This window comes from Anoplopoma fimbria, chromosome 9, assembly GCF_027596085.1.
Source record: "Anoplopoma fimbria isolate UVic2021 breed Golden Eagle Sablefish chromosome 9, Afim_UVic_2022, whole genome shotgun sequence".
Lineage (NCBI taxonomy): Eukaryota > Metazoa > Chordata > Actinopteri > Perciformes > Anoplopomatidae > Anoplopoma > Anoplopoma fimbria.
Genome location: NC_072457.1, coordinates 27,511,514 through 27,655,692, shown reverse-complemented (window position 1 = coordinate 27,655,692; position 144,179 = coordinate 27,511,514). Strand labels below are relative to the sequence as shown.

The following is a 144,179-nucleotide window of genomic DNA, read 5'->3' as shown; positions in this document are numbered from 1 at the left end:
ATGCATGTCCACTGGGTACTGCTGTTCTTTCACTCCATTATATATGACCCGCAATGCTCACAGGGTTTATGAAACAGTCACTCATCTGTTAGCTGTGTGTGTGCTGACATAAGTCACCCAGTCCATGATCTCCCCCACCCCCTACGCTCTCCAGATACTCACATGCAAACAATTACACATGCAGAGATAACAAAAGTACAAAGGTGGTGTTGCGCTCGCTAAGACAATATGCGTGTGACAGTAGTTCTGGTTAATTAAAGTAACCAAGGCCGCTTGATCTGCTCAGTCTTTCTTGTAAAATGAAAGAGGCCATCGAAGGGGACATTATGTTTATCTCACAGGCAGACAGAGACCAATACTTCAAAGTAAGAGCTCAGCTGGAACAATGCAGCCTGACAGTGAGCTGCGTGTCACATAGCAGAGGGCTGACGACTCTGCCCAGCATAGATAAACCTTCAATCTCAGAGACTCGAATCCCCGTCTGCATGAGATTAGAGAGCAGTGGAAAAAATCTGTCTGATTGTCGCACAGCTGCGCTCAGATGGAGTAGAAGTTGTCGAGGGATTCTGTTATGGGCGTGGTGTGGCCCATGTTGGATATTTGAGGCAATAGTGTTGTCAGCGGGACCAAAGTCGAGGCGAACCCTGGTAATCAAGTCACCCAACCCTTTGTCAATATGGGCGAGTTAAGGAGAGGTATGATATCTCCTATTATTTATGACTGTCCTTTAATCACTTCACACATGCATTGAGCAAGAGGTCATATGTGAAATTACAACAGCTTTACAAAATAGAATAGATTTAGATCTAAATCCCTCTCTGGAAAAGGCGTTTGCCTGCTCAGCCCAGAGAAATACTGACCGTAGTGGTGCATTTGTTTTTATTAAGGCCATAATTATCTTATAAGCAACTGAATACCTTGAAAAATAATCAGTACTGAATATGTATCGTGGAAATTGAAATACCACTGATAACATTAACATATGTCAATATAAAAGTTAAAAAAAAGATTAAAAAAGAAAAGAAAATCTATATCTATACTTTTTTTTGATCAAATGACTGAATTGGTGTCTGAATTTGATCAGTTTGAGCAATTTAAGTTTTATACTTAACTTAAAATGTATTAATTTGAGCAACTGGGACATACTTTTTTGAATATATATTAAATGACATAACACATTTGTGGGTAAAAAAGTTATAGAAAAGGTTTAGTCAAAATCAATGCTATTAAAACCATTTATTAATAATAAAATTAAAAGTTGCTCCTGAGAGAGAGCTGCTTCTCCAAGTGTTTACATCAAAGCATATCTCAGTATTGTGAGCAGCTGTGGGGCAGGGGCTTGCTTGATTCTACCTGGCTTGTGATTGTTCTGGATGTCTTTGAGGGCCAACAAACATCATGCTGCACAACAACAACCCTGACTGACAACACACAACAACAGAGAATGACGCAGAATGGCCACAATAATTTTGCAACAAGTCAGAAAATGTCTGAATGGCAAGAAAGCAAAGAGAGAGAGAGAGAGAGAAAGAGGAGGGGGGGGGGTATTGTTTGTGGCTGCCCTGTGTAGTTGGAGCAGGTCAGACCAACGGAGAATCAAACCGAGGTTTAAATTCTCACAGAATGCATCACCAGACGTCTGCTGGACTAACATCTAAATGGGAACTTGTTCACTATGGATCTGCTGCCAGGTATTTCACAACTGATTAGAGATCGGTGAAGATGTCACAGATTAATGAGAAGATAAATTGTCTTGCAGAGTCATGTGGTTGGCAGGAGTGATGCAACCTATTTTTTATTTCATTGTGACATATTTGATTTCCCTGTAGCCAATTGACATCGTATTTCTAGCATGTTTAAATATTGACTTGTGTGTAAATATCTAGGAACAGTCACAGAGGCTGAAGATAAGATGTGTAGGTGTGTGCCAGCAGTCAGAGTAGCAGCATGCATCTTTTCTGTGAATGTCCTGTCAACCAGGTTATGTAAACACCGTCTATCACTGTGGCCGCTTTGGACCTCAGTGTCCTGGTTGATTTATGAGTCAGCACATTACGGCTGCATGTTTCCTGGAAGATTGACAAGCTCTGAGCTGAATCTGTCAGGTTTCACCATCCTCTGGTTTAGAGTTTTGTACACTTCCAGTGGTTTTAGCTGCCACTCAAGACCTGTGGTTTCAAATTACTCAACAAAGTTTTTTTGTTACCCATTTTAGTGCTGCGTGATGTGTCATTATATGCTGCAATTTAAGTTAGAGTTTGTAGTTTTTCTGACATATGAATGATTTAATTTTAAATCGCATGTGAATGTAAAATGCAAACAAAGATGAAGGCCATATATTGTTCTTGTTCACTACAAACCTTGTAATATGTATATTGTCACGACGGATGATCTTTGTCATTTTGTTTTTCCTAAGCAAGATTTCCTAGTCACCGAGGAACAACGCGTACATTGTAACACTTTGACAGTAGGATTACATTTAAATGGGCTTTCTTTAATAGCTGCTGTAGAATTCTTACAATGCAAAATGACCCCCTCTTTGTGCTCAAGCATGTCTGTATCATTGTCATGTAACCGTTATTTAATTATAGCATAGGTTTAAAAACAATCTTTATTACAAATTTGATTTAATAGATTATAGATGATTAAATAATGCTCCACTTCACATGTGGTCAATTTGTGACGCCGTTTGAGTCATTGCTGGACATTGAATTCCACCATTTTTTGTGATTGGCAGGAGAGTGACAGGCTGACGTGAATATATTTTTGAACCCTTAATGTCAAAATGAATACCCAAAGTTGTAAATGCAAATTTGTAAATAAGTGTTTCACTACAAACACTAAACACAGTGCATCTGGTGCAGAAATTACAATCCTAATGGTACTGTGATGTTATTATCAAATAACGTTAACTAACTAACATAAGTTGAAGCTGAACACATCTCATTGTGTGTGTAATTGATTTGAGTTGTAGCAGTATTTTGGTTCATTTTCACATTACAATGTTTTTGTGGATACTGAATAGACCTATTATTTTAGCCCACAATCTGGGTTATAGTAGGTCCATTCAGTTAGTGACAAAGCTTCTTTTGAGTCTGCCAGAATAAATGCTAATCTTGTTGTTGAATTTTGCATTGCAACTAAAACATTTACCTCAACTTGTTTCCTCCAGAGTGTTTGTCAACAGAAGCTTGGCAATGGAGAAGATTAAATGCTTTGGCTTTGACATGGATTACACTTTAGCAGGTAAGTCGAATACACATTCACCTAACTAATCATCACTGGAGCAGAAACAAAACAGTTGCTTTATTTTTTTAAACTTTGTATAAATAATAGGATCTCTTCAATGTGAAGATTTAAATGCTTGTGTCACTTCCTTGTTGTTAATTGAATGTCTTGAATGGATTTTCTGACTTTTACCTTATACAATTTGATAATTTGACAAATATTTGGCTATATTTCTAACAGTTAGTAGCCTAAATACTTTTAACTGAAAAGACAAACTATACATTAATAATTAAAATAATCAGTAGGTTTAGCCCTAAATGATACTGAAATGTTTTTTGCACGTAGTTCAAATGGGTCAGAGGGTTAAATAGCAGATCCTCAGTTTACATGGATTGTCTTTCCTGTGGTCAAATTAATAATGTAGTCCAAAGTGTCCCCCCAGAACTGCAGCTTGTTGACCACAATATGTTATTTAGGTCAATGCCGGTGACATAGTGAACTCACTAAAACATAACAAATATTAAGCAGAATTCCCTGGTACACAAAGTGGATTGTATGGAGATGTTCTTTTTCCTACTGACCTGTTGCCAGGCCAAAAATATCCTGGTTTTTCATTCCATTTTGTTCAGTGACTCAGCTCCAGTTTTTGGTCTCACCGTTTCTATAAATAACTCATCTCTGACTTTGAAAAGCAGGTCACGTTTGTTTGTTGAGTTCACCAGCGATGGCTCCCTTGAGAACGGGGATCACTCGTAGTCCCTCTCTGGCTCTGAACCCCTATCCCTGCTCAGAGTGCAGGAGATTTTACACACGCTCAGCTGTTGACATGACTCTTTATGGGTGCTCATAACCAAGTGTTAATGTTTACTGGAAGCTTGGCTATCATGTATCTTTTAGAGGGTGTTCAGGTTTTGATCACGGAGGTACTCCATCAACTCGGGGGAGCTGGTAGTGTCACAGAATGGCTGCTGCTTAACCACAGCACCCTGGCTGACTGACTCATTTGTTTTTAGGGGGTGTTAGAGGCAGTTCAAATGTTCAGAGTGCCTTAAAAAAGGGTTTCCCAGCGACTTACTTTCTGTTTCAAACTGCCATTATTAAATGTTGACAGAGCTTCAACATAGAATAGTAAAGTTCTGAAAACAAATAACAGGATATTGTGTGAGTTGTGTGTGGTATGAGCAAAATATACCATGGTTTCTGAATCATTGATATGTGGTATTGATATTACATTTGACATATTACAGGAATGCCCGCTTCTATTGTTCCTACATGTAACACAGTTTGTGCAGTTTTACAACTTTTATCATTTTGCGTGATATGACAGTGTTTTAAAACAAAATAAAACAAAAAAACACAAGAATTAATCTTACTAAACATGAACATTTGAGCAATATGTTTGTTTCACACCTTATAAAGTCAAGAGATGAAGCTTGATATATTTTCTCTATGATGCTGTTAATTGCTCCTGTTGTTACATCATGCTGTGATGCACTTTTGCTAAAATTATTTATCTTAATTTATCACCCAAATATATAAAGATCAAAGGTTGCACACATTTTGTAATATTTTACAAGACTGTGAACTAAATCAACATTGTTTTACAACACTGCCATTTCCAAAAGGGAGCACATAGTAGCCTGCAGGGAATGTTGCTGAAACACATAATTAAGCCCAGATTGCATTTAGAGCTGCATATAGTTTTGTCCTAGTTTTCCTCAGACTTTTGGCTGGAATGTAAGTCCCAGAGGCTGTGCTCAAGTTTTCTCCTTTTCCACAATTTGTTAGATGGTGTTATAAATCTTTGACAAAGGCCTACATTTGCTTATTAGTGTCCACAGGTAGATTAAGAATGATAACGAGTTGGTTTCTAATATAGATTGATATATGACATGGTTCAGATAAAGTCTCTGTGTGGGACACTTTAGGATCTGGATTTAGTCGTCTAGCAGTAGAAGGGGGGGGCAGGTTGTTTACCTTGTGTGTGAGGGGTGTACATTACCTTTAGACCTAAGGCGACCTGACCTATAAACTCTGGAGAGACGCCACACACACTTCACCAAATGGAGCAGCCGGGGTATAATTAACTGGCAACAGTCTCATCAGAGACTCAGTGTAACAGATCCCCGAAGCTAAGGCTGCTTCTCGGCCCAATTTTAAATAGATGGCCGCATGTGTGAATGTGTGTGTGTGCGTGTGCATACTGACAGCGTGAGAAATGTGAGAAGGGGTTGGCTTACAGCAGCGGAGCGAGGACCCCCATAAAACAGAAATGCAGGAGTCAAGGACACTACAAGCAACAATAACAACTTCCGGTCTGCACACAAATTCTGTAACCCTAACCCTTTTTAATGACGTCTGTTGATAATACTTTCTCTGAAGCCTCGTTAACTAAAATATGCAACTTTCCATGTCTGTAGCTTCCAGTGTGAAAACAGAAATCAATCCAGACTACTGCTGAAGCCTTTAATCATGTGAAACTGCGAGTGGCGTCTAGAATAACGTTTGAAAGGGATACACTGTAGGCAATGGGTGTCATGTGTGCGTGTAGAATTTTTAAAAGGGCTTGTTTTTCAAGTTAAATAAGTAAAATGGTTTCAGTGTCTTTTAAGCCATAAAAATGTTTTACCTTTGGTTTTTGCTTATTTAGATATGAACATGTTATGTAATAGTAAAATACTTGAGGTCTGACACCAAATCTTGTGTTGCTTTTCATGTTCTGTTCATAAGATCATGTTTTTATTCCTAACTTAATTTTGACTGTTTCACATTTAGTGATATTTAGTAATATTTCATTTTATAGAGAAATACTTTGAAACAAAGTTTTCAGGGGCCTTTACGGGCCAATAAAACAAGACAATTTTTCTTGACTAATTAATTAATATGTAACAAAATAACTTCCTGATCCTGAATGACAAGTCTCACTTTGACACAATCTAGACTGTGTGGGAGTTGGAGTACCACACCAGTGTCCCAAGGTCAACACATGAAAAGAGCTGACCAGTGAACTAAAGAAAGAGAGAGTGATGAAAGCAAAGGTGACAGAGGGGAAACAGCTCTTAAAATCGGATTCTTTTTAGAGCCTCAGAGCTATTAGAAGACTATGACGAGTAGGGATGAACGACACAGGATTTTATTGTGTGTTGAAATGAAAAACACTTGCATAAATTGGTCATGGTGAATCTACATACCCAGGGTTTAATCCTGAATATTGGCACGAGTGACTTGAAAAAGCTGTCTAGCTCACTATCATGGTAGAAAAAAGTACTCATAATAATCTTGTATTTATTAAGGACATTAAGAAATATGATTAGCTAATTTCAGATTGTTTGACTTTTTTTCACGTTAAAATATGTCTTATCTGTGATGCAATAAAAATATTTATTTCTTAGAAAAATGTAAGGTAAAGTGATTCCAGTATGTTTTAGTTTCATTTTAAGAGTTTTTAAAGCATATTTTTATGATTATAGGGATAATATCGTGAATCGCAATTGATTTTGACTAAGGTAATTGTTGAATCACATTTTTATATTTTCCCATGCCTAATGAAAAGTGAGGGACGACGAGGAGGAATGGCAATTAAGTTGGTGTATGCTACTGCTCCGGGCACGGGGCCCAAACCTTTAGTTTGCTGGAAGACCACAGTGGGGGGTGAGGGAGGGAGGGGGGTTTGAACTGTGAGAGACTACGTGATTATAATGCAGAAACAGGCTCAGGCTTACAGAGTCAGGGTTTCAACTAAAGGACAAAGCTTTACTGAACTCAAGATTTCCCTTTAACTCTGTGCATACTCATTATGCTTCTGTGTGCAACCCAGCATTGGATACAAGTGCACACTCACCCATTCTGCAGAGTGAGACACAGATGTTTTCCTGTTTAGTTCTGCAGTGCTGCTCCCCCACCAACTGTCCTCTATCCCAGCGTCATCAGCCAATATCTCTTCCGTCTCCAGGGGCCCCTCCACCCCCCCCACTGGGAGCGTAGAAAGCAGGCAACAACACAGGCGCATTCTTTCTATCGTATTTATAACATCTGACATACTCTTTTCCCAGTGTCACATAGCTTTTCAATCCTTTGCCAGCCTATTCTGAGCCCAGCATCAATCTGTTTTTTTATTTTCAGAGCCCTCCCCTGCCTTCGTTTTGATAAATATCTGGCTCTGGTGGTTGTAGGGTGGTGAGGGCTTGTCATCGCTCTCAGCACAACTCATTAGAGCTGCCGCTGAAGGTTGAGTGACTTTTTTTCATTTTCACGCCTGATCCTGTTTCTTTGTGGATTTGCGTGCAGAACATAAAGATCCTTGTCGATTGCGAGGAGAGTAAAGGGCAACGGGGGTGTGTGAAGGAGGGGTTCACTGGGGAGTGAGAACATGTCAAATAACTGGAGCAACGTCACTGACTCTCAAGTGGACGAGGTCTCCTTAGAAAAGTCTCATGTACGTGTTGTGCAACACGAGTGGGCTCCGTTGACTGCACGTCAGCTCTAATGAAACGTTGTTTGCTGTTTACAGCATCAACAACAGGTCATGTTCCTGAACTGTATACATAATACAGTAGTTTATGTAAATTTTACTTGTATACCACGTGCTCCACGAGCTCTCCTGTCAGCCAGATACCACTTCAATAGCTGCTGATAATTGTTGTTTTAAGCAGTTGGAGTTATCTTCCACAGAGCCACAAAATGTGTCACAATGAGCTTTCACCTGTTACAAAAAATGTCAAACTGGGTGGAAAAATCTGGACAAATGTTACCATATATTGATTTGTTTCATTGTTTTTATATACGAGATAAAGTTATTTTAGTTTACAGTGACTAACAATGGCTATTGATAAAGCAGAATCACCTGCTTATTAAGCCAGGACAGAACAGTCTGATAACTAACACAATCATTTTTAAAAGTCGACGGCAAAATCTCTCACTTTATAGGAGATTACACACTACTCTTACTGTGGCGCCACGTGAACTGTCATCTTCTAATGGGTTCATTTTAGTAAAACTGTGCGTATGTTTGTGTTTAATTTCTAGTGTACAAGTCACCAGAGTACGAGTCACTAGGTTTTGAGCTTACAGTGGAGCGCCTGGTTTCCATCGGTTACCCCCAGGAGCTGCTCAGCTTTGTCTACGACCCATCATTCCCCACCAGGTCAGACCAATCAAACCCCGCCACACAGACTTCATAATGATGATGCTTTTATTGCCTCGGCTCTTATCATTTTTAATCCCTTTAACGAGCTAACCTCAGCGGATGTAGCTAGTACTAATAAGCAGCGCTAAGGGAGTTGGTGGAAAAAAAACATCACCTGTTCAAAGTTAATTTACACTCCAGGAAAATACCTCTCAGTCTGTCCTGATAATTACTGTTACCACATCACAAATTAGTTAAAATGCAGTATGGTACGATCAAGTGATAAGTTATCTTAATTTTGTATTGGAAAATTTCCTCTGACTTTCAGGGGCCTTGTGTTTGATACCATGTACGGAAACCTGTTGAAGGTTGACGCCTACGGTAATATCCTGGTCTGTGTCCATGGATTCAACTTCCTCCGAGGGTGAGTGTGTCCAAAATTTCCCCCCATCCTCTGAAAACGATTGTAAATCATAACACTGTATGTCAATTGTGTATTTTTGACATTGTCTACATTTGTTTGAGCACAAGAAAGAAGACAAATGAAGGTTTAGTGTAGTCTTTTCTCTTTTCCCAGCCCTGAGATCCGTGAACGGTACCCAAACAAGTTCATCCAGAGAGATGACACAGAGCGCTTTTATATCCTTAACACACTCTTCAACCTGCCAGGTAAGGCCTCTGAGCACAGAGGAGAATACCATGGGACTGTTAAAGAGAAATAAACAAGCAAGAAAAAGCTTTATCCTGAATGAAAGCTGAATGATACAGTACGTTATGGGAGGTCAGAGCAGAAACCTTTCCCAGAAGTTTGATTGATCTGCTTCATCACTGATGACTCCTCCCTGCCTTTCTGTTTCCTTCACAGAGACCTACCTCTTTGCATGCCTTGTGGATTTTTTCTCCAACTGTGACAGATACACAAGGTAAGGAACTGTTTGTAACACTATCCATCATGCAACAACTTTCTGGGCACCGTATGGTGATGCAAAGACAGTTGCAAGCCAAACTGGGTCAAGAGCAAGCCCTACAGCATGGGAGGGGCCAGGTGTCTCAACTGCTAATCTAAGATAATTGTTATAAAATGTAAATAAAATGGGGGATTCAGTCAAAGAGCCGATATTTTTCTATAACAATGATTTATTAATCTCTTCTACTAATTGTAGAAAAGCATGATTTCTTATCAGAAAGAGATATGGATGACAAATGTTCTCACTAACTATTTAAAGAGAATTACATCTTGATATAGTTATACGATAATCTTTTAAATGTTACTGTAAGGAGAGGTATTGGCCTGTAAATTTGTAGAGATTGTAATCTGGAATGGCTGCATGTCCTTTGTCCTCTGAAACCTGGTTGTTGGTCTTTTAGGGGGAGAATGCTTTCCTGTTTGGCTGGGGACCCCTCCAACAAGGGAAGGCTATCCCATTTAAAAGCAAACAAAAAAAAACAAATGTCATGTTTTTGAAAACCTTCTGTAAAGATGTGGCCTGTGCGACGGCTGTGTACGTGTGTGTCTCTGTTCCTCTCCCTCAGCTGTGAATCTGGCTTCAAAAACGGTGACCTCTTCATGTCCTATAAGAGCATGTTCCAGGATGTCCGTGACGCCGTCGACTGGGTCCACTTCAAGGTGAGACACTTATTGAACTGACATGATGTGTGCTTAGTGCTCCATATTCATGCCTGGGTGCTAATGCTGCTGTCTGGGCATGAATGTGCTGAGTGCTGATAGCATCTGGCCTTTAGAAACTGATATTTCTTGTACAAGTAGCTAATATTTAGCTCGCTCTCATACCTGTTGTTTGGTTCATTGGTCCGGATCAAGGAATATTCATGTATTTTTGCAAGAGCTTTATGTTTGAAGTAATGTGGCTCAACAGGTCAACAAAAGCGAAATCCAACTCTGTTGACTGACAACAGGTCATGCTGGAGTTGCCTGACTGTTACTTACTTCTTTTTATTTATCTTCTCTGGTGTCACAAAGTGCTTGTGAAGAAATAATTGATTATGAGAATAATTAGTCAAGAAGGCAACTAATCTTTTGTATTATTTTACCAAAATATTACAGGAATGGATTTAATAGTAGATTATCCTTTGTATTCTCCCTAAAACCACATACAGTGTCTACTGCCACAACATCATGTGTTACGTCTGCTTTGCTTTCACAAAACAAACTAAATGCCACAACTCAAGTGGTTTATACGGATTGTCACTTATGACTGTTACTGAAAGAAATGAACTGGTATTTAAGCCTCTAACTTTAGAAGTTAGAATGTTACAGACTGTAATTGTTTTAAATCTTGATTTTTAGTGCTTAGTCTGACTCTGGTTTCTCACATTGCAGGGTACACTGAAGGTGAAGACGGTTGAGAACTTGGAGAAATATGTAGTGAGAGATGTAAGTAGTTGGTATTCATTGCTCCAAGTGTACTGTGTTAAAAAACACACGTACACACACATACACAGTGTAATACATACTCTGAGAGGCCAGTTTGTTAATATGCCTAAAGCTTCAGTCTTTTTATTTCTCTTGTTCTTCTCTGCTCCCACCAGGGGAAGCTGCCTCTTCTTCTAAGCAGAATGAATGAAGTAGCCAAGGTTTTCTTGGCTACCAACAGTGACTACAAATACACTGATGTGAGTATAAGCGTGCAGGTGTGAGACAGATGATGATGAATTACCGTTGAGAACCATTTCCTGGAATTTCTACTGGTCTGTTGGCAGCTGTATTGACGCTTAACAGTGCTGCGTTTGATTTAAATGTTGCTGTGTTGTGTTCTCACAGAAAATCATGACCTACCTTTTTGACTTCCCCCATGGCCCAAAGGTAAAGAATAGCTTCCCTTTGATCACACAGTTTCTTTAAATACAGGTGAAGGTGAAAGACATATTTTATGCTCATATGTGTATGTGTGACTTTCAGCCTGGTACCTCCCACCGGCCCTGGCAGTCCTACTTTGATCTGATCCTAGTGGACGCCAGGAAGCCGCTGTTCTTCGGAGAGGGTACGGTGCTCAGACAAGTCGACACGGTGAGCAGATGCAGAACAAACAGTTGATATTAATAGGTGTACTGAATGTGAACGCTGACATGTCGCAGGCCAATTGCATGTCAGCTTTTTAAGCTAATGTGAACAACCATCCAGAAGTTAAATTCACATTAATACCAACAATATTCTTTAAGTCCACAAATGTAATATTCCGATCATTATGATTACTCTGAAACGTATAATAATCTAAATTTCATTGCATGATATTCATGCTTATACCCAAATTTAAAACTTGTGTTTCCTTGCTTTGGACAATTAATTTGTTGATTTTAAAAAACATAGTGTTTTTTCCTTATCTTGGTAAGAGTGCTCTTAACTACTCGTAAAAATGTCTATTCCTAAGTGAAGAGCAAATATAATAAAGCATTGATGAATCCCAGAAATTAATGGTTACTCCCAAAATAAGAGCAATTTGTAGTTACAAACAAAAATCATATCGCTTACTGCATTGTTTCACATTTTGTCGTCTTTGGCAATAAATTGATGTTTTTTTTGCATCAGAAGAGCCACTATTGTGTTGTTTGTGCGCTGTGCATCTATGCTTTGGGACTGTCTATCTTGGCATACATATCAGACACTAGTTGTTGAAAAGTCTGATTTTAAGACTTGATTACACATTTGTTTTTCTTGACAAATGGTTTAAATACACAATAACAGCTGCACAGTCTGACAAAAGTAGACGACATTTCGATTTTAAGAACTTCTGCTCTGGTTCAGCTTCTGTCAAAATTGCTGAATTGATTTAATATGGCAAAAGTGTTTGCCTCAAATTCATCTATCACTCTTTGTCTTTGTTTGCCAGGACTGCTGGTTGTTTTAGCTTGATTCTATTTTAAAAAGGACAGGAGTGTGTGTTTATAGATAGTAGATAGGTTCTAACATAATGCCAAGTATGGTCTTTAAGTTAAAGATTAATATTTATGGAGGGGGAACAACAAAAATAGTTTATAACTATGTGAGAAAATGTAAACTCTATATACTGGATGCAGCTTTCAAGGTTTACCAAAGCTAGGCCTATCTCTCAGTCTTAAAATCACACTCGTGTATGCATGTCAAAATGTGTTGTGGCTTTTATGTCAGCGGTTTACCTCTAGGATTGTGCAACGGTTCCTCTCAATAATCTGATGTTTATGTTTTTCATTTCAGACAACAGGGCGTTTAAAGATAGGAACCTACACAGGACCTCTGCAGCATGGCATAGTCTACTCTGGTGGTAAGACTCTTACCTCAGCCATTCATTCTTTGACCTGGTGTTAAGTTGTGTGTAGCAGTTGTGATTAAAAAGATCATTTAGGTAATTAAATGTCTCGTCATCCTTCTCTAGGTTCCTCCGACATCGTGTGCGACCTGCTGGCGGCCAAAGGGAAGGACATAGTCTACATCGGGGACCACATCTTTGGAGACATCCTCAAGTCCAAGAAGCGTCAAGGCTGGAGGACGTTCCTGGTTATACCTGAGCTGGCCCAGGAGCTGCACGTGTGGACCGACAAGAGCTGTAAGTTTATAGACAATCACATAAACACAGATCTATAAACATGCGTAGTGACATGTAGAAAATAGTAGTTTGGCTGTATCTTTATATACCTGCATTACCACTTATTTCTTTTACCAAGTAGTGCCGTCCTAGTGGCATTATAAAACAGTCTCAACAGGGACCTGACCTTGGGCAGCAGCTGTGATGTTAGACCTTTACTTTTCAGAAAAAGTAGTACATAAGCTAAACGTGATAAAGCTCATATAATCAGAAGGTTCAAAGTCAAAACACTGACTTTGGATTGTCACATTATCATGCAAAAATAGCATTTATACAGCTAACTAATGGTAGAACACTTGATATGCATCGTAAATCTATGTGACATTCACCCTTTTCTCTCGTGTTTTTCAGCGTTATTCGAGGAACTGCAGGGCCTGGACATTTTCTTGGCAGAACTCTACAAGTAAGAACTCAGAACTTTAGCCTCCCCCCTTCACCACATCCTCCTTGCTGCTCTTTGCTCTCTGCTGTAACAAGAGCGTGTTTTAGAGAGAACAACGTGGTCAATAGGGTAAAGTCATAAGGGTTTGCTCCCGCAGGCCTGCCTGTTAACCAGGTTCACTGAGGTTATTTATAGCCTGGCACGACTCGTTGTTGCACCACCTCTCTGACACATTACCTTTCAGCAGACTTGATATCAATATCCTCCCCTTCCCCACCCTCATACTGTCCTCATCGTCTTTCTCTCGTCCTTCCTTAGGCATCTGGACAGCAGCAGTAATGAAAGGCCAGACATCAGCACTCTTCAAAGAAGAGTCAAGGTACGGCCTTAATCACCTCTGTTTCTATGACAACAAGAGACCTGCCTACATGCTTTTAGCACTGGCTGCCTAGAGACGTCCTAGTTACCAATGCCCATATTTAAAGTATGTTTGATACGGTTTATGTGTTTACTGTAGTCTAATCATTAACAATAATCCACTCATCAACAAACAATGCTTTCTAGGGTTGGGATGGTAAACATGTCTTTTTTGACATGACTTTGCAGGCTCCTCAGTGTCTTCTCTTCATGTCTTTTTAGAAAGTGACACACGACATGGACATGTGCTACGGCATGATGGGAAGCCTTTTCCGCAGCGGCTCCAGACAGACTTTGTTTGCCTCTCAAGTGATGCGTTACGCTGACCTGTACGCAGCCTCCTTCATCAACCTGCTGTACTACCCCTTCAGCTACCTCTTCAGAGCTGCACACGTACTGGTGAGTCACTGAATGTTAATCAAAGGAGCTGCATTAAACCATAGACCTTCAAAGGTTAGGGGCAATACCACGTCTTTATCTTACAGATACTGATAAGAAAGTCTTGTCTTATAATATTAGGATTCTAAAACATGACCTGTAGACATTTCTCTCAGGTCCCAGACCTTTAAAGGTCAACATGAGTCTTATTATTTCTTCTTTACTGTGTTAAGACTGTTCACATTGATGAAAAACTCCAATATCATACTTTAGCTCAGGAACATTGAACTCTCAGATTCTTTAATGGTCGCCCCTTGCTCAAGGGCTTCCTCCTTCACTTATCTCATCCACCTGTCATCCCTCTCAGATCACAGAACATCAGACCTCTAATAAAGGGGAACTCCACCAATGTTAGTCATCAAAGTGGTGCTACTGCTCTATATGTGGAAATAAAAGAAAAATCTGATAAATTGCCCAAAAGACTACAAGTTTCAAAATTGCGAAAGGAAAAATGACAGACCACTCATATCTGTTATAGGATAGAAGCTCCAGGCTACATTAGCCGCTACTATCATAACACACCAGAATCTCTGATCAAACTGTCGTCCGTAGAGTTACATTGTAGGTATTTGGGCGCTAGGTTGTCAACTGACCGTGAGTCTGACAATGGTACAGAAGTGCAACGCTAAATCAGTGGAGAAATAAAACACACAGTACTCTTTTTTTGGAGGCTGAGCAGACAGTGGTGGATATTTCTGTTATTTATATTGATAATGTCAACCTGGGACTGAGGGGGGTTGACATTATCTTCCTTTTGAAACAGAGAGATGCTTTCTGGATATAGAATCTGAAGTTTTCATCCGAGCTACATTTATAAATATTTAAGCATGTACCTGTTCTGTAAAACATCCTGACAAAAGCACTGTGTCTGACCCTCTGGTTAAATAAAGAGCAGACTCTTCCAGTAAGTCGGCTCTTGTTGCCAAATTGTTTTTTCTTATTTTGTCCTCTCTCTTCCCCAGATGCCGCACGAGTCGACGGTGGAACACGCCCACGTGGACATCGACACAGAGTCGCCACTGGCCACACGCAACCGCACCCACTGCAGCGACTGCAAGGACCTGGAATGCAAACGCAACCAGCTGACCCGCTCCTTCAGCGAGATCAAACCACCCAACCTGTTCCCCCAGACTCCCCAGGAGATCACTCACTGCCACGATGAGGATGATGATGAGGAGGAGGAGGAAGAGGAGGAAGAAGAAGAAGAGGAAGAAGAAGAGTAATGAGCTGGACATGGAGAAGATAGTTTCTGCCTTCTCATGTTTCCCAGCAGAGTCGGGTAGTTATCTCTCTAAAAGTGAGGCAGGGAGGAAAAACATCTCCAGTGTGTGTGTGTCTTTGTGTGTGTATCAATACTGTATGCACACAAACACACACACACATACAGGAGATTTCTGAGGTAGTAAAAAAGGACCAGTTGTCAAAAAGGACAGATCATCTGAATCTCAGAAGACTGTATGCATGCTCTGTCCTCTTAAAGCCAACCTCCCCTAGCTTCAATGTAAAACAACAACTATTTTTTCATTCATTTCATTTGATTTCTGTATTACTTCCCCCATCAGACAGACAGAACATTATGTTTTTAAATCTGACTTTTAGGACCTGCTGGTGGATTAAATAGATGCAGTCACCTTTATACTGAAATCCATCAGATATGTAGTGTAGTTTTAATTGTAACAAACTAACATTGCTGACATAGTATGCACATTATAATCAAACAAAAGGCACTGTTCCATTACGGTGTCAAAAGAAATGTACATACTGTATTGAAACACTTTTTTTTATGCAACATGGGAACAACATTTTGTTTTTCATCTGTTTAGTTTAATTTTGTCTGTTGTACTAGTTCTTTGTTCTAACTTGTATGTAAGGGTGTGTGACTCTGTGTGACTCACTCAGAGAGCAGCGTCCTGAGTGACGGTAAGCTAAGAATCCATTCTACCAAACTGAAGCACAGGAGCACTGAAGCACAAGCTGTTGTTAAACATGCACGTTTGGTTTGAAGTTAGCACATTGTGGTGCACAAGTGGCTCTTGAACTGATACTTTGTTACCAAGCAACAATGAGGACGGAGTACTGTAACTGTATTTTATGCCAATAGACTCTATGACAAACCAGAAGTACGGTAGTGTCTCTGGAACACCATGAACAGCAAACATGCAGTATTGTTTTCGCACCGTTATTAAGGAAGATGAACTTGAATATTTCAAAGGGTTTTATTTTAATAGGTGAGAGCAACAGAGAGATGTGTAAAGTGATATCTGTCAAGAAAGTGGCCTCAGTATGCAAGGAAATAAGGCGGTTTATAGAATGTACGGTAAAAAGCTCAGCTCACAGCTTCAGACTGTGATTAGCTTGCTTTGTTTATCTTTTTAGTTTTGGGGCTTTGTAAGGTGTATTTTTTGTTCAACCTGACTTGGCATCATCCCCTGGGGGAAACACGTCGACAGAGATCGTGTACAGTATTCTTCCGTTTGGCCTCTTAACACTGTAAAGTGACCATTTCATTATAGTGTTGGTTCTAACTCTGTTGCCAGTTTAAACTGGATGAAAATCAAAGTTCTTGATTTTGCATTTGCATTACTAAATAACAAACATGATGGTTAAAAAAACATCTTAAGATATAATTTATTAAAAAAAGCTCAGCTAATTTTCATCCATGCATTTTCAATTTGCAAAAAACAGAAGGAAACACCAAAATTTGAAGAAATGTCAAAATATCCTAGTTTGCATGGGTTTGAAAAAAAAAATATCTATATAGTTTTATTGTGAATGGCGCACTCTTGATTACGTCGTCTCAATGCATTCTCTTCTTCTGCAATGATTTAATGGTGTCTGACTGAGAATTGGAGCCACAAACTGTTCAAACCAGCTTCTAATATTTGCAAAACAATTGTGAACGGAAACCTGCATTAAAAGGCATTTTCTTTCGCCTAAAATTAGCACAAAATTTGGATGGACCAACCATGCTTGTGACCAACAGCCCAAGAACTATAAACAGATTTTGATTTATCTTGCTAAATGTTGATTGGTTAAAAAAAAGTATGTGACATCACCTTATCAAAATAGCCCCACCCACTTCAAACTAGTCCAGAGTGAAAGGAAAAATAGACACTTAGATATATCTCATGTGCGCCTTCAAGGCCTTTAATACAGGTATTACTTGCATATCCATTTGTTCCAGATTGATACGTGTGTCCAAATGCATCAGTGTTACTATGCAGAACACTAAGACAGCTGCCTGAATTTTTCATTTTTTTCTTTCCCCTTTCAACCAGTGTATCCTGTATGTTAACTTTCCACAAGTTTTTATATTTGGTCTTGACATGCTGTATCAGTGCTGTAAGTGTAGGACCAGCCGTTGATTTAGGCCACAAAAGGGAAGAAACATGCCATCTATTTTTTGCATCATTTTTGGTTCGGCTTGATGTGGTGAAAGGTGAATGTGTTTAACTCCGTGGTGATTCATTTGGTAAAAGCTTGTAAGACATTAAGAAACATAGTACAGTTATTTGTCCTCTTTGATCATTGTCATTATAATTATTTTCAAAATCTTTTCTTTCTTTTTTTTTTAGAAATGAAATATTTTATTGGTTTGTTTCTTGACATGGATTAACTGGATATGCTACATGACGCAGCTGCATTGCAAATAGGACTGTCTTTTCTTTGCATATGCATGTGAAAAGAAGAAGCATATCTGTTCTGCTAAGGTGGTTATGGTAGCATTGATTTTACTTTTATGTGAACTGTATCATTTTAAGGAAAAGCTTTTTTGACATTTGTCATTATAGTTTACATAGGGATAAAAAAAATTACAAACCTGTAAAAAAAACAAAAAACAGAAACACGTACAAGGGGAAATGTGAATAGTACTAGAGTAAGTACCGTAACAGATATATTACTTGTAATCAATACCATGGGGGTTCTTTTTATTTTTCTAAGATAGTGTTTTTAAATGGTCTTGGTTTACAAAACTGTAAATAGACATTTCCATTTCCTTATCTTTTTCTTTCACAAATTTTCTGTCACCCAGCGTTTTTATCTAACGAAAGCCTGGCAAACAGGTTATACTGCTTTAGAAGATTTGTATCCATTGTTGTGATGCCCTAAATGCATCCACATTAACAACGGGTGCCAAAAAAGTAATCTTTCATTTTCTAAACTATAATAATCCTTTGTTTTTATGCATTTCAATTCATGTTCTCCCGAACAGTGTTTTGTTTGTTTGATTCCAGAAAATATCCTACACACTGTACATTGAGGTAAATTACATAAAAATGTAGAATAAAGATAGTTTTTCATAATTTTCTTGTTGTTCATACCTTATTACTAATCAGGCTGGATTACCATCAAGGAACAGTTTAATCACTAGGCTCCAGGTTTGTTGCAATTTGATGAATTGAAAAAAAATACCATTAAAACAGTGGTGGAATGTAACTATGTTGATTTACGCTACTGTACTACAATAGGATTTTGAGGTACTTGCACTAAGTATTTTCATTTTATGCTACTTTGTACTGCTACTTCCATATATGTTGGAAGCCAATATTGTTATAGCTTCAGAAAGACCTGGAATTAGCTGGTACAATTGTTTCAAAGAAAACAATAAGTAATACACTCAACCGCCGTGGCCTGTATGCACGCTCACCACGCAAGACTCCATTGCTGAAGAAAAAGCATGTTGAAGCTCGTTTAAAGTTTGCTGCACAACATTTAGACAAGCCTGTGAAATACTGGGAGAATATAGTCTGGTCAGATGAGACCAAAATTGAACTCTTTGGTGCCATAATACACACCATGTTTGGAGGTCAAATGGCACTGCACATCACCCCAAAAACACCATACCAACAGTGAAGTTTGGAGGTGGGAACATCATGGTGTGGGGCTGTTTTTCAGCATACGGAACTGGCAAACTTCATATAATTGAAGGAAGGATGAATGGAAAAATATACCGAGACAATCTTGATAAAAATCTGCTGCCATCTACCAGGATGATGAAGATGAAACGAGGGTGGACATTTCAGCAAGACAATGATCCCAAACACACAGCCAAGGGAACTCTGTATTGGTTTCAGAGAAAGAAAATAAAGCTGCTAGAATGGCCCAGCCAATCACCTGACTTGAATCCAATAGAAAATCTATGGAAAGAACTAAAGATCAGAGTTCATAGAAGAGGCCCACGGAACCTTCAAGATTTGAAGACTGTTTGTGTGGAAGAATGGGCCAAAATCACACCTGAGCAATGCATGCGACTAGTTTCTCCATACAGGAGGCGTCTTGAAGCTGTCATTACCAACAAAGGCTTTTGTACGTATTAAAGTATTAAATGAATTTCAGTAAGCGTGTTCAATACTTTTTCCCTGTGTCATGCCATTGTATTACACATAACTTAATTTCTGAACTTATTTGTTTTGTTTTCTTTGTATGTATGGATTACTTGGGTTGTTACCGACACCTGGTGAACATTTCATGTCAATAGCACCTTTAGAAATATATTTACTGAGTAAAATGGTGACGTGTTCAATACTTATTTTACCCGAAATTGCACGCACTAGTACCACGCGAAACAGAACCTATTTACGCTTCCCAGTCCCCATCCAACTGAAGCTGAAACTGCAGCCAATTGAAGAAGCACATTTGTCTTCTTTGTTGGTTCTCATAGAAGAGACATGAGGTGTTGGGTGAGGAGCAGCAGACTGGAGAGTTGGACCTGATAAACACTATCATTAGTACACAGCTGGAAATGGCAATGTTTCGTGTGTCTGTTGTGGGTTTTTTCAATCTCTGTCTTCCAGAAAACGGTGGAGGAGCATTCGTAGAACCACAGTTAGGCTCATCACTTTGATTGTCATGGTAAATATTGTCAAAAAAATGTCATGAAAAATAATATAAATGTGATAAAGAAAAATTCACAGTTAAGTCTTAAAAAGGTCATAGTTTATTTTGTCAAGAAAACATAGTAGAGCATGTCCAGAGAAAAGTCATAGTATAGTTTTAATAGTAATTTTATATCTTGTCCTAATAGGGAGAAGGATCCCTCCTCTGTCGTTCTCCCAGAGGTTTCTTCCTTTTTTCTCCCTGTTAAAGGGGTTTTTAGGGGAGTTTTTCCTGTGCGATGTGAGGGAAGGACAGAGGATGTGAGGGAAGGACAGAGGATGTAACATGTGCACAGATTGTAAAGCCCTCTGAGGCAAATTTGTAATTTGTGATTCTGGGCTATACAAAATAAACTGAATTGAATTGAATTGAATTAATAGTCATTTGAAATTTAGACAGGAAAAAAGGCATTCAAAAGTGACAGTAAAGCATGTAAAAAAAGTAACAGTAAATTATGACCAAAAAAGTCATCATTTGGTATGTCTAAAAAAGGAATGAAAAAGTCCTCATATAAATAATAGTCCAAAATAAAACTTTCATGCCAGATGTGCACAAAGTAGTAAATGAAAATCAAAGAAACCAGAACAGACAAAACGACAAGAAACTGGATCAAGGTAATTCAGACATGTGCCGAGGGATAAGCACATAATAGAAAAATAGCAGCCAAACCAACAACCAGCAGACAAAGACAGGACTGTAAATACACAAGAAACTAATGAGACAACAAGACACAGGTGTGCAGCCACGACGGCAGGCTGAAAGCTCATCAGTGGAAGAAACACAAGGGAACAGAGCAAGACTGACGAGACTAACACAACACAGGTGATCCACAGAAAAAAGGAGGGGAAACCTCAATGAAAGGAAGTCAAACAGATGAAACTCTGGCGCATTGTCCCTACCAAATAAACCAATAAAAAAATTAAAAATTAAAAAAAAACTACCACAGGTGACAAGAGGCAAGTCATTTAAAAATAAAACAGGAAACAAAATAAGTCAAAACCAAGGTTGTGACAGTTTAGTACTTCCAAAATGGTCATAGTGTATTATTTCCAGTATATCTTGATCAAAAGTTCATCATATTATAGTATAATAAAAAAATCATACTATAGAATGTTCAGAGAAAGTCATAGTATGGTATGTGTCATGTTTTCATGACACTAACTTCTGGACTGTAGGTTTTGACCCAAATGCAGACAAGGGAGGTAACAGAAAATAAAGGGTTTATTTCAGTGGATGGTGGGTGGTGAGACTTCCGCGCACATGGTTGTCGCATCTGGCTTGTCTTTGTCTTCCTTCTCCCCGCCATACTGTTTAAGGAGAAGAAGGTGCTGCCTGACTGCGATGGCGGACCTGGATAAAGAGCAGATAAGTGCCTCTCACTCCCACATTCACGCACTTAAAGCTGAGCTCACAGTTTTTTGCCTGTTGAGTGTTTTTTTCTTTAATAAACTTCTTTCTGTCCTCCAGAAGCATGTTTCTGAAACACTTGCATCTTTTCAGTGGATGCGGCTTGTGATGCATGGGGCACATCTTACTCAGATCTTCCACTGACTTTCTGTCTTTGATTTCACCTCCTTCTTCCTTTGGGAAGGCACTGTAGAGAGAAGCAGTAATGAAGCTTGGATCATTCCTTGCTTTGGCTTCCTTCCTTACCAACTCAGAAAAGAACCAAATAATGGTGGAACTTCATGTTCTTCTTTAAATTTTGACCCAACCATTGTCCACTGATCTTGCAGGGGAAAGGGAAGCTTTTCCACAATTGGACCTATTACTCTAGATGTGTCAAGGTAACTTAAACCTGGTGAGAACCCATCTAGCTTTGCAGTCTCCCCTTCAAGCAGCTAATCTCCCAGTTCACAGAGTTTGAGACGGTTTTTGCTGCTTAGTATTGGAAAAGTCTCTAGTTTCGTCAACAGCAACCTCTATATTGCCTCTGGGGAACCATAGCATTGTTCTAGTCTGGACCAGATCATTTTCAAACCAATAGATGACCGACTTTGGGCCCAGCCATTTAATAAGCAGACTCACTTCCTCGCAGGCTGTGAAACCCAGTTCTGCTATGATGTTCTGAAAGGTGGATTTCCAGCTGAGATAGTTTTCAGGTTTGTTATCAAACTTAGTAAGTACTTCTGTTACCAGTTGGCTCTTTGCTAGAAACCATGCAAGCTCAGTGGTTGCGATGTTATTGGCAGTAGGTTGTGGATTGTGTATATGTTGAGGATGTGGACCACAAGATGAATAACAGTGTTGCTGTTTACCTGTATCTTCATTCTTAAGTATTGCTTTAACATCCTCTGCTGGCGAGAAGCCAAACTGCTCCTCTAATCCACGAGGATGAGTTGGCGTGAACTGCCTCATAAGCTTCCAATGCTGGTGTGAAGCTGTGACATCATCATGCAGCACATGCAGGCTCCATGTTGGAATGCAGAGTTACATATTCACTAACCTTCTGCATTGAGTTTGTTTCTATAGGTAAAAGATCAAAACCTTCACCTTTCTACCATGTCAATCCTAGTAGCAGCAGATTCCATTACCTCTTATTTTGCATTAGCAGCTTCAGCTTCCCTCTGTAGTTGAAGTGCATCAAGAGTCGTTTCTAGGCGAACCTTCTCTAATTTAATTTCAATTTATTTTTGCGCAAATGCCGCTCTTCTTTAAGCAGCTTGTGCTTCTGCTCTTGCCCGGGCTGCTGAGCAGCGAGTGATCTGGTCTCCTGTCTCGTTCTGTAATCTCTGTGCTTTCCATGTTTTCCGTGGAGTCGGATAAACTGACCTGAGGGAAGATGAAGTATTTGTTTGGCAAACTTACTTTACTTTAAGCTGTTGCTATCCGTTGTTGACTTCTAGTCCCTCGCAGGGTGCTCCCATTTAACTGTTCTGCTTAGACTTAATGGCGACTCTGTGTCATTTATTGGGCTTTGCAGTCAGTGTCAAAATGTACAAGCAATAATAAGTTTTCATCAAACTTAAATACTGTTATGTGATTTAGAATATTCATTTCACTTTTCCCAAGCAAACATGCTAGCAAATCTAAATGAATCGTCACTAAATTTCAATGTTTGATACAAAATAATGGAAACATGCATTCCTGTACCAATCTACTCATATTAAATCATTTAGATGTTGTACATGTCAGCAAAATCTTTCAACTTACAACAAACTAACAAACTAAGACCTCAGAAATATACTTAAAGCTATAAAAGTAAATTATTCTCACTGGTATTGCCGCTCAGAGGGCCAGAAAATGAAGGATGGATACTGATAATATTGTTCAGTCACTCTAGTAGAACAGAGCCATCTTGTCACAAAACCAGGAAAAGTAAAAACCACTACTTCCTGTCACATGTGCCAAACATTTAGTAGGTGAACACTGGATCATATACACTTAACACTAGGTGTCAGTATTCGCACAACCTGGGCGATAACTGGCGAAAAACTGTACAACCTTAACTTGACACTAGGTGGTAGTAATTGCTTCAAATAAAATACAATTCAGTTCAAATAGTATAGTATGTCGTAAAAAGACAAAAATAGAAGGTCAATAGTGTATCGATAAAATGTCAGAATATAGCACATCAAAAAAAGTTTCATTGTAGAATGTCCAATAATGTCAAAGTATAGTATTTTGAAAAAAAGTCTAAATAAGTATTTAAAAAAAAAAAGTCAGTAAATAATGTCAAAAAAGTTATTAAAAAAGTCATGATATACCATTTAAGAGTATGTAGAAAAAAAAAAAAAAAAAAGTCATTGTACAGTATGTGCAAAGAGCAACGAGTAGGTCAAGAGGTGCGTAGGAGAATACTTAGTGTAGACAACATAGAACAAAAAAACTCCCACTCTCTCTTCTTCACTTGCACAAGGGGTATTTAGTGACAACGTTTCGGTACACAGACCTTCCTTTTTAAAAATAACCTGATGAATGTCTCTTACATTGGCATTTGGCATCTGCCTACAATTATAGGAATAATAGCCAGAGATTTTTTTTTATTACAGGTATGCTGTTTATAGTCGTAGCCTATGAATTGCCTCATGTGCATGTAACAGTGCTAATCTAAGAGGCCCCGCACAAAAGTATAACATGACACCCTATCTTAGTGTCAGTAGATCTGTGCCGTTTGGGCTGCTACCGAAATAACGAGTAGAATTCGATCCTTAATGTCCATACTTTTTTTTAATCTTTGTTGGCTACAAAGTTAATTTTTTTAACAAGGTCTATAAGAAGCAATTTAAAAAATCTTGTAAAAAGTCTTGTTCACTATTGTGTTGTTTGTGATTTGAATAGATATCTGCGATCCAATTTCCATTTTGTGTTTCTTTTGTATTTGTGGTAATATAACTATATTCATGTGATCACTGTAGCATTCATACTCTGATAGCCCAGTTGGTCCCGACAAAAAGAGCCGCATTACAGTGTTGAGGTTACACCACGCAGAACAAACAGAAATATCTTAGACCTCAGAAGGTTTTACAACCAACATGAAGTGTCTTGGTGGACACTTACAAAATGTGCATATATTATTCAGAAGAAACTCATAGTAAGCAACTGTCTGTTTTTATTACTAAATCGTAACAAAAAAAGCCTCATTAAAAAACACTTATAAGCAGCAGAGCATTAGATTGAGTACATTGAGCCACCAACTGTCTGTCTGTTAATCATTCACTTTTTTATTAAACCACCAGCTGCAGGAGGCAATGGGAATGTTGTCGTCAGGTAGAAGAAGCATTATGAACAGCACATGGGTACAGTAGCAGCATCGGGATGGACAAAAGACCAGTTAAACACAGGCCTGCAAAGCATTCACATAATGGAAGGATGATAATCTTGTGTTCAGCAGAGGACGGAGCTTGTAAAATAAAATGATAACGTGTGTGTTTAACAGAATATTGAAATAACCCAGACACAGCTGATGCTTCCCCCAGTGTTTCCTGTTGTGCGTTTGGACTTTTGAATTGTCATCATGCTTCTTGGTCTCCTGTCAGGCACTGAGTCTGTAAAGCAGAGTGTGAATGTCCCAAGCACAATCTTACAATCTCATCCTCATTCATTGCTGTATCTCTGGAGTGATTGTCCCTGCAGAGCAGGAGTGGGCCTGCTGCATAGGAGCTCTTTCAAGTAAACAATAAACAACAGCGAACACAGCTGCAAACAACGCAGACGTACTCTGTGTCTGGTTATACAGCCAGACGCCCCTTGTGGCTGAGCAGATGGAAAGGCTGTTTATCCATGTGTGCCGTTTCAGGGGGCGTGATACACACATGTGGAAACACAGTGGCCACCAATGGTCACAAACTGCAAGTGAATATATCAAATGAATTTAGTTTTAGGACATTGTTGTTGCCTGTAAGGTGGCAAGAAAACTGCCCATATACAGTACATATAATGTTAATGAACAGGCCTGGACGTGAAATCAAAGTCATTTTTAGTTAAAGAGTTAAACAATAATCGCCCCTACAGATATGGAGTAAACAGAATTATTCTACACTAGGACATATGTAGCTTTAGGAAAAATGTCAAGCACACATATCTTAAAACTCATTCCTGTCTTTATGAGGTAAAACAATAAGGGCAAGAAGGTACTAACACAAAAAAACTTCATAAAAAAGAAGATATAGACTTCAAGGAATAGTTCGACACTTATTTACTTTCTTGCCTAGAGTTAGTTGAGAAGATTGAGATGACTCTCCTCATATCTTCTCGTCTAACTCTCAGCAAGAACGCAGTTTTGTGTATTTCCCAAATTGTGAAAAAAATAAACATATATGGACAGTGTTTCTAAAATAAAATTAAATCATTATTTCTCTTAATAGCAGCCAACATTTGTGAACAATATTTTTGATTTTGAACTGAATTAACTCAAGAATTATTAAACATAGATTATAATCTACAATATGTGGGGAGCCAAAACCAATTCATTCAAGTCTAGTCTCTTTAACATTACTTAAAAAAAAAAAATGGGTTTAAGAACTGAACTGTTGGGCAATGTTTTGTGGACACACACATGAATGCACCACAGATGCAAAATTAAAAAAAAATTACAAAAAGTTCACATAAACAGTGGAAAAGCATAGCTGTGTATCATTCATGGACATGTTTAATGTCGAGGTTACTTTTTGTGACGTTGATGATGCTCAACATGTTAGATGAGGTCATTAATACTGTGCAATTATCAAGTTTGACTATGCATAAAATTGGCAAAAATAATAAGACACACAACCTCCACATGCATAGGCATAGCACTTAAAGTCAAGGCAACATTACTCCCATATTGACATATAGACGTTGTGTTTGAGGTCAAAGGATGCAAAAAGAGACAAAGAGAAAGAGTGACTAAGGACAATTTTGCGTGTGGATGGCTGCAGTTTAGCATAGTTCAAAAAACAAATGTACATATACATACAGTACATACATACAAATATATCTGTCAATTTATAATACAGTGATTTTTTTTAAAATTCATAATCATCTCTTAAATAAATTGCTGTTCATTGCACTTTGTTAAAATAATTAATTATATGATTTCTCTTAAAGGCAATAGTGTGATTTTTTTAAGGTGAAAAAGATAGTGTACCATAAGCCTGATTTAGGATAATAGTAAAAATAACAAGATCTGTAATATACATACTGTATCTGTAAAAGACCCTCACCTCCTCATATACATGAATGGATGTTCGTCTCCATATATGTAGCACGTCCTTTTTTGATATGACACGCGTGCCCCACGCACACCTTTGTGTACATGCTCGTATGCCACTTTATGTCATATCATGTCTCCACGCGTACATATATACATACAATATTATAAAATAAATAAATACAGGAAAACATTCTTGGTTCGTGGTTTAACGGTTTCTTCCGAAGCGGTTTTTGGTGCAGTCTTTGACCAACCGTTCTGCTTGTTTAGGTTTGAGTCCTCGTTGATGGGATCAACATTCGACTGAGCTTCCCTGAAAGATGCACTGGTGGGGGAGTTGCATTTGTGTTCGTGTGAGAATGTGACTGTGTTTGAGTATTTGTGTGTATGAGCAAAAATAGTCTGTGTCCAGTGTAAGAAGGGGGGACCAAAGTCTTTGGCCTGAGGAGGAAATACAGTGTGTGTGTGTGTGTGTGTGTGTGTGTGTGTGTGTGTGTGTGTGTGTGTGTGTGTGTGTGTGTGTGTGTGTGTGTGTGTGTGTGTGTGTGTGTGTGTGTGTGTGTGTGTGTGTGTGTGTGTGTGTGTATAAGACAGGGACAGGGTTTGCATGCACTCCGTTGTCCTCTAGTCCAAGTCACTGCTATGAAAGTGTCCCAAAATAGAAGCTCAGTCACAGGCACTGTCCAAGTGCACCCTCCGTAAGAGGGTGTAGTACAGCAGGGATTCTGACAGCGTTCAGGTGGGGGCGTTCAGGGTGACGCAGCACCCGTCTCCCCCACTGCCCCTCCATGAAAGGGTCTCACTGACTGACTGGGGGGCTACTGGTTGGAGCAGAACCCTCACTCCACCCGCCTCTGCTTCCCCACTTTCCCTCATCTCCGTCTACGCCACCGCTCCGTGTGTGTCCACGAGACAGGGTGGAGGGTCTGGGTCTCCACCGGGCTCGGCGAGGCTAGATGGGTCCCTCGTTGTGGGCGCTGTGGTTGCTCCTGCTGAGGCCCACACAGTTCTGCTGCTGGTTGAGCAGGTGGGACGTCTCGTTGGCCACGGATACGGACACAGCCGGGGTGGTGCTAGTGGTGCTCGCTGTGGTGGTGAGGACGACTACAGCGGGGGTCTCCACTCCGTCATGGAGCTCCGTCAGCGTGAGCTCGATCTTAGTGAACTCGCTGTCCGTTGATTGGGGTGTTTTGTCCATCCGTGACGCCACTACGGCGTTCTGGTACTGTTGCCGCGTTACCTAGGTAACAGGGAGGATGAAAGCATGATGAGGTCGAATAGTTGGGGGTTGTGAATGATTGGTATTGAAGGACTGGAAGGTCTCTGTAGGTAGTTCCAGAGCGACCTCACACTTTTAAAATCAGTATTGAAAACAAATTTTGAAAAAAGATTTTTTTCATTTGTCTGCATGTGTTTGATTATGTGTGTATTCAGGTTGGTTTGTTTGAAATATGAATGTAAAATGTGTGTTGTATTTTCTTTCTTCCGTTTTTTTTGCATTTTGTAATCTCAGTTTTTTTTTTAAACCAGTGCTAAAAATAACTTATTGTTATTATTATTATTATTATTATTATTATTATTATTAATATCAGTAGTAGTAGTAATAGTATTATTACATACAATCATTTTGTCAAACCTTTGTTTATTGCCCCTGTAAATACAAACTATTGAGCTGCTTTAAAATTAGACAGTAATTAATTAATTACTTAGTTAATTAATTCATTATTTTGATGAGTTGTCTTCACATGTCAGATTGTTTCTTAGACTTTTTATTTTTTATCCTTTTTTCAACTTTCCAAATGAATCTATTAATAAATTGACTAGTAATCATATGCAAAAATCTTCTAAACCAGCATTTAAGTATTCACAAATGTGCATTTCTTGATCACCTGCACGTGTTCTCACCTTTATATACTGCAGGTCTGTGCGCGCTCTGACTGAGTAGTCGGGTACGTAGATCTGCAGGAAGGAGTTGAGCTGGTTGTTGCTGCTGCCGAGAGTTGGTGTGATGGCGTCTATACGATCACTCCTGTTCAGAGAGTCGGAGTGGTTGAGTCCAAACGGCCGTGGAGGAGACTTATTTTCTGTAAGGAGGTGATGGGAGAGGAGAAAACATTTAAACCCCCAGCCAGAAGTAATGCAAGGACATGCAGAAGTATCTCAGAAATAATATTCATGCAACAAAAAGAGTTGTCTGTCGTAGTCTCCTCTCTGCTAAAGGTATATGCTGACCTGTCATCTATTCTGTCTTCCCATTGTTGTTTGTTACTCTTGGCTGTCATATCCCTTTAAAAAACTCAGCAAGAACAACTGCTTGTGGAGATTCCTTATAGGCATAATTTGAGAACAAGGTGAGGACTGTGCAGGGTTAACCTGATCTCGTTTGGCTTTGAGAATTTACATATTTTTAGCGACACCAGCAGCATGGCTCTGGGTGGCAATGTTGGTCTGTTGGTCAGCTGGTCCACCATTTTGGTCCATACTGAAATATCTCATTAACTAATGGTTGAATTGCCATTCAATAAGATGCAGATATTCATGGAAAATGAGTCTTTATGATCTTGGTGATTCCTTGATTTTTATTTTATAGCGCCACCATGAGATTCAAATAGGTAGTTTTGCTATAAATGTCCTCACAACTATTAGATGGATTGATATGAAATTTGTAACAGATATCCATGTTCCCCTTTGTATGAATAACTGGTGATCCTCTGACCTTTCTTCTAGTACCATCATCAGGTCAAAATCTGCTGGTACAGTTGTACTTTTTTTTAAAGCTAATCAGCCATAGTTGGCATGTAAACACTACACTAAGAACATGTTAAACATTATTCCTCCTTAGCATCAGCATGTTAGCATTGTCATTGTAAGCATTTGTGCATGCTGATGTTAGCATTTAGCTCATAGCACCGCTGCGCCACAGTACAGCCTCACAGAGCTGCTAGCATGGCTCTAGACACGTAGTCTTGTTAATAAAGAGAGGTGTCGGTCATCAATCACGTGTTATTCTTTCACCTTCCTACTGTATTAATTGAATATACTTTATATGACACTTGCTATTGATCCATGTTGTTTTGTCTGGTTATGTTCTCTGAATATACTGAACCTGTTAATCATACAGTACATCATCTATTCGCACACATTATGAAGAGTTTGATAGCTCCAAATGTGAAGGACACTCGTGATGTACCAGCTCTAACTCACGATATTCTCTGAAACTACTTCAGCTGATCAACAGCACGATCCTGTGTATTGGTGACATTTTTCAAGGTCATATTTTTCCAGCAGGCATAGCTCCTTGCTGTGACGTATGGAAATCTCATTTCTATAAGTCTTTAGGTGAGGGGAGTTTCATACAGCATGTATTGAGTCGGTGGTCTCCAGTGATGCTGCTTCACTCTATGTGCTACTACATAGAAGACTTGTTCTGTTTTTTTTGTATTTTTTAATTAAAGCGAGATTATTATTTTCCACTTCTTAAAGAAGCCTAGTGAAAATCACACACAATAAAGTGGAAACGGCTTGGCCAACGCTAATGCTACTACGCCGCCTGGAATGTATGTAATCCCATGTCGGAATATGTGTGCGAGTGTGTGTGTTTGTGCAGACCGAGCGCAGTGGGCCAAAGACTTGGCATGTGAACTCTTGCAGATTAGTACTCCACTTTCTAGGGGCCGCAGGGGCCAGGTCAAGGATACACACATAATGCATTCACGTACACGCAGAAACACACTCAAACGTGTGCACAGCGGGGCGCCGAACTGGGTGACAAAAACACGTTTAGAGGTGCACTGTAGGTCAGTGCTAAAGAGAGGAAGATAGTGTATTTGTTCAATGGCATTTCCGGATACATGTGGGTGTGTTTGTGTTCGTGGCAGCATGTCCGTAGTTGTGTATGTGCGCTCTCTCTCTGCGCACATGTGCATGTGAACATATGTGTGCGTGTGTGTCTTTGTATTATGCGCTCAGCGGTGTCCGGCAGGGGGCTGTAGCTGTAGGTCTTGTTTATGTAGTCAGAGGGTTAAAGGTTAGGGGCGAGGGGGGCGGAGCCTGAGCGAGCTCTGGGGCCTCCAGTCTCCAACTCCATTCAGCCCCTTGACTAATGGCTCAGGGGATGACGGTGTTAAGTCTCGATCTGAAACGGTTTTCCTCTCTCCCTCTTTCTCTTTCACTTATCAATGCATGAATGTACAGTACATGTTGCATTTCGGTACAAACTGACTTTTAAGCATGCAGCAGTCAACCTCTGTTTTTGGTCACACAATACTCACATATACGATGATGATCAAAACAAGCTAACACTTGTGTTAGTTAACACAAAGCATGCAGGGTTAAACTTTGAAAACAATCTTTTGTACAACATTTCAATTGGACCCAACACATCATGATTATTTTTCACATCTAACTAGTCGACGGGTCGATAATAGTATGTTATCACATGTGAGGATGGGTGTATGTATAGTAAGAAAAGGCCACTGTACCTGGAGATCCTGCTAATGATTCAGCCCTACTGACCACAAATGTACGAGACAGGGACAAAGGCACTGTGGGGAGAGGAAAGATACAAAAGAAAAAGAAAAGAAAGAGGAGAGTCTGTCAAAGCTGAGAAATAATCAGTGCAACAAACATAGTAGATTAAGATTAAATCTGGTATTGAAGCATCAGCAGCACTAGTATAACCAACCATTTGTTTATGCATGATAGGAACTTAACTGCTACTGAGCATATAAGTCGAAGTAAATTCAGATCATGCCTTATAATAAAATATTTCATTTTTGCCTGCAGAGTGCACACATGACAGGAAGGTTGTTCTACTATTTGGCCAGTAGGTGTCTCTCAGATCTCACCACCCATGTGAATCAGAACAGTTGAAAAAGGTTGAGAATAGTACTGTAGTTTATGAATGAACTGAAAGGACTCACTAGCTGACGCTTTCTCATGATGTCACTAAAGGACAACCCTGTCAGTCTTACAATCATTGTTCATTAGCATCAAATTGAATGTAGGCTTTTAATCACAAAAGGTCCAAAACGGATCTTCACTTTCCCGGCTTGGTGACACAAAGGACAATGTGAAGGCAGTGGACGAGGCAAATTTGATGTATAATGCTGCAAAAGGCTTTTTATCATCTTCATATCAAGCAATGTGTATAGATGTTGAAGCTAAATCAAAGAAAATGTAATAGCTAACTGTTCTCTGTACAATCAAGTGTTGATATGAGTTCCTAATACCAAAACAGTACTTAAGAGATAAGATAAGATAATCCTTTATTAGTCCCGCAGCGGGGAAATTTGAAAATTTGCTTCTCTTGATGTTATACTTAAAGAAATATAAAAATGTTCTTTTTTTAATTCAACACAAGGAGCTTAAGTTCCCACATGTTAAATGAGGTCACATGCACAAACAGAAGCAGCTGTACATTAACTTTGCTGAAACAAAATACAGTCCTAAATTGGCAAAGTTGTGTTTCATCAGCGATTGTCAGAGCAAAGAATAAATAAAGAGCAGTATTTTGGTAGTACACATTTCAGTCAGCAATAAAAGAGCAGCTCTATTTTGACGTATTTTTATCTGACATAAGCTAAAGTAGATCCCAATGTGACTGACTTACATCTTTAAAAAAGAGAGAAGACCTGCAAACAAAACGGCATTATTTAAGTTTACTGAAAAATGAATGACAACTTGATTATATTTTGGACAAAACCCAGGTGTGTTGGTCAGATATCTTACCTGGCGAGGCTGTCAGAGCCAACATCCCATAGAAGGAAAACGGTCCCGCTTCAAACTTCATCCCCTCTTTTCCTGCCTCCACCTCCACTTTCCCCTGTGACAGACAGATCCAGAGATGAGTAAGAACAAAGAGTCAAATACACTTTATGTGCATTTTTGTATCTATTTTTTTAGACTCTACATTTAATCTTACACTTATTTTTGTCTAATTAAGTCTCAATTGCAGATTTTCAGTTTGGAGCATTAGTGCTAGGTTGTGTTAATAACCCTTTCTATTTAGGATTTCCACTACAGCTTTGCAGCTACGCTTTCACGCTATTCAAAATCTGCCACTTTTCCTGCTCAGATGTATTTATTCATCCTGCCCTCCCGCTTTCTTTTTTTCCTATTTACTACTTTTAGAAAATCCGTTCTCTGTTTAATAACTCACAATCTACTCTAAACCCAGTCTCAAGGGCAGTGACCCCACACTTGTCCAACCTGGACCTCATTTGATCCAGGGCTGATACACATATTGACTCAGTGGACTGATCGGGGGAAATATACAAAGCATGTGAATGTTAGTAATATTTGTTTTTATAGGTTATATTTTCACTGTGGAAAAATTGCTTTCAACTCCACTTTAGTGCCAGTGATTTGGGACGTTCCTTAACCTTAAACCCTTTTTAAAGACATGATACAAAAAGGAAAACTCAGTGTTGGCACTGGCAACATATTCAGAGACAGAGTCGACATTCAGACCAGACTGTAATGCTACACGAAGAAGGTCAACGGCACTTGTTTTGATCTGCTTTTGAAAAAAATAATTGTAACTCGATAGCAGGATTTATTTTAGGTGTCAGCAAAGAGAGCGTGGCAGGGAGAAAAAAAGAGGGATGGGTACACAGTCTCACTACTGACTCTACACTGTCTTTATTCAGTATTATGAAATTAGGTTCATTTACAAGATGAAAACAAAGAAATACGTATATTTCACTTTCTATTTGTGGTACTACTGTCATCAATCGATACAGTTCACCACCTCTTTTAGTATTTTTTGTGTTATAGTGAGTGAGCCAGACATTTGAATAACTAAAGAGCTGTTTATCTATGGTATTGTTGCTTGGTTTAATCCAAACTGCCTTGCAGTACAATCATACCATGCATACCTTTTTCGGATGCGTTGCCCCTGTGGGAACAAAACCTGTAGTACAGCTCTGTTAGATGGATGGCTATACTGTGAAAAACTGTGGGAACAAGGAGAACAATAGATTGTACTGTAGTACTAACAGCATCATGTCCCTGTCTTAAATGCGTTTAGTGCAATGTATAGTGTAGTTTGGTTAGGGTACAAATATTGTTATTGCTCTCTTTATGAATGTAATATTGTTTGTGCTGTAAATCGTTTCTAATGCGGGAGGCGAGCGATGGGTCGGTTCTTGGACATTTTGGACTTGGTACCTCATTGCGCCCACACACCTGCAGTATGAGGATGAAATAATCCACGGGCTTGTTCCTGTGGTAGAGGTAGTGCTCCGCCGCCCGCTTGTTCTTCTCATCGTATTTCAGCTCTTGGATGACGAGTGGGTGCTTCAGCAAACGCAGCAGAATCTTTTCTGACATTTGCAACGGTGCGAACGGCTCGACCTCTAAAGAAACAGGGAGAAAGAGAAAAAGCTGTGAGCAACAGCAACTATAGCCAAATACAAACACAGAGGGCTGATACCAATATCAATATATGAGACCTTTAAAAAGTTAGTGATATATTGGCTAAAAGTATTTTATTTACACAACAAATAATTATATATATTTTGTAATTATAAATGACACATTTTAAAGTGTTGGAGTGCTGGGCTGACAATACAATCAACTTAATGATGTGTTTTATTGACAGTCTCACTCTCTCAACAGGAGTAAACAATTATTAACTTAAGAATTATAAGGCCTTCATCTGAATGACTGTGGGGTATAAAAGTGTTACATAAATCTACTAGAATAAAAAAAACTGGAATAAACCTTTGCAAAATGTATATTCTGTTCAGTTTATCATCAACATCACAGCTTGCCAGATAACTTGGGGGGTTGACCAAAGCGGTTTCATTTTTTTTTTTTTATCTGATTTTATTGGCATATTTTTGCATTTTATGGGCTGTACTTGTAGTTAGTTGTTGCTGTTCAGGTAAACATATCTTGTGCTACATCCCTACTGTACAGGCTAATATTCTCTCATCTACTTTCTGCATCAGGTCCACTTGAACAACTCCCATCTAAGTCATGGACCACTATTCACCCTTTATTTCTGTTACTGCTCTAATGACACAGTATTGGCAGCTGTAGCCTACTATTTATATTTTCTGTCTCTGGTCCCCTAATAACACTTGAGATGCTGCTAAATTTGTTACGTTTTTGTCGGCTGAGTTTTGACAGCAGGACTTGAAGCTCTGTGGTGTGAAATTCTTCTTTTACTCTTGTGTGTCATGAACAGAGCTGAGCAAGTAGCCTTATATGGCAATTATATGTCAATTTTGCTGAAATCTCATGATTTCATTGCATTCGTCAGGTTTAAACAAGCGATTTACGACAAAATCTCAAGAGTTCTTAATAGTTTGATGAATGTGACTTGGAAACCTCATACCAGGATCCCTTAAAGTAAAAAGTATGAGTTTTGATTGAGAAAACAAAAATGTTCTTGGATGGGGCCCAAAACGTTTCTTAATATTGTAATTTCACAATTGTTATCCTAGTCTACTCTCTGTATATATATGACACCTATTGTATGTTTGTCCTTCCTGAAAGAGCTATTCTGTACTCTGTTGCTCTTTATGAGGTTTATTCCAATAAATGTTTTTTTGTAGAGTTTTTCATTATTAAGAATAGAGGGTGTTGTATTGATTGTAAATCCCTTTGAGGCATATTTGTGATTTTGACTTTTTGATTTTAGACTTAAAAAGAAAAAAGGAAAAAAAGAAGATACTACATATGCTTAAGCAAACTTACCAAAAACTCATTCATAACTTTAAAACACTGTATCCAGATTGTGACTGGTCTGCTTTAACCACCTAATGGGCCAATCAGCTCCTTCATCTGAGCGGCGATGATATGTGTCAGCTGGCTGCTGGCTCCACCACCAGGAACTAAACTCCCTAATAGCCTTTATAGGAACTTAATCAACGCTTAGCTGCTAGGTCAAAGTTCTGAAGCAAATCCAACTGCAATGAAACATCGTCAACTGCTGCTGCTGCTGCTGTAGTAGTGCTTGGGTACTCAGCAGCCTGTTCGGAAATCCATTTCCCAAGGGAAAGCGGGTGAAATATTTCACATTTTACACTAAGTATGTCAACTTGTGTGAGAACCCCGATCATAGGCCAAAAATGCTGGACGTGATGTCACTGAGGAACGCGTGTAAGCAAACAGGGTGGTGTTTTTAAAGCTGTGAGCTAAGATCTCAACAGCAAATAGTCGCCTGCGTTTTTTTGGGAACTGCGCGCCGTCTGCACAGACATCCCGTGCCGCGCTCCCGAGAGGCCTTCCACCTCCTCTCACACACACACACACACACACACACACACACACACACACACACACACACACACACACACACACACACACACACACACACACACACACACACACACACACACACACACACACACTTGTTGTGAGTCATCCCACAACTCATTCCCTCACACACACAAACAACAGATACCCATTCTACACACATACTCACTCCTCCATGCACCAACTTGCCCAAAACTCAAAGCCCATATGGGCACATGCACACACAAACAGCTCACACACACACACACACAAACAGCACACACACACACACACACACACACACACACACACACACACACACACACACACACACACACACACACACACACACACACACACACACACACACACACACACACACACACACACACTTTCCCCACAGTGAGGGGCTGAGGGCACACTGGGGGAAGTCAAGCAGCAACGCGGCCCACTTGCCTGTTGCTAGGAAACGCAGGGTAGCCAGCAGAAGCTGAGGTGATATTTTAACCTTCATTTCATTGTCGGTAGGCTTGAAGGCCGAGAAATCCTGCTTCCTTTCCCGATGGGTGATTTTCTTCTTCGTCTTGTTGTCAGCTGAGGAGGGAATATGAAAAGTAGAGCGTAAGACACAAACTAAAACTTTTTCTGCAGCAGCACTATGTCAATCCACGCCACTCCACAGACACTGAGCAACTCCTCCGGGTCGTAGGGTGACTAAACTTGAGTTACCCAAAGCTTATTGCTTTTTCCGGAAATGAAGCCGTGGCGATCTTCTCAGAACTAAAAGAGAGCTATAGGGGGCTACACTGTTAGCTTACCACATTCTTAACATTACTTAAAGCCATATGTATTAGGGCAACAAATAGACTGGCACATACTCCATGTCTGCAGGCCTTTAATGGTACCATTAGAGGGGTAACAATACAGTCAGCTCATGTTTTGGTATGATACATGAAACAGGGTTTTTTAGTTTGAAAGGGATGAAATGCTTATGACATTTTTAAGTAAAACAAATAGTGACTGTACAAAATATCTATTCCTCTATGTGAAAAATAACTAACTATTGTTACCTAAAAAATTGTATTGTGTTGTAGGTATTGGTGCACAACGCAAATACAAGAATCACTTGAATGAAAACATAAAACAGTTCTGAAGCATAACAAAAATCTAGTTGGAGTAATAGTCTCAAAACACCTCAGCTGGCCAGAAACCTTAAATGAAACACGATCACACAAACAGATTTTACATTTCTGGGGTAGGATGAGGCCATTTTTAAAGCTGCTATAATCAGTATTTGTATATAAACAATTGTCTACATGTAATGTGAAAGGGATCACCTAAAAAGATAAACCCAAAGTTTTAACATTTTTCAGCTCATTTTGGGGGTTTTCCTGCTTCAACTTTACTCTTTTGGTTCAGTCTCATCGCTTTCATCATCGTTGTTTCCAGACGTAGCAGGCAGCTATTTTCATTAATAAATTTATAAAAACCAACAGCACTCTACCTGCTCAGCCCTGAATGGCAGAGAGACAAAGTTGCTAGCTGGTGAAGATTTAGTTGCTAAAGAGCTTGACATTTTCTCAGGAGTTGGTGGAGAGCAGACCAGAACTACAAAAAGAGATAATATTGTCAGATGGACACAAACACAACACCCATGGATGTTAATGTCTCACAGTTCAGTGTTAACGTAAGACAGTTTAAATAAGCTTTATTTGATTTCTTAGATTTTTTTTGTCTTCTTGGCGCAACAGAACAAGTTGTAAAATCAAGGTAAAAGTAAATCATATTTTGTAAATTGTGATGGCTAATGTGTTAGCAACCACTTTCTTGTTTACACCTCCAGCAGACATGGAGCAGGGAGCAGCACCAACATTCATTCGGTAAATTCTCCACTATGTTGACAAGCTAGTCGCTAAATGTGTCTGTCTGCTGTTTGGTGATGAGCATGTGGTGCACAATTAATCTCTATAAACATATTTATGCATAGAGTTTGGTACCGGATGTAGGCCGAGTAGTGTTGACCAATCATGTTCATGCAGGCTTTTGGTTGCATGCTGGGAACGCATTGCTTGAAACGCAATCTTGGAAACGACTGGCTATTGTCTAGTGACGATTTAGCTTTTTATTGGCTTTTTTTAAAATCTGCAGTCATATGTAGTGTAACCTGGTTACTTTCTAATCAGACTTTAAACAATGATCAGCACATGGAAGAGGAAGTCTTGGCCCAGGTTTCGTTATCAGCTGGCTACGCTGCAACCCCCGAAACATTTGCCATTGCTCCCAGAGGATAAATAGTCATCAGGCCGGTAGCCAATGTGTTCTGAGATGGGTGTGCAGTTGGTTTCTCAAAGCTTTTTCCCCTGAAAACAGCTGCCTGCTGCATCTTGAAACGGTGATGATGACAACCAAAACAGAAAAAAGCTAAAATACTCAGCAGAGCAGAGAGAAAGTACAGGGTCAGGTGACCATCCTCTGTGGATTCAACACTATGAGCGACACCTTTCACATTACATGCAGCCATTAGATTCTTTGTTAAAATAAATATATTGATTAGTGCAGCTTTAATTTTGCACTGTAATAGACAGTCAATTAATGCAAAAGAGCACCATTCAGTTTTAACAACTGATCACATTTAGTTCAAATGAAAATACATTTTCAGCTCTACTATGTCTTTTGTCACATTTTCATTCATGATTCATTGTGCCATAACCTTTTTTAATTAGTCAATGGCCTATTTGGCCTGTTTATTTGAAAAACCCTCCAAAATTACAATAATGTTCATTTAGATAAATTTGCCGCATGAGTTAGACCCACATTAATTTGGTTTAAATGGTCAAAGTGTAAAAGATCCATCAAATAGAGTCTTACTGCTGGGCTTGGATCAGTTTATAACAGGTCGAGGATTTTAGACTGGTGCTCCTACTGTGACAATTGGAGATGCCTCGAGGCCTTACAGTCTAAGGGGGTATGTGGTTCAAGAGGGGAACCTACTGTACAAGTCAGTCTCGTCCAGGATCTCCGACTTGATGATTTCTTCAATAACGTCCTCCAGGGTGACAATACCCAGGACCTCGTAGAAAGGGTCTCCCTCACCCTCATTGTTCACCCTCTGAACTATGGCCAGGTGGGATTTTCCTAACAAAACACACACAAACACAGGTTATAAAGTTAGGGTCATATAATGATAAAGGGAGTTAAATATAAGTCAGGCAGTGATGGAGGTACAAGGGAACAAACAGGCAGGAAGGGACACACATGGCTGTTTCCACTTTGATCCATTTTATAGAGAATTTAACATTGAGTATCCAGGATAAATATTATATACATATTGTGTTTTATATTTTTATACAAGAACAATTCATCACTCATGTCATATAGAGTTTTGGCTGCCACTGAGGCTGCAGCGTGTATTACAGCAGTCTGACAATCCAGATCACTCACAGAGCAGGTGATATTAGGTTCTTGGTCACTGTATCACATCATATGTTAAATGACCAGAGATGCAGCAGGACAATGGTAGTTCAAGTGTTAACAGTGCCAGTAGAAACAGCCAGAGAGACGGACAGTCTGACAGTCAAACAGTCGAAGTTTCATCATATGAGACCCTCAACCCTCCCTCCCTCTACATCTGTGTTCCCAGGATCCTCCTGTGAGCTGCACCAACTGGAAAAAAAAGGAAAAGAAACAAACTGCCGTGTATGCAGAGAATACTGTCAAGCAAAACGCTAAACAAATTCTCTGCCTTTTCTCAGCTTGTGATCATTTAAAAGGAATTTTCCAGAGGCCCAGGCTAATATTAGCCCCTGCAAAATGAAGTTTCCATTCCGCCCCGGCGATATTCTCACCGAGCGAAGGAACAGACTGGGCGAAGCCTCTGCTGTGTGATCAGATTGTCTCGGAATGGGCCGTTTGCATGCAGATACACCTTGGTCTAAATAATGGAGGACATCGGTGCGCTTGTGTGTGAGCGTGTATGTGCGCGTGTCAGAGTGCACAAGTGTTAGGGTGCACAAACGTGTGTGTGTGTGTGTGTGTTTATTTCTGGAGAACACAAGTACATCACTGAGTCAGTGCTCACATGCTGTTTCAGCTAATGTTGGCTGCTTTGGTGCAGACAAGCGCAGACTGAGAGGACTGAGGGCTGATCACCAACAATGTTTTATTGCACTGCAGCTCACTGCTTCCTCACAACGCGGTTGACTGGATGTGAGAATGTTGTGAGCATTAGATGCAGAATTGTACTACTCAGGCTACACCTAATAGGCTGGCAGGGTAAAGAGAGGTATTAATAATGTAAACACCAGAAAACCACCATTACAAAGAGTCTGCAAACAGAAGGCCATATCAATGACATCTTAAGCATGCTGCTTTATGAGTGTTGGGTTTGAAAAACACAAATGGAGCCTCAGTGGGTTAAAGCAATCAGGCCTCAGAAGTCCTTGAGCAGGCAATTACTCTAAACTGCCCAGAGAGGGAAAGGCAAATGGAGTGGGTAAGCAGAGCCCAGTACAGTGAAACAGATCAATGCTCACTTCCTTCTCTTTAATGGCATCCACTCCATTCATGGCAGGTTTTGTAAACAAAGCCTCCAAATGTAGGTTTCCAGGCAAAGAATGTCATGATGTTTAGTCTTGAAAGTATGAACTGAACATGAAAATGTAATAAAAATATACCAGTGAAGTGATTTAATTTAATTTTAAATTATTTGTCAATAGAATCAACTTGTTTCAAGGTGTTTTTCTATAAAGTAACATCCCAGTCTACTGTATTTGTTTCTTGTCATTTAAAGGGAAAGTTTTACATTTTTGAAAGTATTATTATTATCATTCATCCTTTTGAAAGTACAGTAATTATCTTTCATCCTCAATTAGATGAGACAATCTATTCCACTTTCATATCTGTACTGTAAAAATGATGCTACTGTTGGCAGCTTGTTAGCTTAACTTAGCACGAAGACTGAAAACAGGGGGAAACAGCTAGTCTGGCTCCATCCAAAGATAACAAATACACCGTCCAGCTCCTCTGATCACCAATTAACTTATTATATCGTGTTTGTTTATTCTACAAAAAATAGCTTTCAACCTCTTCTACTTAAGTATAAATAATTCTAACAAATACATAAATAATGTTTATGTATTACAATTATCATAACTAAACATGTATATGGTAATGATCTCCCCTATATACACCCACCTGTTATCGCAGGACTGAGGTCTCAAACATAAGTCATGATAACTGAGCAAATACTGTAAAATCTGGTCGAGAGCTCAGAAGAAATCTGGTAGATGGACCTTGGGTTAAGATTATCAGCAAGGTCAGGAATGAACTTTAACACTCAAGAATTCACAGCATTTAAAAGAAATATCTAAGTCCACCAACTAAACAGCTATTAATATTCCAGCGATACTTGGGAAATTAATAACACATTATTCAGTCTTTCAACCCACTACAAAATGGACAAAAATAACAGAAACTTTACTGTAAATGTAATCCAACATCAAAGACGTCAACATCATGAAATCAAAGCTTTATCAATACATCTCTGATGTATGCTTAACAAAGAGTGAGCATTGTAATGATTCATTTAAATATCTTCTGCAGGGATGTAGGATTTAATTGAATATATTTTAAAACTGTTCTTGTTATTATGTCCCGCCCACCTAGAATGACAGGTTTGGCTTAATCAGAGGAAGATGAACAGCCAATGGGAATCTGTGTCAACATACCCTCACCTTTCTGACACAAAACAAGGCCAGACCTCTGACCTTTATGTGAGCAAACTGATAAGAGGTGGAGGACATCACAGAGATTACACGCTATCTGTTGCGCTCTTCAAGCAGCCGTGTGCTCGAACTCACTAAACACACAAATGAAACAGCTTTTAAACACTTTTGAAACACTTTCCATCACCTCTTTGGACAGAGGAGTGTACTTGGGGTTAACTATTAGAGATGACCCGTTGTAAGAGCTTTAACAGAGGGCGCATAGGTCACTAGTTAAAACGAAAAAAGAATGACACACAAGAAAAAATGAATGGGAAGCTATTCAGTAGAAACGACAGAAAAAAGCATGTTTGTGTAAAGTTAAGAGTGTTTATTCTAGTGTCTGTCCCATGGGCTAAATCTATTAAATTCCATAAATTCCATGCAAGTGACAGCAGAGGGAAAATCATACAACCACCATTCCCTTTAACATATTTAACTATTGACATGTATTAAGCAATTTCCTGCTATGCTACTGCTGTGGCTCCAGGGATCGCAATATCAGTCACCTGCCTGGTAAAACTACCACTTTGTTCCAGAGTGAAATAACTCAACAAATATTGGAGGGTTTATATTAAAGTTAGCATAATTAATTGATGGTGCCCAGAGGACGAATCCCACTAACTTTGGTGACACCCTGACTTTATTCTAGCGCCGCCAGCAGGTCAAATGTCTTTCTTATCCTGTGAAATATATTCACATCGTCAACATGGATTGGCACGACATTTGGTACAGATATCCATAGCTACCAGATGATAAATCCTAAAGACTACCAAGAGGTTCATTGTTGATCCCCTGACTTTTCCTCTATCGTCAAAGCTTTATCTTATTTTGAGATATATCTGAAAATCTACTTGGTGGATTGGCACAACAATTTTTACAGATGTTAATTGTTCCCAGATTATAATTCTTTATGACGTCGGTGATCCCCTGACATTTCCTCTAGCGCCACCAATGATTGACACTTTTTGTTTAGTATGAAATATGTTGGCAACTATTGGATGGATTTCCACATTAATGTTCGCCTCGAGAGAAATTGTAATCACTATGTGATCCCCGGATTTTTTGTCTTGAGATATTTCAGTTTGGATCAAGATGAAGGACTGATGGACCGACATATACTCCTGCAGACCAAGAGAGTGTTAGTCTTATTATATATTACTTAATATATTAATGAGAAGAACAACAGACTTCAGAGTTGAGAATCAAACAGTAGAATTAGACTTTTGTCCAAATCAAACACTTTTCAAGGTGGATTCCTAGATTATATAATTGCAGTACATTCGTCGGTAGTGACTTTCATAAAGTGCGCTGAAAATTTAAATAAGATTGATTAACTGATATTTATGCACCACAAGCTTCTAAAATTATGTCAATTTCATGTGGTCTAAAGTTTAAATTCTAACAGCTAATGTCTCTCTCTCTCTCTCTCTCTCTCTCTCTCTCTCTCTCTCACAGTAGCTCCACTCCAAATCGGTGTGTCTCGCCGTCCCACAAGATGAGTGCATACTTTCCAGTTTCCCACAAAGACAAAATACCACACAAGCGACAGAAGAAATGCGGCTTCTGTCTTCCATAAATATATAACGAGACAATGACAGCCTGTTTATTCATAGCTCCTTAGCTGCTGTTATGGTGGTGGGTTTTGTGAGGGGGGACTGGAGGTAGAGTGGGGAGGCTGACCCTCTGGACCCTCAGGACCCTCTGGAGCCTGGAACTTGGCGGTGTGCCACGGGGAGAGCGTGTCCTTGCGAGGACCAGTCGTCTGGGTTCCTAAGCCACCACTGCTGCCTGACATCTGGGGCTGTCTAGCTGGGCTGAGGCTGAATGCATGCTGGGTAGTCCAGCACACAGGCACACTGCACACATCAGGGTCTGGGGTCAATTCACTTTCAATTTCATCCATTAAGGAAGCATGTTTTTTGGGTCAAAAACTGAAATGCTTTAGTCATTAAAAGACTCGTGTGCGATTTCTAAAACATTTCCAGGAATAATGGTTGTGTCAATAGACCTGAAATGGTAGTTTCAGTTTTCATTTGTATTTTGTGTGAACACACACACACACACACACACACACACACACACACACACACACACACACACACACACACACACACACACACACACACACACACACACACACACACACACACACACACACACACACACACACACACACACACAGGGGATTATTTTGTTTCCCCTAACAACAAAGCAGCAGATGACTCAGGTACCAGGAAGTGCGTAATCTCACTGAGGAGAGAGTCACAAGTTGTGTGCACCGTCTGTAAAAGGACGATGATGCACAGATAAAAAGCTCTACTTCACAGGGTTGTCAGGATTTTAGAAATTACTGAGGCCACCCCATAATAGTTTGAAAAATGTAAACCTGCTGGTTACCTGCTGTGCTATCTGAAAAGTGAGGTGATCACCAAACTCAAAAGGCAACCTCCTCTTGGGACTATGAATGACAAAATGTATTTCAATCCATGCTATGATTGTTTGATATTATGGTCTGGAGACACGCTGCAAGCATGCCTAAAAATAGTCTTTAAAAATCCCACTATCTGTAACTTTGAATTATAAAATGTAAACTAGACTTCAGGTCCCTTAATTCCAAGTGGAAAAAACACACATAACATGACCTCTGCCCCCGATGATGCACCAGTGTTGAAGGCGCACACTCTCTGAAGATACAGATTCAATATATGCCACGCAGTTGTTGCAAAATAAATAACAACCAGGGGATCAAAGTAATTTTGAAGTATAAATCAATATAACAACCTCTAAAGACCAGTGTGCCAGTGTCTCTCATCACTGTAATAAATGATGTGGATAATACTCAACTGAAGACACAACAATCCAAGCAGCAATATTTTCATAAGGCTTAATTTAACCTTTAGATTGACAACGTCCATTATCATAAACAATCTTGGCTGAGCAATACGGCCAAAATCTTCTACCCTAATATTTGTCATTACATTTCTTGATAACCATATAGATATCACGATTTAGCATGTTTTCTGGTGATTCAATATATAAATATTCAATTTGAAATAACCACATGATTATGTATATTCTTGTGTTAAATATTTGACTAATGAAGAGTAATTTCTCATTTAATATCGAACTTTAGTGCAAAATGAACAGATTTTAGTTAGTATGTGCTTGTTATTATCAATATAGACAACGTATTTGTGTATCGTGATATCTCGACATATGCTTTCATCCCAATATGATTCCAATGAAAGACGATAAATTATCATATTGAATTGTCGCCCAGCCCTACATCTATCCACCCATCCATCCATCCATCCATCCATCCATCCACCCATCCATCCATCCATCCATCCCTTCCTCCATAATACAAAGTCAGGCCTGAGAACCTCCACTCAGGCCTACAGAGACCAAGCCGTGTGCTCTTTTCCACCATTCCCAGCTTATTTATGGAATGCAGCTTTGTCATAATTTTCCATAGCGCAATTTCCCCTATAAATAGGCACGTAAGGCTTAGAGGGTTCGGGTGGGAGTATGAGGGGTCAGTATCTGTTGTGGACACTCATCATTGCCCCCCCTCCCTGTCTTGCTCTCCCCCTATTTTTCCAAATATTTGAGCACTGACAAATATAGTGCAATGTGAGGGTGATGGGAACCCATTGGACAGGCTTTTTTTCTAAATCTACCTCCAGAGAAAGTTTCCAGCCATTCTGACCCATTTTTCCATTGACATGGACAAAAACTTTACCCTGATGCGGGTGACATGTCGACTATTTAAAGCTTCAGCATTAAGATAAACATTTAGTCTGAATACAAATGGAATAGGATAACATTATTTTGTGTCTTGGCCCGTATCATCTGGAGACATTAGTGGAATATGCGTCCATCTGTATGTTTGTGTGTCCTTGTCTGCAAATATAATATATACAAACAGATAAATATATAAATAAGGAAACAAATTAACCATATCCAGGCATTGACTGTGAAGGGGAAGTGCAGCTGCTGCTTTGGAGAGGCTATGTAGAATTCTGAGGAAAACCTACATTTGACGTCACTCAAAGAATTTGATGGAAAGGAATAGTAGTTCAATATTCAAGTCAATATTTTTTTATCTCTGTGTCGTAGCAGAATTCCTGTCTTGGTGGTTGATTTGATCCCTCAGAACAGGAACATGGGCATCAACAATAGCTTAGCAGCAACAAACTTATTAATTCTGTCAAATAAAAAGAAGAGGCGATCAGGAAACAGTACAAGGTACTTTTGCCTCTAGTTGCTTCAGAAAGAGCACTAATATTTGCATTTGAATTTTTATTTTTTACGATAACCATAATGTTAAACACAAGAGTCTCCTGGATACTTTACCAATGCTATAGGGTTATATTATTATTTTGTTTTATTTAGACTTTCTCAATATTAAAAGTGTTTCTGTAGAATAGTTAATTCAAGACAGCCTCTTTTCTTAATGCACCTTGTATCAAGGTCAAGTTGTGAGAATTTGGGTTTTTCTTCCATCAGCTTTGTATAAGTATTGGGATTAAATACTAGGTGTCCCCGAGCATAAGCAGTCAGTTTTGCCTGTTGTGACAAACAAGACTGGCATGCTAACAGTTGTGTCACAATGTTTGTGCTTCCCTGTACACAGCATTCTCACAAATTGCTCTAGAGCTCAAATTGTAATAGTCATTATTTCCCAACCTATGCAGAGTAATGGAACATATTCTTATGTCCAAGACCACAGCACTTCATTTCTAGCTGTAAACAAGTAGTTTCATAGTTTGAGTTACCGGGATGGTTTGTAATTCACTGGTCAACCAGCCAGACAGCTGGGATATAAACATATGATTCAATTACACACACACACACACACACACACACACACACACACACACACACACACACACACACACACACACACACACACACACACACACACACACACACACACACACACACACACACACACACACACACACACACACACACACACACACTTCCGGATAAAGACAAAACTAAACTGTCCATGACAACACTTTTTCTTGTCATCACATTTATGTATCATACAAAATTTCTAATTCTACTATTATTTCAATAGTCAAACAAAACAGGTACATACTCTACTGCTTACATCAAATAGTATTAGACGTGTGTGTGTGAAAACACAGCATGGAGTCTGAAAACACTGGTCCAATAAGGCCTTTAACTGTTTGAAATATATATAACAACGGATGATTAGCATATAAAAAATCTTAATAGTGTATTACAATAATCAACGAAGACAGAGCCATAACAGCTAACAGCCTCTACCGGGATATGAGATTATCAGGTTTCTGAGACAATTCAGCATCAGACTTTGTAAACAATCTTGTTATAAAGGTGGTTCATTGAAAAAGGCACCGTGACATAGTGAGGCAGGGAGGTCCTGTGCTCAGAAATTCATGAGCTCAGTGACAAAATAAATAATCAAGTTGCAGATATTTACCTGCTGGCTTATTATAACTTTTCATAAAACTTTAACTTTAACTCAGTTGCACTATAGAGCAAACTTATTCTGTGTGACCTCAACCTGAGCCTGGTGTTTGTGTTGCAGCAGTGGTGGAAGAAGTACTCAGATCTTTTACTTAAGTAAAAGTAGTAATAATAGTGTAAAAGTGTAAAAGTCATGCGCATAAAATAATACTTCTGAGTATAATTTTGATTCCTGATTTTTTCACTTTGTTGGTGTTAAGAATACAAGTTTGGCTGATCAAATGGTATAAAGCATATTTCTACACAAGCAGACGCTGGCATACTTTCCTTGACAACAACATATTCAGAGCTCTAAGCAACACCAACCCCATGGACTGAAAGTCAAAATGTTCAACAGCAGTCTGTTGCACTTCAAATCATTAAAGATGGGGTTGGGTTGTTCAAAGTACAAAAGTATGAGCATCAAAATGTACTTGAGTACCAAAAGTAAAAGTACTCATTATGCAGAATGGCTCCTTTTATAATAATTATATAATATTTTATATTGAATTGTAATAAGATTGATGTGTAAGCACATCTTGCATCTGGTAAATATGGGGGGGGGTTCAATTGATACTGGTTTGATCAATCTATAATAATCATTATGAAGTACAAATCCATTATATTCTGTATTAATAATCTGAGTCTGCAAAGTGACTTAAATGATCAAATGAATCCAGTGGAATAAGATGTATTCGAGACAAGTATAAAGTAGCAGAAAATGGAAATACTCGGCAAGTACAAGTACTTCAAAATAGCACTTAAGTACAGTGCTTTCATAAATGCACTTGATTACTCTCCACCACTGGCGTTCAGTCACTGAGGCTTCGGCTCCTTGGCTTTTGGGTCAAACAATACAGTTTGCATGATATGGTCTAATCAGGGAAACGCAGAGCAGTGTAGTCTGCTCACAGCTCCTAACTGTCATTAAGGGGCCTTGGTCACAAGATCACTCTGCTGCTACTAGCCAGTGGTGTTTCACTACACACACACACACACACACACACACACACACACACACACACACACACACACATACAGTACAGCCACACACACCCACACTGCTGGAATGACATTGTTGTTCATTCAGAGAAGCAGCTTGCTGTCGTAGCTGGCTGCGTTTGTTGTTGAAAGGTCCCCTGGGTGGAGATTCCTTTGGGCCTCAGTCATAAGGAGAGGCATCAATGGGAAACCAGTAGGGATAAATGAATGGGCCTGTGGTCAGGTGCTGCTCTGTTATGCGAGTGTTGCAACTGCTGAATTGTGATCACATCGCAAAACGATGACAATGACTGAGGGGTGTTTTAGAGAAGTAAAAACACATGAAAGTAGAACTGCGTCCATTTGGATGGATTGGCTTTAATATGTAAAACTAAGTTGTGCTTAAATCATTATTTTTCATCACAAGTATCATTTTGATTCCTGATTCTTCCACTTGGTCGGTGTTAAGAATACAAGTTTGTCTGCTAAAATGGTATCAAGCATATTTCTACACAAGCAGACGCTGGGATACTTTCCTTGACAACAACATATTCAGAGCTCTTAGCAACAGCAACACCCTGGATTGTTGTTGAAACTCTCATTACATCTTGACAGCAATCAATGAATCCAGTAAAAAAGTACAGTAAAAAAGAAAATCTGCTATCTGTGTCTGTCTCAGGACTGTAATAAACCAGACTAATCATTTTATTTGCCCTGAATGTAACGATTGGACGGGCTACCTGTCTGTCTACATACCTGTCTGTCTACATACCTGTCTGTCTACATACCTGTCTGTAGTATTTTGCCCATTCACTCATTGCTGGTCACCAAAGTCTACCACAAACTGCTAACTTGACAGCTGTGAATACTAACACTAGTCATGTACTATGACATTCATAATGATCATTTTGGGGGAGTGGCTTTTGAGGGAGGCCTGAAGGGACGGACTGTCAGTTTTGCTGACTTGGCGACTTTCTTGCTAGATTTAGGGACTTTTGGATGCTGCCAGCTATTTTCATTGGAACAGAGTTGGGAAGACTGGGCCGGGTTTTTCAGTTGGATGATCTTTTTAAATCTGGCTTACTCTTCTTCTCAACACGACCAACCTTGTCTTATAACACATGTGGAATGTTAAAACATTACTTTTAAATTATAATTTGCATTCATTATATTTAAAAAAAACCATTCCTGTGTGACACTACAATATTATACGGGAATATAAGGGAATTTATGATCATTATCAATCTTTTGTCTGTGCATTAAGTACAAGCTGGAATCAATAGGTGTTTGGCCTTGCTAAGCATTCAGACTGGAGCCAGGGGAAAACAGTTAGCCTGTCTCAGTTTGAAGTTCAACACATCTAAAGCTTACTGTACTAACTACGCTGTATCTTGTACCTCATTTGTGCAATTTGTATACATATGCAAATTTGTCTGCCCGTTAAATACTGTTAATTATATCTTGAAAAACAACAGATAGACACAGATAATGTGTACACATCCCAAAGTCTCATTACATCAACGTTGAAAGATTTGGTACCATTGTGCCTTTAAAAAGACAAAAATAATGTTGAACTATTTCTATAAAGACATGGTAGAACAAAAAACTCTTGCACACTGTCTTCTTCACTTGCATATTTATAGTATATTTCAGTAACAACATTTCAGTACGTAGACCTTCATCAGGTTATTTTTGTCCTATATTGTCGACATAAGGTATTCTTCTACGCACCTATCGTCCTACTGGAATGCAAAAGTTTTGCTCTTTTTATAAAGACATGGTGAAATAAAATATACATTTCCTTTGTTCCCGTGTTATGTTGCAATATTTTTTGCTACATGCCAAATATGTCAAAAATACAAAATGTCAAAGAGTTATTTTTGAGTGTTTTATATCAGAATCTCTCTTTTCCTGGAAAACATAAACACTTATTATTAATGATCTAGAAGTTGGTGGCATATCCACAAAGTAAATTGTTTGACCAGCTTCTAAATTTGTAATTTGTCCCACATCCGCCCCCTCCTGATGTGTAGGTCGAGGCAAACGGTTGGCTACAGTTCTGTATCGTGCCACATTTGCTAAGCCTCGTCCGCCTTTGAGCAATCAAATCAAATTTGAGGGCTTTGATTTTAAGCCTTCAAATAATTATATTTGACCTACTATTCTGTTTTACTTGGAAATACTTCACATTATAGTGGCTAGAGACACTTCAACTGCTGCTCTCATGTGACTTTGAGGTAAATGCTATTTACATTATATATGTTAAATGTGTTTCCAGTTGAAAACAACACAAGACTTGCGTTAGGGTTATTATAAGGAGGAAATTCTGTGTGAAGTAAGCCGATGATCATTTGAGCGGATCGTCCACGGTGTTTGCTGTTCGAATAAACACTGTGATGTGTGTGTGTGCCATATAAATGCAACAGAATTTCTTATAACTAATTATTGAGTTTTTTTATGAGCCCATTTAAATTGTCATGTTGTGGTGTGTCTTAAAGGTGAAATGTCTTATGTTGAATCCCTTGAACCTCAAGGGGAAAATATCCTGGTAAAATAAAAATAAATGTTTTTTACAATACTTGTAACATTAAACTTAAGTAGTGAATACCACCAAAATCAGCAGCAATAATATGTCGCATGGTTTTACCGTCACTGCTGCCGCCCAATCCTTAACTCACCCTTCACTTGTGACACAGAAAGAGCGAGCCAATTAAACACCTGAAAACACACATTTTTGGCAGTGAGTACTTGAAGCTTTAAAACTCATAATTAATACCTCAATAAAAACAATTAGCCGAGGCGAAATCCTTAAAGCTAGAATGAGCTAAGTACTCTATAAAAAAGCTCCCGTGCTTTGTGCAATAGGCTTTGAGAATGGGGGTTATTGAAGAAAACATGAAACCTGCAAGAACATCCTTCATCCATGTTGTTTTTATCACATTACTGGCTAAATAAATAATCAGGATGCGAAAAATATGATGCTGTTTTTGTATAAATATGAACGCAAGTGGAAATGTCCCTTTTGGTTAAATCTAAAGAACAGCACCCTGGTTAAATCTCATCAGCTCCCTGTTCAAATGATGATTATTTATGGAAATGCATGGTGTATAGCTGGCTGGTTGCAAACTTACTGATGTGAAACTGATTTTAGTTCCCACCTTTAATAACTGCAGCTTAAAGGACATGGTAGTGATACATTAACATTTTAAGTATTAAGTTAATAGTTAAATCGGAGTTTAAAAGAGCTGTGAAGTTTTATAAAAATATTAACCTTACAGTGATGATTCATTTTATAATAATAAAGTCTGTCAATGAATCCATGTTTGTGCTAATTCAAATACTGCCACCCTGCCACAGTGGAAAGATTTCAACCATAGATATAATGTGAACAGCCTCAATGTCAATCAACATAATTCTGCTCAAACAATTCAATTTTGATTATTGACCCTGTATCCCTCAAAGAGCCATGAACACTGTTTCTCTCAACATGATGTCCCTACTGATTACTAATTAATCATTACTTGTAAAAAATAAACACATGGCTTGAAATGCCTTACAGATCTCACCCCAAAGGGAAAATCCACCCTAAAATAGAACAACTATTCCAACGATTTTGAACAATGAAGACGAGAACTACCAACATTGACAACTGTCACCTGAAGCAAGAACTCAAGAAACAAGACATTAAGACTCACTAATACTCACTAAACACAACTCCCTTACATGCTACATGAGCCCAGCAAAATCACGATCTGCAATGGTTTCAAACAGGACAGGAATAATAATTTGAGCTGGAGGGTCGGCTGTGGATGGGGTTCAGGTTCGGAGCCTGGATCTGGGTCTAGAGGATCAGCTGGAGCAGTGGCAGGGGCCTGCAGACCATAGTGGGGCTCCACTAGCAGTTTCCCCCCCTTGCTGTTAGCTCGGAGACACCAGAGAGGGAAAAAAAGTGCAGGCAGACTAAGAGAACTGGGCGGCCTAAAAACACGTCTGTGTGTTTACAACAAAGCTGCATATGCAGATCTGATTTCTATCTGAATGAAGTTTATTACAACTACTTTTTTCCTGTTTATACAATAAATGCATCACGTGTGTCACACAAAACATCTGAATTGGACCATAAAAGAAGCCAGTGTGGAACTATTTAATTTTGTAAAGTTAAAGCAGCAAATCAACCCTTGTTATTCCTGCAATGTCAGTGGAAAGAGCTACTTTCAGTTCAACCAATATAAATTGCCAGATTGTTTTTAGTCTAATCAATTGGGTTCTTAGGTGGAGTTTCCCTTTAATAGTACTTTGGCATGAAAGATACAATGTACTTTTGAAAGTGACCCAGTGATTTTCAACTGGTGCTAATTTCTCACAAACCGAAAACAGTGGTATGAGAATTTTCCAAATGTCCTCCAAAGTGATGTGATTAGCTTCCTTAAAACCCTGAACTTTCATTAATAATTAAATCGTAAGGCATCATGTAAGAGGAAGACTAATCTGATGCTCAATCCTTTTCGTTGTTTTATTTATTATTGATGTGTCTTACATGGCCAGCTGAAATGAAACACTAGTGCTGCTGAAGTCTCAGAAAAGTAGGCTCCATCAGCTGATTCTAAAAAGCGCTGGTGTCTCTCGGGCCTGTGAAGGGCCCGTCTCGGGCTTTTCCTCCTGCAAGTAAATGGAGAGACGGACAGTGTGCCCGGTGTTATCAATGAAGCCAGCCTCTTGGCTCTCCAAAAAGTGCAGCTTGGAAGGCGTCCACGGCAGGGCATTAGGCCTGGAGGTTTGTGTCGTTTGTAATTTATAACACCGAGGGAAATGGGCAAGAGGACAATATGGAGAGAAGTGGGAGAGAGGGAATGTGGGAGGAGGGGGATGGGACTGCTCGCTGCACAAGCAAGTGGCTCTGCTTCCCTGAGTGTGCTGCACAGAGCCTGGTTACTAGGCTGACCAAGCTGGAGGGCTTTCTGCCCCTCTCTGAGGCACAGCCTGAAAGGGCCTTAGTTTTCCTTTCGCTAGTCAAAGTAAGACAGAAACTATGCAAGTATAGAGCTGTGGATGCTTACATTTAAGTGCAAATTCAGAGAAGAAATGAATGCTTGGTTTACAGAATAAATAAAACACCCACAGCGCTACACTGTGCAAGATTCAGAGTTTGATAGCAGCCGGTAGGAGCTTTATTTTACATCAGAGACCCCGAAGGTGTCAAAGAGAAGCCAGTTAATCAAAATGGATGATAAAAGTATCACCAGCTCCTTCCTTCACTACTGCACTGAACCTCTGCAGCTCAGTGACTTCACCAACATGACAGACTGTAACTGTGAGGAACCTGATATTGCTTTACATTGCTTTTGCACATTTCAGCCCTCACTGCAACAGAGAGACCATCATCCTTATCATCATTCTTCTCTTCCTCCTAATCATCATATAGCGACACTAATGGCAGCAACTTCCCTTCATTTCATAAGAAATGACTATGATAATATCTTAAAGACATAAGAGCAGTCAAAACAACACGTCTATGACTTTTTCTTCTCAGCAGACACAAAAAGAGTATGGCTTTTACTAGAGACAGTCACAAAGATTTACAAAAAAAAAGGAAATCTGAATGAACCTTTATTTTATGTTGTTTAACGAGTCAAGAGTCTTGTCGTGATGACTTTACAGATTATCAAGGGATTTCTACCTCTGGCAGAGAGTTTCTGATGTTCGGAACGCTGACTGAATCGTCTTGATTAAATTTTCATTGCATTCTTAATTGTATTTCCCGTTCAAGTAATGAGATCTGCAATTGAATTCACGATCGCCTCGGAGCATTCATTCAGCATTGTGGACATTAATAACGGTCTCACAAAGCTTGAGACCACAAAACAAAGGACAAAGTCTGTAATTTGAACAATATAAACAACTCACAGACACTCGTTTGGCATTTAATTAGATAGAAGGAATAAACGGTTCCTTGACAAGCATATACAGAACTCCTTAGTCTGCTGTTATGGTATTAGGTCTCCTATCATGTAAACTATAACGTTTAAATAATCTGTTTACGCCTCGGTCCAGTGTGATCTCTGTTTTGGGAAACAGCTTATTGAAAGGAACGTGGGGGTGGTTGCATTCTCGATTGCGTAATGACAAATTTTCCTCAGTAGTGCACGGCTACAGATCCTTGGCAACATGTTGTGGAAGCAGACTCAGCTCCTTAACTACATCCACAACAACAAAAAAAGCACCAAAGCCTTTCTTCAGGAATCATCACAGACGCTACGAGAAATTAAGTGAGTTGCTAAGGAGTCTTGTCGAGAAGTTTTTAATAAGAAAAGATGTGAAGCAACATGTGCAACTGTGCAAACATGAAATGTGGCAGTGTGCAATGTAGACAATACTTTACACTGTTATGATTTCTGAGGACAGATTTCCTAACAAAAGAGACCCTAGAAATAAAGAAAGACCAGTATACATCTTGCAATAAGTTCCTCAGATGAGTCACTTTTTGGGTATAATATGGGACTTATTCTTAACTGGCTCTATTTCAGTAGAACAACCCATTGTACCTCTACGGTAAGCAGTCTTTTGATACATCACTACTGCCATACAGAGCCGAGGAGGCCGGATCACAAAGGTTTGGATCAAAAGTCTTCCATGAAAGAAATTCATACAATCCGCTCTTCAAAGTGAGGTTTCAGAACATGTCATCTTCAACGCAACAGGGACCTTGTTGTGCTTTTATTTATCAAGACAGTGGCACGTTGTATTTTCTATTGCACCTTTTGTTGGATGCACACAGGTTTACCAAGTGAGCAGAGATTGTGGGCTGAAGCATTTTCCAACTAATGCCAAATATAGCAAGCGGACACGGACAGCTGTTTGTATGGTGGACAACAAAAGCAGGAGTTGTACAGGTAGGGTAGCATCCCATAATAGTTTAGCCTACCTGAAGACTCCACCAAGCACAAAGCAAACATTTTCACCTCAGCGTCCAAATCACTGAAGCGCAAACCCGTTGTGTTAAATACGTAGCATCGGGGTGTCCAGGTGAAAATACACGTAAAGTAAAAGTCATAATGCCAGATCAGACAGGCTTTGGGAATGCACTGTGCCTAGATTCACACTACTCAACTAATCGGGTCTTAAAAGCCTACTTCATGTTGTACCAGAATCTGAAGAATGTAGGCCAATTCAAAAGCCAGTCTTTAACACAACAAACTCAAGAGTTCAATCGAGACGATATCTAAAGCACCGAAAGTCAGTCATGAAGTCACTTATTCACCTATCACATTGGATGTGGAAAACGTGTGATAATTACATCAGATGTAGAATTTCCATATTTAGCATAACCTACAATGTTATATTCAACATAAGCATCCTATTATTGGATTTACCAACAGTTATTACACATAGCATGAACTTCACATCCCTAATACGGATTTCCTCGAGAGCATACTAAATGATTTAGATTGATTTTCTGCCTTCAAACCCACCAATGGTTTCCATTTCACTCAACTTGGATCTCGCTTGACAAAATCCATCAAAGTAAACATTCATCACCTAAATTATTTGTTAAAGTTCTGTTGTTGTGGGGCGCCGAAAACGTTGTTTGGGTTAGTTTTGAAAACTCTCCTTGGTTGTGCACTCAAGGACACTCCGACATCCCGAGCTATGTTTTTATGAAAAACAAACCAAGAAGACAAACAATAAGCAAACATGTTGTAAAAAGATAATGTCAGTTTGGTTGGTTGTTTTTCAGTTGAAAGTGAGGCAGCTAAGTCTGACATTCTGCAAACCAAGAGAGCTGCACTTAGTAATATTATTTAATTAATCAAATGACAATAATCTGGAGGGTTCGTTCGTAGTGACAAACCCACTTTAATTAACACTCAACTCTGCAGCTTGACAAAGCATTTTAGCATCTTTGAGCTCAATGTTTTGGTTTTCCAGACCACAAACTGTTCATCCATGAACCCACCAGACGCGACATGCCCAACATCAAACAGCAGACTGACATAGTTAGTGACTACCTGTCGAACATAGTGGAGCATTAAGAGCCAGATATTCCCTCATGGTGTAAAACAAAAGGAGTTTTGGAAAGAGATTGACTACTGACTTACATTTGACGGTGGCTGGAATAAATTGTTCACACTGAATCCTATAAAGATTGAATTGACTGGTAAACCGTTTGCTAATGTGCTGTGACAAAAAGTAAAGACACTTGAACTGTGATGGATCACATAAAGTACTTCCAGAAGGTTTCAAGTCTCTGCAAAACTGTGCTTTGGAAAAAAGAATTGGCAGTCGGATAAAGTATTCGTGATTTGTAGTATAATGGGCTTAAATTGCAAAACAACAGATGGTCCTTTAAATTGAGTACAACAGAGGAAAAGTTACCATGCAACAGGTTTCTACAACAGCAGTTTTCACCTCCTCTCTTAAAGTGTTGCCAAAGGGGTTGCGTTGTAAAACTCAAACACTTACTTAAATCATACACAGGTGCTAATTATATTAATTGAATATATGTATATTTCCATAAACTAATTAGTGAGGCTTAACTCCCAAAAGGCAGCACAGATGACTGTGAAATTAACGGAAGGAAACACAATTGATGTGATTTAAAAAAGTACAGTATTTATATGGATGAAGATATAATGCTTTTTTAAATTGACAGCATGTGTTGATGTGTTAACTATGTCGTTTGTGAAATAACATTCCATACAACAACAAGTATCGTGAAATGCAGACAACCTTTGATTCAAGGTAATTAGTTGAGCGGCTGGCAGCAGAAGTCGTGCTGAGTTCAAAGGGGTGTCCCTCATCAGGAAACATTAAGAGTTCTTACCAACATGATGCCATCTAATCCCAGCACTTGTTGCAGCATTAGCACCAAGGGTTACCAGGCAAACACACACAATTTTTAGACGTTCGCTGTGAAACACTTTGCACAAACATGCAGGAATAATGACAGCGTTCAAAGCAAAACTTCTGTCGGTATTTCAACAAGGCCGAGAGAGAGAAGAGTCTCACTTTAAGACAAAGTAGTGAGCAGAGAGACCGTGAAGGCTGCTGAATCTGAATTAAGCATAGATTGGCCTATATTGCAGCAATCAGGGAACTAGTTCAAGACGTGCCAGGCCTCATGTAGGCTCTTTTTACTCTGGGGACATTACCCTCCAACAGTGGAGCATGTACACCCTGGGCTACAAGACACTAGCTATTCGATACGGTTAACAGGCATAAAAACACTACTTAAACTGGTAGCTTTAAAAGGAATAAGCAGCATAACTACATCAATTTAGATGCCAAGTTTTCTACTTGCGTGTCCGTTGTTAGCAAAGCAGAGAGACAATTGGGGGAAAAGGGTTTTCTTGCCTCTGTTGGGTCAAGTTCCAGTCCACCTCTGGACTCCCAGATTCAAGTTAGGCAAGTGGCCGATCTGATTTCTATCTGAATGAAGTTTATTACAACTACTTTTTTCCTGTTTATACAATAAATGCATCACGTGTGTCACACAAAACATCTGAATTGGACCGTAAAGGAAGCCAGTGTGGAACTATTTAATTTTGTAAAGTTAAAGCAGCAAATCAACCCTTGTTATTCCTGCAATGTCAGTGGAAAGAGCTACTTTCAGTTCAACCAATATAAATTGCCAGATTGTTTTTAGTCTAATCAATTGGGTTCTTAGGTGGAGTTTCCTTTAATAGTACTTTGGCATGAAAGATACAATGTACTTTTGAAAGTGACCCAGTGATTTTCAACTGGTGCTAATTTCTCACAAACCGAAAACAGTGGTATGAGAATTTTGAGACAATTGGGGGAAAAGGGTTTTCTTGCCTCTGTTGGGTCAAGTTCCAGTCCACCTCTGGACTCCCAGATTCAAGTTAGGCAAGTGGCCTGTCTTCCCCCGGGGGGCGGAGAGCACACATAACCTGATTTAAGCTCTCCAAACATCCATACAGTAGATACCTTCCTCATCTCACAGGGCTGGTTACACTGCATGTGAATGAGTGAGTGTGTGAGTCATTTTCACTTTCAGGAATATCACAAAGTCAGAAGAACATCTAAATTCCTGTTTCTGACTCAACTGCTTGGTTTTGTTCCCGAATGGCACACACACACACACACACACACACACACACACACTGACCCACTCATTAACCGGTAAACCCGCAGCGTGACAAGCAGCTCCTGGATGACGGTAATTGTTGCAATCGCAGACGGAGAGCAATTAATGAAGGGGTCAGAAGTTTCCAGAGGGGTGTCTGCCTGAATTAAAAAGCTCCTGCATGAATCTCGGTGTAACCCCTGACCTAGGATCTGGGTCAAGACGGGGAAACCACAATGTGCGCACAGTCGGCATCAGCACTTTATTTTCACTATCAAAAAAACGTTGAGCAAATTCAACATTTTAAAGCTTACGCTCTGCTATTGAACTACTCATATTTTCCTTTTTTTAGGACAACTTTAAATCAGTGTGATCGCTGAGTATATTGTCCATTGAGTGTAGAAGCATCTCTTACAAATCAACAACTGCAAAGAGAAACTACCAAAAAGTCAACAGAAAGTCTATACCAAGTGCTTCGTCACAGTCTCTAATATGAGCGTAGTGTAGGGTTTTTTTATTCTTTCGTTTTTGTAACAGACTTCAGACGACCGGGCAGCTCCGCAAGCGGCATCAAATTAATTAACAATGACTTACAATACAAAGCACTTTGAACTGAGTGTGTGCTGCGACCAGAGCCAGATTGACGGGAAACTTTGACCCCGCAGCCCTCCCTACAACAGTCGCTTATGACTTCGATCAGAGGCTGAGGGCGAATTCCCTCTGGCTCAGGGCCAGCCATCCAAACACTCTGACCCTGGACTGGACCTATATGAACTGTGTTTCCAACATAGTGTGAACATGCCGTGTTTTGTCTCTAAGTGGGAGGAAACACGCAGAATTGACTAAATAAAATCTCACTTGGGTTAACAGTAACAATGCAGATTTACAATTCAGGCTATTATTCAACAGGTGTCAGACTAGCAGTAGGGCCAGACGACTCGGACAAAAGGGGAATACTGGAAATCATAAGTAAAGGTTTTGATATCGTTATATAACATACTGCTGCAAATCAGGTAGGTAACACATTGATAACATATACAGAACAGAACCCCCACCTTTCTGCCCAAGCTCACTGTTTCAAACACAATTGGGCACAAAGCTGAAAGACTGACAACATTAACTCTAATTTACTTGTGAAACACGTGTCTAAATTAGAATTGTGCCAACAGAAGAGAAATCAATGACAGTTTGTAGCGCATGGGTCAAACCAAAACAATCTGGATGCAAACTAAAGAGTATCCCTAAAAACATATTGCTGATAGCGGTAGAGCTATAAGTCCACCGCACCGACAAAAAAACTTTTTTTGGGATATTATTTCAAACTTCATTACTTGCGCCACTTCATTTAATAGTTCATTTAGTGTACGTTTAGCATTATGACTGTACCGTGTATCGTGACAGCTCCTTTAAGAGTAATGAAGATAATTTACTTCTGTTCAAAAATGATACCAGAATCAGATTATGTGTTCAAAACAAATGACAAGCACGTCGTAAACAGTGATTAGTTACAGATCCTGCATCAGCCCAGCAAATTCGGCATCCACAATCAGAGATCTCCCTGCTTCAAATCACCTATTTAAAGTTTCTGTGGGCTCTGAAATGTAAATCATGAATGTCATTGAATTCAATATGATGTTGCTCCGTGACGTCTGATTTAAGTGGCTGGATGTCTGCTGATCATTATATTCCTTCTGTTCTTTATTTTCAGCCCTAACACGCAGACTCACAGGTCAACACAACAACGTCCATATCACGGGGAAAAAACATCATGTCAGCCATCGGATGTTCACAGTCCAATGCATTAAGGGATGCAAGAGATACCGCAAGGATTGTATTTGGTAATCGTGCTGTTGTAAATAAGGTACCAGAACGTGTCACAATCCTCTTCTGTGACACTCATAATCAGTTAAACTTTCTTTGCCTGAAAAGAGATCAATAAGGTCAAGGGAACTGATGTTTCCTGGTGCTGTAGCATGTCTGTAAATAGTCAACTATGATGAAAACAAACAACCCCCCCTAACTAGTTTATTATGTAATGCTAACTTGGCATGGAGAACTACACCTACTTTCTGGTAATGGAGCTCAATGATTTGCGCTGTGTTCCTCCCGATTAATCCTCTTAAAGCAACACAATGAATCACTCATGCTTTTCCCCTGTATTGTAAGTATTGATATATATCGGTCGCTGCACAGGTGTGCCCACGTACCACTGGGTCACACCTGTAAGATGCATCTCTGGGCCTAAAGACAGACCAGACTAGTATCAAAACGACACATACTGTCAGGAACAACTAAGTCAGAGGCGACAACAGAGTGGGGGATGGGGGGGGCTATGCAAAACATCAGGTAAACCGCGGGGTGAGGTAAACATCGCTCTCAAACGCCATGCGCATACACATTTCACACACACACACACACACACACACACATGGGGGGCTCGAGGGTGTTAGAGGCTGTTATTCATTATCCACACGACTGCATTCCAGGGCTGGACAAAAGGAGTTATCGCCACCATCATTCAGAGGCAAGCACAAGAGAGGTAAAGAGGGATTTAAGCAGGTTCTCAAACAAGATGCCCCCACCTGATAACCTTAGCACCGCCGTTGCACCATTCCCACATGTCCTAATGCATTCACAAATCAGAGAGAGAGAGAGAGAAGGAGGGGAAAGAGCAAAAAAGACTGAATGAGGAGAGAAACCGTGTGAACATTAACACTGAATGGAAGCGATGGAGAAAGATAACGACACCTCCTCCTCCTCCTCCTCCTCCTCCGAGGTACAGGAAGTGACCAGTGAGGCTGTGGCAGGTGCACCTCACTACTGATGAGGCTGCTTCAGTGCTTTGTGAGGCAGGGCCAGATAAGAAAAGCCAAAAAAAACAACACCTTTCTCTTTTTTTTGTTTCCTTCACTACCTGGAAATCAAGGGGAGACTAATTCTTCATTCCTGAAGATCAGGTTTGAGACATTCAGGATTCACTCACACACCTTGACCTCTTGACGGACGGAGCGGCACAAGCGTTCAATACTACCTGAAACAATTCACCTGTCTACCCTCCCAAACCCAAGGGGGGGTGGACAGGTGAAAGGTCAGCTTGTGCAATGACCTTTGACCCCTGAGAGTCAACAGAGAGAGTTAACTTAAACGTCATGTCAGAATAACAAGTAAAGGAAGGAAAACTCGCACTCTACATCATAGTTGTCTCACCTTTTTTAAACTCCTCCAGCATGGCGTCCAGCTTGGTGTCATTGAAGACAAAATGCAACGGGTGGCTGTAAAACTTTGTGATGGTTTTGAGAGGGGTGCAATCATCCGGGTCCACAAAGGCCAGGTCCTTGACAAAGAGCAGATCCACTATGTTGGACCTCTCGCCCTCGAAGACAGGGATGCGTGTGTAGCCGCTCTTCATGATCTCGGACATGGTGTTGAAGTCCAGGGTGCCGTCCCCGGGGATCATGAAGCAATCTCTCAGCGGCGTCATCACGTCCTCCACCGTCTTAGTCCTGAGCTCCAGAGCACCCTGGATGATGTTCAGCTCCTCCTTCACCAGGTCGTTGTACGGGTCCGTTACGCGCAGCATCTCCAGGAGCTTCTCCCGGTTGTACACGGTGCCGATCTCCTGCCCCAGGAGGTAGTCCAGCAGCTTGCTCACCGGGTACGAGGCAGGGAAGGTGAGCAGCATGAAGAACTTGGTGAGGAAGATGGTGTTGGCCCCGACTGCCAGGCCGTGTCTGGAGCAGATGGCCTGGGGGACAATCTCTCCAAAAATGACTATTCCAATGGTGGACATGACCACGGCGATCAGCCCGGACCCTGCGATGTCGTCCAGCAGGATGGTCAGCGTGGTGTTCACCAGCACGTTGCCCAGCAGGAGTGAGCAGAGCAGGTAGTTCCCCTGGCTCCGGACCGGCTCGATCTTCTTTGCGTAGTTCTTCTCCTTCTCAGTGCCGCAGTTCTGCACTATCTGCAGCTCCATGGGGTCCAGAGCCATCAGCCCCAGGTTCAAGCCGCTGAACATGCCCGACAGACACAGCAGCATGGAGATGAAGATGACCTGCAGCCAGAAGGGCAGCAGGAACTTCTTCTCCTCCACCACCATCACCTTGGTGTCGTCCCCGTCGTGGTAGATCCAGGTGTTCTCCGTCCACGGGTCGTGCATCAGTGAGCTGGCCGGGGTGGCGGTGGCGATGCACAGGTAGTAGGACTTACTCCTCTCGGTCTTCCTCAGAGGCTTGACCTCGATCTCCACGATCCCGGAGGTCTTCCTGCTCACGATGATGTTGGGCAATATGATGATATCCGACGTCCTGATGCCGCACGGGTGCAGGCTGGACGAGTCCTCCTGGCTCTGGTTCTCCCCCGACGGGCTCCCCACCGTCCGGCTCCGTTCGTGCTCCGTGAAGGAGATCTTGGACCAGGTCTCGTTGTTGATGTTCTGCCCGTAAACCCGCAGCTTCACCCGGGAGCGCTCACTAACCCGCAGGTAGCCCCGGTCCATGAAGGAAATGTCGTCCGTGTCCTCCAGTCGCAGCCCGATGATGACGGTCTCCTCGGACCCGCCGTCCTTGCCACTTGTCGGGGTGACACAACAGCCGGTGACAGTCAAGAAAAGCATCAAAGCCAGAGCTCGGACCCGGGTGGGTGACGCCATTTTTGCAGCGGAGGGCGCTGGGGATGACGGCTGTGCCATATCGATAACCAACGGCAACCAACCGCCTGAATGGAAAGGCCTGTTAAAAATCAGAGCCAGTCGGAGTCCGCCTTCATCTCCGCCGAGGGTCTCCGGGACTTGTTCATCGGGGACCTGCTCGTTCCCACTACGTGTCCGACACTGATGACTCCCGAGCCGCAGGCTTATGGGGCCAACTCGTACCTCCCCTGATGTTCCGGGAGACGGGCGACGGCGGCGGCCAATCAGAAGGGCGCGTTGGGGAGGGGGCGGGGCGTGCGCAGCCTCCTCGGCCAATCAGATTCCAAAACAAGTTGCACCTCATGTTAAGAGACAGTCGAGACTCTGCTGCTGACTTTTTTTTAATTTTTAATTTTTTTTTATATAAAACATACGTCCTCCTACAGGAGATGACATGACTGAACATGAGTCAAATGTACTTGTAGATTAATATTGAAGACATCCAAACTATGAAAAAAAAAAAAAAAAAGTACATATCAAGAAATAGGAGCTTAAAACATACATAAAATGTGGTACAATATGAAGAAATAAATACTACTTTATAATGTTATATTTATAATGAGACTGTCAGAGGTTTTCACTCAACTACATGGTAGTATTATAATCTAACATTGTTTTATTTATAGTTTTCCTTTATATTCATGAGATAATGCATAATTATAATACATTTTATTGATCCCCATGACTCTGCTGGGAAATTCAAGTATTATAATACTGTAATGAAACCAAAAGATCATTTCTAACTCTCATGTTTTATTTGAATAATTTTGAGACTGTCAGAGACTCATGCTGACATTATTATTTCTTTATATTCCTTTTTGACTGAACTGTAATGAAACCAAAAGATCAAATGTACTTGTGACTGAACATGAGTCAAAAAAAAAAAAAAGTACATATCAATAAAGGTAGATACAGAAATAAGAGCTTAAAAACATACATAAAATGTGGTACAATATGAAGAAATAAATACTACTTTATAATGTTATATTGAGACTGTCAGAGGTTTTCACTCAACTACATGGTAGTATTATAATCTACATTATAATTATGATCATTTCTAATTCTCAGATTGTTTTATTTGAATAATTTTAAGAGCCCTAAAGAATTTATTCTGTATTTCATGAGATAATGTATAATTATAATACATTTGTGAAAATAATGGGTTTTTTTGTAGCAGAAATATATCATTTTTCTTTCTCCTTTTTTCTCATGTTAAGAGACAGTCGAGACTCTGCTGACTTTCTTTTTTGACTGAACATGATTCAAATGTACTTGTAAAAAAAAAAAGTACATATCAATAAAGGTACAGTACCAGTCAAAAGTTTGGACACACCTTCTCATTCAATGGTTTTTCTTTATTTTATTTTTTTTCTACATTGTAGATTAATATTGAAGACATCCAAACTATGAAGGAACACATATGGAATGATGTGGTAAACAAACAAATGCTCAACAAACCAGAATATGTTTTATATTTTACATTCTTCACAGTAGTTGAATGAGAAGGTGTGTCCAGACTTTTGACTGGTACTGTAGATACAGAAACAAGAGCTTAAAAAACATACATAAAATGTGGTACAATATGAAGAAATAAATACTACTTTATAATGTTACATTTATATTGAGACTGTCAGAGGTTTTCACTCAACTACATGGTAGTATTATAATCTACATTATAATACTATAATGATATCATCTTGTGACCTTCCATCACAGGTTAGTGCCTTAATGTGGATGCAAGTTACAGGCATTGAAACCAAAAGATCATTTCTAATTCTCAGATTGTTTTATTTGAATCATTTTAAGAGTCCTAACGAATTTCTTCTGTATTTCATGAGATAATGCATAATTATAAAACATTTGTGAAAATTATGATTTTTTATTGTAGCAGAAATATATCATTTTTCTGTCTCCTTTTTTGATCCCTCAGATTTATCTTCGGACTCCATGGGGTGTCGTGACACCTAGGTTATGAACCACAGCCTACAGTATATGGTTTCAGGTGTGTATTCATCAATGACGACTACAAAAGGCCTATTTCAAATCAACTATGCACCTTTGCAGACTTGTTCTTGGCTTAAAGGCACCTCATGCAATACTGGTGAAAAGAATCCACAACATTATATTTGCAAAAATGAATCATGACGTCAATTTTTATTGTCCTAAAACAGAAATAATACAAATTAAAATAATATCGCTGATATTAATTTGAACTCTTCTGCAAAGCTAACACTAGTGCAAAACCTGTCAATACACTGCCCAAACAAATCAATATAATACGATGTATTGCCACATAAGTAGCCCAAAGGTGGAAAAGTCCTGATGAAGGTGTGAATGTCATTGATACATAATTCAGATGTCTAATATTGTAGACAACAAGTTTTGAATCGGTGGGTATCTTGCCTTGACACAAATCCAAAGTCATGTTATTCATTGGTCAATAAATTAGATAGACCTTTCCAGTCTTTTCTTTTTTTCCAAGTTGAAGATGATTGACAAGCAAGTATGCACAGAGCATCATCAGGACACGTGTTTATGTGTAAGTGATACATATCAATAGCTGAAATCTCATTTCATAAGTTAATAAGACACAACAAAATGCCATTGCATCATAAGGCATCATTTCAGTCAGTACATTTGAGCATCTTTAATTATTCAATCACTGTATGATGCTTGGCCTGTATTTCTCAGTGCTCTTCCCACCATCACTTGCAGCATGTAGCAGACTTTGTGCTGCAGCACCCCCCTGTGGCTGAACCTGGACCTTGCTTCTCCAGCTGAAGGAGCAGCTCAAAAGGATCCACACTGCCCGCCTGTGTCAATAGTTCAACAAGGTAGAAATCAGTACGAGTCTACTACATCCAGTTCTATTGAAGTATTGCATGCATAATAACTGTATTTCATGACAGTTTTGTAAGGAAGTTAATTCTCACTTTTTCTGATTTTCTAGCATTAAACACCAATTAATATGCTGAACATTCTATGTAATGGCAGAATAAAAGTGGTTGCTTGTTGTTTTAAATGCATGTTTACACCTGGTATCAGTGTCTCTTATATCACACCCTGGTTGTTCATTAAATTAACATCTCACAGTAGCTGTGCTTTCAAGAACAAGAACAAAGGCCTTTTATTACTATTATCACCAACTAGCCATGTTGATTAGAGAAAAGTCTCTCGGACATTTCACTTCAGAGGGGCAGTCCAAAGGCTAAACATTGAGACCAATATAGATAAAACACTGAGATTTTCCATTGACTTATTTTCTCCACAAAAAAAACGAAAAACAAACCCTTAAATAGCAGAATAAAATGTCATGAGTGATTACAGGATTAGGGTAGTCATGTAAAAATAAATGGTGGTGTTTGTAGATGTGTGTGTGCACAGGACGACCACGATTGTGATAAGATGGCATTCCACTAGCTGAGAAGAGAACATTCCTTCCTGTTCAAGGTTCCCCAGCATGACTCCACAGTCTGGTTATGACTCCAAGACAGCTGCTTGACCTTGTGCGTGTGGATGTGTGTGTACGTATGTTTGAGTGGGTATGTGAGTGTTTGTGTGTGTAAGAACTTGCAGCATGCGTCCTGGTGCACACATGTGTGTGTGTGACTATGTGCACAGTTTGGACAGTGGGGCTCTCTGGGTGTGTCACACACTTGAAACTGATACGACAAAACACACTGACCCCTAGTGCTCAAAGGAAAACCACACAAAGACATTTCCCGGAATTACGTTGAGACACTGACCTTAGGTTTGGCTCCACAGGGCTCAGAGGGGCCTCCTGGAGGCTGGAAAGTGAAGTCTTCCTTAAATCTGGACTGGGTCAGTATGGTGGCCACCTCTCCATCAACCTCCACTACATTATCGACCTGCGAAAAACACTCGCATATGAAATCCTTTGCGTACAGTGCATGAGCTGAAGATATTGAGCTGTTCTCGTACTGTGGGATGTGCAGACCTTGAATGTGTATTGACAGTCAAACTGGAAGTTCTCCTCCACCCCTGTAATGCTCCCGTTATATATGACCTGACAGGGCTTGGTGTTGCCTTTAGGGACCTTGAACAGGCGGTATGTGGCAGAGACAAACTTGAAGTCACCTGTATTGCCGGATCAGGTAAGAAAGATAAAATGCATCAGTCAACTTATAATGTTTTGTTTGATATATCCCTGAACAATTAACAACTGATCCTTAAGTGGCACCAACACAAATGGAAGATAGAGATAACACTTTAGTTGAACCCTGGTTAATGTATGTTAAACATTAACCAGAACTGTGCATCACAAATGAAACCCAACCCTAGCTTTGTAAATCTGAATTATAAAAACCTGAATCTATCTATCTATCTATCTATCTAATCTAGGATAATAATGTAAACAGAAAAGATACCAACAACACTGTTATGACTTTAGTGATTAAAATCCCTCACAGTGGAAAAATATCATCTTAAAATTGCATAATTTGTTTGCAGTGTTGATGTACAACACTTTTCCACAAAGCAACAAATACTGGAAATGTTGGAGCAGTGATGATGTCATTTTTAAGAATTAGGAATGTGTGCTCCAGGTAATTATCTGAAACTGAACTGCATGCAACTTTCCTGAGAAAACTTGTGGGCAAGTAGATATTTGGTGACCAGAGACAAAACATTGCCGTCAAGAATTTAGCTGTAGTAACTCATAAAGTTCATGCCAAATGACCTGACACAATAACCTTACAGGCTCTACATTCCCATGGCTCATCTACACAGGTGTTTTCACTTATCAAGGCTAATTGGACCTCTGTGCGGGTTTGTGCAAACTATGCTTGACTGACTTCTCCCTCACTGTCCTGCTAGTTTTTATTGCACCTGTCAAGGCGGGACATCTATCATTCTGATTGGTTCATGGAGTCTGGTGACCTCACATAATTCTCCGCTCTCTTCAACCTGAGCAGAAGTCTTAATTAGCAAGAATAAGTGGATACACCTGTAAGGGAGCTGGATCAATGTAGGCTGAAAGAAACAATTAGTACACATGCCAAAGGAAGCTTAAATTCAAATATAGTCTTAAAATACATTGTAATGTAGGTTCAATGCTAATTTCATCTAGTTTAAAAATGAATGCTTGTTACTGCAACCAAGTATTCTGGTGTAGAAACAAGACAACATTATAATGTAAGTGAGTGCTACTGGTAATGAGTTAAAATAAAAAAATAATTCAATGGGGTTTTGGTTATATGCCCTGAAATATGATTTGTGGTTAACACAAGCTTAAGAGGTTGTAACATTTTGTTCTATGATGTAAAATATGTCAGTAAATACCTTTCTCATGAATTCAGAACTTTCCGTGTCTTGAAGAAGGCAGTTGCTAAAGTGGCTAACAAAATGTCATCGGGCTGACTAGTTCACCTTTAAAGTATTTATGTTAATACTTGCACTCATGTGATCCTGGTTTAGTTCCTTTATAGCTTAACTTTAGCTTTCTACTTCTGCCGATTGCAAGTAGGCTTCAAAAATCATAGAAGTGGTGTTCATTAGTGAAGTTTATCTTGTTGAACAAAACGTGTAAGTATTATGAACTAGTGTTTGCCACGGAGCTTATTTGTGACAAAAATCCCCCCAAAAACCATGGGCTTTTTGTCAAGGGAAGCAGTGTGATGCTAACTTACAGGTTTAGCCTACAGAAATCGCTGCAGCAATCTATACACACAGAAATAAATGATTAAATACAAAAGAAAAATAGTATCAAACCCAGAATGTCCTGCAGCTCTTTGTTGTCAACCGTGATGACGCTGGCCGTAACCAGCCGTGGCGGGCTGAAGCCCACTTCTTCAGCCAATAGCAGCAGATCTTTCCACCAGAGAGCTCCACCAATACACTCACCTGCCAAGATTAATTACATTGTGATATTCTGGTACGTTTCTGTGAGCTTTTATGGTCAGTAGGATATTAATATTACGCACCCCACAGGACTTTGTGATTTTTAATTTCCTCTGTTAGTCTTCCACTGCTGTAAACGTCACTGAAGTACAGCTCACCTCCGTCCTAAAGATTAAAAAAACATGTATGTAGTGAATATGAATGTATTCTACGTAGACTAATAGGTTTAATGATTCACAGACAAAAAATGTTGTAGCCTTTTGTCACAGCATTGTTGTCATGTCTAATGAGATTGGAAAGAAAGGCCAAAGGTCAACTCAGAGGCGGTGTACCTTGAGCACGCTGTAGGCTTCAGCCAGTACTCGCTTCTTGTCTGGAGAGAGGTTCACCACACAGTTTGAACTGTGGCAGACAATCCGTATTTCAACATAATATCTTTAGAATTACAAAGCATAAAAAATACAAAACAAAGAGAGAGTAAATTTCTTCATACATAATGATATCAAATGAGCTCTTTTCCAGACCCGCTTCCGTCAGGGCCTCAATATAGCCCTGGACGAAACTGACATTGGTCTTCTTGTAGCCAAACTCTTTCATGTGATGGTCCACATATGTCCGGGCCACGTCGAGCTAGAAGAGAACACAGTGTTGCATTTGAATTTGCAGAATGAGTCTTAAGCAGTACGTACATACTGACGGCTCTCTGTGCACTACCTGGTCCTCGGTCATGTCAATGCCAGTGACGTGGCCCTTCTCGCCCACCAGCTGACTCAGCATGTAGCAGTCCCTTCCACTTCCACTGCCCAGGTCCAGGATCCTGCAGCCCTCCAAACACTCTGGCACCACCAGACCACAGCCATAGTACCTGAGAGGGGGAAAGATGACAACCACTGTAAGCATCTGTGGATCGGTGATTGTCGAGGTGCAAACACATCTGAATCAACGACGGAGAGAGAGTGTGACAACAGTCCGGTTACCTGGCGGTTACCTCCGGGTGGACTTTCTTCAGAGCCTGGCGGATGAAGGCGGGGATGGGTTTGGTTGGAGCCACACAGGCATTGCTCTTCAGGTCTTCGGTTTTCTTCAGTACCTTTCCGTAATAATCCTGTTTCAGAGCAGAAAAGTTATCTATGGCTGGTCCTCATAATACAGCAGGTTGGCATCAGTTAGGTACAGTGAGCAGTGCAATAACCCATAATAACCCTTAGAAACTGCACTTTGGTCGGTGAATTCACCTCATCAGCGTTACGCAAGAACACAGTTGTGTTTTGATAAAGGCTGCCAGTGTTTTAGGTATCGTTAGTGAGAGGAGTAGTGGTTAGCACTGTCGCCTCACAGCAAGAGGGGCCGGGTTCAACTCCCAGGCCGGACAACCTTCTGTGTGGAGTTTGCATGTTCTCCCCGTGTCAGCGTGGGTTCTCTCCGGGTTCTCCGGGTTCCTCCCACAGTCCAAAGACATGCAGCTAAGGTGCATTGGAGACTCTAAATTGCCCGTAGGTGTGGATGTGAGTGTGAATGGTTGTCTGTCTCTATATGTCAGCCTGACCTGTCCAGGTGAACCCTGCCTTCACCCATTGACAGCTGAGATCGGCTCCAGCACCCCTGCGACCCTTAACTGGATAAGCAGGTTACGGAAGATGGATGGATGGATAGTGAGAGGAAGCACTACCCAGCGACCCCTCTGACATGAGCAGTGTAACAGGTGATGCACGCTTTACCTTGACGTCCACGTGGATGTTGGTGTCAGCGAAGCCTCCTGCACTTTAAAAACAAAAAAGTTTTATATGTTACATTATTAACATTACAGTCATTTAGCAGACGCTTTTTGGATAAAAGCAGTAGTATGTTACATATCATTCACCCATTCACACACTGATGACAGGCTACCATCAAGGTGCCACCATCAGACTCTAACTAACATTCATCATCCAGTCCACACCGATGGCAAGCCTTCAGGAGCAACTTGGGGTTAAGTGTCTTGCCCAAGCCGGGTATCGAACCACCGACCCTCTGATTGGAGAACTACCTTGCTCTCCACTACACCACAGCCGCCCCTGTGTTTATATAAATTGCATGAAACGCTGCGTTACAGTTACACTTAGCTTGCTGCTAACTGCTAAAGGACATGGCTGACCAGCTGCAGCAAATAAAAGTAATAACTTTATGCAACAGGTTTACAGATCCATGTTCCTACGTAATTCATTCAACGTTAACGTCGCTATAAAGCAGCTGTTAACGGAACAGCTGACGGTTCAAATCTGATTGAATGTATATAATGCTAAGGTTAATGTTGCATGAACATACGATACGATAGAGGAGACAGGAGGCATGCTTTGAGGTTTATCTCACCTGTTTTCTGCAGCCATTGTCCCGAAGATTGAGTCAGAAATAGACAAGTTGTAGAGGAAGACTTCCTGCAGACTGAGTTCAGATGACTTCCTCCTTTAGAGCACACCCCTTCCTAAACGACAGCTGACCCCTGTACAGCCTGTTAAATGCAAATACAACAGATGCAACAGTGGTCAACAGTTATGTTATCTGTTCTTGATAAGTTAATAAATGGAAAAATGAAACGTCACTCTTGACAACAAATGAGTCAGCTTGAATTTCAAAGGGCATGTTTATTGAACATACATCCAGCTCGGTTGTTGTAATAAATGGCTTGTAATCAGAACATTCAAAGAATATGTGCAAAAAGCAACATACACACACTGGTGAAGAAAGAAACAACGTGTCTTAGGCAACAAGAAGATAACGAGTTATCTACTGTTTTGTTAGTCAAACTTCACTCAACATAAGTTGTTCAGAAGAAGATCAATCTTTTTCTTAACAGAAAAAAATAATACCCATAATGAGAAGAAAAAAAATAAAAATCTGTCCATAACAATAAAGCTAATGATTTCATAAAAAATATGAAAGCAACTATTTGGTTCACAATCATGTTACAGAATATTATACACATTTTCAAATATAAAGTGGTTCTGAATTTATTTTTATTTTTTTTACAGTTCCAATATTTTATTTAAAGGATTCAGCCGATATGAAAAAATAGCTCGTCTTGGTACTACATGTACCACAATCACACAATATCACTTTCTAGCTCACAAAAAGCATTAACATATAAAGCACTTAAGAATGTGTTCAGGCATTCATGGGTAAGATTCAATCTAAATACAGAAAGTCCACGTTACAATTTAACTTGTGCTAGAAGTTTTGAAAGACATCTTCTATTAGATTGTTTAAGGGTAGATATAGAAATCTGTGCAACCAATTTGCTGAAACATTTGTGCTTAGCAGACATTGCAATGTTTGCATTTGTGAGAGTGCTCCAAGGAAATCTGAAAAAATACATTTTCATTATACAATTACATGTGGCATGACCGTATTCCAGTTCGTTTCAGAGTGGGCAAACTAAAATTTCACTTAATTTGTAAAAGTTTCATACAACACGCTCATAATATAATTAGTGGTATTTTCCATGGCACATTCATCAACAATCAACATCTACTTTATTAAAAGGTTCGATTTAAAACAGTCAAGCTCCTAAAGGCATTGAGAAGATACATATAATGGAACGATATGGTCTTTGTTTTCAATCCGCAGTGCAGTATGATAAATATTGTCTGTTAACTTCTCATCATTAAAAAAAATCTAATCTTGTGATGTAAACTCTTGTTCATAGATATTCAGATAATAATATAACCAAAGACAACTATCATACTGATTTAAAACACTGTCTGATTCTTTGCATTTTTGATTTTGGTTTGTTTTTTTAAATCTAAACTAAATGAATGAACTAAAACTTAAATCCCAAAAGAGGTATTTTTTCAGTCAACAGGCAGCAGTTGTTAATGACATTTTGTTGGCTACAGTATGGTATAATAACCTTCATATAAAGTGGAGTAGGGGATGAATATACACAAACACTAAACACATATTTTAGGCTGTCAGGAGCATTTCTTCTCTCAAATTGAATAGGAGAATTGCAAAAACTTTACAGGGCATGTAAGGTGAATATCACACTTGTCCAGTTGACTGAAATCAAGCTTAATGGACCATTCATAAGCTCCTATAAATGTTTAATTAATGAATACCATAGCTAAAGCATGGTAAAATTGTGCTACTATGGAAATCCAAACTAATAGTGTAAATGTTTTATACTGTATGGCTGGTGAAGGTGATTATCTACTGAAGTGGCTTACACAAAAGGTTTGAGGTCTGACGTTGCCCATCTAAGTTGAAATCTCTAAGAAGCTTTTATTCTGTCCTTATTTTTGGTACCTGCTTTCTCATGGTCTCTCAGTTTCACTGAAACTTATCATTGTTCATCAAGTTCAGTATTTTTTTGGGTAGGCACGTACTACAAACATTTATTAGATAAATAAAAAAATGATTGTGTACAAAGTTAAATTGTTGCATTCCCTACTGACAGGTCCATTTCTTACAGATGTTGCAACAAAACCCACTAAAAACACCAAGTCATGTACTGCAATTTAAGACTGAATTCATTAAAGCATTTTTAGTTCTTATTTTATTTTTTTTAAGCTTAAAGCTTCATTTATAAAGATAAATACACTTTGTGCAAAATAGGAACTACTCACATTCAGATTTATAAATGCACTTATACTTCTCTATCACTAGCAGGGCAGATAGAGAGCAACACAAACAGATACAAGGCAGAGCGGTTTTTAAAATCGCTGAAAAAGCACTTAAGAATTATGAGTCTAACGGGACGACCCACACAGTCTTGTTCTTGTGTCCCTGTACAGTATCAGTTTGCATAAGCACACACTGTGGTAAATCCACATTGCACTTATCCAAAATGTTCCTGCTGTTCTTGTTTTTTTTCTACGTAGTTCTGTGCCTTCAGAGAACGGTTTTCCAGAAATGTTGCAAGCACACGGTGAGGAGGGCAGTGTACGTCCTGTCCTGTCGTCACAGCTTCAGCTATCAAATCTTTCACTGTTTGTCAGAAGTTCACGTTGCAAGAGAGGGACAACTGAAGGACTCTGTGTGGGTGTGTGGATGTGTGTGTGAGATAAGTCTCCATTGCCACAGTGTTAAAGGGCTTGGACTGCCCCAAACATAACCCAAAACACACAGGTTAAGGCCACTGTTCCAGTGTGTGGAGGAGGAGCAGGCTTTCTCAAACTTTGGATCTCAGTCATATTGCTTTGAGATTCCACTTCCTGCTCCCACACCTGTTTTATCTAAGATGCACACATTCATAAAATACTCACTCAGAAAGTATTCAAACATAAAACACTTGCTCAGATACAAAAGCATGTTTCTTCCTTCCGTCTACGACACACGTCTGCGTGTTGACTGCGTTTCAGCCCTGCGGCTCAGTGCTGGTACTGTGGTGCGGCCCCTCTTGCTCGTTGATGGTGTGGAGGAGGAGGCACACTGGAAGGTGGAGCGAGGCGCTGCCTATCTGGTGACTCGGCTGAGGAGGTCCTGGCGACCCACGTGCGACCCGCCTGTCCTGCCCGCCCGGCGCTTGCTCCTCCTCCACACCTAAGGAGGCTCGATGGCCGCAGCTGTCGCAGAAGTCGCCCGCCTCCTCCTCCTCGTTTCCCTCGCGCCCCAGCAGGCTCTCTAGCTCCCTCGACTCCTTTCCTTCCTGGCCTGTCCCTGCAGCGCCGCTAAAACCGCTGCTCCCACGTGTGCCGCACACACACACCTCAATCCCAGAGTCTCCTGTGAATCGCCTCCTCCTTCCATTGGGGAGGCGATCTTTGTCCTCAGCAGAAACCTCTGTCGGGTCCTTCAGCAGCGGGTCCTTGCACGAGTCGTCCCCACTTTCACTTCTTTTCTCCTGGCTGGTTAGTCCCTCCCTATTGTTGAGCCCCTCTGACAGAAGTATCATGGCGGACTCTTGTGCTGTCTGCATGGGCTTGTTGACAGGCTTTGGCCTTAAGTCTAGTGTGGGGGGTTGTGGTTCCTCTGTGCTAAGTCTGCAACACAGAGTGTCGGAGACCGGGGGCACCGGAGTGGACTGGATGGTTGGACAGTGTCCCTCCTGCTGCTCATGAGCCAGCGGGCTAGAAACCACTGAGGACGGGCCAGTGTGTAAGGCACTGTAGGGCGGGGGAGGAGTCTGCGGCCGGTTGACCACCTCTTCGTAGTCAGGCAGGAGGTAGTTGGGCAGAAATCCTGAGGAGAAAAAAAAAACCATACATTGGCAAATTCACAAAAAATGTAGACAACTAAATACATTTGACAGGGCAAGCAAACGGTTCATGGATTAGTTTTCCCCTTCAAACAAACACCACCGCCTGACCCCAACAAATTTCAGTACGACCTCACTGAACTTCCCAGACCACTATTCAAACATTCCCAAAGCAATAGGGGGAAAAATGTGGCAAAACAAGCTCATTTCTGGGTCAGTTCTGTGCTGAAGGCCGGCGCAGCACTGTGCGAAGTGGTGTTGTAACACTGGCGAGGTACCAAGAGAGCAATGCAGGCCGTTTCCTGAAAACTGGGGCATGCAAACAGGGAAGGTTCTGACGCCGTGTGAAACCAGGAATACATGTCAGTGCAAACATCACATCTGAGCCAAGGACAACAGCTCTGTTTGTCACTAGCTTTACATTCCTTAGTTTGATGTAACTAGAAAACTGCCAATTAGAAATCCTTGAAAAAGATTATTCGAGGGTCCAGCCCTAAATTATCTAGAGAAACAATGAAGGAAGTTACTGGAGTCCATCTTCACCTCTACATGAGATCTGACACAGGAGTTCTGTGAGTCATACACTGCAGCTGGGACTTTTTAATGAGGTCATACTGTGTGCATTATGTTTGCTGGGTACCAAAAATGCTTCCGCAAAACAAAACAGTAGTTTTTTGTTGATGATTAATGCGTCCAGTGGGACAATTCTTCCGTCTTAAGATGTTTTGGGGAGATAGGAGAAGTACGTCCCTTGAATAAACCAGACAAACTATAAATACTTTCCATCAACGTGGATATAAACCTGATATTCTGACCAGGTGGCTTTATTTACTCACTCAAGCTGACTCGACAATGATAACAAACCTGCATGAACAAATATGTTACCGTTTGAGTAAAATGACACCCTGCACACTTTGTAATTATTTAAAATCAAAACTATCAAAATTGTTTAGTTTAACTGACGGTATCCACACATGTTTGTTCAGTTTATTAAATTAACTTGTGTCTGTAATTACAAAGCTAACACTAGTTGGTGTAAATGGATTGATTTTTTTTTGTTTGTTTTTTTGCCACTTGGGGCAGCTACGAACACATTAGCATTCATTTGGAGTTTTGTTTCTGTCCACCTGACAAATGTTAGTCAGATATTTACTCTACTTTCAGCTCTGTTTTGCTCTTCACTAACTACTGAGAAAAACATTTCTCGTTAGCTGCTAAATGCTCCACTATGTTCACCAGAACTTTTGCTTGTTGCAGCTGATAACAAAGTAGATGAGAGCAGTGAGACGCAAGTAAAACTAAATTAAAGTCGAAAAACAAATCAAAACAAACGAGCTGAAAGATGCTAAATAAATCCATAGAGCTGCAGAGAACTGCAGAGTTGGGTGATGATACTCTGTGGGTGTGTCATTAAGTGTTTCCTATCACACTCTATACATTGGGTCCATTGTCAATATGAAAATATTGATAAGTGAAGCTTTAAGTACTCAGTACTCATATCCGTTCAAAGTAATGTCAGTCATCAATATAATTCATACGTTTGAAAGGCAAACAACCGAAGCAAAGTTCCACATCAGGTTAAATCATCATGGTGTGTGTGTGTGTGTGTGTGTGTGTGTGTGTGTGTGTGTGTGTGTGTGTGTGTGTGTGTGTGGTACGGTAGCTCTTACTGAAGTAGAAGGGCACAGACGGGTAGTTGTGTGCTTCGCGGTAAGCGATGAGGTTGATCTCGTGCTGGCGTTGCTGCTGCTGCAGACGGTGTTTGGTGCGGCGATGGTGACAAACGCAGCAGCAGCTCAAGATGAAGATGATCGCCCAAACCAACCAAAACCCTGAAGGGAGAGGAAGATCAACACTGTTGTGTTTACAGTGGAACTTGACAACAAAATAGATGAAAAGTAAACATGTCCGTTGGATTGATATTTTTTAAATAAACTCACACGGTTATGAGTATGTTTAAACAGGAAAGACTACGATATTCATGATGTTTAACTGAACCATCTGGTGGTGATGAAACATAAAGTGTCTACTGCCAACACAAACACACAGATCAAATCTTGCCAACATCTGGCTCAAACATAGTGAAATATTTCACAATAATTTTATTATGATATATATGGAATCAAATCAATTCAATCATCGTTGAGATGTCCAAGTATGTTCTTATCGCTACAACAAAGCTCTGACAGATTTCTCTATGGAGCAACCTCGTACATATCACAGCTGGTCTCTGAGTTGTCTAGTTTCTCACTTTGGGAGACATTTGTAAGTGTTTTGGACATATTGTGGTCCAACCTTACATTAATGAATGAACATTTGAACAATAAATAATTGATAAAAAGAAATAATGGAAGACCTTATTGTCAAACATTTTTGAAATCTTGGGAGTATTGTAGAAATAAAACACAATGAGAGAAATCATATTTGTAAATTCACTGTGACAAAAGCAACCCAGCACAACGTGACTGTTTAAGAACAAGCTGTGCCTTTTTTCATAAGACAGGAAGTCCTTATTCTCTACAAAATGATACTTTTTGGAACAGTATTATCTAGAGTCCAGTCTAAACAGCAGCAAGGAGCAAAAAATAAAATAAGTGACATGCCACTAGGTCGACACAAAAAGATGTGGGAACTTCACTTCAAGGACTACAGGGCAAGGCTACCTGTTTCTCTGTAAAATAAGAGTTTAAGCTTTACAGTGTGACACCCTAAGACATATAACAACATAACCCAAATAGGCCTAAATTGTGATAAACGGAGTTAGAATATGTTTTTAGATATCCTACCAGTGTTAAACAGAACATAACTGCCTCAAAGGGCACAGATAATAACATAATAACATAATAACATAACAAACAGTAATAACAGTTCATTAAGTAATTGATATGCCAAATAAGTTGAAATCCAGTTACAAAGAAAGTGACATTTTAGACACATGCATGAAGGTAGAACAAGCACCCGGTCTCAAACAATTAAATGGTTTTTTTGATCATGCAGCAACATGCTGATGATTGAATATGAATATCATCTACATGTGATATGAATGACTCTCTGAGAACAGGCAAAGATCGATTACATTTTTCTTAAATGTCCTTTTCTATGTAACTGTTGTTCAAGTATTTCACAAGTAGACAGTTTCCAAGCTGATTTTAGACAAATAAGAAGCTAACTCATCTTCAGACGATAGCCGATGAGTTCCTATATTATATATTGGCCAATGCAATCTGCCTCTTTAGCTCTCCACACGGACTGTTCTGTTGATCTGTCTTTGCTGCGCTGGCAGTCAGTCATGCCACAGTTGTGATGCACATTGAACATGGGTCTCTGTCAGTGAACCTCTCCTCCTGGACAAGGCTTAATTAAACATGACACTTCTTACATGTGGTGTTGTTCTCTGTAATGAGTGCTTGTTGATTGGCTCTGAGAGGTCTCACTGATCTCAACATCTAATCTGCGACACAGGCCATCTGTCGGCAGCTGAAATAGTGGAGCCACTGCAGAGGAACTCACGTCGCTTTAAAATTCTGTGTGATCCTTGAAATGTTTTTGTGAAGCTTGTGGGATCTTGTGTTGATGTCGATGAGCCGGGAGAAATGTGATCTGGTTTTTAATGAGTGAAATTCATATTTTTTAGCTCTACATTCTCCCTTGTGCCTAAATTAACTTTCCTTTGAACATCAGCTACACTGTCTTTTCTTTTCTGACTGCATTCTCTACCTAAATGAAAAAGATGTTGATTATAAACTACACTCAGTAGTGGTATGTAATTGTAGTTGTAGATTTCAAACACTGGAAAAAGAAATAAACAAGTGATCAAAACAGTAGTGTAGCTGTGTTGCTGTAAATGCGCCCTGGTCCTGCAATAGAGGAGCACCATGCTGTATGTGTTACACCTTGATGCTGAAACTAAAGTGTAAACCAGTTGAGGGCTTCATGTCTGCTTTGAGACATGATTCAATAGAAAGTGCCTGTACTTTATTACTTGGACGTTACTGATGAGCTTCAAGGCTTTGTAGATTGTTCACCGCTTTGCCATCAGTAGCTGCAGAATAAATGTAGTAGCTAAATATGCTACTGCACGTTTTTTCAGTTCATCCTGGAGAGCAAGCAGACATTTTTGGCAAATTTGAATAAATTCGCTCAATTTGTTCCTGACATATCGCGTTCATGAGAATGGACGGATGTGAGGTCACAGTGACCTCGACCTTTGACTTACAAAATCTAATCAGTTCATTCGAGGATTCATAAAAAGCGAAATCGAAGCAAAATTGTAGCATTTCGCTAAATATAGCAGACGCCGGTTCAGGGACAGTAATGACAGAAATAGGATTGTTGTGGATACAGAGAGACGATAAGGGGTAAAGATAAATAAAGTAGAGGGAGGATACTTACACCAGAGCTCATAGTAGTAGCTGCAGCACTGAGAATTCCCGCAGCAGTGTCCGGACTCACAGATGTAACTCTGGTTGTTCACACCTTCACAGTGCAGTAGGCTCTGCAAGAGAGACGCAGTGTCAATTTAGACAGGAAAGTATTATCAACATCTCAACTGAAAAAACTAAAACTAAAAAAAAAACACTTGAGGCATCCGGTTACGGTGTGCGGTGCCAATAATAAAAGATAATAGAGCCCCCCACCATGTTTCATGCTTGTTTTTTGACTCACACAGGGTGAAATTATGTTTGTTCTGTGTTTTAAACTGATCCAAAGAAACACTGCTTATTGCCAAAGCAAAAAAAGAAATCTGTAAATTGATCAACATGAAGTCCAACTAGAAGGTACAAAATTAATTGGTTTTAGAAATGTTCGCCAATATCAGCTGCTTTTGGGAGCTACATAACATATTATGCAATTCCTCTGACTATACAACCCAGTCAGGGGCTGAAAAATGAAATGGTTGACTAAGGCCATAAGATTCTTTCGTGTTTTTGATGTGCTGCTGATCCTATTCATGTAGCTATTGACACAGAAGGAGAGCACTCGAATCACTCTGAGGCAGCGCAGCTGTCTTGCATTTGATGTCACTCTAGATGAATTATGAACTTTTGCAATTTTGGTTATTCATTGTTTAAGTTGTTCGTTCTAAATGTTTATGTTTGATTAAATCTATTTGGTTTCAGTCATTGTTCTACTCATTTTAGGCCTCTCGATTTTAGATCAAACTGTTTCAATTTAGCTTTATTTATTGTATTCATTTTATTTTCATGATTGACTACTAGAGCTTTTGTTGATCCTTAGCACACACAACTAAAGTGATTTGAACTGACCAACAAAGTGTCATCGTTAGAGCACCATGTTCTCATTAACGGGGCTAACAATGCTACTACATCTCGTTAAACAAAAGTGTTACAACTCATGGTACTTTCTTGAGTCATTTGTAGAGGGTCCCCCTCTTTTGCTTGCATTTTGTCACATAGATCATAGAGCAGAGGTGACATTTACGATGACTTCTTTCTGTTTAAGTGTCCCAGTTAGCCATGACAGTGAGACACAGAGACAGCATGCACAATAGCTGGGCTCTAAAACTAAAGCAACTCTGATTATTAATCATTATTTACACCCTTGCTTTTCCTACTGTAACATGTCAACATGTCTTCTGTGAAAAAGGCCTATTTCTAATCTAAATTGTTCTGGAGGAAGTTCATTGTGTACTTTTTTCCTCAGTTTACTGAAAATGTACCGTGCCCCAGTTTCATAAATAACTACTGATTTTTAGATGGGGTTTTAAGTAGTGTAGCGTACACACAAAACAACAAACCACAGTAGGCTTGGAAGAGTTAGTCAGTAAGAAAGTCAGTACACATACATCAACCATTCTTTTGAGAGTTCTGTTGACGTACACTACTGTCCCACAATGCACTACACAAAAAGAAATGAAGGAAACACTCAAAGCTGCAACAGAAATAAAATGATTTGGTACGGGTGGTGGGGGAAAAAAAGAAAATCTCTCTCTATGTGAAGTCATATTTGATATCTGACAGCACTGGTGTTAAAAGTATAAAAGTATGTTGATTTATTTTATACTTACTACAAAAAATACATACGAATGTAACAGAGCATTTTTATTTATTTTTGTACACGGCTTGCTCTGATCTTTGTTTGATCATAATGATAACACTGCAGATGTCTTTTAGCCAACATTTATACTTAGCTCTGGAGTAAACAAGTCTCCGCCATTTGTGCTGGTAAGCTGCTTGAATTTCATCAGTGTTTAAGGCCCATATCAAGTGCAACTTTCTGAATCTCAGCCAGCCCAAAACCACTCAGTATGTTACCACAGAACTAATACATAACTTCAGCTTAAAGTTCAGCTGAGGCCTAATCAGAACCATAAACTAAAATCAGAAGATCTTTGACTCAAAAGTCCACTTTTAATCCAAAATCAATTACTGCATCATTTGTCTCCGCTCCAACAATTTGTAACATTACACTTTAGCTGTAAATATAACAAACTAGCAGATCTCCTTACGATATTATTAGTGAGCTAACCTCACTAATAATATCCCATGAAAAGTTAAGTTGTGAAAGGACACGGGCTAGACGATAATCTGATCAGATAGATCCGCATTCTGCCACAAGACAAGGGAGCACTGTAATCAAAATCCTTTCAAGAGTCTGTGGGTTTTTCCAGCAAAATCCCTCAGATGTTTTCTTCTAGATTAGCTTAATGATTAGCTCACCAAAGTTCTACAGAGGGATAGTTTAGATTACCATTGCAGGTCTTAGAACGTGAGGCATGATGATCCAGGGTCCAAAAAAATCCCAGAAAAGTCCTTCAAAGCTCACGGGTCATTATCCCACAAAAGAAGTCAAACAGCTCTGAAACATACTCTCACTCTCACTCTCTCTCCCTGCCTCCCCCTCTCTCTTTCTCTGTCCTCCCTACCACACACACACACACACACACACACACACACACACACACACACACACACACACACACACACACACACACACACACACACACACACACACACACACACACCCCACTCCAATCCAGGCCCAAACAGTGGACAAGGATTGCTCTACGGAAATTTCCAAGCAGCAGTGGAGGGCAAGCTCCTAGCTGGGCCACTGCATGATAATAAGGCGCGCTGAGAGGTGTGTGTGTGTGTGTGTGTGTGTGTGTGTGTGTGTGTGTGTGTGTGTGTGTGTGTGTGTGTGTGTGTGTGTGTGTGTGTGTGTGTGAGGCCTGGAGAGAACGGCAAGAAACGCACTGAGAAAGCCAGACAGAGCAGTTACACAGGAATGATTCGTCACGCACCAGATCAGCATAAGCTAAATTGCTGACATTAAATGTGGCCGCAGCCTCAAAACACGATAGTCTTTTTCTGAACAGCTGTTTCAACCTTATCAACATGACATAAAGAATTTAAAAAAAAAGGGATTTAATTGACTGTGTAATAAACAAATGATATTCTGTTCCCCCACTTTGTCTCTGATAACTTCAGCTGTTTTCCCTGACTCGCCAAACTCCTCTCCACCATATGCTCTCCACTTGGCAGGCTGAGCCCTTTTTTGCAGTTCAATACAGATAAACATCTAGTTTGTTTGGGTCCTCAGCCTGTGCTGCATAAAGATAGCAGGGTATGAAAGGGGTCCAGGTTTTGTAAACAGGTTTTCGTGAAGACAGATTGCTCCATCTAAACTCTGACACACGTCACTCCACAAAATAAGTTGCGTGGCAGGACAAATGAGGCGATAGGATGTCAATCAAACAGCTGACCCTGAAAGAACGTTATCCTGTAAGACAGACAGTGACCAGGTTAAGAATCTGGACCGACTAGATTCCTCTGTCTCCCATCCAAGCAGGCAACAAAGAAACAATCCAAGTCTCTTATGCTATACCACCAGAGTAACGGGGGATTTGGTTACCTTCCCAGAAATGATTGCTCCGTTAGAAAATAATCAACCTGAATAATGAGAAGCTGTTGAAACGAGCAGACAATGAGAACAGTTCAAAAATCCCCTGGTGGCTATCAAATACCGTTCCTGGAGATGAGTGGCCACAGGTCTTAGTTAATTCTGACTGCACAGTTAAAGTTGATCCACTTAGCACAGGCCTGTAGGACTTGGAAAGCTAGCTGATGCACTTAAAGACCTCGCTGACCCCTTATTTATTATCGTGTCCTGCAACAAAGAAAGGTGCTCTTTCATAGTCATCAAGGTTATGCAGAACAAAACACTGACGACGGGTTTCTAGCGGCCGTCAATGCCATACATTCCCCCCAAAGAACTTATTCCACATCGCAACCACCGAGGAGGTCAGTTCAACAAACACAAGTTGCCTCATTTTACCTAAACGTTAGAACATACAGTATGTTTGTCAGCACTTTAAGATGGCCCTTACTATAAAATGACCACAATCAAGCTTTGACACAGAACCGTTGGTGCTAAGAGCTAAAGCCGACATTACTGGCCTCCTGAAGCTACTTCAGGCAGAGTCAAGAAGAACATTCACAATAGACTTCTGAGATTTAACTGTCAGGAAAAACATTACCTTCATTTCACAAAGATGTGTTTTGCCATGAATGTATTGTGTAAACTGCAAATTTTGATGCAATAACGATACTGAACCTTTGTGAAGGTTTATGTGATTAAAAAGAAAAAAATTTAAGACTGGTGATTTTGCACTAAGCGGTATCATATGTACAAACATCAAATTTGAAAATGGATTAAGAAATTAGACAAAAAAAAGACAATATTTATGCGGTAAAGGTGTATGTGTATGTGTGTTGGAGGGTGCAGGGGTCCCTGGCGTTTATGACTGTAGTAGTTAACTCAGCTTTACAAGCTCTTAGTAAAAGTATTGGTAAAAGGACAAATAACAGACAAAGTTAGTTTCTTAAAGGGGCAACAAACACTTCTGTAAAGAGACACAGAAGGTTTCCCCCTGAAAACATCACAGTGAAAATGCTCACATCAGCAGGAAGTGCACTTTTTTTGACAGATCAAGAACTGAAACAATACAGGTCCTCCAGATATGGAGCCATAGACTTTCACTCTCTCTAAATGTTTTTTTTTTGTTTTGATTTGTTTTGAAGAATAAATGTGACCTTTTTTAAAATAGTACACTAACTGTTAAACGGAGTGGACCGTTAATGCTGTGAACTGCTGACGAGAATAGAGCTAATAAAGACTGTTAATCATAATGTCTGACAGATACAAGGGATAACTGGTTAGGACAATACTGTGAAACAGATAAAACAAAACTGACTCTGTATTGTGTGAAATCTTAGAGGGGTGAATGCTATAGCAGATATGGCTCAGGGCCATGTGATGTAACTATTGTCTCCCAGTAGCCAGAGGCCATCGGCCTTACATGCACCAACAAATGACACACTTACTTCTTAAAGTAATTACAACTAACTGCCTGCAAATATGTGTTTCATAACTCTATGGTTTATGCTTACATGAATGCACTGATAAATGGCAGATACAGACACTGCATGTGATTCCGTGTCAACAATTATAACTGGAATGTTTTGGCCCCCAAAAATTAAGCAGAAACCCAATTAAGTCCAAAAGTTTGTGACTCTTGTGCCTTGATGTCATATAGCAGGACTCTTGGACAGCAGAGGAACTTAAACCATCAGCACTTATGTGAACCTTCAGAGATATTTCAGCACAAAAACTACTGATAAAACAAACCCTACTTTCTCACAACAAAGGGAATGACAAATAGCTCACATTTGCTGTGGCAACACAACACTGCAAGTTTTAGGTCCGTAGTATGTCAATCAAAGCTATGGATTTGTACTTTTTCCAGTGAAAGGGCTGCCAATGAAGTCCTGAAGCTAAATAATAATGAAAATCCATTTAGTCTTGCTCATGAAAAAGTAGTTATGACGCATCCTTGAGTCTGTAATCAGCAAAAATGCAGATGCAAGAATGCACAATGCTGTTGCTGCATCTCTCTACTCGTGCTACTGTAAGTCAAACATGCTAGATACAACATCTGCTGCTCCTCTAAATACAGTTAAAGATTAGACTTACTCTGTAGTTTGCAATTTTGTGGTTTCATACTTCCAAAACAAACCTACCAGCTCAACTTTAGCATCCTCAATGCATTGTGCACGCCCTCAGTCATATGACCAAGAATAATTGCTGACTAAATATACTCATGTAAATGCTGATCAGGGACAGTACTGGATCCTGACTAATTACGTCAACCCATCCACTCAAATTAAACATGCAAGGATGTAGTCATGAGTACCACCACAATATGTAATATGGCAACCACATCATGTCTCTGAAACACGCAGCATCAAAAGGATAAGATTGCTGAGATTGAGAAAGGAACAATATCCCTCTGGGCTGGTGCAATTCTTTTTGAGAAAGGATCATTATTTAAAGCTCACTTCTAACTTGCATCTCCTCAGAGGGTTGCAATGTGAATTCACTTAAACTGAAACAGTGAATTGAACAGTTACTTGTGGACTCTTGGCTCATGACCTCAATCATACATGCATTTGTGTTTTCAAGACTGGACTACTGTAACTCCCTCCTCTCTGGCATTAACCACAAGTCACTCTCTCGCCTCCAACTGGTTCAGAACTCCGCAGCGAGGCTTCTTACTGGTTGTAACAGACGACATCACATCACCCCAATCCTGGCTTCTCTTCACTGGCTCCCTGTTCGTTTTAGAATTGATTTTAAGATTTTGCTGATCACTTTTAAAGCACGTCTGGGTCTGGCCCCGACATACATAGGATGAGCCAGCTCGCAGCCTTAGATCCTCAGGTGGGGCCCTTCTGGTTGTTCCAAAGTCGAAACTGAAAACCAAAGGCGACCGTGCTTTTGCCATAAGGGCCCCTCGGCTTTGGAACGACCTACCGGAGGAGATAAGGCTTGCAGAATCAGTAATCTCTTTTAAATCACTTCTTAAAACACATTTTTATAGATTGGCTTTTATGTGATGTCGTTGTTTTATTGGTTCATTTTCATTTGGTCTTGGTATTTTATCTTATATTTGTTTACTATATTTTACCATTATCACTTGATTTTATTTATTTCATTATTTTATTTATTTTTTTTTTATTTATTTTATTTATTTTATTTATTTTATTTGTTTATTTGATTGTCACTTGTTATTTTGTTTCTTATGCACTGTCTTGCTGGCTGGTCTGTCAAAGCACTTTGTAAACCTTGTTTTTAAAAGGTGCTATATAAATAAAGTTATTATTATTATTATTATTGGCTGTGATGTAAAAAACTGCTGTCCAATTAATTCAGGAGTAAAAATTGTTCTCCGATCTCCCAAAAAAAGCATCATGAATGTTATTACAGTCATATTAACCCCCTATCATCATCATCTGTGTACATCTGTGTGACTTGTAAATGTGGAAAAAAAGAAAGCCTGGATACTGTGCTTTAATTTCTGCACTACATCAACACACTGTAATACAGTAATAAATATCTAAAAACATCAATTATTATAAAAAATAAAACTGCCAAGTGATCTGATTACTGGGTCAGTTAATGTCACTGTCAAAACAAAAGAGCTTTATTGTTCATTAACCAACAGAATTATTTTACTGGTAAAGATTAATGAAAAAAAACTCCTGTTGCCAATTGGTGCTAGTTGTTCTGTCTGCCTGTGTGGCTGCATTCATACCTGCATAACTGCTTTTATTGTTTATGCAACTCACTTGTGGCTAAAATGTCAAAGCTTTACCATAAACACCAGAGAGCAGAGGCCCTGACTGACAGCTGCTAGCTGAGCGTTAGCCACCGAGCAGGCTAGCATCCTTCATGAGTTACAGCAGCTCACACCAACCTACAGCAGACGCACACACATGCACAGTGTGCTAAGTTAGCCGGGTAACTAGCTCGCTAACCCGTGATAGAGAGAGGAGAGAGAGGGGGGCTTGTTTGTGGCGGCTCAGCCCGGACTTACCCTCTCTGCCGCGGACTCGGTGGGGGTGACAGGGCCGACAGAGTGCAGAAACAATCCCATGGTCAGAGCCGAGCACCGGCCTCTCATTCCTCCGAAAAGTGGCCGAAACATACGCACTCAAACGCTGTTTGTTCGTGAACCGTGACCGACTCTGTGCCAGCTACTCCCCGGCCCCCGTCGCTCCCAGAGGCCGCTGCCCGCACCGCCTCCTCTGCGTCCTGGGCATGTCCACAAAAGGTGGTGGAGCTGGTGGTGGAGCTGGTGGAGGAGCTGGTGGTGCCACTGGGCTCGTACAGCTGTTACACAAGCCGTCCCTCGGTCCTGCTGCTGGGCGTGGCGTGGTCACCGCGACCCGATCCATGTGCGTAAACGTGATGGTCGTGAGGTCACTGGTTTATTTTGCGGACTGGCCTGTGATTGGACAGAACGGGCCAGCTGGGGGAGAGACTGACCAATCAGTGATCGGTGCGTCTCCAGTGCGTGGCCTTGTTGTCTTCCTGGGTTCCCCTTCTCGGGTTTATGGGAACACACGTTCCAAAGACGGTCGTGTTCTTTCCTCACGACCTTTTAACCTTGTGATCCAGCTTTATTAGACCGTATTCAATGACACATTTCTAAATTGTTGACAAGTTATGCAGTATTATTGCACTCGTATTAGTTGTTGCACTTACTGTATTTGTATCAGTTCGCTGCACTTATTGAATTTGTATTTGTTTACTGCACTTATCCTATTCGTAGTAGTTTGTAGCACTTATTATATTCGTATTAGTCTGTTGCAATTATTGTTTTCGTAGTAATTTGCCTCTGCACTATACTTTTGCTCTGGTTTATGCTTTAAGATGCTTGTTTAAGAAAGGAGATGCACTTATGACTTCTGGTGACTAGTAGTTCTCTTGAATACCTATGTTGAATACACTTCCTGTAAGTCGCTTTGGATAAAAGCGTCTGCTAAATGACTGTAATGTAATGTAATGTATGTCACAAGTCTACAAGCCAGCTTATACTGCAAATATAACCATATCTTAATTTTCAGACTAAAACAGTAAACTAATGTGTTCTGAAAGAAATTACAAAAACACAGGAAGAGATCTGATATTACCCTTTGATAAGTTTTATTATCATTACTTATCTTTAATACAATCCACCATTTTAAGCATCTTCTATATTAAAATGTCTTTAAAGAGGCCCAGTTCACTCAACCTGCAATATTACATATTTTTCCACTTACCTCTAGTGGTGTCTAGTCCTGTGCATAGTTTGGGGAGTTTCTGTCGAAGTTTTGAGACACTTGCCTTTGAAACCTTTGCTGCCAGTTTTTTATAATGGAAGTTTTAATATCGACTTAATATAAAAAACTTAACAAAACTTAATAGCAAATTAACTTTAAACAATGTTCTCGGTTGCTCAGCTGAATCCGGCTACCTTCGGCTGAAGAAACTGTCCCTACAAAAAACATTTTTTTATCTTTAAAGGCTCTGGATCCCACAACAAAATTAAATTCATTGTATTGTGTTGGGGTGGTAGCAGGCGTTTCAGAGGCAGACATCTTAAAACCTTGCCAAAAACCACTTAAACAACAACTGATATAACTAGGGATAAGTGAGAAAATAAGTTGTTTTGCATTTGAGTGAACCCAGCATCTTGTAGAATAAAATCATCATTCAAGTAAAACAGGGCTCCTGCATGATCTGTGGAGCAGTAAAACATCCTTAAAAATGGCTGTTTGAGCATAACTGCAGTTTGCATTGTCGTCATTATCATTATGATTTTCTATAAAAACCGCCAAGACGTTGTGACCGGCCTGGTGATTGGCAAATGCTCACCAGTCCCTTTCATGAGGTTGTCTGTATGGTATGCCTAAAAGACTAAAAACATCCTTCTCTGTCGGTGTAGCAAATGGAGTGCCGCCGTACACCTTCAAGCTTCCCTGACGCACCACATCTTTGTTCAACGAGTGCTCCGATAAGCTCATCCTTTTTGTCTTTGCCAGGGCTCTCAATGAGCGGTTAAAGTGCGCCGACCCGGTGAAATACATGAGAGCACAGGCGAACTCATTGTAGGGCACTACGATGATGTCCAGCCTGCGGTGGCGTTGGCCAGGTCCTGGCAAACGGCACACACCCATGTATTTCTTCTGCTCACCATTTTCCTCGTTGCTCACCAGGTCGTCTGTCAAAAACCCTTAAAGTAAAACAGATGTTTTTTTTAGGTTTCTCTTAAGGAAAACAAATGTAAGAATAAGACATGCTTGAGAAGATGGAGCTTACCGCTGTCATGGAGGTTCTGTAACACCTTGCTAAAAATCCCCTTGTGGGACTTGCCATCAGGATGAGATATAAGTACGTCGACATCTCCACATGTGGCCTTTCCCCGACGATAGGAGCCACACGCCATCGCTACCATGCCTGGGTCTATGGCCTGGGCAGCATCCTTCAGCTGCACATACACCCAACAAAAAAAAAAGACACAAAATATAGGTTATCATCTGTCCAAGAGTGATGGAGCTTATTTAAATCTTTGGCTTCTCAATAATAGAAAAGCAGTGTTTCTTTTGTATGTTCTCTTGTCTTTACGGTGCCACTGGCAAACAAGTAAGCCAAATACTGGGAGGTAGGCCTGCTAAAGCATTGCTTATACTTGACAAGCTTGAGGGAGTACACATGCTTTAGTCATCTATCTAATGCGCACTTTCTATCTGGCAGCTTTGAAGGAAAAAGAAAATCCAGGTAATACAATATGAAAACAACTAACGTTGTACTCGACGCTCTGGAGTGAACAGGTATCTGGCTAACTTAAAATGCAGCTACTTTTTTAAGGTTTCAAGAGTCAGTTTTCCCCTTTGGGATGCTCCACTTTGTGAGAACACAGTCTGGTTTGACCATTATCAAGCAGTCAAAGAAAGCTGACACAACTTTTTCCTTCTTCAAGCCTCCTGCTTCCAAATGACTGAGGGTTAAACGGGGGGGAATCTTTCTCAAAGATATCTCACCTCTATGTGCTTGAATAAACATATTAAAGTGGTGAAAGAAGCAAACATATCACAACATATCATCACAGAATTATACATGTAGATATTGGGACAAATGAAGATGCATTACCACGTTCTGTATGGCTGTTGCTTCTTCTCTGGGCATGCGGTCTAACAAGTCATCGTAGTGCTTAAGTCCTATTTTCTGAGTGTTACTCAGGTGGGCTTTTGTGCGGATGTCCTCCAGTGTGCGAAATCCCTAAAAGATAAATACCAATTTTGAGAAATCTTCAAAGAATGCAGTATGTTGTATATTAGATATATGCCTCCTGTGTCCTTCTCACATTAGATATCAACCTTATTAAGATCAAACGTTACAGCCCAGAGCTTTAAGGGACAATTTACCACAAAACACTCCCAATAACATAATATTGGTACTATATCGGCCTGGACAATTTATTTTAATATGACTATTTCTTTTGTATTATCTGACAACTCAGTTTGTACAAAAACGTATCTTTTCACAATGTTGAAGTGCAAGCTTGAAGTCACATTAAATTAAAGAATGCCTGTGGTATTTTGATTCAATGTGTTTGTGTGTGTGTCTGTGTCTGTGTCTGTGTGTGTGTGTGTGTGTGTGTGTGTGTGTGTGTGTGTGTGTGTGTGTGTGTGTGTGTGTGTGTGTGTCTTACCTGTTGGTACCACAGCTGTGCAGTTTTAGTTCCTGCGCCCCAGATGTTAGTAAAAAGCTCCAATACTGGCACAGCCTCCCCGAGGTGGTCGAGCTTCCGCAGGTGACCGCTCTCCATGATCTCGACAATTTTGTCGGCCATGCGTTTACCAATTCCTGGGATTTGACAAGCCTCCTAAAACAAATAAAAACAAGTTGCAATTCAAAAAGGAATATACGCAAAATAATCCCTGTATTGTGCTCAAAAAACAATCTCTGTACTTGCCTGTCATTCAATAAAAAGTATTGCTACAGTATATCCAACAACTACACACATTACTGACACTACAAACAACATGATAGTAAAAGCATCTGCATTAGGTTACCTGATATGATGTAATAGGCTTGTGGTAACTCTTCAGTGCGTTGACAGCCTTGGAGTAGCCCAGCGCCCGCCACCTGTCCCCCTGGTTTGTGTAGGCCTTAGCCAGCACTTCTAGTTTGTCAGTGATGTGTTTGTTGAAGTTATTGATTTTGGAGTGAGAGGACTGGGCACAGACCCACTTCCCTGAGACCACCATCTGAGCAGCAGAGTCTGGACCGGGGTCTAGGCTGGGGCCAGGAGTCTCCTCTTTGGGGTGCTGGCCACTGATGAGAGCTTCCAGGTCACTCTGTGAGACCCCGTCTTCTTCACCTCGCACTTCCTCTTTAGTGTCTGGGATTGTCTGAAAGAAAAAATGTAATGTTAAACTATAAAAAAAAAGAAAGAAAAAAAGATTGTTGTTTTTTGTGTTCAAGGTCAAGCTTTTGTCCCCTATTGTGGAAAACAATTACTGACTCAAAAGACTGCAAAACCTTTAAAACCTGTACACATGACTTGGAAACCTACCGTGTCTATGGTCTCCTCTTGCTTGGTCTGATCAAACACTGGCTCCGCAATAGTTTCGTCAGTGGGCTTGACATTCAGCGGCTCTTCTTTAATATTTTCATGCCGTGTCTCCGATTCTCTAAGTTGGGAGGACATCAAAAGACGTTATAAAACTGATGACTCACTGAATTGTCTAACATATATTTGCTGTCTCCATGTCAACACACTTTTGTAAATACTTCAATTTTAAGTGGTAATTGTGACGTACAAGGGAAAAGTAGATACACATTCACCATGGCTTGCTTCACTGTAGTGTATTGACAAGCACAAGTCTGTGTGTTTGATAAACTGGAATCATCATGAGGTACAGATAAAAGTTTGCATTCTAAAACAGGACTACTAGGTCACTAACCTCTTGGGTAAGAGAAGGCTGTAGCTGTCAACATCCAGTAGTTGTTTCTCACTGATGCACGAGCTCAACCAAACGCATTTCACCAGTTGGACTCCAGAGGGCATAACATCCACTTTTAGTAAGCGCAGGGCCCTGTCACAGTCCATGTTGTCATCCACAACAACATGAGTGACACTGGGACACAGTGAACTCTCCGTCTGTCCTCCATTCTGCCGAATTTGTCTTTGAAAGATCTGGCATCTGGCATTTCCTATTCCAGCAGGCAGGATGTAGACTGTGACACCATCAAAAGTGTTTCCTGTTTCAAAAGAGAAGAATGTGTTACAATAAGCAAATATGTTGCATTTTCAGGCTTCAATTTGACATTTTTTTCAGTCTCTCTCACTCACTCATACACACACACACACACACACACACACACACACACACACACACACACACACACACACAGTTAGAACCTGTGATATCAAATTCGTCAGGTTTCTTCTTTACTGGTGGTGCATCCTTTCCCTGTAACACTCTAGTTCGTTTAACTTTAGGAAAGGCTTTCATAATCCCGTGGGGATGCTCCATCTTGTTTCTTGAAGGGGGGAGCCAGTGGCCTGTGACATAGAGAGCAAAATTATTTATTGGGTTGTATCAACTTTGTAAAACCCACCCACAAGTCTGGAAGATAAGTTGTGTAATTGTATTACTTTTAAAACTATTGGATACTGTAATCTACATGACTAAATCATTAGAATTGATAATATGATCATTCGTTATGAAAGTAAAGCATCAATCTGCAAAGTAACTAGTGTCACATAAATGAAGAAAAAATGCAATATTTCCCACTAGTGTAGTGTAGTGAAATTTCAAAATACAAGGGTTTGGACTCTGGAGTCCTACAGCACTGAAGTATGTGTGCTTTGTGCCATTGAACCACGTACAAAGCAGTACATGTATCCTATAGTTACTGCCTAAAAGGACTCTGCATAGTCAACATGTGTGTGTTCTTAACACTATAAGTAGTGCATTCTATTATATGTGGATACACACATACCAAAGAGTGGGAGCTGTTTCTGCACTGTGTACTCAGTGCAGATATCCAGTGAGCTGACACAGCAGTCCACTCATCATGCATTATTATTATATTATTATTATTATTATTATTATTATTATTATTATTATTATGATGCAGGCTGAGACACTGATCTGTGTGTTAGCGTTATCTCATGTAGCTTAGCGTGAGCTAACGTCCTAAACAACAAACCGAAAGTATTTTGACTGCTTCAACTTTTCACTTTATATTTCAATTCAGCCTTAATTCATTCTAAAATATCCAAATATAAGATGTTTGACGCAGATAACTCTTTAAACTGTGTTTGCCTCTTACCCCTGTTCAGACGGACCCATACGTCATACCATCTGTTCCGTTTCACTTCCGGGTCACATGTTTTTTTGGGTTGTTTTTTTTAATTAACCCAAAATCCACATATTACACCTGTTATTACATCGTTGTTCTTGTAATAACTTTTAAGATGTAATGGTTTTATTTATTCTATAAGGGTTTTCTTATTTATATCGCGTAGCAACCTCGGTTGCCGTGGTTACGGTTGGAGTCCGGAAACAGAAAACATCTTCAGAAACATGGCTGTGCAAAGCTGGATTGACATCCTAAAATCATCGAAGAAAACTGCTTTAATACACGACGGTGAGCAGCTAACGAAAGAGAAAAGCAACTTATTAAAATAACTTTAAAAAACATTTGCTTTTGTAAACTCGCAGCATTTGTATCGTTTACCTGATAGTGAGTTTCCTTCACTCAGGCTTTTAGCTAGCAGTCCAGCTAACAACAGTGTCACTAGGCAACAAGCAGGTGGCACAGGTAGTCCTGTAGCGTGACTATAATGCCTATAATAATAGTTAATAATAGTTAATGAATGTGTGAGTGTAATACACTATCTGAAAAAGTAACCACCTAAAAGAGAGGTCGGTCAACCCACCATGTGACTCTCTGCTCTTTGAGGTCTCTGCAGACTAGTTAAGCATCCCATTCAAGCATGTATCTTATTGTGGGATGTCTGTACGTATCGAGTGTTTCTACCTTCCTGTTATCATCTGTGCTCACTTAACACCAGCCCTTTATCCATTCATGCTGCTTTACATTTACAGCCACTACAGCAGTTTTCATTTGACCAAGAATGCATTAATATTGTAGTTTGTTAAATGAAAAATATGTTTGATATATTGCTTACTATTCAAAGAAGGGTCCCCTGTTATACTGTGAATAGCATTGCATGTGTAATTACAATATAGTCTTCTGTTTGTTTGTTTGTTTTTTAGTTTGTATGAAAATTCTTTTCAAATTCCACCTCCAGGAAAAAGGAAGATCCACTACCTCTTTACAGATGGAAAAGAAATGGCAGAGGAGTATGACTTAAAAACAGATGAGCTCCTTGGTAAGTAACAAGTCTCGAGTTTGCCACAGCCACATGTGGCTGCTGGTGTTCTGCATTTATGTGGCACAAGTTATGTATCTTATAAAATCGCCTTTTGGTTCTTTTCAGTACGAAAGTGGCGTCTTAAAAGCACACTTGGAGCTCAGTGCCAGTGGCAGGTAGAGGTTGGGGAGCCACTTGCAGGCCCTGTCACTTCTGCCGATTCGGAGGTGATCAAGGAGAACTGCTCCAATGTGGGTTTTCTTTTACATTTTCTTTGACTTTAGAAGTACAGTTGAACCACTTTATATTAAATGGGCATCTTTGTTTGTTTAAGTTCACTTTAATAAAAACACTAGCAAATGCCTTGTATGTTAAATGGATTTGAATGTTTCTTGTCTCCACAGCCTGTGTTCTTGCGTAAAGACACAAATACCAGCTTTCAGTGGAGAGTTCGCAACCTTCCCTTCCCCAGAGATGTCTTCAGTGTTTTTGCGGAGCCATCTGACAGATGCATCATCATAAAAACCTCAAACAAAAAGTAAAAATGCATGAAAACACTGGGGTTCCTTTTCCCTCCTGTTGCACACTTGTTGTATGTAATCCTTAAGTCCTCCCTATAGATGGCACTGTTTACAATACATTTGTCTTTACAGTAATGCGATAACCCTATAACATCCTTTCCATGTCCTCCCAGGTATTATAAGAAGTTCAGTATTACTGATTTAGATCGCAGTAAGCTGCCTTTGGACAACTCCGCCCTCAGCCACACTCACGCCAACAACACTTTAATTGTCAGCGTAAGTCCTACACAAATTTAACAAAGAACCAAATATATACCATGAATGTTATGTTACCCAAGGCTTTAATATAAAGATCTAAGCATTATTGGTTGATTCTTAGACATTTGTTCTAGCCTAAAACGTTGAGTGCAGGGACCAAAATAAGTATGACCCCAGCAATCCAAATAGATACAAAAGTATCTGAAAAGTTTTACTTATTATTTATCGTGAGGATTAGATACAGATGTTTTTTTTTATTATTATTTTATACTTAAGCTATACCTCTGTGCACCTGTCAGTCAGTCCTAAGTTTTTTACATTCCAACAATATTATTTATACCTACAACAATTGCTCTTTTTGTGATAATTGCTTTATATACTGCATGCTCTTTCAACAGGATTACCGTGAGGGATTTGCAGGAGGGAGACGGGGAGAATGTTGAAGTAATTATTTTTCTTCTCTCTTCTCTCTCAGTACAAGAAACCCAAGGAGATCTTAACCCTTGAACAGGAGCTACTGAAGGAGCTGAAGAAACTAAAGGGGACCGGCGAAGGGGATGTTGACTGCAAAACTCAGTGAAATCGGACTATGGGAGCGAGACGATAATGTGTTTTACTTTGTTCTGCCATTTATATTTGATACAGACATATTCAATTAAATATATTACAAATGTTTTTTAAGTCTGAAAACCTGATTTATAAACTTTGTAGCTGATCCACGAGTGTTTTCGCAAATTAATTGTTTATAACAGAAAAATATTATTACATTATTAAGTTTAATTGTATCAAAACATTATCAATTTTTGCTTCTTGTTACCAAACCTACTTAGGAACAATTTTAATGGGGGGGTGGGGGGGGGTCACATAACCTACCACCCTCCTTTCAGTGATGTCCTTGTAAAACACTCAAAACACACAATGCCTCATCCCTGTTCGTTCCAGGGTCACTGTTACGAGCACATCCCATTTGTGTTAACTGAATACCCTCATGTTCCTTGCATGTAGCGGGCCACCCTGAAAGCCATTACTGAAACTCTGGCCAGCGAGCAAGCTAGTGTTACTGTTTTTCTTTACAACAAAAGGACATTCTGACTCTGTGGGCTCCTGCTAAAACTAAATACACACAAGTTAAAAATATGTGCAACAGACGCAGGGCCTTGTTCCAAACGGATTTGATATTATTGTCTAGCAAGGACGAATGCAAAAATGATTTGATGCTTGGATTTATTCTATGTTAATATGACATGTGCACAACAAATATAATTGTACAGATCCATGCTTAAAAAGGGGATATTTGTCCACTTTTTCAGCAAGTTTGATTTTAAAAAACACTGTCCAGTCAGAAATACTTAGACAGTGGATTAAAAAAAAAACCCATTTCTGTTTAAAAGAGACAATGGCATTTAAATATAGTGTGTTTCAAGCTTGTGATTCCTTGCATTTTTTTACCACTTGTCCAAACCCAGAGAGCAAGTGTAAAAAGCAGAGACAAAACCACAGGTCTCTCACTATTGTGCTTTGTCTTCCTCCAGATGGATGGACCAGGAATATAAGAAAACATTTTGAACCCAGCCTGTCCTGTTGTTTTGCAAATTCTTGTGAAGGACTTTTTTTTTTTTTTTTTTTTTGGAACGTTTGACAAAAATGCATTCATACATACTTGAAAAGGAGTCTGGTTAATATTACTTAAATATATCTTGTAAGAAGTCGGCCGAAAGCCAATCAGTGAATACCAAGCATTCATTCTGAAGTCTTAATTTTCCTTATTTATTTTAATGCTTTACAATCTGCTATGCAAAGCTTGAGCTGCTGTCAAAACAGATTCCCCCGGCAGCAAACACCAACTAACAAATTGGACATCCAGCTCATGCACTGTGAGAGCAGCCGAGTCCCTCTGTTCAGGGTCTTCTTCCTCCCTGTCGTTTGGCCTCTGATGGTCATGCTCAACTGCCTCTGGGAAGAGGGTTTCTTTTCTGCCTCCCTTTCATTCCCCGAATGCCTCTTCCCAGCCATTCCCCCTCTTTCAGCCGATGCCACATTTTGCCACACAGGCCCCGATGCTTTTTTCTGCAACCCTTCGACTCCCTCTCTCCGCAAACCTCCCCTCAACCCCTTACCCCTCCCTGTGTGACTGGCTTCTTTTTGATAACTGACCCCTCCTCGTGTTATTATTCGAACCCACTATTGTATAACATGCCCTTTTATATGAGGTTTCACAAAGGGCCCATTTGATCAGAGGGTTACGGTGTGCGATCGTGAGAAATGCAACTACATGGTGGTAACCTTTGTTTGGGCCAAAATGGTGGGCTGACCTCATCGCTTTTAATGCATAGCTCAGGCCATTCAGGCCCAAGTCTCACTTGCTGAGCACATTGAATTCAGTAGCCTGTCACAGATATTGCCCCTCAGTTATCTGGGTCTCCAGCTTGGAGAAGAAGAAGAAAAAAAACAACAGTTTTGGGGGGCAACCAACAATGTATGCTAGCTTCCCGTCCCAAAACAACCACACAAGAAAAAGCCTTGCAGCTTGTGAACTGATTCTTTAGTGGTTTTAATATACACTCTACAATAAATATTTCCATCATTCATTTACATTTTTACAGTAAAAATATATTCATATATGTAGAAAAAAAAAACAGGTTAAAAATGTCTCCAGAATGGCCTCCTAAAGGCAGGATAGCATGTCAACTGATGCTGCAACCACAAGAAAATCCACAGATAGCTGCCGTGTCTAGCTTCATTGTACTCATTTCTGTTTTAAAAAGTCTTTGCTGCTGAGCTGGCCAACTTCTAATCAGAGGTTTTTCATTCATGAAAGTATTGTTGAGCTCTTTTGTGCTTTAAATGCCCCCACTCCCCCCGATTTCACTAGTAAAAATCTGTCCTAAAATTTGTCTGAATTGGAAATAACTAGCAGATTAGATAGTCAATGGTTACATACAATCCAGTACAAAGAAATTACACAAAGTCCACAAAATGAGGCAAAACGTGTATGGGCACTTGACTGTAAAAGTTAATTTCTCTGAGAGCACTTGTTTCCCCCTTGTAGTGGTTCTTCTGTGCTGGTTCGTCAACAGTTCTCCCTCAGTGGTTTCAGTGCTCAGCGGCCCCCCGAGCGCTGGTGATGGGAATGTTTAGTCCGCTTGCTCAAAGGGTGCGCAGGGACACGCAGAGGAAGGACATCAAACGGTCTCCTCTCGCTCAGTAAGTGCCCCCTGGGTAGACGCTTCATGAAGTGGGCCTCCCTCTGGTGCTGCTTGGTCTTGGAGGCCTTCCTCGGACGGCCCTTGCGTGTGAAAGCCATGTACCAGCCCTCGTACTTGGCGTTCTGCAGCGCCGTGTAGTTGTTTTCCAGAACGATCTCGGTGAAGATGCAGTCTTTGCCTCGTCCTTTCCGCTGGGAAAGAGAAAGAGAGGGGGAGAGGTTGAGGTATGTTTGAAGGTTTTCCAGGAAGCGGAAACATCGTTTTTATTTCCAGACAGTCTAATACCCTTTGAAACCTTGAGATGACTGCTCAGGGAAATAAAAAATGCAAATGTGTTATAGCTTCCAATGTGTCTTCCAATGTGTCACCAAAAAGTGCAAATCTGGACTAACATGAACAAACTTCAAGAAGTTGCTGTAGTCATATGCAGCCACAAAACTATGAATTCCAGATTACCTTGCCGATCAGCTTCCCCCGTTTGTTCATACATATGTAGTATCCCGTCTTCACCCCTTTAATGCGAACACGACTTCCAAAAGAGTCCGTCTCCACCTCCAGTTTAGCTGCACAGACAAAACAGATCACAAATAATGAGATGACACAGTTCTGACACGGTGCAGACAATCAGATTATCATGTTACACATATGGTATATTCCTGAAGTATGGTGGAGACTTTAAATGTAACTGGAATTACATCATGTACATCATTAAATGCCATTAAATAGTTTTTCATGTGCAGTGACCCAGAATCATGAAGATGACATATAAATTTAACTCTTAACCCTTTTATGCTCCAGCAGACGCCTTGAACAAAGCGTGCAAGCCTTCCAAAATAGCACCAAATGATAGTGATTTTGCACGGCGCGATTGTTGTTGAACGTCTGTAAAATGCTGTGCTGTGATGCAGCTCAGACTGCGGATAAAGGAGAGTGAGAATACTGCGGTCAGGGACACAGCCACAAGCACAGAGCAGCGGTCAGATTTGGGCCGGTTACAAGAGTGACACCCACTTAGGATGTGCAGCCAATGTGTGCATGACCGACTCTCTCTCTCCCTATGTGTGTGTGTGTGTGTGTGTGTGTGTGTCTGAGAGTGTGTGCGTGTGTGTGTGTGTGTGTGTGTGTGTGTAGGCCGAGAAATTTAAAAGACAAAAGAGCACACAGGAGACGCAAGGAGAGGAAAAGGTATAAAGTGAAGATGCTGACTTCACCGCTCCTTATAAATTGAGTCATACATTGAGTTGTAAAGCAATGAAAATTCCTCGTAAAATGCGTCTCCAAAAAAGCAGGCGGCAGGCATTCAGAAGAGGACGGATGGTGGTGGTGGCTCTGGTGGAAAGATGGCTCGGCACACCAAAATCCTTTGGTGACAGGATTTTCTGCTCTGATTAAATTTAAGACAGTTTTCCCTGCTGGAAGCAAAGACTCTCCCCCTTGAAGTCCATCATAACAGGTGTCAAGGACTTTCTAGAGTACAAACACACTAAAGAAATAATTCACTTTCATAAAGGCCATAAAGGATGGCAACACTGATGCCACTAATGGTGTTTACAATTGCTGCTACTGTTTCTCCTGGCTCAAACGTTTTCCTGCAAGCTGCCAAAAACGACATCATTTTTTTTTTTACTGCGTTTCAACACCATCCCACGCACCATTGGATTTCAACAATTCCTGTGTTTGTAAAGTGAACACGTTTCCTATTTTATTGTTTTCCCGAGGTTTAAAAGCATTGAAATGTAAGAAAGGATGACCTTTAGCTGTCATCGGTTTGGACTGATCTGGCAATAACACACTGGGGCTTTAGGTTTAACATTCTTCACCATTTCAAACACAATATTCTCCCTGAATATATTAACACGTGTGGACATTTGTTCCGCTTTTATAATAAAATTAAGACTTAAATATTTCAATTTACGCCACCTCAGGTAGCTTAACAGTTTTGCTATTTAGGCAAATACACGTTCAAAAGCTAATTACACCTATATTCTCGCGATATTGTGAATATTTTCCCTCATTAACTGTGCTGATATATGGCTACTGTATAAATTAGACACTTAAATGTTATTTTTTTGTAATTATAATTTATTCTATTTTTATTTTATTGTATAATATGTGTATTTATTGTCTGTGTAGTTGTATAGTATGTGTATTTATTGTCTGTGTAGTTGTATAGTATGTGTATTTATTGTCTGTGTAGTTGTATAGTATGTGTATTTATTGTCTGTGTAGTTGTATAGTATATGTGTATTTATTGTCTGTGTAGTTGTATAGTATGTGTATTTATTGTCTGTGTAGTTGTATAGTATGTGTATTTATTGTCTGTGTAGTTGTATAGTATGTGTATTTATTGTCTGTGTAGTTGTATAGTATGTGTATTTATTGTCTGTGTAGTTGTATAGTATGTGTATTTATTGTCTGTGTAGTTGTATAGTATGTGTATTTATTGTCTGTGTAGTTGTATAGTATGTGTATTTATTGTCTGTGTAGTTGTATAGTATGTGTATTTATTGTCTGTGTAGTTGTATAGTATGTGTATTTATTGTCTGTGTAGTTGTATAGTATGTGTATTTATTGTCTGTGTAGTTGTATAGTATGTGTATTTATTGTCTGTGTAGTTGTATAGTTTGTGTATTATTGTCTGTGTAGTTGTATAGTATGTGTATTTATTGTCTGTGTAGTTGTATAGTATGTGTATTTATTGTCTGTGTAGTTGTATAGTATGTGTATTTATTGTCTGTGTAGTTGTATAGTATGTGTATTTATTGTCTGTGTAGTTGTATAGTATGTGTATTTATTGTCTGTGTAGTTGTATAGTATGTGTATTTATTGTCTGTGTAGTTGTATAGTATGTGTATTTATTGTCTGTGTAGTTGTATAGTATGTGTATTTATTGTCTGTGTAGTTGTATAGTATGTGTATTTATTGTCTGTGTAGTTGTATAGTATGTGTATTTATTGTCTGTGTAGTTGTATAGTATGTGTATTTATTGTCTGTGTAGTTGTATAGTATGTGTATTTATTGTCTGTGTAGTTGTATAGTATGTGTATTTATTGTCTGTGTCTGTGTAGTTGTATTGTATGTGTATTTATTGTCTGTGTAGTTGTATAGTATGTGTATTTATTGTCTGTGTAGTTGTATAGTATGTGTATTTATTGTCTGTGTAGTTGTATAGTATGTGTATTTATTGTCTGTTGTAGTTGTATAGTTGTATGTGTATTTATTGTCTGTGTAGTTGTATAGTATGTGTATTTATTGTCTGTGTAGTTGTATAGTATGTGTATTTATTGTCTGTGTAGTTGTATAGTATGTGTATTTATTGTCTGTGTAGTTGTATAGTATGTGTATTTATTGTCTGTGTAGTTGTATAGTATGTGTATTTATTGTCTGTGTAGTTGTATAGTATGTGTATTTATTGTCTGTGTAGTTGTATAGTATGTGTATTTATTGTCTGTGTAGTTGTCTGTGTAGTTGTATAGTATGTGTATTTATTGTCTGTGTAGTTGTATAGTATGTGTATTTATTGTCTGTGTAGTTGTATAGTATGTGTATTTATTGTCTGTGTCTGTGTAGTTGTATAGTATGTGTATTTATTGTCTGTGTAGTTGTATAGTATGTGTATTTATTGTCTGTGTAGTTGTATAGTATGTGTATTTATTGTCTGTGTAGTTGTATAGTATGTGTATTTATTGTCTGTGTAGTTGTATAGTATGTGTATTTATTGTCTGTGTAGTTGTATAGTATGTGTATTTATTGTCTGTGTAGTTGTATAGTATGTGTATTTATTGTCTGTGTAGTTGTATAGTATGTGTATTTATTGTCTGTGTAGTTGTATAGTATGTGTATTTATTGTCTGTGTAGTTGTATAGTATGTGTATTTATTGTCTGTGTAGTTGTATAGTATGTGTATTTATTGTCTGTGTAGTTGTATAGTATGTGTATTTATTGTCTGTGTAGTTGTATAATATGTGTATTTATTGTGTAGTTGTATAGTATGTGTATTTATTGTCTGTGTAGTTGTATAGTATGTGTATTTATTGTCTGTGTAGTTGTATAGTATGTGTATTTATTGTCTGTGTAGTTGTATAGTATGTGTATTTATTGTCTGTGTAGTTGTATAGTATGTGTATTTATTGTCTGTCTGGTTGAGCTGCTGCAACACTTGAATTTCCCCCATGGGGATCAATAAAGGAATATAATAATAATTATGAATACTCTTTGAACACTTTCTAACCCTCCACCTCTCTCTCTCTCTCTCTCTCTCTCTCTCTCTCTCTCTCTCTCTCACCGTGCACCGCCCCGTCGTCCCCGTTGGCGTTGACCCTCTTGTTGGCCAGGACCTGGACGTGTTTCCCGCTGGTCCGGCTGTACAGCTGATAGTTTCGCGTCAACCTGCGGCTCATGCGGTCCGACAGCCGGCTCTGCTCGGTGACATGGTGCTTGAAATTAGGAGGGGACTGCACGGTGTTCTGTCGGACAATAGAAAACACATGTCATGAAATATGAAAGGACTTTTTAATGTTAATTTTATTTTTTAAAATTTTTTTTTTTTGACTTTACAACTTTTTTACAAAAAAAAAGAGATTAAAGCTTGCCAGTCAAAGTGCCAAAGCCCAGGCCCACAGTCCATTAAGCCAGTCATAACATATACATATTACATCCTGCTTTTTCTTCTTTCATTCATTACTTACTGTATTTGTATCAGTTCGCTGCACTTATTGAATTTGTATTTGTTTACTGCACTTATCCTATTCGTATTAGTTTGTAGCACTTATTATATTCGTATTAGTCTGTTGCAATTATTGTTTTCGTAGTAATTTGCCTCTGCACTATACTTTTGCTCTGGTTTATGCTTTAAGATGCTTGTTTAAGAAAGGAGATGCACTTATGACTTCTGGTGACTAGTAGTTCTCTTGAATACCTATGTTGAATACACTTATTGTAAGTCTCTTTGGATAAAAGCGTCTGCTAAATGACTGTAATGTAATGTAATGTAATGTAATTTATACATGAAGGCCTACAGCTTATTTTTGGAGATGCTTTCACGGACCCTCGGAGATGACATTTCCCTCTGATAGGTTGTTTTGTTTTTTACCACCGATGATCTTTCACCCCCTCTTGACTTCTTTTTTTTTCTCATTTCAGCCGTTCTCCATCCACATGTGTTTTAACAATTACTTTTAAGGCTGGAGCTTACCTCTTTTCAAGATGTTTGAATTGTTGCCAATTGCCATAGCACTCATAATAAAATGTTGTCACTGTTATTGCAGCCTATTGCAGATGAACTATTAGCGTCTGCATACCTGTTAAGTTTTACCTGCTTAATTATAGTTAAGTTTACGCAACATTAATACTTTTTTATTGAAGTAAAAAAATAAAAAATATGAGTTACCTGTGCGTAAAAGCAAAGCGCCGTGAACTGAAGTAACCTTATGGGAAAGAAGAGAAAACAATTAGAAGATCTAACCTGTTGCTTAAATGCAATGAATTACAAAGGCAGATATTTCATCTTGACACTTTTTTACTTACAGATAGCCTAACCTCGATGTTCTCAGCCTCATCTTGTAATAGTTCAAATATTGCTTCATGAATACTCCACTGTTTCGGTGCTGGAAGCTCTCGGAAATAAAGTTCCTCCTGGTGGGAATTTCAGCTCACTTTTATTCCCTTCTTTCGACATATAGACGGTGATAGCCGTGACAATTAAGAGATCCAAAAAATGTCAGGGAACTAAAAACAGTTTAAAAACAAAAAAGTCCAGAAGAATCCAAACTGAAAGTCCGGAGAAAAGTGTCACCAAACCTCCTCCATGTCAATCACTCTCACAGTGACGGAACTCTTGATTCAGGTTTGAAGTCGAAAAAAAGCCTTTCTGACATTCTATGGTGAGAGTTTGTAGTTTTACTTAAAGATCTTTACGCACCAGAGGTGATTAAATGAGACACAAAAAGGTTGAATGAATCCCACGAGTACCAACGAGTTCTTGGTCTGAGCAGTGATGCCACAGCTGTCTGCTCCATAAGATGCACAGATAGTAAAACTCCAACGTCAACCTTCCTCCTCCACACGTGTATTTCTTGTGGTCGCCTCCAGTCCGCACACAGCATCTGTCTCCCTCCACATTTAAATACTTTAACTTGAAAAAAGTCAATATCCTCGGTGAGAGCAGGCGGGGCGATCGAGCTGGAGCCAATTTGAAACTGAATACTTATTTAAACACTTTGCCTCCACTTATTTGCTCACACATCCACAAACACAAAATCCATCAATGAGTCGAACGTTTAATTAAACAGGAGGAGAGATGAGAATATTAAATACAGTCTGTGATGAGCTTATTTGTGGGTTAGATCCACACAAACATATCAGCATGTCTTCCAAAATGTTTTCAAACTAAGCATTTATTCACAATCCCACATCTAATTCATGCACATGTCACATTACTGTATCTTCATCCGTGTAAAATCTCAGCGAACTAGGTTTTCTCTATGCAGAAATGTCCACATGGAAACATTCCCTGGCTTGTACTTAAGAAAATCTACAGTTACATTAACTTATTCCCTGACTGCAGGTTAGAGGTTGTTTGGTGGTCCCTCAGGACAGACCGTGATGTACTTATTCATCCTACATATGTAAGTAATATGTATTCCATGTGAACACATGACACAGAATGGTTTTCACATAACATCTAAGGCCTTTGCTTTGGATACAAATGCTCTCTCGCTCACAATTACTCTTCCATAACTTTTCACAAACCCAGTTTGATTTTCAAAAGGGTGTCCCAGGTCTGCTGCTTTCACAGCACAGCTTCATACACTACATCATACAATTAAACTGTAATTATTCTTTGTGACAACAAAGCGGCAGGGTTTCCTTCAATAGACATGACTATTACACACTCGTCTGATAGGGAAGAAGGGGCGGTTTTAAGGAACATAATCTAAACTTGATCAATCATGTGCATGCCTTTCTTCAATCCAACACAAGAAGAAAATGACTGTGAATAAAGATTTTTAAGCAGATTTTTTTCCCCTCTCTGAATTAAGAATATACACACTCTCTCAGAGCGTGTTGCTAAATCTCATAAAAAATTAACATGTCACTCCACCTGTGTTAAAGTGTTCTTTCCTAATTTTGAGAAAGAATAACGTTCTTTCTGCTTGGTTTTGTAACAGAAAGATGTAAAACATTTGCACCAAATTGTAAAAGTGAATTTTAACTTCAGTGGTGACGTGGATTGAATGTGAAACAAATTAGAACCCCACTCTAAACATTTAGCGTGTCATTCACAAATTTTTAAAGACTGTAAAGGCCAAAACTGAATGAAAAAACTTTAGCATCTGCTACATGCACGCTTTAAATCAGAATAGAAGTGCTTATCTAGAGAATATATTATTGTATAAATGAGCCAAAACCATTTTTTGACTCTTACCTGTGAGGGTTCACGTATGCAGGCCCATGTTGTATGAACACTATGGGAAACTTTTGCTCCCTTCGCACAGCACAGCTGTACAACAGTAAAGTGGGCTATATTATATATATAATCATGTGAATTTGGTCGATGTCTTAGCCGTAAATCAGTCATTTCAGCCAATGCAGGGGATTTAGAGGGTGAAAATGGACCTGCCTTATTAGTTCCAGCGGGACACTGTAACAAGTGATTTTGCCACCTGGAACAATTCAGCTCTTTGTTCTTTCATATTTTGACCCCTGTGAAGCAATAATCGCACATCCCAGATCTGAAATCCACATGCATGATAATTAAAGAGATTGAGTTTTATGAAGAGCACACAATGACTCATCAAAAGTGGATGTTTGACTGTCTGAACCCACAGATTAGTTCTGTCACGGGTCATTTAAAGAAAACTTGATTAGGAAGAGAAAAAAACTGGAGAGATGGTGTTTTTGTATATGTAGCTTTAGCATTGTAACAGTCCGCTGTACATAACTCAAACTTAACTTTTCTTTTTATTCATTGAAGCAAATTCCAGTGACAGGATTCATTCAAAATATGCAGAGAAATGGGTTGTTTCCATCCACTAAAATGTTCAATATGTCAACAATCCCCCTTCTAATCAGAAGCTGACTCTCATATGCCAGAAAGCATGACACTATTTAATTGTATTATAGGTTTTATTCTCTCCAAGCTACTTGCTTGCTTGCATCCTTACCCTTGTCATGGCCTTGGGTCAGCCAAGACCAGAAAATGACAAAAGTCTTGATTCAAAGGAAAGCTGTTTATTTTCCGCATTTTCAGTAATACTTTCTGAGAAGAATTCAAATACTTTGAAAACAAAAGTGAGGATTTTATTGCAATGGCTGTTAAATATGTGTGATGATAAAAATTGACTACATTAGTCAATTTTTTTCAGTTCTTTTTTTTCAGTTCTTTTTATAGACAGATTGTTTATTTATGATTCTTTAAGATCAGTGTCTTGTTCTTGTCTTATTTAATTGTAAGATGAAGGAAAGAGACGCGTTTCTAACAGAGGAAATTAGCAATCATTTTGTTGAAAAAGGGCCACTGGTGCTGAAACAGAAATTTCCCATTGGTACCTTAACTGATTCTTACCTGACCTCTTTTCTTGAAGAAATTGTTGCACATTTATGGAAATACACGTATTTGCTTTCATGCTGAGAGTTGGATGAGAGGATTGATCCCACTCACTCAGTATAAGTCTACACTCGTTGCCGAGCAACCTCACAGTGACTCCAGGAACTCACTACACCCAGCCAAGAAATAGTTATATCCCAGAGTATAACCACAACTTGTGGATTAAAGAAACAAGTTATAAAGTGTTAACCAGTGAGCGTTGTGTTTTTTACTCTCAGACAGAGCCAGACTCGCTGTTTCCAGTCTTTATGCTAAGCTAAGCTAACCGACTGCTGGCTGTAGATTCACATTAGTGTGAAGACACAGGAGTCTTCTCATCTAACTCTCAGAAAAAAAGCAAATGAGTTTATATCCCAAAATGTTGAACTATTGCTATGATTACACACACATCTTAGCTGGTTATTCTCACATACAGCCTTTACCTTACAGTCTTTACTGCTTCAAAAGAACTTGACTGAGAACATTTTGTCCGGTACTGTGCAGTCGATTTATCTCTTAATTTCACTTCAATCTACAACAGCCATTTACAGTTTAGAAACAATTCCTTCTCTGCAAACGTAAATGGCATTTGGTAAAGTTGACCTGTCAGCCAGGTTTGCTAAAATTCTCCAGACTGTACATGAAAGGTTCCTCTGAAACATGATCAAAAGCTATCATTTTTTATCCTATTTTTTTTTTTACATACCTAACTGGCTGCTGCCTCACTCCTGAGATTCTCTAGTGACCAGCATTTCTGGCCTCTTAATGAGTTTGAGAAGAGTTGACGCAGGTCCAAGTTTTGCCTCAGATCCCGACTCCCTTTTGTCTTCTCTCTAAGTCTCTCAATGCTGCTTTTCACATTTGGATCACAGTTTGCTAACTAATACAAAGCCCTGGTATCAGCGAATGAGGCACAAAAACAGCAATCACTGTGAAAAAGGGGAACTTTTTTGGCAGAGACGCATATTGGTTATTCTTAGAGGAAGAGTGACTGAATGTCTGAAAAGGCCCCAGAGCAGACTACCATTCAGTGAGAGGTATTATTCCTCCACGCTAATGTGAGACATAAAAATACACACTCTTGCGTAAGGCAGAGCCAATGGAAAGGTAGACACCATAGAGGACCAGGAAAAAAAATCAGAGCCAGTGAGGAAGACGGATAGAATATGAGAGAGAGAAAGAGTGTGGAAAGAAAAACGTGGGATGTTGTGATTCTCAGTGTCATCTGGTAGCAGTGTCGCTCACCGCCTAAACCTCTGCGGCTTTTTAGAAGAAGTAAAAAAAAACTCTTCAGTCACCTGTTGTAATTATGCACTGCTGCTTTGTTGCAACAACGTGAACCACATAATGTGCCGTTAACCACTTCACCACACTTACCCTGAACTGACTCGAGAGAGAGTGATGACAGTTTGTTCCTAGTGCGTTTGCAGGATGACATGGAGGATTAATGGCATACATTTAAAACACAATTTCTTTAATGATATATCTTTTTTAATTTAGATGAACATTATAATGGCAACTGATAGGAAAATGGATACCACCCTTGCTAAGTCTTCCTTTATAAAGTATTTACAAGTAATCCATCGCTTTATTACGGTAATCAATTATTTATGCTGTATAATAATAACTATTGGATTGCCAGGTTGTGTTAGGTGTCTTTCCTCCTCCAGCTCTTGCTTTGTCTTCTTTGTACTCGAGCTCATAATGAGCATTCTTCCAATGGACCATTTGACCTCTGACTTTCTTCAAAATGGCGCAAAATCTAGAGCAACATTTATTTATTAACAACTGATTGGCATTTATAACTGCAGACTTGGCTTATTAAAGACATATGACAACTTATAGCAGACTTGGCTTTAGACTTATTGAAAAAATGGAAACTAAACCTGTTATTAATGACTTATTAACATTTATTACTGCAGACTTGATGGTTTATTACCACATAATAATGACTTACTAATGGATGGATGAATCTGTTAGCGGCAGGAAGGGCTAACATTTGCTTTTTGGCCCCTACTGACCCCACATCTTCCCCGCTGCAGGACTAATAAGGATTATCTTATCCACCACCTTCTGTGCAATGTGTATGTCCATATAATAACAGGTCTGATGATTTAATACTGTTTATTAATGATATACTAACATTTATAGCAGCACACATGATGGTTAATCACATTTATTAATAACTTACTGACATTTGTAACTGCAGACTATTGTTTATTTGATAGCGAAAACTAAGTAATTTACATGAATTATAACTTTTAACCCCCTTATGATGGGAGACTTATTAGAAAGTGGTGACGATAAATGCTTTTTTTCCGTTGAAAAAGTAATGTAGACATGTTCTTTACTCAGTGAATCGGAATTCTTATAACGTACTCGCTTGTGCGTGCCTGTCTACAACATATTTCTAGGTAAACCAGAAAAAAACATTTTATTTGTATTCAACTGAGGCTAGACAAGAAAATGTTGCCTGTCCTTTACCTTCTATAGTCTTATTTTTTTGTTGTCATCTTAGAAATGAATTTGGACTGATGGAAAGACAGCGTGAGAGGGACAGTAATTGTTCCATTAAAATGAGGTAATCAGTGAGGGGGGGGACCTTTTAGTCACCCAGAGCAGCTCAGTCACACAGTGATGATGATCTGGTGAGTGCGATGTGTGCATGAGTGTGTATGTGGCGGTGTCGCAGTGCCAGCGCCTGAGAAAATTGTTATGGTGGGAAAATTTGGAAAAGCGAGTCAAAGTTCTCGCCACTGAATGACGTTCTGAAGTACTTACTCGTGTTTGAGCGTAGCGGAGAGCCTGAATGGCTTTTTAACTGGATGAAACGACTGTCTGGGAATGACCCCGGTGTGTAGAAGTGATTAAGGGGACCCAATTTTGCCATAACCCAAAATGTGTTTGCATAACGACTTTGCGCGGTGTTTCTAGTGGTATTAAATAAAGCTCTCTGTTGAAGCTTTTTAACAACTGTTGAGTGTAGCAGTTCTGTTTTGCTGTTTCTCTTACTAGGCTAACTTTTCAAGAATCTCAACAACAATTTCATCACTCAGCGTGTCTTAAATGACTAATTTGCTCTCGTCAGACCAGCTGAAACTGTAAGCGATGAAGACAGAGGGGCCCACAGTGGCATCCCCATCAATTCCCTGTGGAGAGATGCGTGTGTGGCGTGACTTGCTGGCAGTGAGGTAGAAAGCTGCAAAGTTGTCGTTGGCTCCGTCCAAGTGGTCTTCCTTCCCTGCAACTTGGATGTTTCCCCCGTATTTCACCCCCATAACCCCCCCCAGCCCCGACTGGAGCGTGATTTACTGTCTTGTAAACACATAGGAAGTAGCATTGAAAATGGTTTAACAAAGTCAATAAAAGCAGACATCATTCCTGGTATCGGGGGTGCTGAGGGGGAGGAGGAGGAGGAGGAGGTCTGGGGTGGCTGAGGGCAGGTATCCTCCTCTCCCTCTCTGGTTTCCCCCGCACTCCTTCATCTCTCCATCTTCATCTTTTCTCCTCGTCTGTCATCTGTGTCCTCTGTTCTTTCTCTACCGTTTCTTTGAGTTTCTCTTCACCCCTGTTTTCATATCATCCTCTTTTTCCCTCTTCCACACTCTCCCCCCCCCCCCCACACTCTTTCTCTCTCTGCCTTTTTTATTTCATACGTTGTGCAGTGGACAGCCAGAGCAATGGCTTTAACAGACCTACCTGCAGGGCTGCTTAGGGCGGCTCTTTCATCTGGGCTCTGGAGAAAGAAGCCCCAGGACCTAAAACAGCTGTGTAGACCTGGGAGTGAGAGGACCATGAAAAACGCAGAGAAGAAAGCAGGGAAATTCAATGGTCCTCTGGGAATCATACCTCCCCATGCCTCTCTCTTACTCTTTTTCTCCTTCCCTCTTTCTCTCTACCTTTAACGTGCTCTCTTTTTCTTTATCTTTCTCTTGCTTGCTCATTATCATACAAAGTTTCCCCCCTTACTCTTTCTCTTACGTTTTATTTTAGTTACAACTTGTATCTATTAAAACTGAAACAACTCAGCTTTACATTCAAATCTCAGTTTAACGGCATCTCTTCCTTCCAAAGATTTCACATGCTGCTTTTCACCACTAAATCGCCAAATTGCTTGAAAGTGAATTGAGATGCAGAAAGAAATCCTGGGCATCAATGAAGGTTAGTTATGGACTGAAAGAAGGCGAGGGGCTGGGCCAAACTCAGCTGTGAGAAATTTAATTCAGAAAATTAAACCCTCAATAGTCCCATAATAATGTGTCAAAAAATGTAATAAAGAAGTGTAGACCATTGCCTTTTTGGTTTTTATTAATTTATTTCATGACTAATTATTTTGATGTCATCCTTAAATGTTTGGAATAACTTTGGCTTAATCTACAAAGTCATACAAAGATGTAAAAGGTATCAAATTTTGGGATATTAATCAACTTCATACTCAGTGTAGTGTATATTCAGTATGGCTGTTCCCGTAGAGGTTAGCATAAATGCTGCAATAGCATCAATTATTTCTGAACTGGAGAGTATATCTTCATTTAAAGAAGACCAAAGAATGGCACTGAAGGCTTTTTCTCGATGGGAAGGATGTTCTCACTCTTCTCCCGACCAGCTTAGGTAAGAGTTTGACTGACAGATGCTTCATTCAATAACCTGTCATACAAATATTTTTTCAAAGTGCCTGCACTTTTCCAAAAAGTTTGCAATGAAGTCTTCCCAGATGGTTCTGTGTAGCAAACTTTAAGGCGGGTCAGGTTACCTGTATTCACCACTGACAGTTTATTTCAATGCCTATTGTGAAGTATGTCTGAGTAGGCTAATGTTACACTGCATATTGAGTTATAATTCATCTCACACACAGGTTTAAACTAACACATAATAGTGTAATTATTTCTATGTAATTTCCTCCAGCCTCATTCATTTTTTTCCTCTCATCTCTCTTATTTAGTAGATTAATTAAAGCACACATCTTTTACTCATGTTGAAACGTCTTTGTATCAGTTTGTGCCTCCCAAAACAAACGCTTCTCTATTAAATTTGAATGTGGGCTAAAGTTTGTCTCGTATTGGGTCTGAACACACATTTGGTCTTCATCAACCGGGAAAATGTCTGCCCTTTTAGCTTCCTTGCTAATGGCAACTTGTTTACTGTAGTGTAGCCTATGCTACCTGTTTGACCATTGCACTGGAAAGAATACGCAGGCCTTCAGCTTATGTGCTAAAAACAGCTGCCTGTGTTTTTATGTGGGGGCTGCTGAGAGACTCAACCAAAGGCCAAACATTAATCTCCTGGTTTGTTGTTAATACGCAGCTACTAGCTATTGAATTGTCCTTAAATCCACTGATATTACACTAAAATTCTGTTTAAAGGTCTTGTGGAGTACGACTCAATTTGTGTAAAAAGTTGTACAAATCCCTCTGTAGCTCCAGATGGAGTGGCACAAAGACTGATTAATTACCTCAAGTGACATTGTCAATTAAGAGTAGAAGAAAAATCTGGGCGTGTGGAGTAACAAGTGAAGAAACCAGCCCTCAGCAGCCCGGTTCTCATTTTTCTTGAGGCTAGCAGCCTGAGGCTACGTTAGCTGCTACTAGCATAACGCCATGGTGCCAAGAAAGTTGCGTGAAATAAAAAAGGATAGTATCTTTGGTTTTGTTGCAATGATTTTTTATATTTTTCTGTCTATCGTGAGTTCAAAACTGAAATAGGTGTGCAATGCTTAATTGGTGGAGAACTTGTTTAAAGAAAACATTGAACTGCAAATTGCTCCTAGTGTATGGCTTATTAATTTTCCACTGCTGCAACATTGACAAATAATTCACAGCTTTAAAATAATTTGCATCAATCTGCATGTCTTTAATCTACAGTGTGTTAATTCATTTCTTAATGAATCTGTTTAAGATTTCAGCTCAGTATGATACATAACCTTCTATGTTTGTGCTGCAGCACTAATACAATAGCGACTCGGGTTTTAGGCTCTAATGTGCACATTAACAGCAGCATGAAACAAAGACTAATGGACTTCACGCTAGAGATTTCACATCTCTAGCATAACGTATTTCGGCCTCAGCTTCTGAAAAATAAGAAAGAGGAGCTGGAGTTTTGGAGCTGAACGTAATGTCCCTCATGCATCATCACCATCAGTCCATTCTGTGGTGAGATCACCGTCCTAGTTTCAAAATTCCTCCTCACACTCCTCCAAGTGGTGGGATATAATAAAAAAATGAGCAATTGGTGACAATCCATACCACCCCCTTGGGGGCTGCTCAAATAGCCCCTCTGTTTTTTAAGTGCTCAGTTTTAGGCTTTCTAATCCTATTGTTGCCACTCTGGACACACCAGCCATACTGTGCACTGTCTCTATTAGTTGATTTGTTTGTGTTGGACAATGTTATGCTTACTAGGATGTTTCAGTGTCGTGACTTGGTTTCATGATTGCTTTAGATTGCCATAAGTGTGCACTTATGGCAATCTCAAGTTTAGGATGTGTATCTTTGGCCAGGGAGTGCGTGTGGGAATAAGAGTAGTCAAGTACGCAGATGCTCAATTTGCTGTAATTGACTTTCCTTGGTGTACTAAACCTCCTAGCTAACAAGGGCCATGTGTGTTTTTTGTGGTCACTGATGGACATTTATTCTAATTAATATCATGTGTGAGCCATGTGTGTTTTTTTTTTACCTACATGTGAAACATTTTTGGGCCGTTAACAGGCTCAGGTGGAATAGCATGGAGTCAGCTGCCTCACTTGTCTTATGGTTAGCTTAGTGTAGACTGGAGGCAGGGGTAAACAGCTAGCTTACTGCTTAAATGTTTTATCTCATTTGTTTAATCCATAAAAAACCCTGAGCAGGTGAGACTTATTCACTTAAGTTTGGTTTTGTTCAAACAAATGAGATATGACATGATTTAGTGAGCTAAGATGCTGAGAGGTGGATTTAAAACTATATTTTTTGGACAAAGCCAGGCCTCCAGACATGAAAGTGGCTTCAATTTTGACGTCTAACTCTTAGCAAGGAAGCAAATTGGTGTATTTTTCTGAAAAAAATGAAAACTATTCTTTTCCATTAGATTTAGTGCATGTACAGTATACACGACTTAGTAGTATCCTGAATCAGACAACACGCCATATCTTAAAAGTCATATTCATCATCATCTTACTCTTCTTAAATACATGACAGGATCATAAGTATATAAAAGGGTATTCATGCACAGAATATCAAAAGGAAAACATGCTCTCTAAAAACAGGGACGTTCCCATTCTGTTGCGTTAAAACAACGTCAACAGAATCTAAAATAGGCCGACCAAGAAGAATCAGATCACACGTTTTCCATTCTCTTTTTGTCAAGTGTTTTAAAGGCCACTTAATAGAGGGGACTTTAATAGTATCATGACACTTATGGATTACTCGTTAAGTATTCCAGCAGCTCTGTTTCCCCCCTCGGTTTAAAGCCAACTGTAGAAGATGTAAAAAACTGACCTGTGAATCACCTGGCCCTTCTTTCTCTCTGCCTCCCTCCCTTCCTCCCACTCCCCCTCCCGTCCTCTGCGGGAGAATCTGCACAGAGACCACAAAATGTGAAAAAAAGGAAAGATGAAGGGTCGAGAAATACGGGTGTTGGTGCGGCTGGTTAACACGGGGGGCTAAGTGCTGCAGGTAACAGAGTGAGAAAGCAGAGAAGGAAAGTCCACTCTCAGGCCGGGAGAAAAAAAAAGTACAGAGAGTGGACAGGGGCTGGTGTTGAGTGCTGTTGTGTTTGTTTAGTCCCCTTCAAAGGATGGCTTAATTATTTTACCATGCTGTGCCTGCAGAGACCTCAGGATTCATGGGCTGCTCTCAGCCCCTATCTCCTCCAACCAACTGGGGCTTAACCCTTTAGACACTTCAAACATTCACGTGCAAAAGAATGTCGGACTTAAATGTTCAGAATAAAGATTATCTTTAAATATGTGATTACAATATAGCTTTTTGATAATTTATTCTGTTTGTCATCTCTGGAATCCAATTTTTGATTGATAAAATGTCTCTGCTGTGACACTGAGCCAACTGATGACTGTACACATGTTTCCTGTCCAACCCAGCAAAGCATCTTCACTTAGATGAATCACTCTTTTAGGCTGGACTGGTGCACGCGGCCTGCAGAATAGTTTGCCTTTCACCAGTGGTTGCAACAAATGTAAAGTTGAAGCAGGTCACAGTATGTAAAAGTGAGCACTACTCGTGTAGAAGAAGTGAAATTAGCTGAATTTACTTTGTTGTCGAAGGAGTAGATGAAACGATTGATACCACTCTTGTTTGTATGGTAAATATATCTCAAACAAGAGAGTAGCATCAGTTTTCAAATATTCCTTTCCTGACCAAGCAACGTAGTGCGGTGTAAGAGGTAATATTTAGTAAAACAGAAAGACCGGCCTTCTAACTGATGTTTAAATCTGTGATTGCTAGTCACAGTGGTTAGCTGTTATCCGACCTATTTGCAGTGTCTCATTACTTTGTTAAATCGCTGGATGGGTTTGGGCTCTATAAATTTGTCGGGGTAGAGTCCAATAACCCGTTAAAAGTCCTGACACATAGTTGAGAAACCAGATTTTTACACCATTTCAAGTTCTTTCTAATTTAAAAGACATGGTAAAGGCTTACATTTACAAGATATTTGACACATTCATAACACATCTATGAATACACCATTTAACATCTGTGATACATATTTTTCAAAACATCTGGACCATAATAGTTTATCCATGACATTCCTTGACTGCAGCTTTACTTCAACTTGGCTGAAGGTGTGCATGCTAGGAAAACAATCAGATTTAACAGCTTTAGAGATAAGAAAACCACAAATAAGTTACGATTGGTTGTGTGGTGATGGGATGTTTTAGTAGATTAAGGCTGAGAGGAGCTCCATAGATGTGTTTAAATGACATAAGTACGCTTCACTCACTTTTTACTGTTGCAGTATCATGTAAAATAGGATTTTGAACATTCAAACTTAGAGACTCAAATAAATTGTCTTACAGGAATAATGTCAGTGATCTTGTTCACTCAGTCCTGGCAAGTCCACAGCAGATCACCTTACATCAAATGGGAATGCCAGTCACTTTAGGAATTTATATGTGTTATTACTATGGTCTAGACAGTCTAGGACAGATGTCATGGAGATGTAAAGTTGGACCTGTTCCATAAAAGATATTAACTGTGCGAGATGTTGACGGTGTATATATAAAAGGTGTATCATAACAAGGAAATCATATTTTTCTTAAAACATGTGAAATATATAAGTCAGGTTATTCCATATATTCCCAGCTCAGTGTCAGGTGTCTCAGAGATTTAGCTGAAATATGAAACAATGCCGTAAAACACGCCAAATTGCACCAATAGTATCATAAAGGCCTTCATTTGAGGAAATTCTTCAAGAAATTTCAAGTATTTTCTGTCTGTATTTGCATTGGAAGTATGTTAAATTACTTCTCCCCACAGACAGATTTTTTTTCAACCATCTTTTTAAGAAAAATAATATTTTAAGAGCCCTAACTAGATTAAATGACTTGTAAGATTTCCTGCGGTGTGACAGCACCCAGGGTGATTTTTCTGGGAATACCATTTTCTGCTCCATAACTACCAATAATACGGACTAAAGCTCGTTGGAGTATAAAAAGAAATAAATACTCTGAGGACTCACAAAGTCACTCCTTCATCTGCTGAACAGTTCCAGATTTTTACTTCTCAACGGTATTACAGGGTTTAGGCTTTGTGCTGTGGTTTCCTGGCCCTTGAGTTGACTAGTCCATTGTCACAAAGGCTCAAAATGAACAGGTGATATATTTCCAATAAATAAAATACCAGAAAGTAGGCAAACGAAGATCACACAAGAGAGACTGTTTGCTCCTAAAGCTGAGCATCTCTTTACAGATACAAGCAAAGTTATAAATATTTCTCCTGCTAAATAACTGACAGCTCCATGGATGCTATCTATCTATCTATCTATCTATCTATCTATCTATCTATCTATCTATCTATCTATCTATCTATCTATCTATCTATCTATCTATCTATCTATCTATCTATCTATCTATCTATCTATCTATCCATTATATTATGCTATGTGATCAGTATTTTAGTGATGCATTTGGATTACAAGCTAGCATCCTAATCTAGTCGTCTTTGACAAAACCTGCCTCCTTACTGCAGTAAAAGTCTGTGTAAAATGCAACTTTTGCATCGTGGAAACAGGACTTCCCCTTTTACTCTTTCACCTCTCCATCGCTCCCCTAATCTTCATCTCTTGCTACCCCTCCATGCTTTAGCTCTCTTCTGTCTTCTCCATCTCTCTGATCTCATGTTCTACGTCCCCCTCCTTCGCGACTCCCTCTCTTCTCCATGCGGTCTCTGTGCCCGATCCCACCTTCCTGTACCCTCCTCTCTCCATCTTTCTCTCCTCCCGCCATTTATCTATCTCCCACTCCCCGCTGTTACTCTCCCCTCTCTCCCACTCTCTCCCCCTCCTTCTCTTCCATGTTCCCCTCTTTCCTCTGTAGTCTGCAACCTGTGGAACCAATTAGACTTGTAAGCGGGGGGCTTCTGCCACTGTCGTGTGGTCGGTTTAACCTGCCGCTCCAAAAAAGGACCCTGTCTCATCGCGCGACCACCACCACCTTGCCTGCCTCAGTGGGTGGGTTTGGGACGGTGGGGTGGGGGTGTATGTGACCGCAGGAGCTCAGGGACCACCAAGGCTCTTTTGAACCCCTGTCCTCAGTAAAATCCCAAATGTTGGGTTGACTTGCTTGACTGTAAAAGAGAAAAGGATGGGAGCGAATTGAAGATATTGATGCTTTTTGAAGTGACAATAACATCAGAGAAATGCTGTGAAAGAAGCTGAAAATATCCCAAAATTCATCCCTTCCTCGTTTTCCATCTTTATCCTTTGTGCGTGATTATGTTGCAGGGCCGGTTCATCCTCTTTAGGGGTAAACAAACACCTCTTTTAGCACCAGACCGTCTCCTTTCACCCTCTTTTCACCCTCACCCCAACCGCCTGGAATGCTTTTAACAATTCACTGTCGGACGCAGAGCAACACGGGACGCTGGGAGATTGTCGCATTCCAAAGGCGAGCATTTTTTTAGTCGCTCTTCACGTGTCAATCAGCGACACTATCGCCTTGTCGCCCCTTTAAACCCCCCTCTAAGACACACAAACACACATACAGCAACTCTGCTGCGTCTCGGTTTAAGGACACGGTCGTCGATGTGTTAAGCAGCTAAGAATGCGGGCCTTATGACGGGTGTAGGACACACAAACAAAGTTTTCTCAGACTTCACACAAAGGACTCCTCAACTTCCAACATCTGCGATGTGGGTCACTGAGGAGCACCTCTCCTCTGGTGACATGCGGAGAGTAACAGGTCTCTTTTAACAAGGAGACCCTGAAAAAAAGGGGATAGGTTTCAGTCTCATAATTCATCTCAACTAGTTTTTTTTTCCTCTTATGATGGTTTCTTGGGTTTGGGTCCAACTTTCTGGGCACTTTTGTCCACAGAAATACTGTAAAAAATAGTGTTAATAGTGTGAACACACAGTCAAATCCTATATTTTTGTAGCTTGATCTGAAATGATAAGGAGAAAATAGGGTCAGGAAGGGCACACACACACACACACACACACACACACACACACACACACACACACACACACACACACACACACACACACACACACACACACACACACACTCACATGAAACAGGCCAACTTTCAACAGCTCTCCTCCCAACACACACATTCTCCCCCTTACAGTTTGGATAACAGTCCCGGCACATTATCAGTGCGTTGAAAGCACCTGACTGGTATGTGACAGTAGCAGTTAGTGACAGTTCTCCTTTAAAGTGGGGGCTGTCGGTGGTGGTGTTATGGGGGGGGGTAAAGGGTTGATCCATTTGATACGCGGCCTGCTGGATGCTTGACAGGAGCTGTCAGTGAGCCGAGGGGAGGGTGGTTCTTATCGATCAAACACCCCTCCTATCTGCCACTCAGACGGATAGGACCTTCATGTGCTGAGGAGCGGGGGTTTGGGGGCTCTGTGGGGGTTGTCCCGTGATTGTGAAAGTAAATTCATTACAAGATTAAAGTTGAGGTGCACAGAAATTGGTCATCAGTGTATTTATGTGGATTTCTGACTTTAAAGATTAAAAAATATGCAGTGGAGTATTTTTATATATATATATATAATATATATATGTATTTATTTATTCTCTTTCTCCAGAGTCAGTTGGATGACATGCACTGCAGCCCTTCACTTATCAACTGTAAATATTTAAAAAACACAATGTAGTAACACTTTATTAAAAGTAAAAAGCTCAGCATTCAAGTATAGACTTTACAGTAAACTGTTTAAAGTACCAAAAGTAAAAGCAGTGAATCTTTACATATGTTTCCTGCATGGAAACCCAATACATTATTAAACTAAATGTAATAAAATGATACCTAATATTTTGCCTCATGATTCATTTCATTATAATTATATTCATTATTCATTATTTTTGTAATCCTGAAATAAATAAATAAAAATGTTGTCTCTAAAATGTTATAGAAAGCAACAAACAAAGAAACCCTCACAATTTCCCAAAGCCCAAGCTGACATCTGTAAATAGCTTTTTGTGACTGACAAACAGTTCAAAATTCCATTATTATTAATTGTTATTAACATTAAATGTATAATAATATTAATTTAAAAAGACAATAACAAATCCACTTGGCATTGGAAAAGCTAAAACCAGCAATAAATATTGATTATCAAAATTCTGTCTTCGGTCAACTGGATTAATTGATGTACATAATACTTGTTAAGCACTAGTCCTGACAAATCCACCACTGCTTTTTGCACAGACTTTATCTCAATATAATGGAGATGAAATCAGCCAACACATATTCGTCACACTGCCTGGTTTAAACTCCAGTAATGCATCAGATATGAGCTAATGTTAAGTTTTACTTGTTAAGCCTTACTCTGTAGAGTTACTACAGCTGTCTAATAAATGTAAATACAATCACTCCCTCTAAAATCTAGTAGCCTGGTAAAAGTGTAGCAGTGTTTGAGAATATAATAATACAAGTAAAATACTTACTAGTAAATTAATTTGTGTTGAACATTATCTCGGTAAATGTACTCCATCTCTTTTCCAAATCCAAGCCAATTTAGATTTTAACCAATCACAAGCCTGCTTTTCTGACCTCCAGGCTGCTGTTGCCCCTTCACACACACCAAACACACACAGTGATTCACCAATCAAAAACAACTCTCAGTAATCATTCAGATCACCGTCCCTCCTCACATCAGCACTGAAAGGATCAGCAGTGATCCTGAAAACCATCTCTTTTTTAAAAGTTATTCTTTCTTCAGCCGCAGAGCCACAGTTTATTTTTGCTGGAGAGATGGACGGCGTGCAGCACACCAGCAGCATGCAAAAACAAAAAAAAGTGAGACTGAGGGACAACCAGTCATCATGTGGTGAATCGTAACCCAGTGTTTAGCCTGGAGAATCTTTGGCCACAGGTCATTACAGCACCATGCCGGTTCCACCGTACTGGTGTCAAAACACTGTGCTTGGCAGGAACCTTGTAAAACAGAATGTGACGGGAAAAAATATGGGTTTAAAAATTGTGGATTTTGAGGATGGAAGTTCCTAACTGGTCGTGACTTACAGGTTGTCCGTCTTGTTTCTACGCTTTTGTTATGTGTTGTAGCGAGGACCAAAGACTTTATTAGTGAAGTCAAAGTGTGTCAGCGTGCAGGAAGCAGCTGAGCTAACTCAACATATGGGGTCTGATGTGTGGTTAATGGGCTCCCCCTACTGTCTCCTGACTTCCTTACAACTCCGTGACGTCTGCACTGACCGACTTTACATCAGCGCAGAAGAACGGCTTGCCTAATGAGCTAACTTGCTATTGACATTAAAGCACGAGTGGATTTGATGCATTTAGATAAATATTTTCAGTCATATCTTCATTTCTTTGTGCCCACACTTCCTCATAAGCCACTTAGACACACATCCTTCCTCTCCCTTCTCCCTCCCTCCTGATCTATAAATACTCTCTCATCAGCAGAGGCTGGCTGCGAGAGCCGTCGACCCCCGGCCTCTCTCTGTCCACCGGAGCAATGATTTATGGGGGCTCAGGCTGGCGCTAACCTTGCACTTGGGCCCTGGCAGTATAAATGATGGCAGGTCACTGGCACCACCGCGGATGGAGGGGAGAGACTTCCTCCACCTCCGTCTCTCTCTCTCTCTCTCCTCTCTCTCCTCTCTGTCCTGTTATCATCAGCGTGATGGAGACATCATCATCATCTCCCGGGAGTATAAATAGTGCTGGATCAGGTGACAGTGCCGGCCCTGGCCTTTGATGGGAGCTTTAATTTCATGCCTAATTTCTCTCGGCACAGAGAGGATCGATGCTGCCCTGCTCGTGCTCCCCATCCCTCTGCTTCCCTCTGCTGCAGAGACAGAGAGCAAGGAAGGACAAATGCTCACTGCTGAGTGATGTGCATGCGCCAGGACATTTAGCTTACCTGTAAACACACATATGTGCGGACATCCTTCACAGGGCTGCAAAAACACATTGACAAATAAAGGCCAAGTCAAGGCACGCGTGCAAAGCTCCACTTCTGCAGCCACAGAACGACTCCAAACAATCAATACAGCTGGAACAGATAGCTTTGGAAATAAGGGCAACAAGCGAAATATAACTACACAGCCACCTGTGTGTTGTGTGCGATACACATTGCCATGGTGATAAATCTGAGCCCTCTGTCCCCGCTCGCAGCCCCGGGGAGGCATTGAACTCTAGCCCCTCCATAATGACTTTGTCTACCTATCGATCCGGCTATGATCCATGTACTGTAATTCTTATATCATCAGCCCCGGCCCCGGCAATAACTCCAAGTCATATTTCGGGGCCTCCCGTCCACTTGACAACTTAATGATGCAGGGGTCCTTGCCGAGTTTGGATTTTCACCCCCCCCCTCCTCCTCCTCCTCCTCCTTCCCCTCTCCCTTCCTTTCCTCCTACAGGGCTCTAATTTCTCCTTGTTCTTTCAGACTAATACCAGCAAAGGCACAGAGAGTCTGTTCTCTCTGAGGACTCCCCTCTCTGAACCACACATCTTCTCCCTTTCACCTCTGTGTACTTGCAGTAGAGCACGGGGTTAGTGTCTGGGACGGCCGTGCATCTGTCTCCGATTTGGAGCACAGCCCCTGCAAGCTCCCGAGGAGACGCAGCCGTCCCTCTTTAGACCCTGTTCTTTTTCTCCCGTTGAGCCGGGGCTATATTTCATTGTCATTTCAACCCTCTCCTCCTAGCCTGGATGTAATAGCGGGAGATATATGGCCCCTCGCTTCTGCAGTCTTCGGAGCTTCCTCAGCCTTTTATAAAACACTGTCAGAGTGACAAAACAGCAGCCCTTGGGTATTCGGGCACAGATGCCCCCTCATCCCGAGGCAATTTCTCAATATCCTGCGCTGATCCTTTTAGCAAAAGGGATAACATCTGGGTCCTTGGACGGGATGAGTTTGAACAGTCATCCCGGACAGAGTCGTAGCTCATCTCTATGGCTCAGTCTGCCCAGAAGCCATAGGCTGTCTGTCAGCTCTGTTTTTATAAGAGCTGATTTAGAGCGCAGCCGTTGAATCCTGAGCCAACAGAGAACCACGGGAGCATGCAGGACGTCTTTTGTTTTTCTTTCTTTAAACACTTCGATCCAGTGCTGACACATCTGATACTGCTAATCAAGGAGCGTCAACCTGTCGAAGCAAGAATAAAGAGAGAGAGAGAGAGAGAGAGAGAGAGGTTTTGTTCATTACTGTCGTCGTTTGAAAGGCACTAATGGTGTTCCACCTGGCCGCAGAGACACCTAACAACCCTAAGCCTCTGAGACGTGGCCCTGATTGAGATGTGAGTAAAGGAGGGGAGGAGGTAAGGAGGGAGGGGGGGGGGAGCAGATGGGCCCTGCAGACAATTAAAGCTGCATCTTCTGTTGTGGTGCCTCCACTTTGTTCCTGTCACTCCTGCCTCATCCTTACTGACATCCGTCCTCTTCACATGCCGCTGCCTCTTCCTCACGGTGTCCCTTCCTGTCCTCACACCTCTAACCCCTTCCGCCTCTTCTTCTTCATCTTCTTCTTCTCTCCCTTGTCCAACCTCAGTCTCTCCTCCTCACACCATCCTCAGCTCCTCTCCGTCTTTTGCACACTCTCTCTCTCTCTCTCTCTCTCTCTCCTCCTCCTCCTCCCCACCACCCCCTCCTTCCCTCCCAGCCTTAATTGGGAGTCAGGGAGAGCAGTGGAAATCGCATTAACGCGGGCCCTGCCTGGGTGTGCCATCCATCTTCTTTTTTATTACGCCGCGCCGGGGCTGCCTGGGCGCTGCCGTTCGATTTGTCACCGGCCTCGTTCGCTGATAACAGGCATTTGTCATCGCCTTGCCTCCCTGTTAATGTTATCATCTCCTCCCTGACAGCCGCCCTCCGCCGGGGAGCGCCGGCGACAAAGCACATCCGTCAAGCGAATATTTCCACGGCTAAGGGGACCGCACACTGCAATAAGCCACATTAAAGCACTTATGAAGGGTGCAGGCCGAGGATGTGTGTGTGTGTGTGTGTGTGTGTGTGTGTGTGTGTGTGTGTGTGTGTGTGTGTGTGTGTGTGTGTGTGTGTGTGTGTGTGTGTGTACGCACCGCGCAAACGCACATGCGCTTGTCAGTGCCATAAAAGAGGCGAGGTGGGGGCCGACAGGGAGAGGAAGAGGTAATTTGTTGCAATTAATTACGCAGTGAGTGTGGCTTTGTTGTGTGGGAGAGCATTTTATCTGTTGGAATGCTTCCTTCGCCAGACTGTGATGCTATTTGTTTGATTTATAGCCTCTGCCTGCCCGAGGCGGAGTGAGCCTGCGTGTGTGTGTGTGTGTGTGTGTGTGTGTGTGTGTGTGTGTGTGTGTGTGTGTGTGTGTGTGTGTGTGTGCGTGTGTGTTTCACATGTGCACAAGGCTGTGGCATTATCCACTGAAATGTACTGTAGTCTCGGTGACAAGCAGCCCTTTGTTTGGGAGTGACGTTACATATGAACAGCCACACGGCCCCGTGTTTGTCCTCTCAGGACTGAGACTCTGCTGTCCATTTGTCATTCAGCAGAAAATCAACATCTCCAAAGGTTGACTCTCAATCACCCGGCTCGCCTCACCTTTTCCCTTCCTTTCCGTGACAGGAAGCCACGTCTGGAAGTGCTGAGACACTGTACCAAACCAGTCCAGATGTGATTCTGGTGTTTCAAACACGGGCCCGGTCGACCCTTTCTCCTCTCCCTCCTCTGTGACATCGGGACATGCAGGGAGGTGACAACATGTATCCATTCCGCCTCAGTTGGGGGTTTGCAGGGCCCTCGTGCAAAAGGCTGACAGATGGATCAGCCAGCCTAAAGGCAGTGAGAAGAGATGAGAGAGAGAGAGAGAGAGAGAGAGGGTAGTGCTACTTCACATCCTTCAACATACTGTACGACTCCCACATTTCATATACAACTTCACATGGTATGGCACATTTGCAACCCTGGCTGGCAGAAAACTGCAGTCAGGATGATGGCAGTTTTACACACCGAGAGAGAACGCTGCTATTTGTGTGATTCTTACCACACAACACAGTTTGAGGTGAATGACAAAAATATCAGGAGTCGGTTATAACCTCCCTAAGTAAGACTTTAAGGTTAAATGTCTCATTTACATGTTGAGGACAGTTCTTCAGTTACTGAGAGTAGTGTAGTCGTACTTGTTATGGGAACCAGAGAGAGAAAACAGGACTATGTTAAGTATAAAGTATCATAGATCCATAGACTGAAGAGGTGGAAACATGTTAAGTGGTGGTTTCTTACAACACTAGACATTTAAAGATGTTTTCCTTTTGTCCTTGATGCTGTGAAAAATCTAATTGTCTGTTCTTGAATCATGAGCCTCAGAGAAGTCCTTCTAGGAATGAAAACAAATACTTCTAATGTATGTCAACCACTTTCTAATAATTCAAGAGTTTTTGAGTTGTAATTAATGGCATTATTAACAGATACTAAATACTTTATTAATGCTTTATATATCACTTATAAGCCCTTATTAAGAACAGCTTTTGAGTTCGTCAGAAAAACAATTTGACCTTTGACCCTGTACAAAAAGAGCTGCTTTTTTTAGCCACTTGGAAGCGTCACCTTTTAAGTCAATTATGTAATGATGGATAATATCTGCTTTGATATTTTTGACAGTTGAAACTTTTTTATTGAGTTTGGCTTCTAGGTAAATGAGAATACAACAAACATGAATACATTTTATCTAATTTATTTACATTTGTAACTGGATTACAACCAAATGGATCAACACCAGCCACTTAAAATGTCTGCATCTAATTGTTCTTATTATTGGATTTTAAATCACTAGTAAATGTAGGGAAAACAATTCTACAACAAGGTCATTTCAGTAGCTGTTCAGGAGCTTTAGAGCAAATCATATGATCTTCATCAGGTGAATTTTGCTCAGTTGTCATGGAATTGTAGATGTTCAAATTCATTTTTTTGGATCACTTTCTACAATCCCAGGGCAAATGGGCAAGCTCACTCTGCTGATGAAGATGATTTAAAATGATCCGGTACTAAATGGACCCTCAAAATATATTTTTTTCCATGGGCAAAATTAATTTTAAACCTCACTTGAAAACATTGTATTAACCATGAGTTACAACTTATAAACTCAAAATACAGGCTGAGGTTTTAGTTACAATCTTGCCCTTTGGAATAAAAACTTTCAGTGTTTCTTCTACATCTCTTTCTCTTATGTCCGTGTTGGAAATAATTTTGGTTGTGCTTCTAAGACCCACATTTTATTTGTGTATTTGATTAATGAAATGTTTTAGTTTTTGTTCTATTACTGGTTGTTTTTGGTGAGATACAATAATGTCACACAATGATTTTTCTCTTTATGTAATCTTCTTCGTATGGAGGCAACAGTTTTTGGTTTTTTTTGCTGTTTGTTGTTATTATGAGGCTCAATCAACAAAACAGTTTATAGTTCAATACATCAGGAAAACTCAGAAGACAGATAACTATTTTAATGTTTCTGCACATGTCTTCATTTTATTTCCACCATATTTTATACAAAGAGGTCTTGTAAAACAGGCTGGTTAAAAAAAACGACTAAACAAACTTGTACAGCTACTTTGTTGTAATATATTGATAAATTATAGCTTTTCAACAAGCTTAACATGTATGTGCATTTATTTGGACAAGACCTATGAAATGACCACAGCAGCCACAATATCAAATTCTATTAAAATAGATACAAAATCCCAGAGTGAATGAAAGACAAGTTCTTGGTCATGCTCTTCACCTTGAGCTGAACATTGAATACAGTAACAGGTAATATTATATCATTCACATGATGGTCACATGGTGAAACATCCGATAAATGGTTTTCCTTTAGTTCACTGATAGAAGCTCTGCCTCCGAGGTGTTATTTCTGCGTCCCTAAATAAACATAGTCTTTATTGAGCAACAAGGAGACAGTATTCGTCATCAACTATGAAAAATAAAGTGATCATGGGATGTGTTACAACAAAGTGAAGCTAATGTGGAGAGTTAAACGTCTTAAGAGCTCTGTGAGAAACCAACTGGGTTCCCGTAAAAAATCTTTTAGAAGCAGAGAAACCGATTAAAATGTCACTGATGGTTGATTTGAAACACACGGCCGCGTGACTCCTGTCTCACATAAAGTACAGGAGCTGCACTCTGGGGATTAACGGTTAAAACAGGAACAGGCGTTGGTCTGTGTAGTTCTCACATGAAGCAGCAGATCTCCGTGTGGCCACAGAAGTTCCACCTTTTATCTCCGCTTCAGTCGCTTCAGTCATTACAAACCAAGAAGGCACCAGTCTATTTTGCACCGAGGCTAAGAGTTCCATAGCCGTTCATCATCGCCATTTTGAGATGCCCATTGGAAGTCAACTCTTCTTCGATGATTTTGTTCTTGGCAGCGAACATCTGGCTGATCTCCATAAAGGTTTTGTTCTTGGTCTCAGGAATGACGAAGATGGTGTAGATGGCAACTCCAAAGCAGACCACACAGAAGATCAGGTAACAGTAAGGACCGGTGGCGTTCTGTGGAGGGAAGACACACGAAGGCATGATCATAGAAAACAAATACTCTTCTGACTTTCTTTACAAAGACATCATTATCCAAGGAAAGTAAAAGGAGACAAAGGGTCATAGTTCACAAATGGTTTTCTTACTTACAAAAATAGGACATTTAGACAGAAACAGGCCACATTGAAGCTAATAAAAGCAGATTAATGGGAATTTGATTAATTGTAAGTATTCTATTCCATCTTATTTTTAACATTAATTCTAATGAAATTGAACCCCAACTATTTTTCCTTTATTGAAAGCTCTTTGTGCTGCATTTCTTGTATTGAAGATGCTATATAAAGTGTATTATTATTATTATTATTAATATCTGTTTTTTTGGCTGCTAAAAACTCTGCTATGTTCACCAGCTAGCTCATACTGTATATTATCTAGTGTATTCATACCCCCACACATTTTATTTGTTCTATATATTATTCATTACCTTACTCTGTACTGAACTGCTAAACTGCATTTCGTTGTTTCAGTAACTGTACTCTGCTCAATGACAATAAAGTTGAATCTAATCTAATCTCCAGTGGTAGTTTTTTCGCCTGACAAAAAAAAACAGGCGCCTGCTGCTGCTAGAAACAGTTTTGAGGAGCTGAGACTGAACTGAAATAGTAAAGTTGCACGCCTCCATAGAGCTGAGGGGAACTGCTTAGTTTGGTGATACTTGTCTTTGGGTTATTACACATAAGTTTTGGGCCGTTGTTAATTTTAAAATATTGATTAGTGCAGGAAATTGAGGGAACTTCGGGTGAGATTTACACATTATAAAAACATAAGTCTAAGGCTTTGTTTGGTCTTTTTCATATTCTTGTTGTGCTATCAGAGCCACAGTCAGATGTGAAAATGTCTATCAAAGTATTCAGTGTGAGTTCAGAACAATATCGCCCACGATAGGACTTCAGTGTAGCTTAGCTTAAAGACTGAAGGCAGGGGTAAACTGCTAGCTTTATCCAGAGTGAAAAATATGGCTTTGGACGCTCTGAAGCTCTTCTATTTATAGCCCTAACCCTTTTCTATTAAATAGAAACGGAAACATTAAGGGCCACATGATGCCCATGTGTTTTTAACATTTGTGGCCAGTATTCATGCAGACTTACATCGTCACTCTCCACAGGACACATCATCGTCCTCTTTACTTTGTGTCTGTTGAACTAGACCCACACTGAGGACGACCAGGGACAGCAAGGTCACTTTTAATTAGTAATTTTATTGGTATTTGGGGAGTCACCTCCATTCTAACGACACCAGACAGTCCTTATCATAACTGCCGTGGGTCTGACCCACCAGACCCTTGGTGCAATGTCAAGATGAACTTGATGTTTACAACGCCAATTAGGCTTAAGTTGCCAAATAAACAAAACATTTGGGCACATAAGATGTTCATCTTACAATGAAATTAATTGTATTTTAAGGGAGTAAATCCATGAGATCTGCTACACATTTTGGACGTTTCAGGATGTAGATTTAAAAATCAAAAGCCAACAGTAGAATTTGAGTTTGCTCTGACCTCTAGGAAGGGAAAGACGAAGCCAATGGTGAAGTTGGACATCCAGTTGAGACATCCGGCCACGGTGTAGGCAGCTGGTCGGTGTGACTGCTTGAACAGCTCTGCAGTGATCAGGAACGGCACACCAGCTACACAGAACAGACAAAAAGCATATGTTTTTATTAATTTAAAAGGACGCATTTTTGACAACATGGTTCATCTATTGGTCTGACCTAACTAGGCATCCTATCATGCTGTCATAATACAAATCACAGATAACCACTCAGTGCACCTGCATGAATCCATCGAGTGTTGTGAAATTAACACCAGCATCTTCATTCATCAATTAGTTTATCAATATTCCCACTCAGGGCTATTCTCTGGCAGTCGTTCAAAATAAACAGAACAATGATATAACAAAATGAGAAACATTCCTCAAGCTCCATTTGCTATTATATTACTCTGATATTTCTGCATGCACTTCATTATGTGTTCATTATCACTGAGTGATCGTAGATTGACGAGAGACTTTGTCAACTTGGCAAAAGTTCAACTCCGTCCAGGAGACAGAATAGCTTAGCCAGGACTTGAGCAAGTCATTAGTTTGATATGCAGCGTCTATGAGATGTTGTCCAGGCTTTAAACACATAATTCTTCATTGTTAGAAGTGAAAGCCATGAAGGAGAAATATGCATTAGTAAAAGCTCTAATGATGAGCCTTCCGAACGATGTCCTCATTATCTGTTCATGATAATTGCAGAGAGGAAGGTTTAATATCGTCAAACCAATAACGAGGCCATAATTTGTCAACATCTGCGGTATGTATGGGGGGCGTCATTGTGCATGTGAGGTTTGGTCTGAAGGAAACCGCTAGCTTATGAACAATGAGCCATTATAAGTCTAATTGCAGCTACAGAAATCCTCGCCACCGCATGCCGAGGAATAGATTTTTGCCGTCTTGACGAATGGCGCTGTGTAAACCAGACTTGTTCTAATTCATCATCCTCACAGGTCCACTCAACGTGGCTCCCAAAGTTGTAAACTATTGCCTCTTAATTCACTTCACTCAACTCATCCAGTGTACAAATGGCTGTGGGAATGGATGTAGTGTGGCAGTTATGATTTCCTAATTTACAAGACTAATGAAATACAATATCTCTTCACAGTCGGAGGAGGAGTCCGGAAGGAGTGGTGCTGCTTTTTGAGATTTAGTGCCTGCTATGGTGCGAGCTTCCAGCAGGGAGCAGTGTTATCTTACACACAGGACACCCAAATCTAGTGCGGTTTGTATGGACTGGAAATGTTCTTCTTCTTTTTTTTTTATCAAGTGAGATGCAGAGAGGTTTAGCTAGGGGTTTACCTGGACCAATGCAGAAACCAGCAATAATCCCGACAACGCAGCCCACACTGATGTAGCGCATGAAGGACAGCTGCGCCTGTGATTGGTTGAACACAAGTCATGAGTCTGAAGTTACGAGTTGTTTGTACAGTTTTCATGATTATTCATTTACAATATTTTATAATTCAGATTTTTTTGGGGTTGATTACTGTCCTAAAAGGATGGGGACAAAACTGAATTAAAAAGTTAATTTGAAGCCAATATGAGGCGTCATCTGTTGGAGTCAAATCCAGTGGACATCTACTAAAAATGACAGCCTTTTTAGTATATAAAAATTCCCCTTTATTTATTATTATCCTTCCACTACAGCTTTTGTCCTACATCACTTTCATTGCTATGAACAGAAGAGAAAATTACAGCAGGAAAAAGTTATTTCCATGTTTGTACAGTATGGGAACATTTTCTTATATTTTGTTGTTATGCACACACACAAAAAAAAATATTTTACTAAGACACAGATTATAGTTTCGGTAAATAATTATGTTAATGTGTTAGTGTCCTTAGCCCCATGTATTGTGTGCCCGCGCCACAATCTGCAAGTTGATGTTGATTTATTCCTGATGAGCAGGACATCAGATGGGACTGTACCTGGAAGAGGACAGACATTGTGATGCCAGTACAGCAGAGACCCATGAAGAGGAAGCCACCAATCATCAGAGGTCTTCTGCCCAGACGCTCGATAGTGAAACACTGAAAAACGGACAAAGAGGCAACTACATCATCCAGGAGAATAAAAACAGGTTTTATGCTCCAAGCACTTATTTCAGCCCATTTCATGTTTACTGTTATACCACCAGCATGCATTAATCCGTGTTTTCATGTAACATGAAACCATTCGGCTAAATCAGGCACATTTACATTACATTCACGTTCGTTAATGTGCAATGTCCCTGATAAGTAAAGGTAAAGTTATGAACATTATAAAAAGAAGATAAGTGCTGTGTTTTTATTTTCATTTATTTCATTTGTATGTTTAACAGGAATAAGTTCATCGCATGGACCACTGATTTCTAAGTTGAAGTTATTTAGGTAAAGTGTTGATCCCCTGAACAGAGAAAGACATCAGTCCAAATGAAGATTGAGATAAACGATGAAAAAAAAGTATAATTTCTGAAACTAATTTTGTTAGTGATACAATATTTCTTGGTGTGTTTAAAGTGTGAAAATGTCTACTCACCCCCAGCATCCCAGAGATGACCTCAATGGCTCCAGTTCCCACAGTTGTGTACTGAATATAAGGTTCTGGGATTCCTGCGTTCTTAAAAATGTCATTTGTATAGAACCAGATCTGAAATTGACAGTGACATGAAGTTTATTACTATGATGAATATGTCGCACCACAAAAACACACACACAGACACACAGATGCTTTGAAACTCAAAGTTTGTCTTTTTTTCCAAAAAGTCGCTCTGCTTATTTGGCGTTTCCTCGTGATTCATCATAGTGATCATTATCATCACGCCGACCATCACTCATGCATTTGAGATACAGCGCTTCATCAGTATGGACTTCTGACAAGTGCTCCCCTTGAAATTAATTTGCGTATTCTCATTAATCACACTTTGCTGATGCAACATCCATCATTGATGAGGTGTGGACAAGATCGTGATTGGTGCGCTTAAATGCTGTCTTGCTGATTTAGTAACCATACATAGACGCTACTTCATCACCATTGCAGCACTGACGAAGGCATACACACACACACACACACACACACACACACACACACCTATATCCAAGCACAAAACATACACACACTATTTGAAAAAGAACTGGGACCAGTCATATTGTTATGAACACATGAATTGTCTTGACATTCTAGTGGGCTGAATTATTTTTCCTTGAACTGAAATCTACTTTTAGGGCTGAACAATTAATGGAAATTTTATTGAAATCACAATATGTCCTACTGCCATTTTCAAATCACAGGAGGCACAATCTTTGTTAAAGGTAAAATGTGTGTCAAAATGTTTATTTTAAATTAAATATTGTTGGGCTGCAGAGGTGTCCTGGCCTACACATCATATTCTACAGACATAGGAACACATATTTGTTTGGTGCAGACAAAAATCCCACCATAATCGTTCTAATATGGTTTTCAATGAAAATGAGAATCATAATATCTAATATTGCAAATCATATTGAAATTGCAATATGAGTCAAAATAATTGCAATAAGATAGTTTTTCAAAATTGTTAAGACCTACTTTAATAACAGAAATCCTGTGTTATTTAAATAAGATTACATATTTTGCTTTTGATTAACATTTCTTTGACAAAAACTCTAGCCTGGTGACTAAAGACTATTTACATCTATTCTAGGAACAATTAGCTTTTCTTCCAATAGTCTTCTTCATCCATCCATCCAGACACATATGCCATATAAGCAGTAAGCAGAGCAGCCCTGGCATATTTCCCTCTGAGACTTCCTCCAGCTCTTCTTGAGTTCTGCCAAACTCAAGCTGTTCCTGGACCAGCTGACTGATGTAGTCCCTCTGGTGCATCTCGGTGTACAACAAGTCTTCTCCCAGTTACACAGCCAGAGGGAAGCACCTTGAGGGCACCCTGCACCTCTCTGAACCATCCAATCCTTTAAACTCGGAGGTCTTCCTGGATCATTTAGCACCTCGCCCTGTTTGAGTGTGAGCTGTGTAACGCTATAACGTCTTCAGGTCACTACCTCAGTGATGGTCAGAATGAAGGCCTATAAATCAAGAGTCTTGCTTTGTGGGTGCACCTTTTATTGCAGCATCTACCTGCTTTGACCTGGCAGTTAGCGTCACGTCCATTTTTACCTTTACATGCGATACTTGAACTCCTTCACTCCCAACTAGCTTCCAATTTTCTGCCTGAAATACCAGGGAGATGACCTTGATGACCACCATCAAGTATTACAGTCCATTAATGGACAAAAGGACAACATCATCTGCAAAAGTGTAGATATCCCACTTAATGTCTCTAAACTTGACATTTGCCTTGATAAACTGTGCTTGAAAAGAAGAAAGGGGACCAGGTGCAATGAGTTTCACTTCATGTCAAGAGTGCAATAAACCTCTCACTTTAAGTGTTTTGGATTCAATAAACATTTCCAGGTGGCCTCATTTGTTCTGCATGTATTTATCTTCAATTTCTGAAGTCAAAAGCATGTTGCCCTCAACTTTCTGAATATATATTAGTTAGCTATGTTGTATATACTTAACTTATTTGCTAACAAAAAAAAGACCTTCAAAAAAGACATGAATCTTAGATCAAGATCTTCGGAACAACAAGCTTGTTTCTCACTTTAAACAAAATGTCTGATTTAGCATTTTGTGTCACAGATTTATTGCACACAGCCTTCAGACACATGGATTCATCTGTATGTTTCAAGTCTTGTGTTTCTGGCACAGTGGGACTCAGTGGGGTTCCCCCCCTGCTGGGAAATTGTACTAGCATGTGGGCCAGCATGCATAGAGCTCCCGTCCACATGGAGAAATGATTATAAAGATGTGTCTGTGCGTGTGGATGGGAAGACCTTCCCATGTGGGGTAGCACTAACAGAGAGGACCAGGAGATAATGAGGCGTGGTCCTGTTGGCCCCCCTGCTCAGTCACTCAGTGGCTGCATGTGGGACTGTGATGTATGGACAGGAGGAGGTGCAGACGGGTGGAGCACAGCTGGGAACTGTAGCAATATGAGCTCTCACTCTCATATAATAACTGCACAGACTTTGCCCATTCAAAATGCGAACAGAGACAAAAACAGAAAGGACGAAAAGGCCCACAATGCTTTTCACACTCACCGCATCGATGCCAGACAGCTGCATGCCGATGTTGACCACCGCGATGGTGATGACCTGCCAACGAACGCAGCGGTCCCTGAGCAGGCCCCGAACAGACATGGTCTGGATGGAAGACAGAGAGCGCTGTTCCTCCTGCATCTCATCCACCTCCGCCTGGATGTTTCCCTCCGGACGGTACCACTTCAGGGCTAAAAAGGACAGAAAGAAAAGCTTTGACCGGCCTGCAGAAACACCAGTCCTGACATCAAGATTCAAAATCAATGAGAAACAGAAGACATGATCAGAATTCTGAAAAGGGGGGACATGAACAGGTCCACTCGTCCTAGTACAGTGAATTAAATTTGTTATTAGACATAACATTTAAGAACTGCAGGTTGTTAAGAGAAATCAAAACAGTCTTTATTCCATATAATCAAACATTAAGTGATGATTTAGTAGAGAAAAAAACAAAGAGTCCACTTTCTAACCTTCAATGGTGGCGTGAATATTTCCCTTCTCTATCAACAGGTACCGTGGACTCTCTGGAAACCATGGCAACAGCATCAGCTGGAAGAGTGTAGGAAACACAACCAGGGACAGGAGCAGAGGCCAGTACTTTTCCTGTGTGAAAACAAAACATGACACATTACTAAAAGATAAACAATCAGCTACTTTCAATAATCAACCTTTCATCTTTATTAAGTATGTCCTGTTGAAAGGACGTAAAAGTGAGACGGGATGAACCAAAAAGCATGGCATTGACTAGTTAACCCCCACTACTGTATCAGACAAAACTGGGCAGATGGAAGAAAGAAGGACATGTCATATAAATTATTATCTAATTATAACAGTGTGTTCACGTGCTGTATTCCGCTACTTATTCATGCTTATAAGTGATTCGTGACCGTGCCATAGTTTACAAAATTACACTGGTGTACTTAAAAAAGTTTCAAGCTCAAGTCTGTGAGTAAATTAAAATAGCATCTGGTGTGCGTTTCTGATGAAAGATCAGGACTAGATAGACGGAACTTGCCGCTTGAGCTGATGCATATGCCACAAAATCCATTCCAGAATGAAATCCATATCATGTAGAAAAAAAGAATGGTACTACGGGAAGAAGGTGAATCTGTTCAGACAGAGAACTTATTACCGAGCCACCAACACAACACAGCAAACCTGTGTAGCATTTCAACGCCTCGATGTTAGTACCTGTCCCAGCAGTTCAGATAGGCCGAGGACCTGAGCAATGAAGACTCCAAGACAAATGTGGATGCTGGGAACGAGGCCCAGGAAGCCTCGCATGTTCTTGGGGGCGATCTCACCGAGGTACATCGGCACCACACTGAGAGAGATACCTGTGGGAAACGAGAGGTATTATCATGGGCTAAACCAGACGGCAGATGACACAACTTCTATGTGCTTACTATTCATTCTAGACCAAATCACATTTGAATGAAAAGCAAACATATGGCATGATTCAATTTTTTGTTCATAGTTAAAATTACATTTTCTTGTTATTAGTTCCAATGATATAATATTTTTTAATTCTTCTTCTTATTAAATGCCTGTCTCCAACCTGATTAAGGTTGATGCACTGTAATAGTATCTTTGTATATTGTTGTACAATAGTATAAAAAATACAAATAAGTATCTTTGTCCTTTTTTATATTATAAATAGAAGAGGACGTTGTCCATCAAACCAACAAAAACCAAAAGCTAAACATTTTCATTCCTCAGATTACACACGTTATTTCCACAGGCATTTGTTTCTATTAATATTAAGTTGTTGTACAGGGAATGGAAATCAATAAAATATCAGAAAAAAAATGTAGGGATAGATTCCAAAAAGGCCTAATGAACAATGCAATAAAATTGTACTTTTTGCTTAAGCTTCTTGTTGTGGATGAATATACACATTGTAACTCATTAGGTCAGTCAGGGAACAGACAGGCCTACCTGAGTGTACTCCTGTGATGAAGCGTCCAACAATGACCATCGCAGGCATCCTGCAGCTTCTGCTGAAGCCCATAAGAGCTCCTCCTATAAACACCAGCACGGTGGATCTCACCAGCGTCCCTTTCCTGTTTGAAAATGTGAATAAAGAGCGATTATAAGTCTGTCAGGAACACAGGCTGATGACAAACGTAAACAAGCCTGTATTATACACCAAAAGAATCCCCCACACACACACTGACCTTCCATATTTGGTTACCAGTTTGCCCACCAGCAGAGCCCCGGTCATCCCACCGATAGCAAAGATCGACACGGTGAGGGAGTACAAGACGGTGAGCAGCTCCTCATCAGGAGTCCAGTTGTAACTTTCTACCAGCGTCGCATTGTAGAAGTCTTTGATGTACTGGTTGAGGAAAGAAAGAATTAAGTTAATTTTACATTGTCCAGCAGGGCAAAATATAAATCATTATAATATACATAGACCATGTGGAATTAAAAGATAATGTCTTATTTTTCCAATAAATTCTGTTTTGCCATCAAAAAAAACCCCCACATGTACATGTGAGTTTAAATGTGTACACCCCCTCACTCCAAAAGACCTGGGGCAAAAAAATGGTGGCCATGAAATTTGACATCAGCAACACATGAGTAACTATTTCCCACAGTGCCACACATCCAAATGTCAACATTAGTCTTGCCATTTGCTCAGCCTTGCTGCACTCGGGCATGGGATGAATAGATGCTTGAGTCAGCGGGAGAGTCAGCCATATTGAGCAGACAGGAAGCTCATCGAGCCCCCACAGTCAAAGTCAAATTTAAATTTGACGATTAGGGATCATAAACTGCGTGCTTGATAAAAATGACAGTGGTTATTCTTGTCGTGTGACAGTAAGGACCAACAACATCCCTCAGATTTCATTCAGGTTTATCTGACAGTGAGGACTCCGCTGAGATGTCCTGGAGAACCTATTACATTAAACCCAATTAATCTCAAGAGACACTGTTCAGTCACTCTCTGCGAAACAAGTTTAATTAGAAGTTTTAGTATTAACACTGACCAACAGATTAAAAGACTTATCATTTTGTTTGTTAAAATAGTGTTGACACAGAATGATCATTTGAAGGACAGACCCAGAGGGAGTTCAGTGATGAAAAGAAGGGAGTGACGTTAATTCGTCAATTTGTGATGGAAGTCTGGACAGTGTGCCTCCAATTTGACCAAGAATGTCTCCAACACGTGCAGGGAACCGTACAAACTGGCAGTCTGTGTACAGCTTCGACACATAACTGACCAGTTTAATGTTCATAATCATTACGTTGCAACAGCCTGATGCTGGTTGAGCCAGAATTAATTAAGGTTACCTGCAGATCTTGCAAGTGTAATCAACATACCTGCTGTTTAAAAGGAAAGGCAGTTGTGGATAATAATCAGACACAGATCTTTACTCAGGCTTGATTGCTTAATTACCAAATATTTCTCCGACAGGATGCAGATCGAATCAAAGTGTAATGTGAGATCGAATAGTATATGCTGGTTTCTTAGTCACTGTTGTTATAAATCCAATGATTCTACCTTTATTCAGTTGCCAACTGGCGTTTGAGCACCACAGCGAACCTTGGTGCATGATATTACCTTATTATTGCTAACAGTTATTATTCTGTCTCTTGAACAAAATTCTCACAGCAGGAGACACATTGTTTCCTGTTCTGCTCCGTTCATTTACTGCAGTGGCTTAATGTCGCGATTTAAATGGTTACTTGTAATTTCCATTTATAGTTAAGAAGTAATTAGTAGTTATAATCTCATGTTACCTTACTCAAAGAAAAAATATCCAAATCCATTCCATGCAGTGAGGTGCAGCTTTTCTTTCTAAGTACTCTCTGTCAGCCTGTATCCGAATTTACTTATCAGAATCTGTTTAAGGAGAGAAGAAGAGCTCATGGAGCGAGAGAGGGAGAAAAACCTCACTGGAAACCTCAGAAAAATGCCATTTCAATAGTGCCACCCTGCACCTTGTGACATCTTCAGCGATTGTACAGCAATTTAGCCCAACTGATTGTCTAGCAACGTCATTGCAGATAGTAAGTGACACACAGTAATACGTTTTCAAAATCAACAAGAAGGGAAATTCAAATTTAATCGTTTGACTTCTGCTCAATATTAGCCAGCCTTTGCTTCTTGTTGAGCTTTGAGTCATATGGGCTGAATCAGAGTGTCACATGACGTCAAAACCAATTTAAATGATGTCAGAAGATGAATACAAGAAAACAGGCAACTAAGAAAATCATTAGAACAACGACCGTGACTTTATCTCTGCTTAGCTCAAACAGATCCTGGTTCTCCCTTAAAATTTCAAGCCAAAAGTAAACTTCAAGGCCAACACATTTAAATTAAAACAGAATGATTTAAAAGATTGAAAAACACATTGTAGTGTAACTGCTACTTAAAATACTTAATCCCACCTCCTTTGCTATGAGCCATCTACCTGAAATAAACAATGAGTCAGAGACAAATTTTATTCTCTCATCATGTAAACTACTTACTAAGACACACAAAGGTAGTTCGTTCTTTAGGTAAAAAACTCAACTCACAACCAAATGAATATCCTGCCACACATAGAGTTTTATTTGGAGCACACAGGCATAACTAATGTCAGGTGACACACATCAGTCAACAGTGAATCCTACAACGGGGCTGAAGTCACATGGACCATGGTTAAAGGTTTGACCTCACCACATTAGTAGCAGTTCGCAATATGTGTGAAAATGAGCAACTGTCTCTAATTGAACAAGATAAAGCTGCACAGGTTAAGTTAAATATATGTGTGTTGTGTGCAAGAGGTCAAATCTACAGAAAATTAGCACCCAAATCTTCCCTCAGTTTAAGGTTAAATTGTTTAGCTTTGCAACCCGCAGCTGCTTTGGTTCACACTCAACACTCTCATAGCGTTGTTTTCGGTGTTAAATGCTCTAAAAACCCACTGTGCATTACCTCCCCAACCACAAACAGCAGATAGACACAGTTTGATGGTGAAGATAGTGGGAAATTTAGTAGCTAAAGCGACATATATTTCTTCAGAGGATGGTGGAGACTAAAAACAGAGCTAAAAGAGAGTAGTAATCGTAAGAGAGTTATATCTGACTTACATTCATCAGGTGGACAGAGACACGACTCCAAAAATGCTAATGCTTCTGTTTAAATGTAAATTTCCCCGCTGCTGGACTAATAAAGGATTATCTTATTTTATCTTAACTGCTGTATCTGTAAATAACAGCTGTTTGCTAAAAAGCTCTCCATATTGACGTAAAAAGGTGATGAGCTGTTTTGTTGTGGACGCAAACAGTCCTAAAAACAGTTATTGTAAGTTTTATTCACTTTCTTGTTGAATTTGGAAGATTTATACCACTGTCGACTCTGTACAGGTTAGCTTAGCTTATTGACTGGAAGCAGGGGGAAATAGCAGCTGGCTATCCAACATTAGCTATATAAGAAATAATAACAGCATGAAAATTCACACAAAACTACATTGTCATTTTTACATGTATGTATATATATTAAACAAATTAGATATAAATTGTTAATTGTTGAGCTTTACAGGTGAGAGGGTTTTTTTTACTTTGTACAGTGCCAGGCTAGCTGTTTTCCCAGCTTCCAGTCTTTATGCTTAGTTAAGTGTTGCTAAGATTAGACTCTTGATCTTTATGCACAAACACAGTGTATTCTAACTACTGCCAATAAAGTGAATGAGCCAATTCCCCAAATGTTTAACACATTCCTGAGTTAAACTCACTGTATGTATAATTGTGTAGGTGCCCAACAGTGTTAGTATCAAAAAAGACACAATGGCAAACAGCAATGACGCTACAATGTCTACATTTCTACACTTATATATATATATTATATTTCTATCAATCAATTTGAAGAATACATCAAAATGAGAAAAACAGTGAAAAGAAAGAAGCAGATTTCAAAGTGACCCGATGTCTGCTGAGTGGACCCTAAAGTAGCATGAGATGTGTCAATGAAGTCTCATGCTTCAATGTGATGGTCGGGGGTCCATGGCCAAACAGGAATGGTGCACAGTTTAATTACTACACTGCCGTGATGGAGCAGAGCACATGATGGATACAAACCACACAACATCGATGACATGGTGAGGCTCAAGCAGCCTCTAGATTTGATACACACACCCACATGACTTGAAAGGAAATACAATCTGATCTTTACTATGTGCATTAACAAAAGTCATGTGTAGCGTGGATAAAGAGTGTGTCTCCCTTTCATTCATTCTGGGAATATTTGGGTCTCTTGGGTTAAGAGTGAAAACTATTTTAATACTTGGGTGGATGATGATGGAGAGCGATGAGAGTGGTGTGGTGGTGACACAAACCTGTGCAGGAGAGTTGACGACTGCCAAATTGTATCCATAGAGCGTGGAGCTGCCGAACGAGGCCAGGAAAGCCACCGCCAGCAGAGGCTTTGTAAGAGGCTGAAGAGAAGATGACAAGATAAAGTCAGATAAAAACAAAAGCTACACAAACCAATCTCCAGAGGCCTGAAATCACAGAAATGAGTTATTGACAAGACATGGGTATAAACTTAAAGGGGTTGTCTTTGAAGGGATTTTGCCATTTAAAATGCAGGAAGTGTAAGCTATTAGCTTGAACTAGAAATGTATTACAAATACTGGTTCTTTTGGTTTTGATCTGAAAAAGCAACAAAAAAACCTCACCATTCAAAATGATCAAACTCTGCCTGCAAAGTACATCATATGGACCATTTAAAACCTCCAAAACTAATCATTGAATTCACGTTTCGTTTATTTTCTAGACTTGTCTGCAGCTTGTAAAGAGATTAGCTCGCTCGGTATGGGTATTTAATAGCATTATTATATGGGTATATGTTGCATATACAAATCTGTGATCTTTGGACTTTGCAGCAGAGCTGAACAGGCTTTGAGCGGCACGTGACAGAATCAGAAGTGAAACAAGCCGGCACCTTGATACTGGCCAGATCCAACTAGCCTCAGGTTTACACATTTAATCCTGGGAGAAGCACTATAAATCTGGTTTTGCAGAAAACACTAATATATATTTGAAACAACAGCTCTAATTCTCACAAGCTGAACTCAACAACTAAAGCTTGCAGATGGCATTTAGTGATACAAGGTATGTTAAAAAATCAGGGTTCTTTTGCGTTGACCACGCCAAAGTCACAAGAGCCCCTCTGTCTTTAAGAGGGACGGGGCAGCCTACTGTATTTCATTAGGAACGGCCTGCAGCTTCCCTCTTGGCTGCCATCCTTAAATCCCAGCAAACAGAGATTAGCTAACCTGCAAGGTAGAAGGCCAGCAGGATGAAAATGTGTTTCTGAGTGTCCATACCTTTGGATGGAGCTTGGAGAAAACTGCGGGACCACACAATAACCCCACCATTCAACAACCATTCAATGTTTCCATTATTTTAGATAAAGTCAGGGTTTAAAGATCCTGCTATATATATATACTGTATATCAGCGAGCCAATAGAAATCCACTAAAGTGAAAATGTGGGCAGCTCTGATTTAACAATAACAGCATAGATGACTTAAAGAAACTTAATTTGGCCAGTAAATTGCCTGAGGGACAGAGTGACTACACGTGAAAATAGCTCACAGCAGACAGTGCTGCCCTGTCTGCATTCAATTTAGTTTGATTATTACTCTTCACATGTTGCATCCGTTTGGTCAAAGCTCTGGACCTCTACTATATTGTTTATGCTCCTTGTTTCTATTCCTTCCAAGGCATCATCTGGTATGAACCAAGATCCTGATCTGAATGTAGATATAGTGATACAGATAGATAGATAGATAGATAGATAGATAGATAGATAGATAGATAGATAGATAGATAGATAGATAGATAGATAGATAGATAGATAGATAGATAGATAGATAGATAGATAGATAGATAGATAGATAGATAGATAGATAGATAGATAGATAGATAGATAGATAGATAGATAGATAGATAGATAGATAGATAGATAGATAGATGGATAGATAGATGGTTTAAATTCAAGGTCAGGTCAGGATCATCATATCTAAAAAACATGATGAGAGTTGATCTTCATGTCAATCATCTCTACAGATAATCAAAGTCTTGAATGAAAACTTACCATGCCGGGTTTTCCATTGTTTTCAAGAAGTAGTTCCTCCGCCATTTAAGTCATGAATAATTACTCCCTGTGTGTTCTGCTCCTTTGAGATGAGAAACAGCTCGTCCGCACAACTTTTTCAAACTCTTCACTCCCCATTTGTAGTTTTCAGACATGCTGGTGAGGCAGGGAGGAGGCGTGTCGTGTTGATGGGCGGAATTAACAAGGTTGTCAAAGTCCCTCCAATCACCCAGCCCCGAGTCGTTCTCCCCGGTCCATCAGCGATCACATGAGGCAAGAGGCTTCATCCTGCGTCCCAAAGTGCCCACAGTTGTTACTGAACAGCCTGTCTAACTGTATCCAGAGACAGAAATCATTTACACCTTACACAAAATGTGACACAGCATTATGTATGAAAAACTGATGACATAATGTGACAAAAGTGGAAGTACATTCATCATAAATCAAAGAGATTACTAGATTTAAAAAACAATTATATAAATGCAGTGGCAGCAGTAACAGCACATAAAATAATAAAAGGAGGTGGAGAACCTCAACACTTTATGTTGATGTTATTGCAGATTTTATTTTTTTTATATATTAATGAAATGAATTGTCTATATAAGATAATATACACAGTATAAAACAATTAGGGGCTGAAATGAAAAATCTGATTCATTTGAATGTCAAAGCCTATGTGGTGCTTATAGGATGATGTCTGTGTAGTTGTATAGTATGTGTATTTATTGTCTGTGTAGTTGTATAGTATGTGTATTTATTGTCTGTGTAGTTGTATAGTATGTGTATTTATTGTCTGTGTAGTTGTATAGTATGTGTATTTATTGTCTGTGTAGTTGTTGTATTTATAGTATGTGTATTTATTGTCTGTGTAGTTGTATAGTATGTGTATTTATTGTCTGTGTAGTTGTATAGTATGTGTATTTATTGTCTGTGTAGTTGTATAGTATGTGTATTTATTGTCTGTGTAGTTTATATTGTGTATTTATTGTCTGTGTAGTTGTATAGTATGTGTATTTATTGTCTGTGTAGTTGTATAGTATGTGTATTTATTGTCTGTGTAGTTGTATAGTATGTGTATTTATTGTCTGTGTCTGTGTTGAGCTGCTGCAACACTTGAATTTCCCCCATGGGGATCAATAAAGGAAAATAATAATAATGTCATGATTTCCTTTTGTGAAATGTGAAATGTTTTTGTGCCAAATTAAAAGGAAAATAAAATAATTAAAAATAAATGTAAGGTTTGATTTGATTTACTCACCGGCTCATCCAAATCAACCTCTTCCTCCTGATTCATAAAAAAAAACTGCTTGCTGTATAATTTAGCAGAAAGTCAAAATCTTCACCACTAGACTGGCTACTTGTTTATGGTAATACTTATTATTCAATAAATGTGTGTCTTATCGTATTGAGATTATGTTATAGTACATCATAGTAGCCAATTAGACACATTTGGTAGACAAAAAGTACAGTTTTTGATTCATTCATTTAACTAGTTTAATGCAAGCCTGTTTAGATATAAAGCAGTGGTTTCCAATTTGGGGGTCGAGACCCCACAAGGGGTCGCTAGATTAATTTTATCAGTTGTAAAATGATTACAACAACAGGAAAAAAATAGTGGCCAATACACAGAATATTCAACTTTCTTCAATAGTCATACAACTCAATAAGGACATGTTTTGTATGTTTTATTTTTCCCTAAAGCATCATGACCTCTTGAGGGAAAAAGTGTAGCTAGCATGCAGCAAACATATATGGATACATATATTTTTCAAATTTTATAAAAATAATTGAATGTGTAAATCAGTGGCTAAACAGTGGCCTCATATAGATAAACAGATGTGTGCTCCTAACTTTAACCCAACGAGCCAAGTTGAGACGATCACGCAACTCAAATGGTTTGTGTCATATGACTCATATGCATCATGATGTGTTTCTGTAAAAAATCCATTATGCTGCAAAGAGAGACACAATTCAAAGTATACTAAGAATAAAAGCAGAGAAGTACAAACACTTCTGTACACTGACATAACATATTCTGAGGACAGGAAGAACGGATCCGAAGAAAATAACTGCTGTTTCACAAATTATGACATAGTCACCAGTTTACTACGCAAACTTGTACAATTACATGCTGTGTTAACTAGTATGACCTCAAAAAGTTCAATAAGACAGTATCAGCTTAACAGTGGAAAGATAGTTTGCTGGTTTATTATACTGCATTGTATTGCACAGACCTCAATTATTTTAAAAAAAATAGAATTTTTATATTATCATGCAATTGCTTTATTTTATTTCATAGTATGTGTTTGATCTCATTTTGGAATTTATTTATTACTTATACTTACCTACATTCAAAATATATTATAATAAATATATTTGCTTTTGTGTTGTGAGTGCTAAACGGTTCTGAAGCTTGAACATCTTCTGTTTTTTAAATATATTTTCCTACA

The 144,179-nt window shown here is 39.8% G+C and overlaps 8 protein-coding genes across 8 annotated transcripts in view; 2 read left to right on the top strand and 6 right to left on the bottom strand.

Annotated features, from left to right (window-relative positions):
* nt5c2b (5'-nucleotidase, cytosolic IIb) overlaps positions 1–18,474 on the top strand; it is a 22,220-nt gene extending 3,746 nt beyond the window's left edge. Inside the window, exons 3-18 of the mRNA XM_054604110.1 lie at positions 3,173–3,246; positions 8,254–8,371; positions 8,682–8,777; positions 8,931–9,022; positions 9,219–9,276; positions 9,887–9,980; positions 10,695–10,748; positions 10,904–10,987; positions 11,136–11,177; positions 11,274–11,381; positions 12,546–12,612; positions 12,724–12,894; positions 13,285–13,336; positions 13,634–13,694; positions 13,955–14,131; positions 15,133–18,474. Of these exons, the coding sequence (XP_054460085.1) occupies positions 3,173–3,246; positions 8,254–8,371; positions 8,682–8,777; positions 8,931–9,022; positions 9,219–9,276; positions 9,887–9,980; positions 10,695–10,748; positions 10,904–10,987; positions 11,136–11,177; positions 11,274–11,381; positions 12,546–12,612; positions 12,724–12,894; positions 13,285–13,336; positions 13,634–13,694; positions 13,955–14,131; positions 15,133–15,393 (1,609 nt within the window). The 3' untranslated portion in view covers positions 15,394–18,474. The remainder of the gene's footprint in view (positions 1–3,172; positions 3,247–8,253; positions 8,372–8,681; positions 8,778–8,930; positions 9,023–9,218; positions 9,277–9,886; positions 9,981–10,694; positions 10,749–10,903; positions 10,988–11,135; positions 11,178–11,273; positions 11,382–12,545; positions 12,613–12,723; positions 12,895–13,284; positions 13,337–13,633; positions 13,695–13,954; positions 14,132–15,132) is intronic.
* An 8,793-nt stretch (positions 18,475–27,267) lies between these two features.
* On the bottom strand, positions 27,268–63,020 carry cnnm2b (cyclin and CBS domain divalent metal cation transport mediator 2b). The gene is made up of 8 exons (XM_054604286.1): positions 61,461–63,020; positions 38,916–39,059; positions 36,381–36,518; positions 33,867–34,036; positions 32,409–32,502; positions 31,160–31,222; positions 28,584–28,762; positions 27,268–27,918 (listed from the first exon to the last, which is right to left on the bottom strand). The coding sequence occupies exons 1-8, from the start codon at positions 62,941–62,943 to the stop codon at positions 27,631–27,633; spliced, it is 2,559 nt and encodes an 852-aa protein (XP_054460261.1). The 5' UTR covers positions 62,944–63,020; the 3' UTR covers positions 27,268–27,630.
* A 2,057-nt stretch (positions 63,021–65,077) lies between these two features.
* Positions 65,078–71,168, bottom strand: as3mt (arsenite methyltransferase). The gene is made up of 11 exons (XM_054604331.1): positions 71,152–71,168; positions 70,521–70,563; positions 69,780–69,907; positions 69,517–69,667; positions 69,296–69,432; positions 69,135–69,204; positions 68,886–68,967; positions 68,674–68,805; positions 66,902–67,041; positions 66,690–66,812; positions 65,078–65,756 (listed from the first exon to the last, which is right to left on the bottom strand). Exons 1-11 carry the CDS (start codon positions 71,166–71,168, stop codon positions 65,649–65,651), a joined length of 1,131 nt encoding a protein of 376 aa, XP_054460306.1. The 3' UTR covers positions 65,078–65,648.
* Positions 71,169–71,398: 230 nt separating this feature from the next.
* wbp1lb (WW domain binding protein 1-like b) lies at positions 71,399–87,241 on the bottom strand. Its single transcript, XM_054604450.1, has 4 exons — positions 86,874–87,241; positions 79,367–79,469; positions 76,645–76,806; positions 71,399–74,958 (listed from the first exon to the last, which is right to left on the bottom strand). The coding sequence occupies exons 1-4, from the start codon at positions 86,982–86,984 to the stop codon at positions 74,135–74,137; spliced, it is 1,200 nt and encodes a 399-aa protein (XP_054460425.1). The 5' UTR covers positions 86,985–87,241; the 3' UTR covers positions 71,399–74,134.
* A 733-nt stretch (positions 87,242–87,974) lies between these two features.
* On the bottom strand, positions 87,975–93,204 carry poll (polymerase (DNA directed), lambda). The gene is made up of 9 exons (XM_054604645.1): positions 93,167–93,204; positions 92,250–92,393; positions 91,792–92,089; positions 91,401–91,518; positions 90,898–91,236; positions 90,534–90,707; positions 89,972–90,100; positions 89,141–89,309; positions 87,975–89,054 (listed from the first exon to the last, which is right to left on the bottom strand). Exons 2-9 carry the CDS (start codon positions 92,362–92,364, stop codon positions 88,693–88,695), a joined length of 1,704 nt encoding a protein of 567 aa, XP_054460620.1. The 5' UTR covers positions 92,365–92,393; positions 93,167–93,204; the 3' UTR covers positions 87,975–88,692.
* A 99-nt stretch (positions 93,205–93,303) lies between these two features.
* dpcd (deleted in primary ciliary dyskinesia homolog (mouse)) lies at positions 93,304–95,797 on the top strand. The gene is made up of 6 exons (XM_054604192.1): positions 93,304–93,484; positions 94,152–94,232; positions 94,341–94,465; positions 94,619–94,752; positions 94,909–95,011; positions 95,469–95,797. The coding sequence occupies exons 1-6, from the start codon at positions 93,421–93,423 to the stop codon at positions 95,571–95,573; spliced, it is 612 nt and encodes a 203-aa protein (XP_054460167.1). The 5' UTR covers positions 93,304–93,420; the 3' UTR covers positions 95,574–95,797.
* A 2,296-nt stretch (positions 95,798–98,093) lies between these two features.
* Positions 98,094–103,784, bottom strand: fgf8b (fibroblast growth factor 8b). The gene is made up of 5 exons (XM_054604193.1): positions 103,726–103,784; positions 103,589–103,625; positions 102,485–102,665; positions 98,656–98,762; positions 98,094–98,390 (listed from the first exon to the last, which is right to left on the bottom strand). The coding sequence occupies exons 1-5, from the start codon at positions 103,782–103,784 to the stop codon at positions 98,094–98,096; spliced, it is 681 nt and encodes a 226-aa protein (XP_054460168.1).
* Positions 103,785–126,716: 22,932 nt separating this feature from the next.
* slc2a15b (solute carrier family 2 member 15b) lies at positions 126,717–141,774 on the bottom strand. Its single transcript, XM_054604330.1, has 12 exons — positions 141,730–141,774; positions 139,966–140,064; positions 135,817–135,977; positions 135,578–135,702; positions 134,831–134,976; positions 134,110–134,242; positions 133,643–133,830; positions 131,040–131,150; positions 130,451–130,552; positions 129,824–129,899; positions 128,485–128,612; positions 126,717–126,941 (listed from the first exon to the last, which is right to left on the bottom strand). The coding sequence occupies exons 1-12, from the start codon at positions 141,772–141,774 to the stop codon at positions 126,717–126,719; spliced, it is 1,539 nt and encodes a 512-aa protein (XP_054460305.1).
* Positions 141,775–144,179: the final 2,405 nt, after the last annotated feature.

What these genes read in the sequence shown, in the direction of transcription:
- fgf8b (XM_054604193.1), bottom strand. Translation starts at nt 103,784, where the DNA reads ATGAAGCAATATTTGAACTATTACAAGATGAGGCTGAGAACATCGAGG. An exon ending in ACATCGAGGTTAGGCTATCT is followed by an intron (nt 103,626 to 103,725) that starts GTAAGTAAAAAA and finishes CTTTCCCATAAG; the next exon opens with GTTACTTCAGTTCACGGCGC. An exon ending in GGGGGAAGCTGATCGGCAAG is followed by an intron (nt 98,391 to 98,655) that starts GTAATCTGGAAT and finishes TCTCTTTCCCAG; the next exon opens with CGGAAAGGACGAGGCAAAGA.
- cnnm2b (XM_054604286.1), bottom strand. Translation starts at nt 62,943, where the DNA reads ATGGCACAGCCGTCATCCCCAGCGCCCTCCGCTGCAAAAATGGCGTCA. An exon ending in GCTGGAGGAGTTTAAAAAAG is followed by an intron (nt 39,060 to 61,460) that starts GTGAGACAACTA and finishes GTGTTTTGTTAG; the next exon opens with GAAAATCCCACCTGGCCATA. An exon ending in CCTGCGTTTCCTAGCAACAG is followed by an intron (nt 34,037 to 36,380) that starts GCAAGTGGGCCG and finishes CTGTTTCTTTAG; the next exon opens with AGGTCGAGCCGTTCGCACCG.
- poll (XM_054604645.1), bottom strand. Translation starts at nt 92,364, where the DNA reads ATGGAGCATCCCCACGGGATTATGAAAGCCTTTCCTAAAGTTAAACGA. An exon ending in CACAGCTGTGGTACCAACAG is followed by an intron (nt 90,101 to 90,533) that starts GTAAGACACACA and finishes TTTATCTTTTAG; the next exon opens with GGATTTCGCACACTGGAGGA. An exon ending in ACAGAACCTCCATGACAGCG is followed by an intron (nt 89,055 to 89,140) that starts GTAAGCTCCATC and finishes TTTTACTTTAAG; the next exon opens with GGTTTTTGACAGACGACCTG.
- slc2a15b (XM_054604330.1), bottom strand. Translation starts at nt 141,774, where the DNA reads ATGGCGGAGGAACTACTTCTTGAAAACAATGGAAAACCCGGCATG. An exon ending in TATTCACGCCACCATTGAAG is followed by an intron (nt 133,831 to 134,109) that starts GTTAGAAAGTGG and finishes TGTCCTTTTTAG; the next exon opens with CCCTGAAGTGGTACCGTCCG. An exon ending in CAATGTCTGTCCTCTTCCAG is followed by an intron (nt 129,900 to 130,450) that starts GTACAGTCCCAT and finishes AACCAATCACAG; the next exon opens with GCGCAGCTGTCCTTCATGCG.
- as3mt (XM_054604331.1), bottom strand. An exon ending in ACATCCACGTGGACGTCAAG is followed by an intron (nt 69,908 to 70,520) that starts GTAAAGCGTGCA and finishes GCTCTGAAACAG; the next exon opens with GATTATTACGGAAAGGTACT. An exon ending in AAGCCTACAGCGTGCTCAAG is followed by an intron (nt 68,968 to 69,134) that starts GTACACCGCCTC and finishes TTTAATCTTTAG; the next exon opens with GACGGAGGTGAGCTGTACTT.
- dpcd (XM_054604192.1), top strand. Translation starts at nt 93,421, where the DNA reads ATGGCTGTGCAAAGCTGGATTGACATCCTAAAATCATCGAAGAAAACT. An exon ending in ATAAAAACCTCAAACAAAAA is followed by an intron (nt 94,753 to 94,908) that starts GTAAAAATGCAT and finishes ATGTCCTCCCAG; the next exon opens with GTATTATAAGAAGTTCAGTA. An exon ending in ACAACACTTTAATTGTCAGC is followed by an intron (nt 95,012 to 95,468) that starts GTAAGTCCTACA and finishes CTTCTCTCTCAG; the next exon opens with TACAAGAAACCCAAGGAGAT.
- wbp1lb (XM_054604450.1), bottom strand. Translation starts at nt 86,984, where the DNA reads ATGTTTCGGCCACTTTTCGGAGGAATGAGAGGCCGGTGCTCGGCTCTG. An exon ending in CCGAGTCCGCGGCAGAGAGG is followed by an intron (nt 79,470 to 86,873) that starts GTAAGTCCGGGC and finishes TCTCTCTTGCAG; the next exon opens with AGCCTACTGCACTGTGAAGG. An exon ending in GTCTGTGCCCTTCTACTTCA is followed by an intron (nt 74,959 to 76,644) that starts GTAAGAGCTACC and finishes TTTTCTCCTCAG; the next exon opens with GATTTCTGCCCAACTACCTC.